The sequence below is a fragment of the Oratosquilla oratoria genome, chromosome 19 (genome assembly GCF_046742065.1).
Source record: "Oratosquilla oratoria isolate Oo_2021 chromosome 19, ASM4674206v1, whole genome shotgun sequence".
Taxonomy (NCBI): Eukaryota; Metazoa; Arthropoda; class Malacostraca; order Stomatopoda; family Squillidae; genus Oratosquilla; species Oratosquilla oratoria.
The window spans coordinates 20,181,350-20,325,528 of record NC_134795.1 but is presented as its reverse complement, the minus strand read 5'-3'; the positions used below and the strand labels follow the sequence as shown (position 1 = coordinate 20,325,528).

At 39.3% G+C, this 144,179-nt stretch overlaps 5 protein-coding genes across 10 annotated transcripts; 4 read left to right on the top strand and 1 right to left on the bottom strand.

Annotated features, from left to right (window-relative positions):
- Positions 1-3,831: 3,831 nt before the first annotated feature.
- SCOT (Succinyl-CoA:3-ketoacid CoA transferase) lies at positions 3,832-32,221 on the top strand. The gene is made up of 11 exons (XM_076202728.1): positions 3,832-3,962; positions 15,996-16,104; positions 19,428-19,654; positions 21,131-21,234; positions 22,722-22,874; positions 23,543-23,711; positions 23,875-24,040; positions 24,188-24,353; positions 26,784-26,859; positions 27,026-27,196; positions 27,305-32,221. The coding sequence occupies exons 1-11, from the start codon at positions 3,879-3,881 to the stop codon at positions 27,455-27,457; spliced, it is 1,578 nt and encodes a 525-aa protein (XP_076058843.1). The 5' UTR covers positions 3,832-3,878; the 3' UTR covers positions 27,458-32,221.
- Positions 32,222-39,722: 7,501 nt separating this feature from the next.
- Positions 39,723-48,201, top strand: Tim9a (translocase of inner membrane 9). 4 transcript variants are annotated; one of them, XM_076202725.1, is made up of 3 exons: positions 39,723-39,871; positions 47,226-47,434; positions 48,008-48,201. In XM_076202725.1, exons 2-3 carry the CDS (start codon positions 47,234-47,236, stop codon positions 48,107-48,109), a joined length of 303 nt encoding a protein of 100 aa, XP_076058840.1. In that variant the 5' UTR covers positions 39,723-39,871; positions 47,226-47,233; the 3' UTR covers positions 48,110-48,201. The 4 variants fall into 4 exon arrangements, with proteins under 4 accessions (XP_076058840.1, XP_076058839.1, XP_076058842.1 ...); XM_076202724.1 differs by having other exon boundaries at positions 39,736-39,903; XM_076202727.1 differs by lacking the exon at positions 47,226-47,434 and adding an exon at positions 46,973-47,178 and having other exon boundaries at positions 39,737-39,871.
- A 16,365-nt stretch (positions 48,202-64,566) lies between these two features.
- LOC143035777 (kelch domain-containing protein 10-like) lies at positions 64,567-82,323 on the bottom strand. 3 transcript variants are annotated; one of them, XR_012967329.1, is made up of 9 exons: positions 82,141-82,287; positions 77,878-78,023; positions 77,543-77,701; positions 76,998-77,078; positions 74,194-74,345; positions 73,719-73,921; positions 69,021-69,160; positions 68,486-68,789; positions 64,567-64,923 (listed from the first exon to the last, which is right to left on the bottom strand). XR_012967329.1 is itself a non-coding variant. In XM_076202723.1 (8 exons), exons 1-8 carry the CDS (start codon positions 82,244-82,246, stop codon positions 68,562-68,564), a joined length of 1,179 nt encoding a protein of 392 aa, XP_076058838.1. In that variant the 5' UTR covers positions 82,247-82,323; the 3' UTR covers positions 68,486-68,561. The 3 variants fall into 3 exon arrangements, 2 of the variants coding, with proteins under 2 accessions (XP_076058838.1, XP_076058837.1); XM_076202723.1 differs by lacking the exon at positions 64,567-64,923 and having other exon boundaries at positions 82,177-82,323; XM_076202722.1 differs by lacking the exon at positions 64,567-64,923 and having other exon boundaries at positions 82,141-82,286.
- A 327-nt stretch (positions 82,324-82,650) lies between these two features.
- On the top strand, positions 82,651-111,149 carry LOC143035776 (glycosylated lysosomal membrane protein-like). The gene is made up of 7 exons (XM_076202721.1): positions 82,651-82,861; positions 84,622-84,870; positions 86,434-86,634; positions 90,306-90,418; positions 96,274-96,415; positions 97,758-98,041; positions 100,308-111,149. Exons 1-7 carry the CDS (start codon positions 82,796-82,798, stop codon positions 100,471-100,473), a joined length of 1,221 nt encoding a protein of 406 aa, XP_076058836.1. The 5' UTR covers positions 82,651-82,795; the 3' UTR covers positions 100,474-111,149.
- Positions 111,150-132,019: 20,870 nt separating this feature from the next.
- LOC143035511 (uncharacterized) lies at positions 132,020-137,974 on the top strand. Its single transcript, XM_076202377.1, has 2 exons — positions 132,020-132,213; positions 137,023-137,974. The coding sequence occupies exons 1-2, from the start codon at positions 132,094-132,096 to the stop codon at positions 137,287-137,289; spliced, it is 387 nt and encodes a 128-aa protein (XP_076058492.1). The 5' UTR covers positions 132,020-132,093; the 3' UTR covers positions 137,290-137,974.
- The last annotated feature ends 6,205 nt before the right edge of the window (positions 137,975-144,179 follow it).

Below are 144,179 nucleotides of genomic sequence, written 5' to 3'. Positions count from 1 at the left end.
AACCATTCCCTCCCATTCCATCCCTAATACACTCCCCTCCACCCTCTACCCTCCCTCTTATCTTGGCACCTCCTGGATGACGGGTCATCCCTGCATCTTGCCCACTGCCCTGGGTCAGAAGCAGTGTCGCAAGACACAGCACATCCACAGCAAGACCACTTCATTAAATCGGCGACTCCCCTCTCCGTCCCCTCATGCAGAAATGGAGAAGACGGGGGGAAATCCCTTCGGGATGCGTCAAATTTTTCTCACACATACTACCTTACCCCCCATCCCCCTCCCATTCCACCTCATGCATCACAATAACATCCATATACAACCATTCTCCATTCACCCCTGTCTTCTGTCCTCTCCTGCCCTTCCTCAACACATATTCCCCTCTTCCCCAAATCCCCTTTTACCCCATCCATCCATCTCATCCTAGGTCGCCCCCTCATGTTCACTCCCTCCACTTCTGCCTTCCACACCTCTTTTACTAGTCTTTCTTCACTCATTCTTTCCATGTGTCCAAATCATCCTAACACTTTCATCCACTCTATCTCCCAATTATCTTACCACCCCCGTTCTCCTCCTCACCTCCTCATTTATCACTCTATCCAGCCTAATAACCCCTATCATACTTCTCAGACACCTCATCTCAAACACATTCAAACTCATCTCTTCCTCTCTTATGTTCCATGTTTCTGCCCCATACAGTGCTGTCGGCACAATCACTCCTTCATATAATCTCCTAGCATTCATTCACAAATGTCTATTTCTCATTACACTTTTTAACCCACCAAGGCACTTACTCGCTTCTCTCAACCTACATTCCACCTCCACTCCTCCCTTTCCTGCCACATTCGCACCCAAGTATCTAAAATTATCCACTTCCTCCACCCCCCCCCTTAATGCTCACTTCCAGTCTGCTGCCACTTTCACCCCATTGTACATCTCACCACCTTACTTTTACCCACATTTATCTTCAACTTCCTTCTTTCACACACTTCCCCAAACTCTGTCACTAACTTCCTCAACCCCTCCTCTGATCCTGTTACAAGCGCAGTTTCGTCCGCAAACAACAGCTGGCTCACCTCCCACTTTTCTCCATTTTCTTTAACCATCTCCAATCCCTGACCCACCACCCTTACATTTACCTCTTGCATCTTATTTCACATCAGAACGTGTTAAAATGTTACTGTGAGTAATAAGAAAATAATGCCAGTTAATGTTAATAGAATAAAAATTATAGATAAGTCAATGAAGACAAGATAAGGGTAACAACTAAAGGAAGCACGGTACTATATAATACTAACGTACCAAACAAAAGAATTGATGCGTAAATAAATTATAATTCGTGCGAAGGCGTCCAAATATGAGGGAGGAAAAACATATAACAAATTCTTCAATTATGTCTGGTATTTGTAAAGTCTGGGCAGTGAACGTTGTGGATAAAGTTCTATTCTTCAAGTATAGACAAAGAGGCTATAAATTCAGCCCTGCTGTTATTCCGGTTACTGAAAAGAAGAAAAATAATGCAGTACTATTTTCGTACTGCCTGTAAAGCAAATGTTGACAGGGAAAAACATATCTGAAGTTCGACCACTCGGATTTTTTTATGTAAAGCCTGTATGCGTACGAGGAAAAACTTCTACTTATTCCCCTTGCTCTAGAATGCCTCTAGTATGACAGACTACCAGTCACCAACTAGGAAAATTATATACAGTATTTAGCAAATTCCTTGTTATATGGCAAACGCTCAAGAGCGCCTTCACCCCCGACTTCTGATTAATTTTCTCGAGTTTTTTATTATTATTATTATTAAGTCGTACTCAGATGGTAAGTACACCAAGATCCATGGTGCAATCAAATGAAGAAAAAATACATCTTACAAAATTACGAGCTTTCGGGTGATACATTTTCAATTAAAATAATGGACAGGTTTATATTTCTATGACGGACAATGCATTTTGTAAAACGGAGGGATCTTATGTAACGTCTGCGTTCGTTGAACTGGGAGAGGATGCTATTGGAGGTGGTTCAGGGGTCAACTTTTTGCTACATAGTCTTTGTACAGCAAGGATGGCCGGGTTGCTTTGTACGCAAAGTATTGTTCCCACAAAGTAGACCCAGAGCTAAATAGGTCATGTCGGATGATAACTGGCATCCTACGATCAACGCCCTTGTGAAATATTTAAAGACTAGCTGCAATGACGTGTAACCATCTCAAAGATCGAACGACATAAACAGCTAAATGACCCCAGACACTCACTCTATGGATACCAAGAAATGACGCGAAAATTTAAGTCCCGCAAAAGCCTATGGCCGTTGAGGTACAGGATCAAAGCAGAGTCGCTTCATACAAGCTAGAACGTCGACAGCATTCCGAGAGCGTGTAACACGAGACCCTGCCTTTACATTTACAAAGAATTACAAAAGAGGAGCATGTCGACAGGAGACCTTTTGGTCCATAACTAGGTCGGATGCGAAAAATATAATAATGATAAGAATAAATAACAATCATATCATAAACAATAATAAATAAAATAAATGCGTAGGCGTAGTTAAATAATAAACAAACAGGTAAATAGTAGATAATAATAAATTGACAGATAAATAATAATAAATGAAAATCAAGCAAATAATAAACAAACAGACAACTAATAACAAACAAATAAACAAACCCATGCAGGAAGGACTAGCTAGCATTAAACAGGGCAAAACCAGAAACAACTTCGACAAGTGAGACTTTGACAACAGCACCGAATGCACATGAAGAGAACAGGCATTCACATTGGGGATGGGGGGCAGCATTTAGGGGGACAGCAATATTATTATTCTAGTCTGGACATACCGCCCACATGGCTGACAAAATGATTATAATAAAAAAAAAAGGTCAGAGGAGCCCTGAATATTTTACAGCAATATATGAATTTTGCGTGAGAATCAACAAAATATGAAATATTTTCCCTTGTTCTTTCTGCAATAGGGACATTAAATAGAAAATTTAAAATCTGTTTCATTATGTCGCAAGCCAATAGCTATGATAGGCAGTAAGGAATGGTGGAGATAGGGGGAGGGGAGAGGGCATCACTGAGAATTTTGCCCCAGGGCGGCCCTTAGGCATGTAAGGGCTCTGGTAGAGAATTACAATGAGCCACTTTCTCCAGGAATATCCAATGGGTCCCCACTGCTCCAACCTGACCTTAATAATGAAGCAAAAAACACTGACTGCTCTACGGTTTTGGTTCGACAAGATATGATGATATATATATTATATATATATATATATTATATATATACATATATATATATATATACATTCATTCATATGCACATACATGCATATATATTATATATATATATATATATATATATATATATATATATATATGTATATATGTATGTATGTATATATACACAACAAAGTAATTACGGATGGTCATTAGTATAATACATACACACACACACACACACACACACACATATATATATATATATATATATATATATATATATATATATATATATATATTGGGTGGGTGGGTGTGTTTACCTATATGTGTCTTACGGGAAGGGGAGCTACGCTCGTGGTGTCCTGTCTCTGTATCTAAATGTGTGCAAAAACTATACACAAATTTAAAAACAGTGTAGATAAAACGAGATATGAAGACGGGGCACACGAGCATAGCTCCCCTTCCCGTAAAATACTAGGTAAATAAACACACACCTGCTGAATGTCCATTTTACGTATAGGTAAATAAACACACACCTGCTAAATGTCCTTTTTACTAGTTATGTCCTTTTTTGCTCAAGCGTCTGGCAACCCTGCCAAACTTGATGCTCCCACTGCAGAATAACGCAGTCGGCAGTCGTCCGCAAGTCAGCTGATCGTAAAAATGGCGGCGCCACTGGCCTTTCGAGGATTAAGCCTTTCTTCTTTTAACTTGCGTAACAGCCTACGAGTTTGCTCATCTAGTAAGGTAAACAAACTGAACAAAGACAGTTTGTCATTCTTGCGTGGGACAACCCGTTTTACCGAGAGGGCAAGTTGTATTCAAGGCCATGGCTAACTGCCATTGGAAGAGACCTTGGCCCTCAGCCTATGTTTAACTATCCCAAGAAACTTATGCAGATAGAATTTCAATGTCCAAATATTCATCACATTGATTGTAAGTCTTCTGAATAGTATCCTGATGCTTCCTGTACGCCTATACGTATCCATTTCGAGAGAATTCTTATTTCAGTTGGTGTTTACTACACCGGGCTAGCTAATCCGGTTTGCTGTTGCGATATCATGTAGTATAGATTTTGTAGACTCGTTTAGATGAAACTTGTATGATTAGAGAATTTTTACTGTTTATTTAGTCACCTGAAAAGGATTTCAGATATAAATAATTTGCTTTTTACCATTTAAGTACTAGCCTTGTTATGCCAGTGGTTTTAAGGATAGTAAATTAAGAAAATACTGTCCCTATGATGGATTCTATCGGAAAAACACAAGCTTCTAGTTCGAACACTAATAATTTTGCACTCCTTTCTTCTTTATTTTTGCCAGAACTTGAATTTGAAACTGTCATTATAAATCACTGCTTGCATATCAGAAAGCAGTACCCCAGAGTCGTCGTGTTCCACGATATTTTTATATGGAAGATTTCTAGTCCTAAATTAGTAAGATTGTGTATTTAGCAAGTTACTTGTGTTTTGGTAAGCGTTCCGGGCCCCAATATATTTTCATTTCTATCTAGTGCTATATATATTTCATGTCAGCATTGGGATATGCCGAAAAGTACAATAATAACAATAAACTACCATCCGAGAATAAGCAATTACATATACATTACCCTCTGACCTATTCTACGCTTCTCATTACCGGGCTGGAAAACTAACCTTCCCCAGTCCACACGTAAGTTCATATGATTATATCGCCTAATTTTCCAGTGTTCTTAGACCTTGAATCAATAAATTCAGTGGGAAAAAGTTAATAAACACATGAGTAAGCATGGAAGGGTATATATTTTTTAAGAATTTACTGACAATAATTACTTGATGCCAAGGTTTCCGGCCCGGCGCTGAGCGATGTCTTTAGCTAGGATTTAACGTTGTATATTTTGGTACGTGGAGCATGCCGATAGTTGTAGCTTACTTATTTCTTTCGTTATTTTACTTTTAATTTCTTATGTGTTTGCTTTTAAGGGGGCTAGGTTTTCCAAATATTAGCTGGGGTTTTCAAACTTCGAATTGTGGCGAAAACCCGCCAGAAACAACCATACCGATGGAAATAATCGTATTGTTTACATAGTGGCGGCGATATCATTAGCTTAATTTACTTGTGCAACTTGCAAGTTAAAGGTCTGGAACTCGTGAAATAACGAATTTGATTATCGATTATTACATTTTCTGCTCCACAAAGAACGAAACAGCCACTTTTGGCAGGCCTTTACAACCTCTTATTCTCAATAATATCAGTTTACTGTACATGACTTATTTGTAAATAGAAATGCTTGTATCATCCCTGCAAGGCAAATTAAGACGATAGTATCGCCGTAGATATGTAAACAATGCGCCAAGCTCGGCTGCCTTGGCGGGTTGTGGCAAAGAATCCGCCACTTATAGCCATGCTAGAGCATCCTTCTTATTATACATGGCGCTTTCTGACACTCGGAAAAGTAATAGAAGATATCCCAACCTGAGACACTAAATGAACTAGTTGATAAAATGTTCATATGCTCAGAATCCGTTAATTATCGAAATGAGACGACGCGGACAGCCTATTTACTGCCATAAACATAGGCTGGTATTTCCGCTAGTCTAGAAACGGCCAAACACTACTTTGGGGCGTATTTTTTGGTATATTTATAAATGCTTTTTTTCCTACGTATGATGATGTGCTTATAAATCCGTGTTTTATGATTTTTTTTTAATAAAGGTTATTTAAAGCTAGGAATTTGTGGCAATTCTCGTATGATAATTTGCCCCCTCCCAAATAAAATGTCTCATCTATACTTAAATTGAATTAAATCTATTTTATTTATTTTATTATTGTTCATTATTATTATTATTTTATTTTATTTTTTATTTTTTACAATTGGCTGAATATTTAACCACATTTCTGGAAGACATGGTCTATTCTTTCTTAATTTTTACTTTTTCTTTCAAAATACTGGAACCTGCATAGCACCTATACAATGGTTGTCAAGAGCATTCAAACTTAGACTAGAACAATGGCTTAAAAAAAAATAGAACGGAGACCTCCCCTCAGAAATCATCAATGACCTTGCTCACTCCAGACAACCATGAATCTGAGCTAAGCATCCAGTAGTGGAATTGAATTGCTAAACTCTTCCCTTGTTCAAAGAGAACCGAAGAATGGTCCTTTTGATAGTCGTGTGACCTTCAGCCCATACATCAGAGAACTGATAGTGAAAATCAATAGGATGGTAAAAATTATAAATACTATAACTAATACCAGGCATAGATTTTGGATGTCAGAATGAAGCTCGCACCACAGTCTACAAGCAGCTCTTGAGAATCACACTTGACTAGGCCTTTGTAGCATGGCCCCCAACAGTTAAGAGAATAAGTGTGGACACTCAACAAACTGCATGAATGAAAGCATTGAGAGTGATAACAGGGTGTATTGAAACCACCCCTAATAGAATAGCTGCATACAGTAATCAAAAACCTACCTAGATCAAATGAAGATGACCTTTTTTTTTTCTTCTCTTTTCTTTTCAAAATGCACCTTGACCTGCTTACCAGTGTCATTACATCACAAAAGTACAACTGAATAAAAAAAACACTAGCAAGAAAATACTCAAACAATTTAACACCTGCGTCACACAATATGTCCACACAAAAGCATATTCATACTTAGGTCATAGGACAAGCACTTCAGTTCAACTACCAAACTTCATACCTCATCAACCTCTGCCATACATTAGCCGCACAGAAAAATCCCTCCCAACAGAATAAAGAACCACATTTGTACAACTATATTCAGGTCACTATTCATAGACACAAAATGCACCAAATGCAAACATCACACAAAAACACCAAACACCTCGTGTATTCCTCCACCTTAGCTGTACCTAGACATCAACACAATATTTCTTCCTTGATTGACTTTTGGGTTGATTCAATGATTGCTACCAGTTACCTGGGAGCTACATGTCTCCCTATTTTGATGGAGCAACATTTTATTGATTTTTTTTATTTTTTATTTTATCTTTTCTTGAACATGATCTATTCAGAATAAGATGTGATTGGTTACTTTCAGCCAGAATTGTAAGTGATATCACTAATGGTGTGGTTTTTGGTAGAAATGTTGAATACAATCAATTTGTTGACTCAGGTCTCTTGAGAAATGCAAAATATTAAAAAATCCCACATAGTAATTGACTATGTAGTAATCTCCACATAGTAATTCATGGATACATGTATCCTACCCTAATCTAGCCTAACTTAACTGCAACTAACCTGATACTAATGATTGTGATGTCAATTTATTTATCTTAATTTGTTTATTTCTTTATATTCTATTCATTTATTTACCTATTTATTTATTTTTTATTTGTTATCATCATTCTGACACTAAGACAAAAGTGGCCTGTTGTGCTATGGTCGCTGCACAGTGGAAATTTTTTCTAATGATGGGGAGTGCATGTAATGACATTGTTGTTCCTTATCCATTGGTATATGAATACATTGATATTGATTAAAATTTTGAAATATGCCATAATTAAGATACTGTTTGATCTACATTTGGAGAGTAATGTCATCCTTTTTTTATGTTGTAAAATTTGATCTCAAACACAAGTGAATTTTTCTTGAACAAGTACATTTATATGTCATTACAATTTTCATTCACATTTTAAGTTTATTCAAGTGTCTTTGAAATTGAAACTCACTAGAAAGTGGTCTTGTAATTTGTTCTTTACACTTTAACTTGAGTTTAAACTTTAATTATTATAGCTTTCTAATTATTGATTGCTTTCTCATTTTCTCTGCTTGAATATATTAGACATATTTCTCTGTCAACATGTTTACTTATGAGTGTCTTTTTAATCATCATATTCATTATCTTTATCTTAATCATCATCAATTAATCATCATAATCATCATCATCACATCATATTATTATCAGTCATCATCATCATATCATCATTATGAATTATTTGCTCAAAGATTTCTGTCCAAGGGTCCAAGCCTGCCTTACAAGTTAAATCTAAATAGTTTAGTACCAGTAATTGTTGTACCAATTGGAAACCTATAGCTCTATAATAGCTGACTATGATTCTGTGAAGAAATTATTTACTCTTGTATTTGTGTGGGTCTGTTTCTATGTCACCAGCAAACAGTAGAGTAACAGCTGTTTGTTATCAGTTATCAGTTCTCACAAGTGTGTGTATTTTATGGGAAGGGCAGCTATGCTCGTGGTGTCCCGTCTTCCTATCTCATTTTATCCAGACTGTTTTTAAATTCATGTATCATTTTTGCACACACCACATTTTCATCTAACTTGTTCCAGACATCTATTACCCTGTGGGGAAAGCTGTTCTTTTCCAGGTCTCCTCTATAACTGTCTTTCTTGATTTTCTTTCCGTGTCCTCTTGTATCTCTACAATCCCATTTTATTAGATCCTCTCTATCAATATTTTCTATGCCTTTCATGATTCTATAAATAGTTATCAAGTCTCCTCTCTCTTCTTTGCTCTAACGTCTGTAGCTCAAGTTTTCCTAGTCTCGCCTCATATGATAGTTCTGAGAGTGTTGGTGCCAATTTCATAATTGGTCTTTGTATTCTTTCAAGTTTTGTTTTACATTTTTTTGTACTTGGTGACCACGTCGTCACTGCATACTCCAATCTTGGTCTTATCATAGTGACTAGTATTTTCTTCACCATTTCTTCATCCAGGTATGTAAATGCCACTGTGATTGTTCTTACTAATTTATAAGTTTCTCCAAAAATTTTGTTTATATGTTTCTAAGTGTATTATTCATAATAATGACTCCCAGGTCCTTCTCATTTTCTACTTTTTTTAATTTCTTCCTCTCCCAATTTATGATCCCGCTATTCTTTTTTTGTTTCTTCCAAATTCCATTATACTACACTTATTAATATTGAATTCCATCTCCCACTTCCTACTCCATTCCCATACTTTATTGAGATCACTCTGCAGCGACTCACAATCTTCTACAGTGTTCACTTTTTTCAACAGTTTTGCGTCATCCGCAAAGAAGCTCATATACAAGGTAACTCTCAATTCCTTTATCCATATTGATATATAAAGAGCAAACTTTATTGGGGCCAGAACTGTTCCTTGTGGAACTCCACTAATCACTTCATCCCAATTAGAATGTTTGTCTCTTATCACCACTCATTTTTCTTTCATGCAAGAAGTCTTCCATCCACTTCAGCAGTTTGCCCTGTATTCCTCCTGCAGTTTCTAATTTCTTTAGCAATTTCTTATGTGGTACCTTATCAAAAGCTTTTTTCAGGTCTAGAAATGCACAATCAGCCCATCCATCTCTTTCTATTAGCCTTGAATAGAAACACATTAAGTTTGTGACGCATGATCGTCCTTGTCTAAATCCTAATTGCCTTGGATTTAGTACATTGTTTTTTTTCCAAATGCTTTACTCATCTAATTTTGATTATTCTTTCACAAATTTTAGCTATTGTACTTGTAAGAGAGACCAGTCTATAGTTGGTAGGGTCTTCCTTGTTTCCTCTTTTATATATTGGTACTATATTTGCTCCTTTCTAATCTTCTGGAACTTTTCCTTCTTTCAGTGAATTGCTTATAAGACTATGTATTTTGTCTGTTAGTTTGTTCCTGCATTCTCTCCAAATCCAGTTTGCCATTTCATTTGGTCCATGCAATTTTCTGACATTGAGATTACTCAAGTGATTCATTATTTTTTTCCTTGTTACTTCCATCACCTTCATAGGGGGGACTTCCTCCTCCCACTTGACATCTCCAAGTTGTATGTTCTCCCTCGTAAACACCAATTTAAATGCTTGTTCATAATTTCTGCCATTTCTATTTCCTCTGTGTATTCAACTCCTTGTCATAGTTTCTCTAATTCTTGGTTGTTTTTCAGTTTGTTGTTTACAAATCTGTAAAATAGTTTTTGTTGATCTTTACATTTTTCTATGACAACTTTTTCATATTTTCTCTTTTCTGCGCACATGTACAGATTTCTATAATTAGTATATATTTTCCATTTTTCAGGTCTTTTGTCTTTCTTCCATTTTATCCAAGCTTTATCCCTTTTGTCTTTTAACTCCCTACATCTTTTGTTGTACCAACACTTCACATATCCTTATTCTTGTTTTTGTCTTGGAACATGCTTTTCCACTCCTTTATAAATTTTTGTCAAAATATTCCATTTCTCTTCTTCTGTTGTTTCCTCCTTGTGTATCCTTTCCCAGTCTGCTTTTTGAAAGAATTCTCTTATTTGATTAAAAAAAAAATTCCATACATCAATCTTCCCTTTATGTATTGTTCGTTTTTTTCCCATGTATTTTTCCTCATTTAGTTCCAGTTCAACCAATATGTGGTCACTTTTACTTATTGGTGTCTTACATTCAATCTTGTCCACAATTTCAGGTTCTGATGTGATTATTAGGTCCAGTCTCAATGGTTCTTCCTCATTCTCTTGTATCCATTGTGTCATTGTATATTCTATAATCATATCAAGTAGTACATTTCCCCATAGGTCGTCTCCACTCTTCATTGTCATCTCTTCCCAGCAGATTTCTTTACAATTAAAGTCACCCATTATAACTATTTTTCCTCCATCTTCCATTATCTTATTTAGTGTTATCCTTGTGTCTTCTAACATATTTTTGTGTTTGCTCTCTTTCCATGAAGTCGTTTTAGGAAGCACATCCCTGTCCTCCACTTCCATCATAATCATCTCTGCTCTATTCTTTTCATATGTGACATTCCTCACGTTTATATCCTTAGTCAGGAACAAAACTCCACCCCCTTGTTTTACCTCTCTATTTCTAATCCAATAATTGTATGCACCATGTCCTACACTGTTGGGTGGTAGTGGACCTTTCAATTTTGTCTCTACAATTCACTTTATGTCAGGTTCTTTATCCTTTAGGTAATCATTCAGTTCATTCAAACCTGTTGTTAAGCCATCTATATTTGTGTAAGACACTTTTAATTATCTGCTACTTTCATCCTGTTTTCTGTTTCCCTTTTGTTTTTCTCTGGTATGAACCATTTCCTCACTTTCATATCCACTTCTCTTCAATAGAATTTCTCTTTGACTCTGTTCTGTTCTATTTTTTTTCTTAGCTTCTAGTCTTTTTGTTTCCTCATCCTCTCTTTCCTCTTTATTCATCTCTCTTTTTATCCATACCTGTTTATACTGATCACTTTTTGCTAGTTTCCCAGTTTTTGCTAAGATATCTGCTGTCGTTTGTGACCTGAATTCAACCTTAATTGGTCTGGTCTTATCTGTATTGTATTTCCCTAGTCTATATATTTCTTCAATTTCTTTCCCTGTTTCTTGTTCATCTTCTTGAACTACTTCTAATATCTTATTTACTTTTTCCTTCTTTTATCTTGTAGTCCTATTTGGATTATGCTTCTCTTCCATCCCTAATATAATTATACATTTCTTTTTATCTGCTAAGTCTCTTGCTATATTCTCCTTCTCCCTTATCACTTTAATAACTGTGCCCTTAGTTTGTTCTTTCATCTGTTATTTTACTATATCTCTAAATTCAATTTTGTTGTTCTCTTGGACTTTTCTCCAACCCTGTACCTCTTTTGCTATGGACTCTTTATTCTCTTTATTATTCTTTAATTCCTCCTCATCCTTTACTTCTTTTAACTGTTTTTGATTATATTTCTTTAGTTAGGTTTTGATTTTCATTCTTTAGTTCTTCCAGTTTATCAACTCTTTGTGTAACTAGTGTAATTGGTTAAACCTAACCTCCCATGCTTCGTTCATATTTTTTTTTTTTTTTTTTTTGTCTCCTCAAGATTTACTAGTCAGGGGAGGTTGTCATCTCCTCCCTCATTAAATCCGTAAAAGTAGTTATCTTCTCTTTTCATTGAGTTGCTATTATCTATATTTCTACTTTTGATACCTCTGCTCCCCTGTTCTACCTCATCTGTGTGTTCTGCATACCTTTTGTTGACACCCCTTCTGACATCAGGAGCCCATTCATCCCTTCCTCATTTCCTTCCATTTTCCTAAATAATTTCTCCCCTTCTCCTTTTTCTTCACCTGCTCACTACACCATGAGCTTATCCCTTCCCCACAAATACAACATAGGTACTCACTCGTCATTGTAATCCACGAAAAGTGTGTTTCTTTCTGTTAGTCCAACGTTTGTGTATGTATGTGTATAGTAGGGGAGGGGGATTGTCAAAGATGATAAACAAATTAAACCCTTCTCAAAGCTACACCTCCAGGTAAAGGTGTTGTTTGTTTTGAAAATTGGTGGGAAAAAATAAACTAAGAAGTTCAGGGATACTTGTTTGTATTTAGCATTATTCATTGATATGACCTCGCTTCCAACTGGAGGTGCAACCTAAATGGGGCTGACACTTTGTCGCTGGTCTGGGACCAGGATCTTTCACTGTCAATTTCAACTTTATTTTTCCACTTTTACATAAGTAGAGCAGACAACTAATGACCGATCCCCTCCTACCAGTACTGTAAGGCACAGACATAGAAAGTCCCATACTAATACAACACAAGTTCCTTTCCAGAGGAATCTAAGAAAGGTCCCAAGGTCCATTGCTAGGTGCTTTGGAGCTGCAGATTTCTGGTCATTGAAACTCATGGCAACAATTATTATGTGACCTATTTTAAGTACTTCACATTTATCATATAATTTCATATATCACATTACTGATTGCTCAAACAGCTTTTAATCACCTCAAGCTTTATCTTTATTTCCTATCATTTTAATATTTGTTTCATTTTATGACATCAGGAAATTTACTTCACAGTTCCTTATTCTTTGATCTTACACTCTGCAGTAACTTCCTGGATACGTGATCACCTTCTAGGCATACTTGTATGTCAGTGCAGTGAGGTTCTTAGTAGAACTACACATTTGAACAGCTGAGTTTTGTTGGTAACTTTTGAATAACAAGTGACAGTTTTTTCCCTAACCTTACCTAATATGATTTATATTATTTTATTATAATCTATCATTACCACCTCATCTGTTTTATTTGTTGCATTACTTTACTGTTTTTACAACATAATTTTCAGTGTATGTAAATATTTTGATTAAGTCTTAATGAAAGGAGCACAGTTTAGCAAGTAGGAATGATTACTCCACAAGCTGCCTTTCTTAAAAGAAAATGTAAATCCAGTTATATTATCTCATTTAACCTTTGGTTGGTGTCAGAACTCGGGATAAACTCCCTTCTATGGTTTTGTATTCCTCCATATCTGCAGTGTATTTTGGTGTAACTATTTGCATAATCCTTTGCCTCAAGTCTCTTGCAAGAGGTTCACAGCTATCAGGTAGGTTATGGCCACTGGGTGGGCCCACAATTCATTCAAGGTAGAAATGCTGTGTTTCTGTCTAAGGATTGTTAGTGTGGAGCATTATAGAATGAGGTGCTCTGTGTCTATTGTGGTGGTTGCATCTGGGACAGTTTGGTTCTGTGGCCAGGCCTATTCTGTGATGATACTGTGTAAATGTTGATTGGTGTCCTGAATACAAGTATGCCAATGTGATTCTTACTTCTCTTGAGAGATTTTTCTGTGGGGCAAATGTCTTGGAGTTTTTGGTTGAGTATTAAGTTTGCTTGTCTGTCTTGGAGAGCTTATTTATTGATTGTGAATGCATTTTTGTGTGATGTATTGCATGGTACTGATGGTAGGTCTGCGATGGAGTTGTAAGCTGCCTGTTTGATATACTTGTAATGAGGTATGTGAATGGTGTTTAAGACTAACATAGAATTGTGTACCCATCACTTTTATATGATGTTCTGTGAGGAGGGTTTTAATATCTGTGTGTAGGTGTCCTATTAGGGTGTTTTTGGTGCAACTTCTTATTACTCTCAGTGCTTTATTTTGTATTGTTTGTAAAGTGTGTTTTTTGTTGATTGTTGGGAGCCGTGCAGTAAAAGTGTAGTCGGGGGTGGTTCATACAAATTGTTTGAAGACCATAATTACTCTGAAGCTTGTGTTTGCGATGGATTTTAGTAGGCTTGCTTGTTAACTTCGTAATTTGTTATGCTTCATGTATTCAATCAACAATAAAACTAACCTGCACAAATCCATCACAAGCAACGACTTTTGACAATAGAAAGAAACCATCTTCATGCAATTGATAAAAATCACACTTGATTATGCCTCCATAGCATGGTTCCCAAACAAATAGAAAGATAAACACACACAACTAACAAACTTGGCAGAAAAGAGCACTATGAGCAATAACAGGATGCACCAAAATGACTCCATTTGGACACCTACGTGCAGAAACCAAAATCCTTCCCGTAGAACACCACATGAAAATGACAAGAACAATTCTTTGCTAGAAACCTTACACCACACACCTATCACAATACATCTCCTTAGCAACACCAACAGGAAAAAAAAAGCAGCATACTACTCTAACATTTATAACAACCTACCACTTGTACCATACAAAACATTCATACAAAAATACATATACAGATCACAAAACAAGCCGTTCAAGATAGACCAACAAACTTGATACTCCACCAACAACTCCAAGATATAAGTCACACAAAATGAAACCTTTCCATATCTGGTAAGAACTGCACTGGTACACTTGCATTCAGGACACCAGCATCAAAACAGTACCAGAGGAGAATAGACCTTACCACAGAGTCAAACTACCTTAGATGTAACCACCAAACAGAGGGCATAGAACACCTCATAACTGCCATGCCCCACACACACAATCCTTAGACAGCACAATACATCTTCACTGGATGATTTGTGGAGCCACCTAGAGGCTGTTGTTACCTGAAGGCCATGGGTCTTCTACAAGTGAGACCAAAAGCAGTGGATTGGTGCCACCATATTGAATTGTAATTGTTTCTAATTTGCATTTACCAGACATGTTTTTCTTTTGTGCATTTTTGCATTTTTAATCATTTCTGAATTTTCCACATTATGTACTGAAAATTTATTTTGGGTTGATTTTCCAGTTTATACCCATTGTTGCAAGGCAGTTATTTTTATTACCTTATTTGACCACTTGGGTATTTAATGACCCCAGTCGTCTTCAAATGACTCCAATCTCCCATGGCAACCCCTACTTTTTGAACCTGTTCAGCAGAGTGGCATCTTTTAAGTGTTTACAGAATTTCCTTCCCTGCAATTTTCAAATTGTTGGAAGTTGGGAGCACAAAGTTTTTGTGTGTGTGTGTTTGGCCAAGCATTGTAATGACCTTTTCAAGCATGCCCTGCCAAGTACCAATTAGAATTTAATTTATTTTTGTACAAAATTTAACTAAGCAACCTTATTCTACAAAATTTATGTTTGCCAAATATTTATAGGCATGGCAAAGTTGTATTGTGTCTTATTATCATCAGACAAAAATGTTATTGTGCTTAGTCTTGCACTGTGTACTTGTGCAAGTTTAGCACATGTATACAGAGTACATTACAGTGTGTCCTCCTTATACGGTAATTCTTTATCCGGTAAATTCACAGTTACGGTATTTGGTAATTACTACCCTTGATTCTATTTATCGTAAGAAAAATTCACAGATACGGTATCTGCTCATGTTTTGGAGGTAAAATTAGAAATTTTGAAGAGGAAAAAGCAGGGAGAAGGTACATCTGCCATAAGTCAAAACTTGGGTTCGATATACGGTAATTTCAATTTATGGTAAGGTTTTCAGGAACACACATGTACTGTATAATGAGGACTCAGTGTACTAGAAATGGTAAATATAAACATTATCTTGTGTTTGTTTTCCATTGAAGTGCAAAACTATTTACTTTAGATCATGGAAGTGCCTGATATGCAGAAATTATTGCAGATATGGAACTGTAACTTTTCTACCAGCCAGCAGAGAGATGCCAGAATTTATGACACGGCTCTTGAAGCAGTAAAGGACATTCCATCAGGGTCCAAGTTGCTTGTGGGAGGTAAGTCTCCATTTAATTCATTACGAAACTTCATTAAGTAAAGAAAAAAATAAGAATACTGGATCAGTTTGAAATTGTTTCAAATTGGTTTCAGCCATTTTATTTTCATTAATATATGTTCTGGAGCAACTCATTTTAAGGCTCTTAGGAACTTGTAATTGTGTTGCTGTACAGTGCTTATACTTTCTACTTTATCACTTTCAGTTAGGGACCAATAATGGGTACTTGTGGTGGTCCTTCGGGAGGGACGGAAAATTGCCCATTTTGAAAACTCATCAATCCCCTTGGGTTGACACTTGTCCCTGGACTGGGCCCAAGATCTCGCTATCAATTTCAATTGTGTTTCATGCACTTTTTCATACATGGAGATGTTGACAACAAGTGACTGCCCCCCTTTCCCCTACCCCTTTAAGTTGATGACATAGTTTCCATTCTTAATACAACATAGACCTCACCTCACCCATCTCCTTGTAGGCCTGTCGGTTGATCAGCCTTTTCCAGTTTTCTCTATATAGGTAACTTTCTTTTAGGAAGACATCATCAAGGGAAGAATTCCTGTAGTGAAGTGCTTCATCAATATTTTGTTCCCATTGTTTCCGAGTTCTTTTAGGAAGACATCATCAAGGGAAGAATTCCTTTAGTGAAGTGCTTCATCAATATTTTGTTCCCGTTGTTTCCGAGGTCTGCCTATAGGTCTTTAGGTGTTAGGCTTCCACATATACCACTTTTTGGGGATTTGATTTTGCCCCATCCTAATGGAGTGCCCAAAGCATCTTAATTGAGCCTTTTGAACAAAGAAGTATCCTATCAGTGTTCAATTCTTCTCTTATTCTTTTGTTTCGAATCCTGTCTCTTTTTGTGATCCCTCTTATTAATCTAAGGAACCTCATTTCAGCAAAGAATTGTCTTGTAAATTGTCACTTTTACCTTTTTAGGGATATTTTTATCTTTCAAGAGTGGGAAAAAGAAATTTACATTTTTTGTGTATTGCATAAATGTATCCTGAACAGCCATTTCAGATCCTTCCCATCAATCTGTACATCCAAAATTTCATATTCTTTATAGACAACCATTATCTCTGTCTTCTCCAAGCTTAATTTTAGGCCAAACTTTTATTCCAAAAGGTAACAGTATTCCCAAGTGATTTAGGGAGTGATTCTTCTAACCTTACATCATCAGCATATGCTAGCTTGTCTGCATCTTCTGGTGTTTTTTATTCTTCTGGGCTTTCAGTTGTTTTGATAACTTCATTCATTAACAGACAGCAATCCAAATCTTTCTTCTTATAAACAAACTGCCAGTCCCCTCTCTTGTACAGGTAAACGTCGACTTACGATGGCATTAGGTTTCGATAGAGCCATCGTAAGACGATTTCATCGTAAGTCGATCCCCAATTTGTGTATCACTGTTCCGTGGTCACTGTACCTAGCCTACCTGTATATTAACCACCAGAGATACTGAATATAGCCTATTAAACATGTACAGTAGTTTATTTAATTATTTTTATCCTTTTTACCATATTCAAACACTATAATATGTATTTTCAGTACGGAACTTAAATCTCACGGGCAGCAGCCAATGCCAGCCGTACGACGTGACGTAATAATACTCGCATCATAAAATATAGTCACCGCTTATATCGATCGTTCTCTCTTTCACCCGCGAATTTTGAAAACCACAGAGAATGGGATTCAGGCACATTTGAGAGAATGTAAAAACACAGGGGCGACTACAATAAATATAATCAAGACGTCGATATGGCAGCGTTGCGAATCCACTTGCTCCTCATGACGCCTACGTGTGCGGCACCGTATGGAAGGGGTTAAATTATCATATCGTCGTCGTCGTCATCGTAAAGTCGAACAATCGTAAGTCGCGGCCATCGTAAGTCGACGTTTACCTGTACTCATAATTTATGACGCAACCACATGCATGTAATGACCCAGTTAATTAAACTATCTAAATCTATATACCAAAGTCTTCTTTCCCCTTATAAAGGAGAAACCCTTGTTATATAGATATAATAGTTTAAGTAACTGGGTTATTAAATGTGAGTAGTTATTCAGAGTAAAACAGGAGAGACTGGAAGAGACTTAACAAACTGATACCCGTAAATCTACTATATGCACACTTTCCCTCCTGTTATATTGCTAATTGTTTAAAGAGATAGAAAAAATGTTCACGAGGTCATATTCAGAATTTTACTGCCGTATTCTTCAAACTTAAGGATAGGGTGCCTTGCCCCATAATTTTAGGAAGCTTAATCTCAATAGATCAATCTATGGCCATTGATCTCTCTTGCAGGAGAACCACTGACTTGAGGAATCCAACCAGTCTTCAAGTTGGCCCATAGGTTTAGGGGTTAGAGCTGTGTTTCCCAACCCTTTCGAAATGATTACTCCAAAATTCAATTTCGCAGTTATCAATTACCCCATTGAACATAAACCCGGTAATATTGTGTGTATGTATATATATATATATATATATAATTTTTTTTTTTTTTTTTTTTTTTTTCTGTCACCTTATGAACTGCATGGGCCCGCTATTGGCTGTATATATTTAAGGATCCAACACAAATGCAAACTTTTCTACTTTTATGTATATTTAATTGGAGAGAGTTAAACTGATTGACTTGGTCAAGCTACCTCTTCTCACACAGAACATCCATTACCCCCAAAGATATAGGTCCATTATCCCATTGGGGTAATTTACCCCGTGGTTGGGAAACACTGGGCTAGAGGCTATCTCAGTTTACCCTTAAGTGACAGGAACACTTATGTAATTTCTTTTGTAGCTGTTGATGCCAAATGGTTCTGTTCAGCTACAGGACAGCCTTTTTTACCCACCCACTATGTATGGGTTAAAGCCTGTCGCAGTAGAAGTCCTTCTCAAGTTTTTCATTGCTGATGCCATCAGGCACTTTCTTCAACTGTGGGAATCTTCTTGTTGTTTAAAGGTTTGAGCTTACCTCAGTTAATCTATAAACAGTATGTATCATTCTTACTTATTTTTGTTTGACTGTTTTGCCACCAGATAATTTTCTTCAGCCCCCTTCCCCTTGTTAACTGGGAAATTACTATTTACACTAAGTCCCCTTGCCCCCTTATAAAGTGGGTAGTCAAGTTAAAGTAGACACCCACATCATACACAGTTAAAACCCATTTAACCACCCCTCCCATATCATCAAATTGGTGACCCTTGAAATTATGGGGGTTGGTTCCCCTAATTAATAGATTTTCATTTTACAACCCTTCATGATTACAGTGCTGAAAACAGAATTTTATTTTTCAGTTTTGATTCTTTTTTTATTGTGTATATTCTAGGCTTTGGTTTGTGTGGAATACCTGAAAACCTTATTGGTGCCTTATTAGAAACTAAGGCTAGTGAGTTAACGGCTGTTAGCAACAATGCTGGCGTGGATAACTTTGGCCTTGGACTTCTCCTGGAAACGAAGCAAATCAAACGAATGGTTTCTTCCTATGTCGGTGAAAATGCAGAATTTGAGAGACAGTACCTTAGTGGTGAACTTGAGGTGGAATTGACACCACAAGTAAGTTGCAATTATTGAGCATTGAAATGGAAAACGAGGGATTAATAATGGGAACCTGCAGATAGATATTTTATATATATATATTTATTTATTTTATTATTATTATTTATAAAAAAAAAAAAAAAAATTATAATAAATGGGAATGGATGCTAAGAGGAGACTGTATGAAGGAGTGATTGTGCCAACAGCACTGTATGGAGCAGAAACATGGAACGAGAGAGGAAGAGAGAAGGAACATGAATGTGTTGGAGATGAAGTGTCTGAGAAGTATGATGGGGGTTACTAGGCTAGATAGAGTGAGAAATGAGGAAGTGAGGAGGAGAACAGGGGTGGAAAGGGAGCTGGGAGATAGGGTGGATGAAAGAGTATTAGGATGGTTTGGACACATGGAAAGAATGAGTGAAGAAAGACTAGTAAAGGAGGTATGGAAGGCAGATGTGGAGGGAGTGAACATGAGGGGATGTCCTAGGATGAGATGGATGGATGGGGTGAAGGGGGCTTTGGGGAAGAGGGGAATGTCAGTTGAGGAAGGACGGGAGAGGACAGAAGACAGGGGTGAATGGAGAATGGTTGTATATGGAAAATGTTGTGATGCATGAGGTGGATTGGACGGGGGAATGGGGGTGAGGTAGTGTGTGTGAGCAAAAATTTTTGACACAGCCCGAAGGGATTTCTCCCAGTCCTCCTCTCCTTTATATGGGGGGACGGAGAGGGGGGGTCGCTGATTTGGTGAAGCGGCCTTGCTGTGGATGTGCTGTGTCCTGCGACACTGCTTCTGACCCAGGGCAGTGGACAGGGTGCAGGGATGACCCGTCATCTAGGAGGTGCTAAGATGGAAGGGAGGGTGGAGGGATGTGGAGTGTTTTCGGGGATGAAATGGGTGGGAATGTTTTTGTGCCTTGTCCTTTTTGGCTACCCCCCTGGTAAGGGGGAAAAAAGCCTTGGTATATGTATGTATGTATTATTATTTATTTATTTATTTTATTTTTTATTTTTTTCTCTTATAAAAAGAGAGGAATGTTTGTTGAGGAAGGATGGGAGAGGACAGAAGATAGGGGTGAATGGAGAAGGGTTGTGTATGGATGATGCTGTGATGAATGATGGGGAGTGGGTGGGGGATGCGGGGTGAGGAAGTATGAATGAGAAAAAATTTGACGCAGCCCAAAGGGATTTCTCCCCATCTCCTTTTCTGCATGAGGGGACAGAGAGGAAGGGTCGTCGAATTTATGAAGCAGCCTTGCTGTGGATGTGCTGTGTCTTGCAACACTGCTTCTGACCCAGGGCAGTGGACAGGATGCAGGGATGACCCGTCATCCAGGAGGTGCCAAGATGGGAGGGAAGGAGGAGGGTGGAGGGGAATGGAATGGGTGGGAGTGGTTTCTATGCCTTTTTCTTTTTTGCTACCTCCCCGTGTAAGGGGGAAAAAGCCTTTGGTATATGTATGTATGTATAATTTTACTTTCCTTTTTTATGTAGGGTACATTAGCTGAACGTATCAGAGCTGGTGGGGCAGGAATTCCAGCCTTCTTTACCCCAACTGGATACGGAACGCTAGTGCATGAAGGAGGTTCACCAATCAAGTATGTATTCAGATTTTTATGTTTGTGGCTGTGCAGTCATGTTAGAGTTACTTGCTTATTTTTGATAAAGTTTAGACTTGTCTTTGATTTTTTTCTTTTTTCAGTCATACTTCTAGTCATGATTCATACTCTTGAGAAGTAATATCTCCAAAGTCCATCCCCTGGCTGCAGTTCCACCGTATGATAATTTCTCACTTTTTCCTTCATAATTTCATTATTATTGACACACATATACATGCACAGCTCTCCACAGAGTGGTGGATGTCTAGAACAAACTAGACGAAACAAGTCTGTACAAAAACCATACACGAATTTAAGAGCAAGCTAGACATTGCAAGATACAAAGACAGGACACCACTAGTATAGCTCAACTTCCTGTAAGATACAACTAGATAAATACACACACACACAAAGGTGGAAACAAGGAAATGCCACTAAATTATAGGCCAGTATCACTAACCAGCACAATAGTGAAATTATGTGAAATGATTGCGAAAGATTGAAGGACCAAATATCTTGAAAAGATGAACATTCTGACAGACAAATTTGGCTTCAGATCAGAAATGTCAAGTGTGTTGAACCTTTTAAGCTTTTACTTGAGAGTAATTGATGTGATGCAAGAGGGAGAGGGCTGGATGGACTGCATGTACCTGGACCTAGAAAAGGCATTTGATAAAGTACCTCACAGTTGATTTATGTGGAAATTGGAGCGTATTGGAAGACTGAGAGGCAAACTGCTAGAATGGATGAAAGATTTGTGAAGGAAAGATAACACAAGGACAGTAGTAAAGGACAAAATGTTTGCAGATGATGCAAAATTCATGAGAAGGGTAAAAAATGAGGAGGACAGTAGACTATTGCAAAAAAGATCTCGACATTAATTTGCATAGAGCCAAGAATGGGAAATGAAGTTTGATACTAGAAAATGTAAAGTACTGGAAATGGGCAGTAGTGGCAAGAGACGATCTTTAATCTACTCCTTGGCATTACAAAAGCAAAAGAAGAGAATGATTTGGAAGTGTTGATAAAAAACAACCTGTCACCTGACATACATATCTGTAAGATTGTGGGAGAGACATATGGACTACTGCAGAAGATCAAAGTGAAGTTTCACTAGATGGATGAAGAGATGACAAAAAAAAAAATTATGAAACCCTGATACATCCAAGACATGGAGCACCTAATACTACACTCTCCTCACTCCTGATGTCAACACAAAATGCAATGATGGATCTGCTATCAAGTTAATGACAACCTTCAGGCTCTGTAAATCCAGAGAGGTCCTTATGTACTGTTACCATAATGTTGCTGGAGCTCTCCATAATAAATCTAGTATCAAGGTTCCAAAAATGTAGGTCCACCACTGGCAAAATCTCTTGACCTGTGTGCTGAATCTGTGGCAGTAACTAATTTCTTGTGGCCCTTGTATGTGCAACAGAAAAATGAGGCAACAGATTGATTGATTATATATATACTCTTACCTGTAGATATGGACCTGATGGATCTATCGAAATCCAAAGTGCAACTAGGGAGGAACGAAACTTCAATGGCATCAACTATATTATGGAAGAAGCCATTACTGGTGACTTTGCCCTCATCAAAGCTTGGAAGGCAGACAGAGCTGGAAATTTGCTTTTTAGGTAAGTTACTTATCTGGATCTTTTTTTCTCCCAAGTGGATAGGGTAGGGTTGGGGAGAGGTAGGATCGGTACATAGGGAAACACTGGAAGTAAACCAACTCCAGTTTTTGGGCCTTGTTGTGGAATCCCTGTCTTACTGCATTACCTTAAGAACTAAATGTTATAGCAGGGATGACCCTTCATCTATGAAATGCTGAAGTGGGAAGGGTGATGAATGAATTTGGATTGGTGTAGGGTGAGTGTATGCTGTAGGTTGGCCACCCCTTTCAAGGGAGAAAGGGACTTTTGGTGTTCCAGCCTTTGTATCATTTCTCTTATGAAGGAAAGACAAACACCAAAATAGCATCTTGTATTAATGAGAACAAGGTAAATGTTTCTTGGAACAGAAGACATAAATTAAGATGGGAGACTGAGATACAGATTGTAATAACTAATGAATTGTAGAACAGTGAATTGAAATGCATGAACTGCTATGCTGCGGAAGTGCTGTGTCTTGCTGCATTGCTTTTGACCCAGACAGTTGGTGGGGCTAGAGCCCTTCATTAATAAGGAGCTAAGATAGACAAATGGATATGGTATGGGTGAGTGGTGGTTGGGTTCTCCCCCATAAGAAGAAACCTTTTCATACATAGACTTGAAAAGAACTTTAAAATCTTGCTTCTTCACAGGAAAACGGCCCGCAATTTTAATGCTCCCATGTGCAAAGCTGCTAAGATAACTGTTGTAGAAGTCGAAGAAATTGTAGATATTGGAGAAATTCCTGAAGATGCTGTTCATGTGCCTGCCATTTATGTTGATCGTATCATAATTGGGGAGAAATATGAAAAGAGAATTGAGGTGAGTTCACTACTTGGCATCTTAAAGTAGTTCATGGTTAGTATTGAAGTTTGAACACTGGAATTTTTTTTATTTTATTTTATTTATTTATTTATTTTTTTTTTTTTTATTTTATTTATTTATTTATTTTTTTTTTTTTTATTTTATTTATTTTTTTTTTCAGAGGCTTACATTGAAAAAAGAAAAGAAGAAGAGTGCCGCAGCCTCAAACCCAGCTTTGGTCATGCGAGAAAGAATTGTTCGCCGAGCAGCCCTCGAGTTTAAGGATGGAATGTATGCCAATTTAGGTATTGGAATGCCCATGCTGGCAAGCAATTATATACCTCAAGGTATGCATATCATGCTACAGTTTTCATATGCTGCTATTGGTGACCATACATTTTTTTTCTTTTAAGTTTCTTTGTAATATCTGATCAATTTTTTTTTGTCTTTCATAGAAGGATGCAATGATTAAGAATATGTATATTCCTCTGCAGGAATGAATGTACAGCTTCAAAGTGAGAATGGGGTGTTAGGATTAGGACCTTTCCCTGCCCCTGGTGAGCAGGATCCAGACCTTATTAATGCAGGCAAAGAAACTGTTACTGTAACGCCTGGAGCTTCATACTTCTCTTCAGATGACAGTTTTGCCATGATTAGAGGGTGAGATGTGAAAAACAAAGGACATTACATTAGTCCATTTCTTAATTCCTTTGCCACAATGAGTATATATTAATATGGGGGAAGAGTATGATGGAAATTTTTTAAAGTAATAAAAAGATGTTTTGGAAGGAAATTGAGAGAGAGGAGATGAATCATGTAGAGAAAAAAAGGTAAAAGGTGCAGATAGAGAGATGATAACAGAAGAGGCAGCAGTAAGGGAAGATGGGCAGAGTATTTTATGGAGTTGCTAAATGTGGAGGAGGATAGAGAGAAATTGTTTGCAGTGGGAGGCATTAAGAAAATGACAGTAATGGATGAGGAAAATGGAGGAGAAATAAGAAAAGATGAGGCACAAGCAGTTATTAAAATGATGAGAGCAGGTAAGGTACCTGGGTTAGACAAGTGTCTGAAGAAAGGAGGTACAGCAATGGTGGACTGGCTCATGAGGTTTAATGTGTGTCTAAGAGAGGGTAGAGTGCTGGAGGAGTGCCTGTACGGTTCTGCTGTTCAAGGTAAAAGGGGACAAATGCGAGTAATAGTTTCAGAGGGATCAGTTTGTTGAATATAGATGGGAAGGCTTAGGGTAGGGTTTTGGTTGAGAGAAATAGAGGGAGTAATTGGTGAGGAATAGTATGGATTTAGAAAAGGTAGGGGTTCCATGGATCAGATTTTTAGCAAAGGTTAAGGATTTTTTGGGGGGCTTTTATGGATTTGGAATAGGCCTATGACAAGGTGGAGAGGGAGGCACTGTGGGAGGTTTTGCAGATTTATGGGGTTGGAGGAAAGCTGTTAAGATTATTTAAGAGTTTTTACAAGAGTAGTAGAGCCTGTGTTAGAATTAGAAGTGGAGAGAGTGAGTGGTTTGAGCTAAAGGTGAGACTGCCAGGGATGTGTCATGTCATCATAGCTGTTCAACAGGTACATGGATGGGGAGGTACAGGAGGTAAATGTGAGGTTAATGGACAGGGGATTGGCAAAGGTTAAAGAAAATGGAGAAAAGTGGAAGGTAAGCCAGTTGTTGCTTGTGGCAGGATCAGAGGGGGGATTAAGGGAGTTACTGATGGAGTTGGGGAAGGTATGTGAGAAGTGAAAGTCGAAGGTAAATGTGGGTAAAAGTAAGGTAATAAGATGTACAAAGGGAGAGGATGTTGGCAATTTGGAAGAGAGTCTAGAGGAAGGCTGGAGGAAGTGGATAGCTTTAGGTACTTTTGGTTGCATGAGCCAGGGAAGGGAAGAGTGGAGGTAGACTGTAGATTGAAAGAAGTGTGTAAATGCATTGGGAGAATTAAAAATTGTAATGAGAATATTGGGAATGGATGCTAAAAGGAGGGGTGATTGTGACATCAGCACTGTATGGGGCAGAGACATAGAACATAAGAGAAGAAGAGTTTAAATGTGTTTGAGATGAAATGTCTGAGAAGTATGGTAGGGGTTACAAGGTTGGATAGAGTGAGAAACAAAGAGGTGAGGAGGAGAGCGGGAGTGGGAAAGGAGATGGTAGATAGGACTAATGAAAGAGTATTGTGATGGTTTGGACACATGGAAAAATTAATAAGAAAGATAAGTAAAAGGAGTGTGGAAGGCAGAGGTGGATGGAATGAATATGAGGAGGTGACCAAGGATGAGATGGGTGGATGGGGTGAAAGGGGTGTTGAGCAAGAGGAAGGAAGGTAGAAGGCAGAAGATGGGGGTTAGTGAAGAATGAATATGTATAGATGATACTGTGATGAATGGAAGGGAGTGGAGGGGTGGGGATGGGAGGGGTTAGGGAGTGGTTATGTATTTACATAGTTGTATTTTACGGGACTGAAGCTATGCTCGTGTTGACCCGTTTTTGTATCTCTCTACATTTAGTTTGCTTTTGAATTCGTGTATATTTCTGGCATTAACTGTTTCACTGTTCAATGTGTGAATGATATTTTGACACAGCCCAAAAGGATTTCTCCCCATCTTTAATGTTTGCATTAGGGGATGGAGAGGGAGAATTGCCAATCATGTGAAGTGGCCTTGCTGTGGATGTGTTGTGTCTTGCTGCATTGCTTCCGAGCCAGAGCAATGGGCGAGATGCAGGGATGACCCGTCATCCATGAGGAGCTAAGATGAGAGAGGGAAAGGGTGGTGGATGGAAGTGGGAATGGTGAAGCAGATATGTGCCTTTGACTTGGCTACCTCCCACTAGTCACTACAGCACTTGTCATGTGCTAGCTGGGTTCAAGTCCTTGGCAGTACCACATATCAATTTCTGCATGTTAGCCTCCATTGTGGTTGTTAAAATGTATCTCTAGTCACTGGGACCCATTCAGTGTTGTACATATATATATATATATATATATATTCTCTCTCTCTCCTTCCTACCTTCCTTCTTTTCTGTAATTTGATTATTACACAAGCTATACTGCTTTTACCCAATGGATGATTTTAAATTTACAGAGGACATGTGGACCTGACTATATTGGGGGCAATGCAAATATCTCAGTTTGGTGACCTTGCCAACTGGATGATCCCGGTAAGATGTGACTTTGGCATACTTCATGGTCGTAGAAATATGTATTGTTGCCCTTTATTCACTCCTATTGATTAACTTATTTTATTCATTCCTATTCATTCAGTGTAAGGCGTTCAAATTTATTCAAGTGGAAAGGTGTTTGGTAATCGTGTTTATTGTTTTTCAGGGTAAGATGGTTAAAGGTATGGGAGGTGCTATGGATTTAGTGGCATCCCCTGGTACGAAAGTGGTAGTAACTATGGAGCATAGTGCCAAGAATGGGAAGCATAAGATAGTCGAAAATTGTAGCCTTCCCCTAACTGGAAAGAATTGTGTTGACCTAATTATTACAGAAAAGGTACATTTCTCTGACAGATAGTAAATTTGATGATATTGTGAGGAAAGTTTTCTACAATACTGGATTCTTTTTAATTTGACCCTTGTTTATCTTTTCTATTCCATGTAGTGTGTGTTTGAAGTGGACAAGGAAAGAGGTTTAATATTGACGGAGTTGGCAGAGGGAATAACATTAGAAGATGTGGTTGCCAACACTGGATGCTTATTCGAGGTGTCGCCAGAACTCAAAACCATGGGACAGATTGATGTTCCAGAGGAGTAAATTACTACAATATACAGGCATCTTGTTTTCAAGAAATTGTTCAGTATATAAAGTCAATTAATTTTGTATAGTAGTACTCTTGAGTCTACAGTTGATCTAATAATAAGTCAAGTCTATGTAAATAATTGCAGCTAACATTTCAATTCTTTTTGCAATTGATGATTGTCTAGTGAAAAAATAATCCAAAGATCTTTATGAATTGCTTTTATGCTTTTCATACATATTGTTTAATGATTCTCAGATTTCACTGACAGAAAAAACTGAAGCCCTGCAATGCCTGGCAATTGCCCTTGGACCTTCCTATAGATCTCTCCGAGAAGAAACTTTGGACTGTTGTCTATGTTGTATTAGTGAGAAACTGTGTATGGCACTGGCAAAAAGTAGTTGGAGAGGAAGAGTCACTAGTTTTCAACTCTATATACATATACCAAGGGTTTTTTCCCCCTTATAAGGGGGGTAGCCAAAGTCAAAAGGCATGATTTCACTCCCATTTCATTCCGACCCACTCCACTTCCACTCACCACCCCTCCCCCCTTCCCTCTTGTCTTGGCTCTCTATGAAAAGAGAAAAAGCTCTCTTTGTATCTTGCTGCATTGCTTCTGACCCAGGGCAGTGGGCGGGATACAGGGATGACCCGTCATCCATGAGGAGCTAAGAGGAGGGGGAAGAAAGGGTGGTGGATGAGAGTGGAATGGGTGGGGGTGAGGTGGGTAGGAGTGGATGCTTCCCTTTTAATTAGGCTACTTCCCTTGTAATGGGGAAAAAGCCAGTGATGTACAGATATAGAATGCAAAAAGGTGGGAGAAATACAGTTGAAGCTGATAGAGGCATGTCTATGGCCTACTCCAGAGACTTTGTAAAGTCCCGTGGGTCTGCATCTCCAGATGGAGATGAATGGGATGACAGGCTTCAAAACGGGCTTCAGAGAGACGATTCTTTCTGCTCACCATCTTGCAGGACCATCACTAGTAAGAACCTGTCATTGGTCACCTACATCTCATTTAAGCAAATGTTAATCGAAGATGGACAAGTCATGTTGAAGAAGAGATCTTTACTTTAGATTGTTAACCAGTCAATGAAGCCTGCAGGTCTTCTGCAAGAGAAAACAGGCAACAGAGTGATTGACTTTAGATTGTATGCCTGCCTACCTCATTAAATTGTCATTGTTTCAAAGATCATCCTACTAGCACACTGTTCACAAACATTAAACAAATATTGGATGCCTTAAACAAAAAGACACCACCTGATAGAATGTGATGGCGTGCTTACATACATCAGAAGGCCTTTCTCCCCAAATAATGTGGGTGGTTGATTCAAAGCAATCACACCCTACATCCATCCAAAAACCCATTGATTGACCTTGGTGGCATTAAGCACAAATAAGGTTTTAATCTGCATGATATAAATATTAATAATATACAGATAACTTAGTGATAGCTCAATACTGCAATTACAATTACCCTAAACTCAAAATTACCTTAAAGAGGACTTCTTACCATGAATCAAAAACACACCCAGGAGTCCAATTGCATGACCAGGCTTTTCCATAGGACAAAACAAAAAATACTCAGATTCCCCTTAGACACACAGATGACCATCAACCTCCACACAAAAGACCTTATAGCAAATGCACAAAAAAAAAAAAAAAAATGGACATGCTGTATAACTTCAAATATCTGGATTTTGCAAAGATCCAGACAAATTCTTTGCCACTTTTAAACTTCAAAGTTGAGTAATAAAGTAATACATACATACACATACCAAAGGCTTTTTCCCCCATACAAGGGAGGTAGCCAAAAAGAAAAAGGCATAAAAACCACTCCCACCCACTCCATCCCCAATACACTCCATACCCCTCCACCCTCCCTCCCATCTTGGCACCTCCTGGATGACAAGTCATCCCTGCATCTTGTCCACTGCCCTGGGTCAGAGGCAGTGTCGCAAGACACAGCACATCCAAAGCAAGGCCACTTCATTAAATTGGCGACCCCCCCACTCCATCCCCTCATGCAGAAAAGGAGATGGGGAGAAATCCCTTCAGGCTGCGTCAAATTTTTCTCACACATACTACCTCACCCCCCATCCCCCCACCCATTCCACCTCATGCATCACATCATCATCCATATACAACCATTCTCCATTCACCCGTCTTCTGTCCTCTCTCGTCCTTCCTCAACAGACATTCCCCTCTTCCCCAAAGCCCCTTTCACCCCATCCATCCATCTCATCCTAGGTTACCCCCTCATGTTCACTCCCTCCACACCTGCCTTCCATACCTCTTTTACTAGTCTTTTATTTTACTTTAATTTTACTAGTCTTTTATTCTACTTTTATTACTAAAGTAATAAAAATTAAAAATTAACTAAACACATTTGTAGAGTCAAAATAATCCCTGCTGATGACAAACCATCAGTATATGTGATGACTCAGCATATGTAACGAAGTAGTGTTCATATCATGTTGTGCTAATTTGTTTAAGAAGTATGGCGAGGGTTATGAGGGTGGGTAGAGTGAGAAATGAGGAGGTGGAGAGCAAGGGTGGAAAGAGCTGGCAGATAAGGTTGATAAGATAATAAAATGGGATAGTTTGGGCACATAGAAAACAAGTGAAGAAAGACTGACAAAAAAGAATATGGAAGGTGGAGGGTGATAGAGTGAATTTGAGGGAAGACAACAATGGGATGGATGGATGGGGTGAAGGATTTTTGGATACAAGGGGAATGTCTGTTGAGCAGGGAAGAGAGGGGGCACGAGATAAGTGTGAGTAGAGAGTGGTTCTAAATGGATGATAAATTTATGTGCTCCAAAAGGATTTCTTTGTATCTGTTCTGTAAATTCTGGAGTACATGAGGGAGGGTTGCCATGTTGAACCACCTCTGACTGTCAGGCCCTGCTTTGCAGATGTCTTGTTGCATTGGTTCTGACCTGAGCAGGCAACAGGGATGACCCTTTATCTACAAAGAGTTAAGATAAAAGGGACAACAAATGGGTGTGGGATGGGCAAATGAGTTTATGGACTGGCTGGGTCACCCCCCTTATAATGGGGAAAAGTTCTCTTGGTATATGTATGTTTGTATGTACTAAGCTAAAGGTAAAAACAATCCTTGCTGAAGATGATCCATCAGTGTAAGTATGCACTAAGCTATACTAGAAATAATTTTTTTTATTTCAAATGCTTGATTTATGGCCAGATTAGTATCATATATTATCTTTGAAATGCACACTTACCCATAAAAGATAGTATATGTACAGTGTATTACCTTTACAGTATTCCATACTGTATTCAGTCCTTAGGTGTTGTTTGATTTATTGTTTATGCAATTATTTATAATCAGTCTTGATATTCATATCATCAGTGCATAAAAGTGTAGAGCTGTGAAGCGAGTTATTGTGATATACTGTTTTAATATGCATATTTATTTAGCTTGGCAAGAGACCAGGGCCTGTAACTTGAAGAAAGATCTGGTTTTTAGAGTTCTTGGTCTTGGAAATTTTTATGCACTCAAAACAGTCACAGGCATTAGATTTGGACAGCAGAAGTAGTTATTGATATATACCAACAACTTTAAAGAAACACACTCTACTATGTCACTACAGCATGGAACATAATTATTAAGAAAACAACATTAGTAGACTGTCTGGACTCGGAAACTATATTTCCTGTAAATCAACACACAAGAATGATGGCGCATAATTATATGCTAGAGCCCTTAAACTCGCTCACCCAAGCAAACATAAAAACAATTTCAGCAGCATTCAACTTAAGTATCTACAGTAATGGTACCCAATACCTCACAACACATCCATTCAAAAACATAATACACATACATTGAAATCACAAACCCTCTTTACTAGACTGACAAATTTGATACATCACCAGACATCCCCAAAAATCAACCCAACAGAAGAATCACTCCCAAGACCAGCAAGAGTGTGCGTGGCATGCTTTCATAGAGATAACCACACACACAAACAGAACTAGCACAGACTCAGTCTGACAGCAGACACCAAACCCCCAAGGTGTAACCACCACACATAAAACACAGAACAGATCTTTTTACTAAGTCACCTGTGTATTGACCCAATGGGTGTTACCAGTTTCGAGGGAATTGTTGATTTCCCTCCAGAAAGAATCAGGATAGCATATTGATGGATTGGTTTACGAGTGAATTTTATTCCATGATTATTTTGAATGATGTTTTCTAGGTAGATGGTTTGTGATATAGGAAAACCTTGAGTTTTGCTTTATGTCTTTAGTGATCTTTCTTTTGTTAGTACTTACAGCAGGCTGTCTCAAGAAACTGACATTCTCACTTGAAATGTCTATTTTTGTACTAGTGCTAGGTTAAATACGTCTTTAGTTTTCTTCCAAGGTACATTCTCTTAAGTGTGTTGTTCAAAGTAATTGTGGTCTTAACTTATTTTTTTAAGCTAGAGTTTCTTTTAATATACTATTTACGAATGGGAAATGTGGTCACCATACCACTTCAGAAAAAAAAAAAAAACAATATAGAAGTAAAATCAGTAAAATCGGCTTCCGGTTTATTTCTGTGAACACTGCAGTCTTTTGACGTTTGATTTGGTCAAATATCTTTCTTTAAATTTCTTGTATTGTCAATTTAGACATAAAGTGTCAGTTTGTAAGTAGGCTGATAAGAAATAAGTTTTAAAATTGTGTCCATGTGCATTTGGAGTTTTGATATGATGTGATCTATTTTGATACTGTATATATTACTTATTAATAAATTTGTACCAGGAAAATCAGTATATTCATATTTTCATTTTCTTGTATATCTACATTGTATGTCTCCCCTACCAGAAAAAAAGAAATACTTGAGAACTTCTATCAGACCTGAACCAACTATCCACCCTATATTTTCTACTAAGAAATTTCAATGGCAGCCATATTTTTTTTTGGGGGGGGGACCACCACATCCCCATGAGGAAAACTAATATTCACTCTTATAAATATATATTTTTCTTCTGCATAAGAGGACAGAGAGGAGGGTGTCACCGATTAAATGAAGCAACCTTGCTGTGGATGTAATGTGTCTTGCCATGTTGCCTCTGACCTAGAGCAGTGAGCAAGATACAGGGATGACCTGTCATCTAGGAGGAGCTAAGAAAAGAGGGAAGGAGGAGTGGAGTCTGTGGGGATGAAATGGGTGGAAGTGTGGCTTCCTCCCTTGTAAGGGGGAAAAAGCCATTGGTATATGTATGTATATATAACTATACAACACAAACCAACCTAGCATTTCTTGTCCAATTAGTGACCACATCCATTCACCTGTCAATCTATGTACATCAGACACGTTGACTGGTCAATAGTACCAGACCTACAACAGTGATCACTTTCTATGTCTCCTTCAATATTCTCATAGCTTAAGAATTATATACTTCCATATTATATATATATATAATATATACACACACACACACACATATATACCCACTTCCCACTTGGTAAATCAACCAACACCATGAACCTAAAATGTATCATATTGTCCATTAGGATTGAAGTTTTGGAAAAAAAAGTTTGCAATTATAAAACTGATTCCACAATATTAGCTTTTGTATCAAACTTTCTTAATGTACATTACAATACCATTTTTTTAAGACATTGCAGGACACTTTGTCCTGTTTTGTGTTCCTCTGCTGGCACTTTAATTAGGTTAAGAAAACTTGTATATAATTGATATTATTTTCTATTTTGAACAAACATTTTCCATCAGTGAAAGTTAGCAAAATATTCATAATGTATAAGGTTGTACATTACAAAATCGGCATGCACCATCACTAGACAATTTATTTGTAATATGAGAAGACAGTCACTGCATTCCACTGTCAAACATGTGCACAGATGAGAAGGATGCATATCAGAATAATGGCATAGATGGCACAAGCATGACCACACAGATGTAATGACTGTTTATTGGATATTCATTGCCTCACATTCTAAAATTGAATCACATAAGATCTTTCTATTTGAGAGATGCTTTGATCAAGAATTTGAAATTGTACATGATGAATATAAACTGTAAAATAAGCAATATGTAGAAGTAATTTGACAAAGCCAGCCACAGAAGGACCCTTAAATCTTTGATGAAGGGCAGAAATAAACATGAGTAAGTGGCTGGATAGTAAAAGATACTTGTAGACTTGAGCTTGATCATACAGGTGGTGCTTCACATCAGGCCTTGGTATCGACTACTATGACTACGTATATGTTAAAGGTACTTTGGTAATTATTGTTTCCTTGAGTGTCATATTTGACAAAAGTATATATACATATACATACATATACCAAAGGCTTTTTCCCCCTTACATGGGAGGTAGCCAAAAAGAAAAAGGCATAGAAACCACTCCCACCCATTCCATCCCCTACATACTCCACTCCCCTCCACCCTCTTCCCTCCCTCACATCTTGGCACCTATATGTGTATATATATATATATATATATATATATACATATATATATATATGTGTGTGTGTGCTGTGTCTTACAAGATGCAGGGGTGACCCATCATCCAGGAGGTGCCAAGATAAGAGGGAGGGTGGAGGGGAGTGGAGTGTATTAGGGATGGAATGGGTGGAAATGGATTTTATGCCTTTTTCTTATTGGTTACCTCCCTTGTAAGGGGAAAAAAGCCTTTGGTATATGTATGTATATATATATTAATAGATATTGAATGGTCCCCAGTCAACAGATATTCATCCTATAAACCACATTAACTTGTTTCCATTTTAATTACTTGCAAACATGATTGAGACTAACAGGAGTATGTAGCTCAATGGAAGCAAATTCAGAAACGGATGTTGTCAGGATGAGGACTCAAACCTAGATGATATTTAACAAAAGGACAGTGACATAACCAACTCAGCCATCAAGAGGACTATAAGCACAATTTCTTATATATGTATGCTCAAGTTCATGTACACATGTAACTCGGGTATACATCCATGAGAAATTGTCCATAACTTATATCCCTTTTGATGATTGAGTTGGTCAAGTTACTGCCCATTTGTTATGTAAGGGCTAGGTTCAAGTCCTCAGCCTAACAATGTCTCGGCTACATACTCCTATTAGTGTCGATCATGTTTACAAGAGATTAAAATGGAAATAAGTTAATGTGGTTTATAAGATGTATAATATATATATATATAATTTTTTATTTATTTATTTATTTTTTTACATAACCGAGATGAGACGAAAGTGGCTTTGGCATTAATTAAGACCTTTGTTGCTACAAATATCTTCCACTGCTATACATGCCTCCTCTGCATCGTAAGTCACCCTTGTCAACCTTTCTGATGACCATAAGTACTTTGTTCAAACCACAATTTTTTTTTATACACATGTTGGAGTAGGTGTGAAAAAATAATATGGATGAAGATAAAAGTATTCTCGTTCATTGTGCCACACTGTGAGGAAATTAGTTTTCGTATTTCTTCCTTTAAGATTCCAAACTGTGATATTTCCAGTTAGAGCACAACACGGTCATGGCGTAATCCAATCGTGGTGAAACACAAATGCTTGCTGAAGGGGTTATTACACTGGGTTATTTTTCTTCCAACCTCGATTACTCGGCGATATCGCCCCCCCCCCCAGCAATTTACCTCGTAAAAATCAATGGCAAACTATTTTGTTTTCTCAACAATTTACATAGTATGTCATTTAATATACTGAAGGAAAATTATTCACCTCCAGCATATCCACTTTACCTCATAAAATCACTGGCAAACTATTTTGTTTTTTCAACAATTTACATAGTATGTCATTTAATATGCTGAAGGAAAATTATTTACTTCCAGCATATCAGATTTCTTCCCAAAAGCTGCAGGCTGCAAATCTCCGACAGTCGGAGGAAAAATAGCCCAGTGTGAGTATACATTTACATGAGAACTTCAATAAAAAATGTACCAGTAAACTTATAGTTTCCTGCATTATACATGTCGATTACAAAAAGAATTACATCATGTACTCAGCTATATATATTCTATACTTTAAAGACAAGCATGTACCGTCATGTACTATATGTATGACGTACATTTTCCCAGTGAACATAGTTTACAAAGTGCTGGAGACCGCCTACGTATTCTAAATTCAGACACAAAGTTTTTACATTCAACAAACCGAATGGCGATACCAAAATCTCGTCCTGGAAAAGTTATATGTAAAAATTGGAATTTAAATCGGTCAAGTTCGCCTCGAAACAAAAACATATACCGGGTGTGGGTATATGACTCCAGTTTATTAATGTTGTGGTTTTTTTTTCCTAACCCAGTTTCATCTCATTTTCTTCCACTGCAACATCTCTTCATAGTTAAGACGCACTTGTCAATATTAGACAATATTCTTCTACTGCCAGTTTCTGAGGAAATTATGCTGTTTCAAAACCCAATACTTTTTTACTCTCCATCACCCTACTCGTATGTCTAATCTCCTTCCCTTTTTTTTTTTCTTTCCTTCAACCCTGGCCCCTCTGTTCAACTCAAAATGGACATCACTCAATGCTGACACTTGAGCTGACTTTTCCACTGCAAGGAGACTTGGTTTTCCCCAAGATGACTGAAGAGATATGACTACATAACCCTTTTAACATGCTCTGCTTTGAAGCTGAATACTATTTTTAAGTGCATCACCCTATTTAAGGACATGGTGGTGCTTCTCACTATGTTGATATTTCATACTCGATTGCTGAAACTGCTCGTGGTGGTATTTGCATTCATTGAACTTAGGCTGTTCATCTGTTACATATTTGTTCAGTCTACAGCGTTTTCAGTTATTATTGGCGCCACTGCATTATGAGTTGGTTCTTCGTCATATTATTTATCTATATAGTCTCCAGCACATGGTTTTCCTATATGCACTATTATTTTTTCATCTGGAAATTTGTGAAAATGTGTCACTCGCCGCAGCACATTTTCATAAAAGTTTCCAGATGAAAAAGTCCCTTTTACCATTCTGTTCTCCACTCCACCTATGGCTTAATTTCTTCTATTTTCCCCCGGTTTTTCCTTTCCACAAAGCTTCACCTACCGTACATTTGGTACGGCATGTGCCCTTGCACGCCGTGGCTTCACTGAAGTTGTTGCTATTCCCTCCACAGCCACCGTAGTAAAAGACTTCACAGCAACCAGTTCGGGGGTTGAAGGCGTAACGGCGCATACTGGCCTTGCAACGACCTACTACCACGGGGAGCAGGCAGATATTATCCCGTTGTGACTTCACGTACTCCGATGATGTTGTCACTGCAACCAGACTGAGAGTCACTAACACCAGAATGCACTTCATGCTGAAGATCTTTTGCGATGGATTTCAAATTAATTTGTGATATAGTGGCTTTGTTAGTGTGGGCAAATGTCCGTAGTCTGGATGCAACAACTGCACGTCTTCAATGGTCGAGCCTGGAGCGCTACCTGGGGATTCCGTAAATGCGCGTTTCCTGCGTCGCCACAGCGGGAGCAGGAGGTTACAAATCGTTTCGTGGTATTTCCATTTTCTTCTACGTCTTCATTTTTATCCAAGTAATCTATCGTGCCGCATCCTGTCAACATTAGCTTGCTCTGGTTCTCTAGCCACTCTCGCCCTGCACATACCATCAGTGGTGGATCCAGGGGGGGGGGGGGAGCTAAGGGAGCTAGCCCCCCCCCAAAAAAAAAAAAGCATTACCACATTGGAATGGTCGAGAAACCTGCCTTGTGTAGACCAGTAAGTGGTATGATTATAGTGGCAGATTTTTTGCATGTAATAAAAGTTTTAGAATATTTGGATGGGGCATTCAAGACATTATTGAGGGTAAATATTTGAATATGTAAGAATAAGCATACTCTTGTCCAATATTTTTAAAGAAACTAAATCAAGTGAGAATATATACTTAAATTTACATTCAAAATCATAGTATTCACCGTACAGAGTACATATGTTAAAAGGCGGCATCTATATTTACTAAATTCAGGATAGCCCCCCAAAGCGGCATCCATATATTGACAAAAATCAATCCCCCCCCCACTCCATTTGATCTTGGGTCCGTCACTGCTCGTCATTGACAAAATTTTGACGCAATGTGTATATTTTTCTACAGAATATATGGATAAATATATAGGTTATCCTTCAGTACGGACAGGGCTAACACACGAAAACACACACGGAAGCTCTCCAGGCTGAATGAAATCGACTGACGACCAGAGCCATGTATTCAGATTGTGCAACGCCATGAGGGCGTTCGACATTATTTATTTCACAAAAATAAACCTGTCAAACAGCGGTTACACGGAAGCATTTTGACAATTAATCAGAGGAAATCGACATTGTCCAATAAAAGTTGGGGAAATATAATCATCTTTGTTCATCGAAGATATCCAACTCTCAAACTGTTTTTCGTTGTTGAATATTGTCGACTGGCGGAAACGGTCACCTTGAGAGATTATCTGTCTTGCGCCGGGAACGAACTTTGCTCCTCACAGACTGTGGGGAGCAAAGTTCGTTCACAGTTATTCACAATTACAGTAGAAGTCCTGGAATGGGCCTCTATCAGGTCTGTGAATCCAAATTAGAACACTACCACTATCGTGACAGCGGTGGCATCGGCATGTGCGGAAATTTGTTGATATTGTATATTTGCCTTATAATTGAAATAGCTTCCGACCCTTCCATGCTGTGTCCAAGTTGTGTTCAAACTCTTTAAACCTTTAGGTCATCCTGTTGGATTCGTGACATTGATGAAAGAGAGCAATCATGTATAGAATTGTAACACTCAGGGCTTCTGTACCTTGTGAAGCTGAGGGTACACACGAATAAATCGTCTATAATAATAAAGAATGAAATGTTGAAAATCTCTCCTCACATGATATGACATAACACGTTTGCTTGAACCGCGCCGAATCAAATGCACCCGATACTCCGATAATATTAATCTTTGAGAGAATTGAAAACACATTTCTACACATGCAAGTAAATAAAAACACCAGGAAAATAAGGCTATATAATTTGTATTATTAAGTAGTCCACTACGATTTAAAAACAACTTAACAGTAGCGGCATAACCGAACTGGAACAGGATTGAGTTTATCACAACAAAATATTTACGAAACCATGGAGATTAAAAAAATCTAGAAGAAAGAAACATTGGGAATTCAAGACTCCATATGTGGATCTCAATATTTTTTACCCAAGAAGCACTCGGTAAAAATCCCATCTTCCACTTGCTCAATAGGTGAATTATTTTTATGTATTTCATTTAATCTGTAACATCTAAACAAAATGGCATCTCGAAAAAGGTGGAGACTAGTTTGTAGAAATGTCAGTATTCTAACAGTAAAAGTCCGAAAACCTGAGACTGATGAGGGAGCTCTGAATGCTGTATAGCTTTGGGTTGTATATTTACAACGATAAAAACATTAAGTCGTAGTGGACTTATTCGGGTCGAAGATGTTCGACGTGAACAAATATTTGGTTCAGCTTCTCAAATAACATTAGGCACAAGAGAACAAGCAGAACAGGGGGATGGTAGAAGTTAGATTTTATTTATTTATTTATTATTTGTTTATTTATTTTCATTGATTGGAGACCATTCTTCATTCATGCAAGAAAAATGAGTGACTCCCATACCCGGTCCCTAAAAAAAGTTGCAGTGATATGTAATGTCAATTGAGTAGGCAATCTTAGCCCTGTACATCCACACATCATCAAGTAAACAGGAAATCTAATACTTTTGAGAGATCAATGTCTACCATTAATTTGAACTAAGAAATGGGGCTTGCCTCGATCCTGTGAATCGCTGGGTGTTTCTCTGCGTACTTACTCTGGCATTTTATTATAGTGACGAAGATATGATGAAAAGGTTCATCGAATATCTCATCTGCCTGACATGGAATATGCAACAGCAGTATAGTCCCGCCACAAAAGGGAATATACAAGAAAATGGAGAAAATACAAATGATTGCAACTAAAGCCCAGGCAAGCCAGTACGTACGAGTAGGCAAGTTGGGATTGTTCGAACTAATCTAGTTGGTGTCTTCAGAATGATGAAATGTGTGGACAAAATTAACAGAAATACGTATTTGTATAGGATAGAGTTATATAAATAAACGTATAAAACTGAGATTTTTTCCACACGGTTACATTTATTCAGACAATGCGGACAGCATGGATTACTTTTAGATAAAAAAGTATAATTGGAGATAAAAAAAAAAACGGTACCCCACAATCATAGTTCCTATCATGTATATCAGTTATTTGAATATAATCATACTAAGGGGAAGGGAAGTGGGGACGGGAGGCTTTTAGTGTCTCTGGGGGAGTCCACTGGTGCAAACTTTCTCACGAAGACCAACTAGCGCAGAGAGGATTGTGTCAATTCCAATTCATATTTCGTCTGCTATACAAAACGTGTCGGGTGTATTGCATACTAGTAAACAAACTATATTTGTACTGGTCCCTTGGGTATGGAGTTTTTCTAATTTGGCATGAATGAAATATGTTGTTTCATTGTAAATGATTAATGGGGTATGAATTTGATAAGTATAGTTGATCCTGTGGGGTTAAGTATAGATATATATACCGTGTTGTTCAATGTTTACTCTAGCATATTTTATATTTTATTATGATATTGTTAGGTTTATACGGGGCTCTTTGAGTTTAAGGCCATTTTATCATTTACATAATACTCACTTCAAACTAATCAATATGCTTTAATTGGTTCTATTCCAGGTAAAATTCTAGAATCACGCAAACATATACACTTATTCTTAACATAAAACTTATGGGAACTTTTTTTATTTTCCTGTTGTCTTCGATTTTGTTTATCCTAGGTTAGGATAGCCTGACCTATCCTATCCTATCCTAACCTAACCTATTACCCAAGATAAACAAAATCAACGACAACAGAAAAACTAGAAAAATAACGGTGGGGCAATAACAGAAAAGATTAAATTTATGTTGTCCAATAGCTCCTAAATTGATATATCCTAACCAGAGAAAAACAAAAATTTGAAATGTATAACCAAAATAAATTAAACATGTGGTTGTGTGATATAGAAATAATACCCTGTTCCAGTATCATACAAACACATTTTGATTTTCACCTTATTTTGCAATTTATTTTATTTTTCTATTGAATGGTTGCATTAGGTTAAGTTAGTTGGTAGTGCTTGTGTGATAGAAAGAGATGGGTGAGTAGTATTAAGGTATTCTAATGCAGTGATTCTTAACCTGTGGAGAATTCCTCACTGGTGGGGAATGGCGGAGTTACCAAGTGGGGAACGACCGGTCGGACTGAAGAACCAGTTTTTTTGTTTTGTTTTTTAATCGATGTGTTTTTGTTTCTTTTTGTTTGTTTCTGGTGTCTTCTTATTGTCACATTTCGTGAATTTGTTTCCACCCACAAATAATTGATAGTGCTTCAAAATTTATGTATTTTATTTCCATGTGATAACTGTTAGTAAAAAAATCTAATGTATGCAAAAAAAAATTAAGGGCCGTAACATGGCACAAAAAAGCAAGGCGTATATTTACGTACTAAACACTGCATGGGTTAAAATTGAATTTGTCAAAGACCGATGCAGTGGTGGGAAATGGAGAATTGGCTCACTAAAAAGTGGGGAATTGGAGAAAAAAGGTTAAGAATCCCTGTTCTAATGGCTATTGGGGGATGCAAGTTTTCATTCATTGAAATATAACTCAACAGTGTTATTAATGTAAGTGTTGAAAGGCTTTAATTCGGCAACATATATTAGCTTAAGCTAGTTACATTTCCTTAATGATCATTTCTCATTTGGACGTATGGAGCAGAATATTGGAATAATTATTTGTAAAAGGTATGATGAGAATTATCATATACTGTATAATTACTTGTTTTGATTTCCAGGACAATCACACCATATAATAACCCATTTCACTTAACTTGATTTCACTTAACTTAATTTCGTTTAACTTGATTTCAATAGTTCCAAAAGACCCACTTCAGAAATCTGGTAAATTTTCATGATATAGCATTAGAAAGTTGAATATTAATTTTGTAAATTATAATAATTTCAGGTGATAAATATATTTCTTGGCAGAAATTGGTAACAGAAAAGGTTACTAAAAGTAATATACTTATGAACACAACCACTGGGGCAGTTTGAGATGCCATCTATGTTTTGATAGATGTGATAGTCAAAGAAATTAAAGTATAATAAATTCATGTATTCTAACCTAACCTAACCTGCATTTAGTAATGCAATACCTGTAATTCCGTAGGTCATCAAGGTCATTGTTAGGGATGTTGATGGCAGGTTTTGGTATCCAATTGGACTGTGGGGTGTATAGGAGTTGCATAGCTTTAAGAAATGCATGAATCTCAACTCCGTAGCACTGTTTTAAAAGTATGTACCGTGCAAGGTACTGATGTACTGAGGGTGTATTCCAGATCATATGGTCACAGCTTTGTTCGGTAGTCTTTTTGCTTTTAATAGGACTGGACAGACAACATGGTGTCTCGGTCCTATGATCGCACATTCATTTGGTAGTGTATTTGCTTTTAGCATTTTTTTTCCCACCAAGAAAAATGTATACATTAGTACGTTGATAATGATATAATTTACAAAATTAATATTTAATTTTCTAGTGCTATATCACGTAGGTGTGCTTTTATGAAAATATACCCAAAATCTTGAATGCTCCAGTTTTCCCATGTTTAAGATACCCAAATTATATGTGTAGTCAGCTTGGATATTTGTTTCAGTGTGTAGATGTTCTGTTGGGGGTGCTTTTGATGCATCCTGTTATTATGTGCAGGGAGTGAACATGAGGGGACGTCCTAGGATGAGGTGGATGGATGCGGGGGGGGTGGGGTAGTATGCGTGAGTAAATTTTGACGCAGCCCGAAGGGATTTCTCCCCGTCCTCTCCTTATATGCAAGGGGGGACGGAGAGGGGGGGGTCGCCGATTAAATGAAGCGGCCTTGCTGTGGATGTGCTGTGTCTTGCGACACTGCTTCTGACCCAGGGCAGGGTGCAGGGATGACCCGTCATCCAGGAGGTGCTCAGATGAGAGGGAGGGTGGGAGGGGTGTGGAGTGTATTTAGGGATGAAATGGGTGGGAGTGTTTTTATGCCTTTCCCTTTTTGGCTACCTCCCTTGGAAGGGGGAAAAAGCCTTGGTATATGTATGTATGTATGTATTTGTTTTGTGCAGTTTATAACATGTTCATTTTCCAGATTGTTTGGAACTACACTGTGGAGGTATAGTTGAATGTAGTTCTCAAGAACTGTTTGTAGACTGAATTGAGGTTCCTTTTCTTGGCCAAAACCCAAGCTTGCTCCTGATCTTAGTATCTTAATATTCTGGTTGGTTTTCACTGTTAGGTCATTAATGTCTGGGCTGAACGGTATGTGACTATTGTAAGTGAGGATGAGGATTTTAGTGCTTTTCTCCCGTGGAAGGATTTGGCCATTTAGTTTAGTTTTTAGGATATATGCCACAGGGCATATATCCTAAAAACAAAAGTGAAGGCATAAGGGGTGCTGGAGGGCCTCGGACCAGCACCCTAAGGTTTGGGTCTTTTAATGTGCGTGGATGTGGTACAGATGAGAGTAAAAGGGAAGAGATAGGTAGTATGTTTGTGAGAAGAAAGATGGATGTGTTGGCTTTGAGTGAAACTAAGTTGAAAGGGAAGGGTGAGTGTAAGTTTGGGAGTGTAAGTGGGAGGTTATCAGGAGTGAAGAGAGGGCGAGGGAGGGAAGGGGTGGCTATTCTAGTAAGTGAGGAGATAGGTAAACAGGTAGTGGAGTGGAAGGAGGTTTCCTCAAGGATAATGTGGATGAAGGTGAAACTGGGAAAGGAGATGTGGGTCTTTGTAAGTGCATATGGGCCTGGCAGTGAGAAGAGCGTGGAAGAAAGGGAGGCCTTTTGGATAGATTTAAATGAGTGCATAGAGGGTTTAGGAAGAAATGTCAATGTAATAGTACTGGGAGACCTTAATGCTAGGGTGGGAAATGGTCCAATCGATGGAGTGGTTGGGAAGTGTGGAGTTCCAGGAAAGAATCGTAGTGGAGAGTTGATGGTGGAAATGTGTCTAGAAAGAGAGTTGATGATAGCAAATACAGTGTTTCGGAAGAAAGTCAAGCATAAGTACACATGGGAGAGGGTGGTGGAGGGAAGGGTGGTAGATAGAGCGCTAATGGATTATGTAGTGGTAAATAGGATTATGATAGGAAGAGTTAAGGATGTACATGTGCTAAGGGGAGAGGGTGGGGGAATATCAGATCATTTTTTGGTGGAAGGTAAGCTGAGAGTGGAGGATAGATGGAGAAAGAGGAAAGGGACAAAAGGTAGGGAGGTTCTTAGAGTGAACTCCTTGAATGAAAAGGAAAAGGAGAAGGAGTACGAAAAGAAGCTGAAGGAGGAGTGGGAGGGAGTAAAGGATGGAGCAGAGATGGGTGTGGAGGAGGAATGGGGATGGTTCAAGGAGGGAGTCTTAAAGTGTGCAAGGATGGTGTGTGGAACAAGAAGGACAGGGGGAAATAGAAGAAAGGGTAGTGAATGGTGGGATGAGGAAACAAAGAAGGTTGTAGAAGAGAAGAAGCGAGCATTCACAGATTGGTTACAAAAGAGGACGGGGGAGTCATATGAGACGTACAAAGAAAAGAAAAGAGAAGTAAAGCAAAAGGTAAAGGAGGCAAAGAGGAGAGCAGATGTGAAATGGGGTAAGAGTATGACAGAAAATTTTGAAAGTAATAAAAAGATGTTTTGGAAAGAAATTAAGAGAGGAAGAGGAGGCGAATCAAGTAGGGAAGAAAAGGTAAAAGCTGCAGATGGAGAGATGATAATGGAAGAGAAGGCAGTAAGGGGAAGATGGGCAGAATATTTTAGGGAGTTGCTAAATGTGAAGGAGGATAGGGAAGGAAAGATAGCTGCAGTGGGAAATGCGAAGAAAATGAGAGTGATGAGTGAGGAGAATGGAGGAGAAATAAGGAAGGATGAGGTGAAGGCAGTTGTAAAGATGATGAAAGCAGGTAAGGCACCTGGTCTGGATGGATGCCATGCAGAATGTCTGAAAAAGGGAGGTTCAGTGATGGTGGACTGGTTGGTGAGGTTATTTAATGTTTGCTGGAGAGAGGGTAGAGTACCGGAGGACTGGAGAAGTGCCTGTATAGTTCCTCTTTACAAGGGAAAAGGGGACAAGAACTGTTTGGGATTAGCCTGTTAAGTGTAGTAGGGAAGGCTTATGGGAGGATCTCGATTGAGAGGATTAGGAGAGGAACAGAAGGAGTAATTGGTGAGGAACAGTGTGGATTTAGGACAGGTAGAGGTTGTGTAGATCAGATCTTTGTGGTAAGACAGATATGTGAGAAAGCTATAGGAAAGGGGAAGGATGTTTTTTGGGCTTTTATGGATCTGGAAAAGGCTTATGATAGGGTAGACAGAAAGGCACTGTGGGAGGTTATGCAGATTTATGGGATAGGAGGAAAGCTTTTGGGAGCTGTCAAGAGTTTTTATGAGAGTAGTAGAGCTTGTGTCAGGATTAGAAATGGAGAGAGTGAGTGGTTTGAAGTAAAGGTGGGACTTCGTCAAGGATGCGTTATGTCGCCCTGGCTGTTCAACTTATACATGGATGGGGTGGTGCGAGAGGTGAATGCTAGGGTAGTGGGTCAGGGATTGGAGATGGTTAAAGAAAATGGAGAAAAGTGGGAGGTGAGCCAGCTGTTGTTTGCGGACGACACTGCGCTTGTGGCAGGGTCGGAGGAGGGATTGAGGAAGCTGGTGGCAGAGTTTGGGAGAGTATGTGATAGAAGAAAGCTAAAGATAAATGTGGGTAAAAGTAAGGTGATGAGATGTACAAGGGGTGAAAGTGGCAGTAGACTGGAAGTGAACATTAAGGGAGAGCGACTGGAGGAAGTGGATAGTTTTAGATACTTGGGTGCAAGTGTAGCAGGAAAAGGTGGAGTGAAGGTGGAGGTAGAATGTAGATTGAGAGAAGCGGGTAAATGCCTTGGTGGATTAAAGAGTGTAATGAGGACTAGACATTTAGGAATGGATGCGAAGAGGAGACTGTATGAAGGAGTGATTGTGCCAACAGCACTGTATGGGGCAGAAACGTGGAACATAAGAGAAGAAGAGAGAAGGAGTTTGAATGTGTTTGAGATGAGGTGTCTGAGAAGTATGGTGGGGGTTACTAGGCTGGATAGAGTGAGAAATGAGGAGGAGAACAGGGGTGAAAAAGGAGCTGGGAGATAGGGTTGATGAAAGAATATTAGGATGGTTTGGACACATGGAAAGAATGAGTGAAGAAAGACTAGTAAAAGAGGTATGGAAGGTAGATGTGGAGGGAGTGAACATGAGGGGACGTCCTAGGATGAGGTGGATGGATGGGGTGAAGGGGGCTTTGGGGAAGAGGGGAATGTCTGTTGAGGAAGGAAGGGAGAGGACGGAAGACAGAGGTGAGTGGAGAATGGTTGTATATGGATGATGTTGTGATTGCATGAGGAGGAATGGGCGGGGGGGTGGGGTAGTATGTGTGAGTAAATTTTGACGCAGCCTGAAGGGATTTCGCCCCGTCCTCTCCTTATATGCAAGGGGGGACGGAGAGGGGGGGTCGTCGATTAAATGAAGCGGCCTTGCTGTGGATGTGCTGTGTCTTGCGACACTGCTTCTGACCCAGGGCGGTGGGCAAGGTGCAGGGATGACCCGTCATCCAGGAGGTGCTCAGATGAGAGGGAGGGTGGGAGGGGTGTGGAGTGTATTTAGGGATGAAATGGGTGGGAGTGTTTTTATGCCCTTCCCTTTTTGGCTACCTCCCTTGAAAGGGGGAAAAAGCCTTGGTATATGTATGTATGTATGTTTTACTTTTGGACGTTTCTTTGATTCACATTTTTCTAGAGTGAGCAGGGTTACTGGTTATTTCTTTGGGGCAGCTTACATTTTATTTTGTCTAAGCTGTTGTTCTAGTTTGGGTGTTCTTAGCTGTTTTGTCGTTGCTGTGATTTATCAAACCTCATCTAAGATAAAGTGGTCTTTGTTAATGATAGAAGGACTCTGGCATTAGGTGAATTAATGATCAATGCCAGTAAGGGATAGTGTTAATTTTCAAAAGAACATGAAGTTGGAAGGTGACGTTTAGTATACTGGCCTTGTTACTATCGAGAACTAACCCGAGCCAAGATCCTTCATCAGAGAGAATGGCTATGTACCTTAACAGCCCTCCTGCATAGGAAAGCTGTGTTCTAGAATAAGATGCCATAAGTATTTGTTGTTTCAAGTTTCATTGATTGGAAAACTGCAACCCCACAGTAGTGAGCAGTGGGCCTCCAGTTTTCACATATATCTTACTGAAGAAAAACTTTGGACTGTTGTCTTTGTTGTATTAGTATAAGTCTGTCTTTATGCTACTGGCTTCCAAGAAGTTGGCAGTTGTCAGCTCTCTTTGTGTGAAGGGTAATGTAGACTGCTACCCAGGAACTGATGCATAATACTGAGGGGATATTTATTTAGGTGATTTTTTCATGTAATGCAGGGTTCATATTGCTTTCCAGATATAGCAATGGCTGCTCCTGACTTCTCAAAAATCAGTGAATCTGTTCAGGCAGAAGTCCAAGTGAAGCAATTTAGAGAGTTCCTCATGCAATACAATCGCCTGAGTGAAAGCTGCTTCGCTGATTGTGTTTGGGATTTTACTTCTCGCACTATCAAAGGGCAAGAGGACAGTTGCGTGACAAACTGTGTGGATAAATATACAAAGGTAAGGATTTTATGTAAAAGATTTTTATATTTGTATTTTGTTTTCAGGTTGCAAAATGGCTTCAGCACCAAATTTGTCAAAAATTTCGGACCATGCACAAGCTGAAGCTCAGGTTGCACAGTTCCGAGACTTTGTCATGCAGTACAATAAACTTGGGGAGAAGTGCTTCACTGATTGTATTTGGGATTTTTCCTCGCGCTTTATTCAAAATCGTGAAATAAATTGTGTTTTGAATTGTGTCACAAAATTCACACAGGTGAGAAATTATTGTACCAGAAACAAGTACAGACGCTCCTCAACTTACGTTTTAGTTACGTTCCGAACGGCCGAACGTAAGTTGTTACTGTACTATACATCCGTAAATTCTATTACCGTATCTTATAAAACACCCCTAAATCATTAATTAAACACACAACATTGTAAAATAATAACATTAATTTCAAATAGATTAAATTCAAGCAACATAAATTGAGATGGTGGAGGAGGAGGAGGCAAGGCATGTTCAGTTTGTCGTCTGCGCAATGTAAACAATGGACGCAGCATCGTGCGCAAGTATCGTTTGAACTACGGAGAGCGCGGTAAACTAAAAAATTCACTCAAAATTTTTTTTTATTATTTTTTTTTACCGTCAGTTCAAACGTAAAATCGAAAAAACATAAAACGAATGAACGTAAGTAGAGGAGCGTCTGTATAGGTTTTTCTTGTTTGCCGTAAGTGGTGATAACATTTCATAGGAAAGAAAATATGTATTTTTTTTTTTTTCTCTTTTAATATAAATATGATTCAGATTTGATTTTTTATTAATCTACTGAAATTTTTTAATTTACAGGTCACTCAAAGGATATCAGAACGTTTTCAAGAAATACAGATGCTCTCCAATGAAAATGCAGTTGCAGCAGCACAGAAGTTGGGGAAAGTAGGGGGAGTATGATAAAACACTGTTCATTAGGTATGGGAATTCATTGTAAATGTAACAGAATAAGTTGTTGTAAAAATATTTGATAATATAATAGAAAAAGCATTTTAATTAATTTTTTTAACCTACTAATATAAATCATATCAGATATGCTGATGACACGGTATTGGTGGCTGACTCAGAAGATAAACTGCAACATCTATTGAATGTAACCGTACGAGCTAGTGAGGAGAAAGGTTTAAATGTAAATATGGAAAAACTAAAATACTAGTGGCCAGTAAAACAGATCCACCAAGAGTGCAAGTACAAATAGCAGGGAGAAGAATAGAACAAGTAACCAAATTTTCGTACCTGGGAAGCGTATTGACAGAAGATTGTAGATGTGAAAAGGAAATAAAATCAAGGATAGCGATAGCTAAAATCACGTTTCAGAAAATGAAAGGGGTTTTAACAAACAAGAGAATGTCTACAAATATAAGGAGAAGAACAGTTAAAACATTTATATGGTCAACACTATTATATGGTTCAGAAGCGTGGGCAATCAGCCAAAAATTGCAGGAAAACTTAGAAGCAGCAGAAATGTGGATATGGAGACGAGTATTAAGAGTACCATGGACAGCAAAGAAAACAAACGAAGAAGTATTGAGAGAAATGGAGACAGATAGGGAATTGATGACAACAATAAGGAAAAGACAGTTGCGATTCTGAGGACATATAATGAGGAAGGAAGGGTTGGAAGAGGTGGTGATGATGGGAATGGTGGAGGGAAGGAGAGCAAGAGGAAAGCAGAGGGAGAAGTATATGGACGGGCTGATGAGGGCGACGGGAAAACCACTCAAACCAGCACAGATGTTACAAGTAACTAGGGACCGTGAACGGTGGTGCTCCATGGTTGCCAAAGTCCAAGAGGATATGGCACGACGGTAAGGTAACCTACTAATGACTCATGATTACCACTACAGTGCTTGTCATGGCATTATGGCAGCCGCCACTACAGTGGTCTGGGTTCGACTCTCGCCCAGGGCTGAAATAATTTCAGTATCACTGTGCTGTGGGGTGTTTGACTCCCATGGGTGGGGAGTTGGGTGTGTGTGCACGCATGTAAGGTCACAGTATTACCCATAGATCAGTTAAACTAGCTCTGAGCTCTCATCCAGAAGGTTAATTACTGTTGATCATGAGTTCAATATGTGATTCAAGACCATGGTGAATGGTGAATCACATACCATAAAAATATATTTGCACACTTGCCAAGATTCTAATACTCGGTGCTGCCTCCCTTATGCTTTTATGTCCCTCAGACATTTAGGAAGACTCACACAAGTTCCTAAGGGTCTGGGGAGATATATTAATCCATACCTCACGTACAGCAGACTCAAGCCATGGAACAGAATTAATATCCTTGCCCATCAAACTTCACTTCAGTATTGGACCACAGGTTTTCAATGGGGTTCAGGTCAGGGAATTACCTGGCCAGTCATTAAAGAAGCTCGCATCACAGTCCTTAAGCCACCCAACTACTGATCTGGTGGTGCGACACTGTGTACCATCCTGCATAAATACCGTTGTCCCACATTTGCCAAACGCATCAGGTAAATTGTCACACAACACCTCCAGATAATTATATTGATTCATATACTGGTTTTTGAAGTAGATACTTGGGTGCAAGTGTAGCAGGAAAAGGTGGAGTGAAGGTGGAGGTAGAATGTAGATTGAGAGAAGCGAGTAAATGCCTTGGTGGATTAAAGAGTGTAATGAGGAATAGACATTTAGGAATGGATGCGAAGAGGAGACTGTATGAAGGAGTGATTGTGCCAACAGCACTGTATGGGGCAGAAACGTGGAACATAAGAGAAGAAGAGAGAAGGAGTTTGAATGTGTTTGAGATGAGGTGTCTGAGAAGTATGGTGGGGGTTACTAGGCTGGATAGAGTGAGAAATGAGGAGAACAGGGGTGAAAAAGGAGCTGGGAGATAGGGTTGATAAAAGAATATTAGGATGGTTTGGACACATGGAAAGAATGAGTGAAGAAAGACTAGTAAAAGAGGTATGGAAGGTAGATGTGGAGGGAGTGAACATGAGGGGATGTCCTAGGATGAGGTGGATGGATGGGGTGAAGGGGGCTTTGGGTAAGAGGGGAATGTCTGTTGAGGAAGGAAGGGAGAGGACGGAAGACAGAGGTGAGTGGAGAATGGTTGTATATGGATGATGTGATTGCATGGGGAGGAATGGGTGGGGTAGTATGTGTGAGTAAATTTTGACGCAGCCTGAAGGGATTTCTCCCCGTCCTCTCCTTATATGCAAGGGGGGACGGAGAGGGGGGGTCGTCGATTAAATGAAGCGGCCTTGCTGTGGATGTGCTGTGTCTTGCGACACTGCTTCTGACCCAGGTAAGGCACCTGGTCTGGATGGATGCCATGCAGAATGTCTGAAAAAGGGAGGTTCCGTGATGGTGGACTGGTTGGTGAGGTTATTTAATGTTTGCTGGAGAGAGGGTAGAGTACCGGAGGACTGGAGAAGTGCCTGTATAGTTCCTCATTACAAGGGAAAAGGGGACAAGTGTGAATGTAGTAGTTTCAGAGGGATTAGCCTGTTAAGTGTAGTAGGGAAGGCTTATGGGAGGATCTTGATTGAGAGGATTAGGAGAGGAACAGAAGGAGTAATTGGTGAGGAACAGTGTGGATTTAGGACAGGTAGAGGTTGTGTAGATCAGATCTTTGTGGTAAGACAGATATGTGAGAAAGCTATAGGAAAGGGGAAGGATGTTTTTTGGGCTTTTATGGATCTGGAAAAGGCTTATGATAGGGTTGACAGAAAGGCACTGTGGGAGGTTATGCAGATTTATGGGATAGGAGGAAAGCTTTTGGGAGCTGTCAAGAGTTTTTATGAGAGTAGTAGAGCTTGTGTCAGGATTAGAAATGGAGAGAGTGAGTGGTTTGAAGTAAAGGTGGGACTTCGTCAAGGATGCGTTATGTCGCCCTGGCTGTTCAACTTATACATGGATGGGGTGGTGCGAGAGGTGAATGCTAGGGTAGTGGGTCAGGGATTGGAGATGGTTAAAGAAAATGGAGAAAAGTGGGAGGTGAGCCAGCTGTTGTTTGCCAGAAAATAGAAGCATCAGATGAGCACCGATCTACCGCTCGGATGCTAGACAGTCTGATAGCCACAGGGATCGCATATAGCGATTATAAGCAGCATCTGTTAAATATCTTTCAGAGCAAACAAGCAAACAACATTAACTTTCTCCTCACATTTCTAAATAATACTAGAACTCAAAAACAGACTAACATCAAAGACAATGTGGCCAACGCAATCAAGGAAATTAGGGAAAATCTAGAAAATAACAGCCCTTGGATCTGTACAACCATTACAGGAAAAAAGGCAGTGACATTAGAAAACCTATACACATTCCTGGAGATAGGCCTTTATCTTTCCCAACTCCCACCAAAGTGTCAAAGAGAAGCCACTCTGTACTTGTGGCGCAAGTTTGGAGCAAATCGCTGACCTTGGGATTTCCCCCCAAATTCCATGGGGTACCCCCTTTGAGATTTTTTTGATTTTGGGTCATTTTGGTCACCAGCGATTTAGCCGCTATGACACCCACAGGTCCGAGGCGGCCTGAAATGCCCTGCAGTGCAATGGCACACCAGTCAGGCACACGGTATCCGTGCCACAGGCATAAACGTCAAAAGGCCGAACTTTGGATGGCTCTCACGGCCACACCCTTGGTCTCAGGATTCTGCTGTCTACGGTGATGTGCACCCTATCCCACTGTGTACTTGTGGCGCAAGTTTGGAGCAAATCGCTGACCTTGGGATTTCCCCCCAAATTCCATGGGGTACCCCCTTTGAGATTTTTTTGATTTTGGGTCATTTTGGTCACCTCCACCGATTTACCCGCTATGACACCCACAGGTCCGGGGCGGCCTGGGATGCCCTGCAGTGCAATGGCACACCAGTCAGGCACACGGTATCCGTGCCACAGGCATAAACGTCAAAAGGCCGAACTTTGGATGGCTCTCACGGCCACACCCTTGGTCTCAGGATTCTGCTGTCTACGGTGATGTGCACCCTATCCCACTCTGTACTTGTGGCGCAAGTTTGGAGGAAATCGCTGACCTTGTGATTTCCCCCCAAATTCCATGGGGTACCCCCTTTGAGATTTTTTTTGGTTTTGGGTCATTTTGGTCACCTCCACCGATTTAGCCGCTATGACACCCACAGGTCCGGGGGGGCCTGGGATGCCCTGCAGTGCAATGGCACACCAGTCAGGCGCACGGTATCCCTGCCACAGGGATAAACGTCAAAAGGCCGAACTTTGGATGGCTCTCACGGCCACACCCTTGGTCTCAGGATTCCGCTGTCTACGGTGATGTGCACCCTATCCCACTCTGTACTTGTGGCGCAAGTTTGGAGCAAATCGCTGACCTTGTGATTTCCCCCCAAATTCCATGGGGTACCCCCTTTGAGATTTTTTTGGTTTTGTGTCATTTTGGTCACCTCCACCGATTTAGCCGCTATGACACCCACAGGTCCGGGGCGGCCTGGGATGCCCTGCAGTGCAATGGCACACCAGTCAGGCGCACGGTATCCCTGCCACAGGGATAAACGTCAAAAGGCCGAACTTTGGATGGCTCTGACGGCCACACCCTTGGTCTCAGGATTCCGCTGTCTACGGTGATGTGCACCCTATCCCACTCTGTACTTGTGGCGCAAGTTTGGAGGAAATCGCTGACCTTGTGATTTCCCCCCAATTCCATGGGGTACCCCCTTTGAGATTTTTTTGGTTTTGGGTCATTTTGGTCACCTTCACCGATTTAGCCGCTATGACACCCACAGGTCCGGGGGGGGGCCTGGGATGCCCTGCAGTGCAATGGTACACCAGTCAGGCGCACGGTATCCCTGCCACAGGGATAAACGACAAAAGGCCGAACTTTGGATGGCTCTTACGGCCACACCCTTGGTCTCAGGATTCTGCTGTCTACGGTGATGTGCACCCTATCCCACTCTGTACTTGTGGCGCAAGTTTGGAGGAAATCGCTGACCTTGGGATTTCCCCCCAAATTCCATGGGGTACCCCCTTTGAGATTTTTTTTATTTTGGGTCATTTTGGTCACCTCCAGCGATTTAGCCGCTATGACACCCACAGGTCCGGGGCGGCCTGGGATGCCCTGCAGTGCAATGGCACACCAGTCAGGCACACGGTATCCGTGCCACAGGCATAAACGTCAAAAGGCCGAACTTTGGATGGCTCTGACGGCCACACCCTTGGTCTCAGGATTCCGCTGTCTACGGTGATGTGCACCCTATCCCACTCTGTACTTGTGGCGCAAGTTTGGAGCAAATCGCTGACCTTGGGATTTCCCCCCAAATTCCACCTCCAGCGATTTGCCCGCTATGTCACCCACAGGTCCAGGGGGGCCTGGGATGCCCTGCAGTGCAATGGCCGGGCAGTCCGGCGCACGGTATCCCTGCCACAGGCATAAATGTCAAAAGGCCGAACTTTGGATGGCTCTGACGGCCACACCCTTGGTCTCAGGATTCCGCTGTCTACGGTGATGTGCACCCTATCCCACTCTGTACTTGTGGCGCAAGTTTGGAGGAAATCGCTGCCCTTGTGATTTCCCCCCAAATTCCATGGGGTACCCCCTTTGAGATTTTTTTGGTTTTTGGGTCATTTTGGTCACCTTCAGCGATTTAGCCGCTATGACACCCACAGGTCCGGGGCGGCCTGGGATGCCCTGCAGTGCAATGGCACACCAGTCAGGCACACGGTATCCGTGCCACAGGCATAAACGTCAAAAGGCCGAAATTTGGATGGCTCTCACGGCCACACCCTTGGTTTCAGGATTCTGCTGTCTACGCTGATGTGCACCCTATCCCACTCTGTACTTGTGGCGCAAGTTTGGAGCAAATCGCTGACCTTGGGATTTCCCCCCAAATTCCATTTTGGGTCATTTTGGTCACCTCCAGCGATTTAGCTTACACATACATATTAGACATAACCAACGCTTGCAACATCTCCCTCTCTGACCAGCACCATTTTGCTAGACTAAATAGCCTTCAGTCACACCAGCCCCCTAGCTCCAATACAGCGCAACCATCTAACTGGTGTTCCTACCATCTTTCAACAAGTCACAACACCAGAGACTGCATACAGAAACAACAAATGCAAGTACAACACCACACTACCCCTTGCTCAGTTCATGGAACTACTTCCCACACGGATTCTCAATGTAGAACGCAGCAATACCAACATCCGCAGACACAACACCACACTACCCCTTGCTCAGTTCATGGAACTACTTCCCACACGGATTCTCAATGTAGAGCGCAGCAATACCAACACCCGCAGGCACAACACCGCGCTACCCCCTGCTCAGTTCATGGTACTACCTCCCACACAGATTCCCAATGTAGAGCTCAACAACAAATCAAACAACTCACGCCCCCCCCCCAGACCCCCCAACATGTCAAAACCAACACGGCCAGGCAAATACTGCAACCTACACAAAACCACAACTCACTCCAACGAGGAATGTTCTCAACAAAAATCATAACCACAACCTCATCAGAGAACAAACAAACAAGTTACCGCACCTCGACAAACACCCTCCTCCCACACAACACATATAACTCAACACCGATTGGGGGAACGTGCACCAGCCTCACGCACCAGACCACCATAGGAACGTCCGACACACCACACAACTATATCACCCTAAATGTGACATTAGATCAAATTACTGTTGACATGATGGTTGATACAGGAACAAACCTGAACCTCATCCCCAGAGCTCTCTATGAAGCACTAAATGACCCACCCCAAATTCAGTATTCAAATACGGAAGGCCTACTGATAGAAGGATCAACCATATCACTTCATGATATGATTGATATAAATATAGAAGTAAACAATTCCCAGGTAGGCTTCACATCCTTCCACTTAGCTGATGAATGGAGTCTCGACCAACAAGGTATAATAGGTTTAAAGTCCCTACGAGACTGGAAGTCCATCATCAACTTAGATACCAACAAAATCTCCTTCCGAGATGAAAGTAATGAGTCAACACTTCCTGAAACACCCGACCCAGACACACAACCTCTTTCATATCTATCTAGCTTGAATAAACCCTCTCCAACTAAGAGCTACTCATTCCGTCCACCACCTTATGTCACCTCAAAAGCACTGATGTCTAACACAGTCATCATACCCCTTAGACATTCAATAACAGTTCCACTATACATACCCGGAGCAATAGAACATCAGGATGTCATAATTGATCCAGATATGTCAAGAATAAATAACATAACCCTATGTTAACGAATCTCTCAGACCAACACCGCAAAATTAAAGAGAACACATACATTTGTTCAGTCCATCTCCATAATTCCCCAATCCAGGAACCACTCCCTCAACACATCAACACTGTAAGACAAACACAAACCCTCACCCCTATCCACCCCAACCAAATCACAACATCAGCCAATGGAGAGATGCGTGACAAACTACAATACATCCTACAAAGGAATAGATCGGCTATCGCCTTAGAAGGCGAACCCTTAGGCAAATGTGATATAATCAAACACCACATCCAAATTCCCCCCAACACCCCCGCTTACCGCATACCCCACAGTAGGAAAACACAAGTCAACAACAGTGTGCACGAGATGTTACACCAAGGTGTAATTTCTCACTCAGACAGTCCGTGGAACAGTCCCCTCTTCCTAGTCCGTAAGAAAGACGGAACCTTACGCCCTGTTGTTGACTTTAGGAAAATAAATCACCTAACTCAATCTGACCCACACCCACTCCCTGCCATGCAGGATGTCTTACAAGCTATAGGTAACGGAAACACAGTATTTTCCACAATTGACCTTAAGTCAGCCTTCTGGTAAGTGGAATTGACTGGTGAATCAAAACCCGTAACTGCATTCTCCACTGATAAGGGACATTTCCACTTCGAGCGTATGCCCTTTGGCCTTAAGAATGCCCCCTCAACCCAACAGAGATTAATGACTCGCATTTTCAGCGACATGATAGGAATCTCATTATTCGTCTACTTAGACGACCTCATCATCTATAGTCCCACACAAACTGACCACCACCATACACTAGAGATTGTCCTAAAAAAGACTCAAAAAAACCGGACTGAAAATCCAACTAGGAAAGTGCAAATTCCTACAGACGGAACTCACCTTCCTAGGCCATAAGGTAGACGCCACAGGCATCCATACCACCCCAGATAAAATAAATGCCATAGTCAACTTCCCAATCCCCAGAAACGCAGATGAAACTAGAAGTTTCGTAGGACTAGCATCATACTATAGACATTTCATACACAAATTTGCAGAAATTGCATCCCCTCTCACCAAATTCACAAGAAAAGGCGAGCCTTTCAAATGGTCTGAAGAGGAACAGACAAGTTTCGACACCCTTAAACATGCTCTTACCACAGCCCCTGTCCTTGCCTTTCCTGACATGAAGAAAGAATTCCTTCTTTACACCGACGCCTCCTCTAAAGGAATAGGCGCAGTCTTACAACAGAAAGATGAAAACGGGAAAGAGCACCCCATAGCCTACGCAAGTAGAGTACTGAATAAGCCTGAAAGTAACTATTCAACTACCCACAAAGAAGGACTTGCATTGATATGGGGCTTGAAACATTTCAAATATCTTATACTAGGCTATAAGATAAATGTTTTTACAGACCACCAACCCCTAAAGACTTACATGGCAGAATTGCTAGGTGGAAAACCACCTTATTGGACTTTGATCCAAAAATAACATACCTAGCTGGAAAGGCTAACGTAGTAGCCGACTCACTAAGCAGACAAATCCACATATCCACCTTAACAAAAACAACCTGTATTCCTATGCAAGACCTTAGAGAAGAAACAGACAAAGACCCGACATGGTCTAAAGTAAAACAACATCTACTTTCAAGAACACCCTTACAGTCCCGACCACCTGTCCCAATAGAGGAACTCAAACTGGTCGACGGAATCATAAGGAGAACCACTAACGACAGAGAAGTTACTGTCATCCCCAAAGCCCAGTTCCCAAGGTCCTACACATATTGCACAACAGCGCAATGGGAGGCCACTCGGGCAGGGATAAGACACTGAATACTGCTAGACATTCTTTCTTCTGGATCAATATGAAAAAAAAAGACATAACCACGCACATACATAATTGTGTGACTTGCAACCAATTCAGAGGACCTGACCCAAAACAACTCAATATCAAAGACATTCCACTCCCTGCTGAACCATGGGAAACACTTGGCATTGACCTACTTAAAATGCCAACGAGCCATCAAGGTTCCAATTATGTACTCACGGCAGTCGACTATCTGTCAAAGTACACAATCCTAGTTCCACTACAGGACAAAACAGCAGAGACTGTGGCCAAAGCATTGGTTAACAACATATTCTGTAGATACAACATCCCCAGACGAATGCTGTCTGACAATGGTTCAGAGTTCAAGAACCAGGTAATGCGCGAAATAGCACATTTATATAACATAAATCAAACCTTCGCCACTGCCTACCATCCACAAGGGAATGGACTTGTGGAACGAACAAATAGAAAAGTGTTTGAAATCCTCAGACCTTTGGCCAACGATCTTTCGGATAGTTGGGAAGATTGGCTACCCCAGGTACAAGCTAGTATCAATAGCACAGTCAACTCCGCAACAAAGATGTCCCCCCATGAGATCATTTTTGGCCAAAGAATGCGCCTACCCTACCAAATATTCAACCAACCACCACCCCCCTTATACAACCTAGATAACCTTACCCAATGCCTAAAAAGAGGCATGCAAAGTATATACAAACAAGTCAGAGAAAACCTCAAAGTAGCTCAAGAAAGAACAAAAACAAAACAACACAAACGATCATCTCCACTTAGCATAACACTTGGAGACACAGTCATGGTCAGAAACTCTAATAGATCTAACAAACTCAAACCCAAGTTCTTAGGCCCCTTCACAGTCACAACCTCACTCCCCAACAATGTTTTCCTGTTAACGGACCCTTCCGATCACACAACCGTAACCATACACGGAGAGAAGTTGAGAAAAGTTAAACTTAACCTCGACCCAACCCCACCTCCCAACTACAACTCACCTACCGCACTAACACATAACTCACCCAAGCGCAAGTCCCATCACATGACACTACGTCGACGCAACTAAACATGCACTCTAGCTCTCGCCCCTGAAGATGCAGGACGTCATGCATCCCTCAGTGGAGGTTAAAATGGCCAATTTACAATAAGAACTCCCTTCCAAACATCTATCAAACCCTCTCTACTTCCTTCCGACCACTATAACCTTAGCGAGAGTCAGATAGCCATATCCTCATTCACTAAAACATAACCTTCATCCACAGGATGCAACCCATAATCCTGCTACCCATTCTCGTCCACCTCTCACTCTCCACTCCCATACTGATACCAGGAGCAATCGTCAACAACCATGGCAGCTTGCAAGATAGCACGACCCAACTTCCATATCTGTCCAGCTTACCCCTTCCATTTCCAATTAACCAAGTCCCAACCTTGCCTCTCAGAACTCACAACACCCAAAGTCATTTTTTCCGAGACATGTGATTTTCGCTTTTCGGACAACACTCAAATACACCACACCCACGTAGGACATAAACACTTCATATTTCTTCCCCACCCCACATTAGTATCCGTAATATGCCTACACAAACCACCCTCCCATCATAAGATCAACGGCTCTATCACTCTACCAGACACCTGCCACATCTATATGATGGACTCAATGCTCCTCCCAACAAACTCCATTACCAAGGCACTCTCAACACCACCCACGATCTAGGTCCCATAACCCAACTAACGCTTCCACCCCTCCCTAAGATCCCCGATACCATCCTCCCAAGTAAGATAGACATGGTACGTCTCCTAAATAAATCAACTACTCTTGATATGGACTCATTAGATCTACACTATAAAATTTTACCCTATGCCTCCACTGCCCTCTCAATCTTAACCATCATTTTTGTACTAGTGATACTAACAAAATACTTTTGCATGAAATAAGTCTTTGAAACATTTTTTTTCCTTTTCCCAAATTGCTGTAAACCTAGATTAAGTTTTATCTTGTGTCTCACCAATATCTTATAGTGACATATATATACTCATACAAACTCGTAGATAAGAGTTTCCCAGAAAACATAGAATATGACTTACAAACAGTGATATGTGAAATGTCATATAAACTCTTATGTGATAGTTGAAAATATGACTTACAAACAGTGATATGTGAAGTGTCGTATAAACTCTTATATGATAGCTGAAAATATATGTAATATTGGTGAAACACAACCTTATTCCCCATTCAGAGACACAACATCGCATACCATTTATTTCTGGTTCAACATGTCCTCTTGGGACCTCATAATCAATTCAACATCATCCCCCCCCCCCCCCCGTCTCCACATATAACCACCCAAAGATTTTGTGTCTCTGACTATATAGCCATATAATTGTATATATGTATCAATATTTTGTTAACCATGTACCATTAGGTGCCGGGTGCCACTTAACCCCAGGGGGAGGGCGATATGTATACACCACCTACATCACCATTTCCCACGCATTGTGAACGATGTCACAATCACCAACCAGACTCTCTGGTGCCTACCATATCCGCTCAAATCGCTGAGTCTGCATTTTAGCAGCCGAGCGCACCTCCCCGGGCGCCCACACACGGACTCACGAACACACACACATAATGGATGCCATTAGACACGACCCACATAACACACGGAAACATTACATATTAACGAGCCACCCCCCTGGATATGTATATATTACGACTTGTACAAAAAATATAGTAGGTAATTAGTGGGTTGCCCCAGCCATGTGGGGCGACGGACTTTCAAGGTGGAATTATTAAACAAAAGGATAAAACGCACCTCAAAAATTTGCTGAGTTAGGCACTTCCGGCAACAAAAACCCGGCGCACAGCTCCAAGAGGGTCGGTCTGATAGACGTGCCCTGTGTAAAGTGGTGTACTGCAAACTCTGTGTAAAACCATGTATAATAGTGTACTGCAAACTCTGTGTAAAACCATGTATAATAGTGTACTGCAAACTCTGTGAAAAACGATGTATAATGCTATACTGGAAACTCTGTGCAAAGGTGTGTAGAAAAATGTAGTGAACTCTCCTTAAGATTAATCAATAAAGTGAAGGAACTCAAGATCGTATCTGTAATTCCAAGAAGATACGGGAAGGGTAGGTAAACCAGACTAACTTGACCTATCCTAACCCAGCCTAACTTAACTTAGCCCAACCTAACCATCCTGACCTAATGCAAAATATCCTAACCTAACCTGTTCTATCCTAACTTAAACTAACCTAACCTGACCTAACCCAACCTATTGTAAACTACTCAAACCTAGCCTAACACAGTCCAACCAAACCTAACTCAACCTAATCTAATTTAACCTAACATAAACCAACCTAATCTAACATAACCCAGATTAATCTAACCCAACCTAATCCTAAAACAACCTAATCTATCCCAACCTATACTTACCCAGCCTAAACTAACCTAAAATCAACCTAAAATAACCCAATTTAACCTAACCTCAACCACCATAACTTAACCTAATCTATCACAACACAACCTAATCTTACCCGACTTATCCCAACCTAACTTAAACAAATCTAATCTTACTCAATATAGCCTAACCTAACCCAATCTAATCTTACCTAAATCTAACCTAACCTAATCTAACCTACCATAACCCAATCACATCTAACCTAAGTTAAACTAACCTAATCCAATCTAACCTAGCCAAACATAATTCAATATGACCTAAATTAAACCAAACCAAACCTAGGTTAGATTATGTAAGGTTAGGATAAGTTAGGTTAACTCAAGTTAAATTAGGTGGCTATGTTAGGTCAGATTAGGTTAGATTGTATTATGTTCGGTTAATTTGGGTTAGGTTAAGTTAGATTATGTTGGTTAAGAATGGGTTATGTTAGGATTGGTTAGGGTATGTTGCATTAGAGTAGGTTGGGTTCAGCTATATTAGTTTAGGTTGGATTAAGTTGAGTTAGGTTGGATTAGTTTGGAATGGGTTAGGTTGACTTGAGTTAAGTTTGGTTAGGTTAACTGTCATAGGTTGTATTAGGTTAGTCTGGGTTATTTTAGGTTAGATTGGTTTAGTGGAAGACCTAACCTAATCCAATTTGACCTAACATACCCTAACTCAACCTAACCAAAACTAACAATCTAACTTAATCTAATCTAACCTACATCTAATCTAACCTAACCTACCCCAACTTAACTTATTCTAACATAACCTAATGCACCTAACTTAACCCAGCTTAGCCTAACTTAACCAAAACCAACATAACCTTACATGATTAAATCCAGTCTTAACCTATCCTAACTCAACCTAACTTAACCCAACCTAACCTATGCTAACCTAACATAACCCAATCTTACCTAATCATATTTAATCTCTTCATCCAACTTATGCTAACCTAAGTTAACCTAACATAACTGATCCTGAACTATCACAAATTAATCCAACCTAATCAACCTTAACATATCTTTACCAAACCTTAGGTTATGAGTTTTATGGTTTAACATCACAAGCTCCCCCCTATCAGAAGGCTAGGATGGTGCCCCTCACAGAGGACTTTGTAGCGTGGAATTTAATGAGCCATGCCCTTAGTTGAACTTCGCTGGTGGCAGGGTTCGAACTGCCATCCCCTCAACCTTTGCCGCAAGTAACGACACCCTAACCCGCTAAGCCATTGAGCTTCCTTCCTTAGGATCTGACCCAATTCTATCCCAGAAGGAGAGAGTCATCCACAATACAAGGATATGGTCGTGGTGACCAGCCTTTTTTTTTTTTTTTCACATTCCATCTCTGGTGCCCGTACCTTTAGCATAAGCGGTGTCCAAGTTCAATCCACAGGAGGCCTGGTGGCCCTTGACCTGTGGCTGGGATGGTGACCCAATCTGAGCAAGTGACCATAATGGAAAAAAAAAAAAAAAAAAAAGTCAATTTAGGCATCTATGACAGAAACCGTCAGGTGTGCCCATTTAAACCAGTCTTGCCTCAAAGGGAGAGAGTCATCCACAGAGCACTGAGAGGTACTTGTTAGGAACCTGGACCCAAGGGCATGTGTATGGGGCCCAGCCAAACTAGAGGATCAGCATGGATTTTTCACTTTCTGCCCTGCCAGCTTACATTCTATATCGTAAGTCAGGTTAATTTTGAACTGAGTCACAGTGGCCCGTTGTATCAGTACTTTAACATGCTAAAGTGCTTTGTCAACCGTGACTGTGGTGTACCTTATGTTCTATATCGTGAATCAGGTTAATTTTGAACTGAATCATGATGACCCGTCGTATTAGTAACTTAACATGCTAAAGTGCTTTGCCCACTGGGACTGTGGTGGAATTTACATTCTATATTGTAAGTGAGGTTCATTTTGAAGTGAGTCACAGTGACCCTTCGTATCAGTACATGCTAAAGTGCTTTGCCCACCAGGACTGTGGTGCACCCTACGTTCTATATCATAAATGAGGTTCATTTTGAACTGAGTCAGTGACCCTTCGTATCAGTACTTTAACATGCTTAAGTGCTTTGCCCACTGGGGCTGTGGTGCAGCCTATGTTCTATATCATAAATGAGGTTCATTTTGAACCGGGTCACAGTGACCCGTCGTATCAGTAGTTTAACATGCTAAAATGCTTTTCCCACTGGGACTGTGGTGCAGTTTACATTCTATATCATAGGTCAGGTTCATTTTGAACTGAGTCACGGTGACCTGTTGTATCAGTAATTTGATATGCTCAAGTGCTTTTCCTACTGGGACTGTGGTTGTATTATACGGGAAGGGAGTTATGCTCATAGTGACTCGTCTTTGTATCTTTTAGCATCAAGTTTTTTCTTAAAATCTTGAATAGTGTTTGCACACACTGTTTCTTTATCTAAATTATTCCAGGTATCCAGTACTCTATGTGGGAAGCTATTTTTTTCAGATCTCTTCTATAGTTATCCTTTTTGAGTTTCTTTTTATGTCCTCTTGTTTTTCCATTGTCCCATTTTAGTAAATCATTCCTATCTAGGATTTCCATTCCTTTCATGATTCTATAAATAGTCAGCAGATCTCCTCTTTGTTCCAGAGCTGGTAATTCCAATTTGGACAATCTCTGTTCGTATGTTAATTTGGAGAGTTGGTGCCAACTTTGTTGTTGCTCTTTGTATTCTAATTTCTTTATATTCTTTTTAGTACTGGGAGCTATGCTTGTGGTATCCCGCCTTTGTATCTCGCAGTGTCTAGTTTGCCGTTATATTCATGAATGTGTGTGTGTATGTGTATGTGTGTGTGCGCGTGCAGTTAGTTGCTCATAGCAGCACTGCCCATTGCCTATACAAAAGTTCTGAGCTCTCATGTTCAAACCTGGAAGGATAATAACTATCAAAAATAAGTCCAGTTATCCAAGACCATGGAGAATTACCATCTTATGTGTGTTTTTTGTTGTTGTTTTTTTTACTTTGGTGCTAAAAAAAATCATTAGCTATCTTCCACTCCCTCTTTCAATCCTTAGTAATGATGATAGTTTTCTCCCATTAGCCTCTGCCATCTATAAATTTCTAGAGGTTGTCTAAAAGTAACGTATAAGTAAAGAAGTTACAAACAAGTCTGCTGTAAAGATTTATTCTGCATGTAAGTCCTTGGCTGTACCAAACACACCACCATGTCTAATGACACGTTAGGCTAAGCTATTGTTACTATTTACAAAATATGTAATTCATTTTGTATAATATACAGTATGCATTATGGGAGCATTATGATATTTGTATGACAAATATCAGGACTTTCTTGTTGCAATAAATATTATCCACAAAGATTTTAATGGCCCTAATATATGCATGTTTTGTACAGGGATTTCAGGACTGGATGAGCATGTACAGACCATTGAGCCACTCAGTATATCCCTCGACCATTCTTAAAATAATCTGTAAAATGTATTAATAAAAGTACATGAATGAATGAAAAAGCATAATATCCATTGGTTTCCAGCTGATGTTTCCGGATTATGTGAGTTAGCTTTTCTTAGTTTATGTGAAACGAGAATATTTGCAATTTTTTCCCCATTATGGTTGAAACAAATGAAAGAATCTATACCAACCATCTTCTGGAAGAGACCAACACCACCTGGATGTCCCATAGTTCACTCAAAGAAGAAACTTAGTACCTAAGATCACACCTGATTACACTTATTAGTTTGTTCTATGATAAAAAGCAATCCATGTAATATTCTTTTACCCATATCTGGACAAAATGGTTACAGAAATAAAATACAATTCATTAGAAACACAATCTTCTTCATAAATTGCAAACATTCCCTGCTAAATAAAGGTGACAAAAAAAATTCCAGGATATCATCACAATTAAACATCAGTGGATTTTAAATTAAGCTGCTTTATACTAAAGTTTACAGGATCATTATGAAAAAACAAGAGATGGTCAACAAGTAAAATATCTGAGCAGTAATTTGGCTACTTGCCCTTTTGGCAACCACCCTTCTAAGGTTATAGGATAGGTCTCTCAAGTTTGATTTACGATCAATCATATCAAACAATCAATTGTGCCAGGTCTACCTTAGAGGAGGCCCATGACCTATTCCTGGGTCAGAAGCAATGCAGCAAGACACAGCACACCCACAGCAAGGCCGCTTCACTTGATCGGCGACCATCTCCTCGTGCAGAAAAACCGAAGTTGGGAAGCCCAAAGGAATTTCTCCCCATCATCTGTTTTTCTGTATGAGGGGATGGAGAGAGGGGGTTGCTCATTAAGTGAAGCAGATTTGCTATGGATGTGCTGTGTCTTGCTGCCTTGCTACTGACCCAGAACAGTAGGCAGGATACAAGGATGAACTGTCATTCATGGGAAGTTGGGTTGAGGGGGAGGAAAGGGGGGTGGGATGAGTGGAAGTGAGTACTTTGGCTACTTCCCTTGTAAGGGGGAAAAAGCCCTTGATATATAGCTAGATAGATGTATGTATTGTGTATGTATGCATGTATCCAGGAGGTGCTCAGATGAGAGGGAGGGTGGGAGGGGTGTGGAGTGTATTTAGGGATGAAATGGGTGGGAGTGTTTTTATGCCTTTCCCTTTTTGGCTACCTCCCTTGGAAGGGGGAAAAAGCCTTGGTATATGTATGTATGTATGTATGTATGCATGTATGTATATATACGAAGACAGGAACATAAATGTCAAGTTTATAATGAAACTTTTCAAATTTATGAGCAGTACCTCTTTGTGAAGGTGTAAGGGTGTTTAATAATGTCCATACAGCATTTGAACATATATGATCTCCAAGACATTGTTTGGACTTCTAAACACCCACACATCTTCACTGAAATTGCTTGCAAATTTGAAAATGTTCTTTATGGACTCTACAATGCTTTCATTGCTGTGCACTTCCCATAAAAAAAAAAATATATATATATTTATATATATATATATATATATATATATATATATATATATATATATATATATATATATATATATATATATATATATATATATATATATATACAGTGAGACCTTGAGACCTCTCATTAACGGATGTTAATTAGCTGTGTTTGCGGTATTCTCGCTGTGTTTTTGGTGCTGTTGTTTAGTGCGTGCAATCGCTATGCCACCCAAAAACCACTCCAAAACACTGAAAACACAGCAAAAACACCACAAACACAGCTAATTAACATACGTTAATGAGAGGTCTCGCTGTATATATATATATATATTTGTGTATTTACCTAGTTTTACCTAGTTGTATTTTACAGGAAGAGAGCTATGCTTGTAGTGACCTGTCTTTGTATCTCTGACCATCAAATTTGTTCTTAAATTCTTGTATGAAAAACTTGTGTGTGTATGTGTGTGTACATCTGGGATGGGAAGGGTGGCTGCATGGGGTCTTGCTCAGGGATTCTGTGAGGAATGGCATAGGCATGTGAGTGACGGGACAACCCCCTTTGCATGTGCTTCCCACTGATGATGATGAGTTGGAAGGAAGGCATTTCTGTTAACCCCTTCAATGCAGTGATGCGATGCTACACCGAAGACCTAGTGTTTGTAAAAAAGCAACTCTTTCAATTACGTAATTATTCTGAATTATCAATGTGTAGTCACAGTGAATATGGTGACAATCCTCAGTGGTCAAAACTCAAAATTTGGTGTGTGACATACAGGTGCATGAGGAACTAGTCTCTATAACAAAGGGGGAAAACTGCACAACTACACAATCTGGTTTCCAACACTACTATCTGAAATTCAAATATAAGATCCTTTTCTATGTATCAGAGCAGTATTTTATGATTTCTCCATATGACTTGGAATTTACACTATGATTACATTTTCCTAACTAAATTTAGGAACACAGTGATGTACATACACACACCAGGAATTCAAAGATTGAATTACCTGGTTCCTCATAAAACAAGGAAGGCACGCCTTTGGCTGATAGACTAAAATAACAAACAAGCCAATGAAACTGAGGATTTCAGAGGCAGTTTTCAATACATGAACACAGTTACTAGCATATTCCTCTACATACCTCCTACTATATCCCTTGACCTGATAGCATGAGCTTTATTATTTCATCAGAACTTCATAAGACTACACCAAAAGAGCAAGTCTGTCTCCCACTTAAACTAATGACTATGTATATTTCAGGAAACCTGAAATATGTCTTGATATATTCATAAAAAATAACTGAAGATATTTAACTGTACAAACTAAAAGGATGAGCCACTACATCCCTATTGAAAAGACACTTAGGAAGTTGTAAATGTGAACAGTGCATGCTCTGGTTAGCTAATGCTATTAAGACCCCACCAGAAAAACACAAGTTAGCCTGAAAAACACCAGGCAATGGATTAACACTTCCATAACATATAAAACCACTGCATCTGTCACTTATTAAACAAGGTGGCACAAATTCAGGCAAACTATTATGCAGACACTCACTCAATGTTGTGCTATGACAATGAACTAAATATATGACAATGAACTGCTATGACAATGAATTAAATTAGAGTTTCCCAACCAGTATGCGAAAAGATTTTTTTTTTCCTTTTGGGGGTTATGCAAATGACTCCACAAAATACAATTATTATGCTTTAACAAAGAAATTTCTGTAGATTTGAGTTTATCGTATTTTGCTTGTTGCATACAGCTATTCATTTTGACAACTTATATACACAATCTAATTATTTTTCTCCAAGTTCACTTTTATCCTATTAAGTTTGCCGTTACACGGCTAAAATGTTATTATTAAAAGGGATCCGAGGAAAGTGACAAAACATCCCACGGGTTCTATGTATGGGGAACACTGAACTAAATGATGAGATACTTTTCAAACATGTACACAATTATGCTAGTCCTGTACAAATGGAATCCTTCTTAATAAACTTATCAAATAATGTGCATGATGAAGTAAACCATCAATCAATAACTTATACACACAAGGACCAGCAAGTTGTGATCCTGCAAGACGGATGTCAAAAAGAATAATTTCCTCTGCTGCTTGTCTTCAAACCTCAACACACTCACTTCCATCAGCAAGTGCAGCCCTGAAGGGCTGACATTTGGTCTCCACACCAAGCCCATGATCTCAACTTTGAGTTACTGAGCTCCCTTCACCTTTTCAAAAAAGTAAAGCTGATAAACAACAACTGCTCCCCTACTGCTACTTCAAACAACTGACAAGGAAACAGTCATACATAATCAACAAAGACAGCCATCTAACATTTCTTTCTAGAGAGATCTATGTAAGGGGCTGGAGACCAATGCCAACTGATGTGGGGCTGTGATTCTCTAGTCAGTGAAACATAAAGTAACACTTATTATCATGGTCATCATCGTACAAACAAACAAGCAGTAAGTAACCATATTATTTTCAGTAACATCACCTTGTCACTTCACATACAACTACTGCCTTTCAGTCAACTAACACACAATACACTTTTACTACAACCAATACTGATGATTTATGGAAGCCTTATGATATATCAATGACTGTTTTCATATAAATTGGAGATTGAAGAAAATCATCTTTGGTGAATATTTTACCATTAACAGCTAATAACAGCAGTGAAATAAAAGTACTGCAATAGTCTCCAGAGGCAATAATAACAAATAATACCAGTAACACTTGCACTTGGGAAACTCAATAAAGTTTGCAAAAGAAATCACTTCAAGATGACAAATATCAACAATGATTATCTCTCAATTCATAAACATAAAACAATGTATAGAGACAATATAAAATGGTATTATTGTGCTAGAGATGAATGAATATACAAATGGTGTTCACCTTCACTTCATAGGAGGAAGCAACTGCATCTAAGCCAATGATACACGTAGCTACTAAACATGAACATCTTCTTCCCTCAACCACAGGCAGGAGGTAAGTCCAACTGTTCTACTATCTGTTGTGGAATTCCCATCTGAAGGAGAGCTGCTGGAGATTTGTGGGGAAGGTGTGGGTTGTAGAAGCACATGGCTTCCCAACAGATGTCCCTGAGCTTGGCTACTCGTAGCCAAACCTTGAAGATTCGGGCAGTGCGTTCGTTGGCTTCTAGATTTTTTACTCCTCCAAAAATGTACATACACCCTTCCTGCGTGCAAAATTAGATTTATGCTTTTTAAATAGATAATTCTGATAAAATTAATAAAATAGCAAGTTAAAGGGTTTCCATCAAACATTAAAAGCTTCACATTACTACACATATATACAGTCAGGGGGGAAAAAGCCATTGCTATACATATGTACATATATAGATATACATATATATCAAGTAATAACAAAATTGATAACTCAATTTCCATTCTAAGCCTCAAATCTGTACCTCTGTGACAGTTGCAGAATGAAAGTAGAGCGGGACTGGTGTTTTGTACAGTAGTTTTCTCCATTCCATTGTGTCCAAATTTAATCTCCACATGTCGGAGAAAGCCTGTTTCCCGTTGTAGCCTCCATGAATAAACACCTCTGAAAACAAAAGATCAGTAGGTGTTAAAACAACTAGACCTTTGTGCATAAATGAGGCAACACATAAATGAGTAACACTATATATAATTAACTTATTACAGTACTTAAACTATGAATATGTATGCACAGCAATATGAGGTCACAAGTGCAGGTCAGGAGAAAATGTATACACACTAAGACTGGTGTGAGAAATGGGGGGGAACTGGTAGTACGTCTTGGTTTACCATATTCTACATTCTTCTCATCTGCTTCAAAAATTATTTTGTGTGAATGAGGTTGGAGGTTTGGAGTTTTAAGGATGTCTTGCTTCTGACCCAGGGTGGTGGGCAGGATACAAGGATGACCCTTCATCCACCAGGAGCTAAGGTGAGAGGGAGGAAAGGGTGGTGGATGGGAATGGGTATGTACCTTTTGATTTGGATACCACCCTTATAAAGGGGAAAAAGCCCACAGTATATAAATAGAATAGATATGATGAGGTTGGGGGGCTGCTATATGATGAAGATGCAGGCATAAACTAGCTCCATATATTGTGTCCCACTGAGGAAGTGCTGTGCTTTACAGCACTGCCTTTAACCTGAATGGCGCAGTGTGGGAAAGTAATAAACCTTCATCCATGAGGTACTGAGATGGATGGGGTTGGTGAGTTAGTATATTTACCAACAGTTCACCAGCACTTCTCTTGGGCCAGACTTTTTTTTATTCATTGGGTATTGGGTACCATGGATCCTTCCCCTTAGGTCAGAGGGCATTTATTTATACACTAAGTCCTCGTTACACGGTACATATGTGTTCCTGAAAACCTTACCGCAAATTGAAATTACCGTATACCAAACACGGGAAGAGACTGATTGTTGTGGTGGCCACATGGCGTGGTGGTGCTACAGTACGGTGTAAACAAAACATGAGCGGATACTGTATCTGTGAATTTTTCTTACTGTAAATAGAATCGAGGGTAGTAATTACCAAATACCATAACTGTGAATTTACCGGATAAAGAATTACCATATAAGGAGGACTCATTGTATAAAGCTTTTAGGAGATCGTGTTGGCAGGTCGGAGGAAATATATATACAGACGCTCCTCAACTTACGTTTTAGTTACGTTCCGAACAGCCGAACGTAACGTGAAAATGAACGTAAGTTGTTACTGTACGTTCCAGTAATGTATGACCATTCATACTGTACTATACATCCATAAATTCTATTACTGTATCTTATATAACACCCCTCAATCATTATTTATAAACATAACATTGTAAAATAATAACATTAATTTCAAATAAATTAAATTCAAGCAACATAAAGTGAGATGGTGGAGGAGAAGGAGGAGGAGGAGGGGGAGGAAGAGGAGGCAAGGCACGTTCAGTCTGTCGTTTGTGCCATGTAAACAATGGACGCAGCGTCATGCGTAAGTATTGTTTGAACGTCTCATACTAAAGAGAGCGCGCTAAACTAAAAAAAAAAAAAAAAAAAAAAATTAAAAATTTTTTTTTAGTCAGTTCAAACGTAAAATCGAAAAAACATAAAACGAATGAACGTAAGTAGAGGAGCGTCTGTATATGTATATATATATATTATGTGTATATATATATATATATATATATATATTTTTCAGTTTTGTTTCATTTATACCTTCTCACTGGCCGGGCTGATAGGCATGGAAGCTACTGTATGTACCAAGCTTTGCATGTTTTGTACAAACAGTAGGCCACATTTTTTTTTTCTTTTTTACTTTGATTGTTATACCATCAGTTCAACAGAAATAAAATAGAGGAATTTCACCAGGTTTTATTTTATTTTGATTTGGGGTTTCCCAACGTCAGCACGCCCATAATCCAATGATTATAAAAATCGAGCCTACGCTGTTGCCAAGTGATATTCTGTTCCTGGTGTTAGTTTAGCTGGTATAAAGCGCATTTATTTGGCAGTATAATATTTTTAAACTATAGGAATGTTGATGTGTCACATTAGAAAGTTTACAAGATGTGGCAATCATAGTTTGAATGGGAGTCTTGTCTCTTGTAGAAAAATGTGAAGAAATCATGGGGATATTGGTGTTATGTTCCTTCACCCCTTCAATAGAAGTCAAATTCTTGCGAGCAGCATTGGATGCCTAATGTATGATGCATCACACTTCTTGCATTATAAAATTTAAAGTCATGGCTGTATTACTTGTTCTCTATCACTCTGAGCAATAATAACCACAGAAAACTCGATCAAGCCAGTTCACAGAATTAGGGGGTCACTCAGCTACATCTACAAAATAAATATAATCAAGATGCCGGCATACTCATGTATCCATTTGCACCTCACGGTACCTATGCAGGAGTCATTGTATCAAAGAGGTTAACCTTCTGGTATATAGTGTGGTTGTTGTTTGAGGGGATAGGTAGAGAAGTAGGAAGTTGTTGCAAGGGGTTGTATGTGTAGGGCATCACACAGGTGAGAGTGTTGTCTCCAACCATGAGATGGATGTGTGTGAGATGATAATACCATGTTCTTAACCTCTTCAATATGAGTCAAATTCTCACAAGCAGCATTGGATGACTGATGTACCTAGTTGTATTTACCTAATTGTATTTTGTGGTGGACAGGATGCAGGGATGATCCATCATCCAGGAGGTGCCAAGATAGGAGGGAGGGAGGGAGGAGGGTGGAGGGGAGTGGAATATATGGGAAATGAAATGGGTAGGAGTGATTTCTATGCCCTTTTCTTTATGGCTACCCCCCGTGTAAGAGGGAAAAAGCCTTTGGTATATGTATGTATTTTGCGGGAAGGGGAGCTATGCTCGTGGTGTCCTGCCTTTGTATCTCGCAGTGTCTAGTTTACTTTTAAACTCATGAATGGTTTTTGCGCATACTATTTCATTATCCAGTTTGTTCCAAGTGTCCACTACTCTATGTGGAAAACTGTTTTTCTTCAGTTCTCTTCTGTAGCTATGTTTTTTTATTTTCTTTCCATGTCCTCTTGTGTTTCTCTTGTCCCAGTTTAGTAAGTCCTCTCTATCGAATATCTCTGCCTTTCATGATTCTGTAGATGGTTCAATGATGCATCACAACACTTGTGTTATAAAATTTACAGATTATCTTCGAGTAATAATAAACACTGAGACGACAATCAAGCCAGTTCACAGAATTCAGGGGTTACTCAGATACAACTACAAAATAAATATAATCTGGACGCTAACGCCAGCATCCTCGTAAACCCACTTGTGCCTCATGATGCCTCTGTAGGCATCATCATATGGAAGAGGTTAAGCATATTAGTGCTGTCTCAAAGCATCATTTACACTGGTGGAAAAGGTCATGGATGTACAGTAGAAGCCCGATTTAATGAATCTCAATTTAGCTGAAGCTCAAATTAGCGAACTGCAAATAGCAATGACAAAAATGTTCAATTTAGCGGAAATGGTCCGCTAAGTTGACCATTCTCCGCTAGCTGGCCAGACGTGCGTCTATGGAAATAGCTCAATTTAGCGGGAACAGTAAGCTTAGTTGAGCATTTTCCGTCAACTGGCCACATGCGTGTCTCAGAGTCCAATGTTACCAGATGTTACCAGATTGTGGTGGTGGAGTCAAGGAAAAATTTATAATTTAGTACTTTGGAGGTATATAAATATAATTATATATATATATATATATATATATATATATATATATATATATATATATATATACATACATACTATAATATATATACAATAATATATAATTCAGTATATGTATAAAGTATAATTGTAGCAGAAATATATTCAAGTAGAAGTAGACGGTATGATAGGGAAACAAAATAATGAAACAGTAAGTTGATGGGAAAATTCAAAATCAGTACGCGAGAGTAATCACCACGAAAAACACTTCTATAACAACGAACTACGTTTTCTGCAACAACACAACAATAACGCTCACTATCCAAAAACCAACTGCCCAGTTTTATTAATCACTAGAATTATGTACATCGAACCAAACATGAAGCTATGACTAATATTCCGCGAAATTCACACAGCTCATATCATTGTTACACGGCACACACACACACACACATGTTGCAACAAATTACTGCACGTTGCTGTTCGTTTGCAATTCATGATTGTGCTGCCTATAATTCACTTACAATAATATATATACTGTATGTGTGTGTGTGTGTACACTAGGGAATTTTTAGGTATGTGTCATTTTTATAATCCGCTCTGGCAACACTGTTACACCAACGCTCACTCGCTCAATTTAACGGAAAATTCAATTTAGCGGACTGGACCTTGGCTGAATTAGTTCGTTAAATCAGGCTTCTACTGTATATCAAGTTCGATCATCTTCATGTGGTTTGTTGGATGTTCCTCCTAGTATTTTTTCCATGTGTCTTGTAATGTGTACCAGAGGGTAGTGTTTCTATGCTGGTTAAAAACAGCATTGCAAAAGCCCTCTCCCCTATAGAAGAAGGATGGCAGAATCAAAGCACAGACCCACTTCATGAAATGAAACAAGGAAAGAAAAAGAATATCAAGCAAATAATAAACTATCAAAGCTAAAACAATTAAGTAAATGACGATATGGCTTACCATTACCAACTTTGACTAGGACATGACATCTTCGAGGAACAGGATGATTTTTGGTAACAGGATCTGGCTGTGTCTGTGTCTGAGTCCAAAGACTCTGTGCAAGGTTAAAAGTTGGAATAATTACTAAATCATACGCATCTATGTGCCGACCACCTCCAAATACATACAAGTTCCCTCGGTGCTCCACAATCTCGTGTCGATATCTGCAAAACAAGTGTTACCAAAGTTAACTTCAAATCAACACACTTATCATTCAAAAGAGCTCAAAAAAGCAGCAGCAGCAGCCCATACACTCTAATGGTATTCTGTGTAATTTGATGATCCAACTAGTATCAATTACTTAAATCTATGGGACTACTTGCACAACTTACAACTAGTAAAATTCCACCCATTTTCTTTCGACAACTTATGATCTACAAGGCTATAATCAACACAAAATACTCTTCTGTGGGAAGGGCAACCTACAACCACTTGCCTTGCTTCTGGAAGATAATATGGGTTGAGGATACGTGGGATAAGTGGGCACCACTCCATGTGACGTAGATCCAGGCGATGAATGTCTATACTATACTCTGTCCCTGTCGTCCCTCCTATGCAGAACATGGAACCTTTGTGTACACATACTGCCTGTAGTGAACACAAATACAGTAAAGCTGGTTAACTGATATTAACATACCCCATTACAGAACAAAGGTGAGCATACAATGTCCTGGAGAAGAAGAAGATTCTAAATGTGTTTGTGATGAAATGCCTGAGAAGTATGGTAGGGGTTACTGGGTTGGATAGAGTGAGAAACGAGGAGGTGAGCAGGAGAGCGGAAGTGGAAAGTGAGTGAGTTAGGAAATAGGGTTGATGAAAGAGTATTGGGACGGTTTGGTCATGTGGAAAGAATGAGTGAAGATAGATTAGTAAAAGAGGTGTGGAAGGCAGAGATAGAAGGAGTACACATGAGAGGCCAACCAAGGATGAGATGGATGGATGGGGTAAAAGGGGCATTGGGAAAGAGGGGAATGTCTGTTGAGGAAGGACAGGAGAAGACAGAAGATAGGGGTGAATGGAGAATGGTTGTGTATGGATGATGCTGTGATGCATGAAAGGGAGTAGGTGGGGGATGGGGGGTGAAGGAGTATGTGTGAAAAATAAATTGATACAGCCCAAAGGGATTTCTCACAGTTTTCTTCATTTCTACATGAAGGGACAGCGAGGGGGGTCGCTGATTTAATGAAGCGGACTTACTGTGGATGTGCTGTGTCTTGCAACACTGCTTCTGACCCAGGGCAGTGGGTGAGATGCAGGGATGACCCGTCATCCAGGAGGTGTCAAGAAAAGAGGGTAGAGGGTGGTGGGGAGTGGAGTGTATTAGGGATGGAATAGATGGGAATGATTTTTATTCCTTTGTTTTTTGGCTACCTCCCTTGTAAGGGGGAAAAAGCCTTTGGTATATGTATGTATGTATTACTGTATCACTCATTCTCTTTCACGGAGTAATAACAAACACCGAAAACGCGATCAAGCCAGTTCACAGAATTTGGGTGTCGCTCACCTACGACTACAAAATAAATATAATCAAGACGCGAACACCAGCCTCCTTGTATCCCACTCTCACCTTATGATGCCTATGTAGAGGTCATCATACGGAAGAGATTAATATCTTTCCAAAACATCTTTTTATTACTTTATGTTTATTTCTATTAATAATCAAATAAATAAACAAAATGAAATAAAATAATAAGTAAAATGAAATGAATAAAACAAAATGAATAAGTAAATTAATACACAAATAAATCATATTAACACATCAATAAAAATCTTATTAACATACTCACACATGTACACATACCAAAGACCCATCCTCATAATAAATGGGATGGCCTAAGGAATGTGATGGGAACAGGGCATGGTGTGGAGGTGTCCTTTGGCTTAGACAACCCCCCTAAGGAGACTGTGTGGTCTTTGTCTGTATACAAAAAAGGTTCTGCCCCCTTAGAAAGATAGCCAGACAAGACATGCGCCCACCACCACCCATCCCATCCCACTCCCATTTGTCAGCACCCCCCCACCCATCCCACTTTTATCTGTAAGACAATCCTCCTTTCATCCCAACTCCATGCCCATGTGTAAGGCGGCAGGCAGACGAACTCCTTCCGCCCACGGACGATTTCTTTCAAGGAACAACGGGCCTCCTTACCCAAGAGAAGCCCCTATGAGGCCCATCGAAAAGAACGACTCTTTCATCGCGGCACCACAGCTGCAGGGACCACCACAGATCAGGTCACCTAGTGACCTCCTTCTCCATACATCTTTCAAGATCACCAAACAAACATGAGAACTCGCTCAATCCAGGGTCAGAGTTCACACCTACGGCTCTGGCCCCCTCTTGCACCTCAAGACATTCTATTGGCTACCCTTCTCGGGGGGCACGCCCATTTTTTCATATAATTGGCTGCCTTCTTGTGGCCACGCCCATTTCTTAATTAGATTAAGTTTAGCTAGGAAAATCTGGCACCTCTAAAGTTGACTTCGGAGCTGCCAGGCCAAGATTGTATCAGATCAGGCTCACCCCAATAAACCGGAAGAAACCTATCTGCGTTTTCCACCAAAACCCCCTCCAACACATGAAGGGCTATCTCTGTTCCCCACCCACTGACTGGGTCAAAGTACATACATACATATACCAAAGGCTTTTTACCCCAGGGAGGTAGACAAAAATAAAAAGGCATAAAAACCATTCCATCCCTAATACACTCCACTCCCCTCCACCCTCCCTTTTATCTTGGCACCTCCTGGATGACAGGTCAAAGTAATGCAGCAAAAAACTGCACATCCACAACAGGGGCCACAGTCCAAGTTGGTCCACTTCCTATCTCTTTGTACGTCCACCCAATGATACCTACATAGGTGTCATGATGCATGAGTGGGTATCCGAGGATGCTGGTGCCGTTGTCTCCATTATATTTATTTTGTAGTTGTAGCTGACTGACTCCCAAATTTTGTGAACTGGCTTGATCATGTTGTCTATGTTTATTACTACTCGGTAAAAGAGAATGAGTAATACAGCAGTGACTTTATATTTTATAACACGAGTATTGTGATGCATCTATCATTGTACTTCAGGCATCTGATGCTGTGTGCAAGAATTTGCCTTGTATTGAAGAGATAAAAAAAAATAATAATAAAATTTAAATAAATAAATAAATAAATGAATAAATAAAACTTAACAAAATATCTGAAAATAACATTTACCATTACTTTCACACAAAACAATGGTTTGTAACATACCTGGCCATACATAGGAAAGGGCAAGTCCCCTTTGGCTGTTACCTTCCTCCATTTAACTGATGGCAGATGGCAAATATGTAACTGCAAAGAAACAAAATTTCAGATGAAACATATCAATATATACTGTATAAGTTAGGAGGTCAGAGTGCTTACAAATGTATGACCCTGGTAGTGACAAAAGTGAGGAGAGAGAAGAGTTCTGAAGTTAATAAAGTGGGTGGAGAGATTTAAAAAAAATAAGAATGTAGTGTTGTTCAGGACCTAGATGCTAGAGCACCAGATCAGCCAGTGGATGAATGGATCCATTTCCCTAACTCTTTTCATATGTGTAAAGTTTCAGAATGGCTTGGGATGAGGTGATGTGGGCAAGAAACATCCACATTTTTAAAACTATGTTAGATCAAAGCAGATATGGGGGCAGGAATAAAAAAAGGTCCCTTGCACAATACAACTAAACAAATATACCTAGAAGAATACACACACAAAACATACAAATCTACAGTGCATATTCTTCTTACATACATAATACAAACTACACATCTTACCAAGTTAGAGGATGCTGACCCAAATGGCATGGCAGTTCCCCCAAAGACCACCAAATTGGGCCCAACTTGTAGTGCACAATGTGATGCCAATTCATTGGGAACTTCTCCACTCCCTAGTAACCGTGTCCATGTGCAACTCAAGAAGTTGAACTGCCATAACTGTAATTTCCAACACAAACTATGGAGAATATGTCACACGATATGGAAGTGTTGAGTTTAAGAATCTATTTTACACTCATGAAAAATTATTTCAACTGAAGTGAGCTTGAAAAATGCTAATGTATAAAATAAATAAGACTCTTACACATCTTAAAAGAAAAAATAAATCAAAATACCTCTTGAAATAAAGGACATGTTCTCTGCCAAGTGAGATCATTATAATCTTCCTTCGATATGTATGGATTGTAACCTCCAAAGGAGTAAAAACTTGGCCCATAACACACGATACGATGTCCACTTCTGGCTTCTGGTGTAGGTGTACCTATATAGAAAATACACAAGAGAAAAGTATTACTGGTTATTCTCAAATTTATCTCAGCTTCTGGAACCACATTAGTAAAAATAAAGTGAAATATACCCACAAATATTCATGATTTTGTTTGATTCTGATAAATATAATAAAATCCCCTCTCAGAGTCCTTACAGAACTTTTGTGAAGCAGTGGATTCAATGTGGTAAATCCTTACTATGAACTCTCTTGCTGCTAGGCAGGGCAAAAACTGACTTGATTTGTGCAATAAGTAACTATGCACAGCCCTGATGCAGCCCACTCACTCTATCCATTTCCAATTCTGACACAGGTTTTACTACTCTCATAAAATCTCTTGACTGCTCTTAACAGCTTTCCCCCAATCATGTATATCTGCAATATCTTCCACAGTGCCTCCCTGTCTACCCTGTTATAGGCCTTCCCCACACCCATTAAAGCCTAAAAATCATCCTTACCTCTTGCCAAAGCTTTCTTCCAAATCTGCCTTACCACAAAAATTTGATCCATGTATTCTCTACTCTTCCTAAACCCACACTGCTCCTCACCAATTACTTCCTCTGTTCCTCTCCTAATCATCATAATTAAAACCCTCCCATAAGCCTTTCCAGCTACACTCAAACCGATCACTCTAAAACTACTACAATCATATTTTTCCCTAAAGCAAAAATATACAGGCACTCCTTCAGTCCTTTGGCATTCTATTTACATAATTCCACCTAAGATAATGCCTTCCTATTTTCAACATAAAAATGTGGCTACAAGGGGTAGGGATTGCATACTTTTGATGAGTATAGCAAGTTCTCCTTATACAGTAATTCTTTATCCGGTAAATTCACAGTTACAGTATTTGGTAATTACTACCCTCGATTCTATTTACATACATACATACATATGCCAAAGGCTTTTTTCCCCTACACGAGGGGTAGCCAAAAAGAAAAAGGCATAGAAACCACTCCCACCCATTCCATTTCCTATATATTCCACTCCCCTTCACCCTCCTCCCTCCACAGATAGGGTATCCGCTTGTGTTTTGAAAAGGAAAGAGCAGGGAGAAGGTACATCTGCAATATCCTATTATTACATGTTATAATGGGTTCAGTATACGGTAATTTCAATTTGCGGTAAGGTTTTCAGGAACGCATATGTACCATATAACGAGGACTTACTGTACTGTATATAAATTGTTAGTTTGTCCACATTTGGAATATGCTGTTTCCGTATGGTCACCAAATCACATTAAAGTCACTGACAGATTGAAAAAGTACAACAGCGAGCAATAAAACTGATTGCAAATATCAAAAATTGATTAAAACTTATGAATTTATTTTCCCTAAAAAAGCATAGACTCAGAGGTGACTTGATACAGGCCTTCAAGATTCTAAAGGGAACTGACATCAATGGTGATAAAATTTCCACACTGAGAATCAGACAAGAAATAATGGTCTCAAACTGTCAGGAAATAGATTTAATTTGGAAGTGGGTAAAAACAATTTTGCCAACCATGTAGTTAACGAATGGAATAAACTTCCTGCAGAGGTAGTGCAATGAAGTTCAGTTTGAAACTTTAAGATTCGTTTAGATAAACACCTAAACAAGGTGTTATAATGCCTGCCATTTATTTTACTTTATCTATTTGTCTGTTTATTATTATTTTCATGATTATCACTTTATTATTATTTATCTGTGAATTTATCATTATTTACCTGTTTATTATTTAACTTTACCTATCTATTTACTTATCTTATTTATATTATTATAATTTTTATTTATGTCTATTTATTCATCATCATTATCAATTTTTTTTTTGCATCTGACCTAGTTATGGACCAAAAGGTCTGTTGGCATGCTCCTCCTTTGTAACTTTTATCCATATACTGTCTGCAGATATATCATTTGTTTCTGACACTAGTAACTTTGCTTTAAGCTTAGATTTCATGTGTATTTACCTAGTTGTGTCTTATGGGAAGGGGAGCTATGCTCATGGTGTCCTGTCTGTATCTCACCATGTCTAATTTGTTCTTAAATTCATGTATGGTTTTTGCACACACTATCATTTCATCCAGTTTGTTTCATACATCCACTACTCTGTGGGGAAAGCTGTTCTTTTTAAAGTCTCTTCTATAACTGCCCTTTTTGAGTTTTTTTCCATGTCTTCTTGCATTTCTCATATCCCAATTTAGTAAGTCTTCTCTATCAAGGACTTCCACTTCTATCATGATTCTATAGATGGTCAACAAATCTTCTCTTCCTCTTCTTTGTTCCAGAGTCGGTAACTCTAGATTTGACAGTCTCTCTTCACATGATAGTTTTGAAAGTGTGGGGGCCATCTTCATAGTTGCTCTTTGGATCCTTTCAATTTTCTTTATATTCTTTTTTGGGTACTGGGTGACTATAGTGTCACTACATACTCCAGGCTTGGTCTTATCAGTGTGACTAGTATTTTCTTCATTTCTTTGTCCACATAAGTAAATGCCACTTTTATTGATCTCAGCAACTTGTGAAGAACTGCCAAGTGATGTCGTAACACATTAGTAAATACACTAAAAACCCACTGTTGATTGGATTCAAGAAAAGAAAGGAAATAACAATTTCCATATATTTCGATCATTGGCTGTGATCCTCTTCAGCAAATACAAAGTCAAGAGAAAGTGAAGTTGTGAAGAGTTCTGTGTGTCCTTTTTTTAACAAACCCACTGGGGTATATTTTCTTAGTTGCTGTTCCTTTTCAGTTACTTGGTTCTATTTCTCCTTGGTGTTACTTTTAGCTACTCCGTCAACTCTCTCTCTCTTCTTCAAGTAAATTATGATCCCTAGGGGTCCTACTAAATATTTCCTGGGACTACCCAATAACACCCAGTACCAACAAAGCAGTAAGTGTAATGTCTGAAGGATTCTAAATTGTCTAAGCATTTCAGTCAATTCTGTTTCGGTTTTATAATTTTCATTTTACTAGACAACTTATCACACTCTCTTTTACAGAAGTTGACATTCCAATACAGCTTCTACCCAGTTTTGTTATCCGCCATCGACTTGTACACTTGCATTTCATGTGAAAGCAGTAGTCACAAATTTCACATTCCAAAGCTTATCATGGTCACTCACTGTATTGTTACATTTTCTGCTTTTGATATTTTTCATAATTTTGCTTACATCAATCACCATGGTTTAGATATATGAAAGACAAATTGAATATTTTCTTTGATGTTAGGTTATCATATATTCACTTGTTTCATAAAAACATGATCAATTTTTTACTAAAATTACATAACATTATGATATTTGTTTGCCTGATGACTAATAACTTAAAAAGAAAAAATATTTAAACTTGAATTTGAAATTGTCTACAAATACCTATAAAATTTCATTAAATATTCCATTAAAATGAACAACATGAACATTGAAAGTCCAGTTAAAAATGTACTACAAAACTTCTGTGTATAAGAATAGAAATACTGGATTTTACCAGCCTAGCACTATTTGGCAGAGGCTACAGCTCTACACAACACATCCAACTAACATGACCACCACATTCCACTATTTTTTCACCAATGATTCTCTAAAGGCCTTACAAATGATTGATGTGAGAGAGACTGGACAATATATTGCAGGTTCTGATTTGTCTCCTTTCTTGTATATCTATATTGGCATAACACTGGACCCTCTCCTGTCTTGGTAATACGAGGACAATTTTTCTTAATCAGGAACAAAAATGTAATCATAAGGTAAAGGTACAACATCCTTTGCAAGGAACCACTCTCTGGGTCTGGGTAGTGACACAGGGCCTAGAGCTTCTTCCAGAAGTTCGGCTATAGGAATAGGGGCTCAATCAATGATTATATGATAGGTGAAAGTGACAAGTCTTCGAGTGACAAGCTTTGATAATGTAGAGAACTGAATTAGACATACATGCATGGAGAATGATTACAAACAATTTTCGCGAACTTACAACCATCAATACATGGTGATCTCAAAGTATGTCACAAAAATCATACAGGTTAGTAACCGTCACTGATAACAGGTCCTACATTATGCTAAAGAATTGGAAACATCACAAGTGTTCAATGGATATTTTGTCGTGTCAATATTTCATAATACTAATAAGACTTACGTATGTCGCTTATGCTTAATTCTAAATGAGGCTTACCATCCCTGTTATTTCCCCTAGGTTTAACAGAGGTAAATGTAAAAGGCTTAAATTTGTAAGTGCCCTTCATGTGAAATTGGTGATTCTCTAGCCTCCCCCGTCCCAAATGATGTACTGTTTACAACACGTAGTTGAAATACAAGTCAATAGATGTCAGCACCAATTACATAAAAACACGTATATCTAACATCGGTCAAATATATGTTAATTTATGAAACTGTAAATGGAAATATATCTGAATATATGGATATCGAATAAATTATGCTTCTATAAAGAGGGCAATACATGCAGTTGTTTTGATTTTTAATCGTTTTGTCTTTGAATATTAGATAATCACTTGATGAATAGTTTCCGTTTTGTTTTACTGTAATATATCTTGTAATGGTTATATTTAATCATGATTATAGAACGAATTTTACTTTGTGATCAGGTGCATACATCACAAATCCCACAAATCGATTCTAAAAACACTGACCGCACAATAGCAAATCTTGTGATTTCCGATAGACAACCTTGTCTTGATGATCTATAAAGTTTGGTGGAAACTGATCTTAGTCATCACAATCGAGAAATTTAATAGTTTGGGATAGTTATTAATTATTCCACGATATATTTTGATATGGCTTGGAAATATTTCCAGTTTTCATTCATACTAATACTAATTAATGTGATATCAGGAAGAAAGGTAAGAACGGCTTGAAGTTACTGTAACTGTGTAACCGATAATAACTTGTTCTAGTAAATGACAATGAAGTACATAGCAGGTTGCCATGCTTTAGTATCATATAGCAGACTTATAATGATTAAGTTGATTCAGTCTGACGTGAGATTGTCGTCACATGACACATGTGAACATGCAATACGGGAGTTTCAGTTAACACTTTATTTATTGGCAGTGGCTATTTTTACAACAAGTAAGAATAGTCCTCAGGCTATTCTTACATGGTTGATAGCACCCTCTATCATGAACTTTTGAACTAAATTTTTACGACAAGTCATAATAACCTAACCTAATAATCCTCCCAGGAATGTAACTGTTTAAGAAAAAATTAAATGCGCAGATTTATCTTAAGTTGCTAATGACGTATGAAGATGTCTTGGAATAGACAGAAGTCTAGTTCTTATTTACATTTGATTTGGTTGTATCCCAGTAGTAGATTTTGGCGGTCTCACTAATTGCCGAACAAACCGAACAAAACCGAGAAAAGCCGAACAAAACAACAAAACCCAAACAAGGACGGGTTTTGCTCAAATGCACACTTCTTTTAAGTTTCTTACTGTTGTGTTAAATTGCGTGAAAATCACACAATTTCTCGTTCCAGTACTCCAGTCTCCTCATGATTATTTTTATTTCAAGTAGGTAGAAAATCCAGGAAAAATCAATAAAGAAAATTGGTTATTTAAATTATATTAAGATAATCAGTTACAATTCCTCATGTAATTGGACTGGAATTCCTAGAGATGTTCATTATTGGTGTTTTTCATAAAGTTTTACAAGTTTTTTCCTGTCACAAATGAACCACTTATGAATTACAAGTCCCCTCCCACTTTTTGGGGCCAGGGAAGACAGTACATGTCTGAGAAAAATACAAAATACGGAAAATAGTTTAAAGTCACCATTTGTTATAGAAAAACAGTAAATTTTTATATATTAATAGTAATTGGATTACAAAGTGTAAAATTATGATATTTGGGATAACCTGCCCAGAAATTTGATTGCAAAAGTGTAAAAACTTGATATTATGAAAAAAAACCATGATATAACCTTAATTAACCTAACCAAATCTAATGTACTTACGAAAAGAAAAAATACCATGAAACAACCTTGCCTAACCTAACCAAATGTAATGTAACTTACTCAAACCTCATCTACCTGACCAAGCCCAGTCTACTTGATTTAACCATACCTAACCTAATCAAACCTAATCTGCCTAACCTAACCTAGCATGGTCGAAATTATCTTAATTTATTTGATTTTGGTTGCTCCAAATCCTTATCTGATGGCTCATCCTTCATTTCTGGGCTGTGGCTGGATCGAGACTAATTGCTTGATATAGGCACTGTCACACTTTACTTGGCTAAGATAAAACCCTTCACTTTCCAGATGGGAAGCTAAAGAGTCTCACCCAGTTTGTAAATGAAGTCTCATATACTCCATTTAGCCAATGCCAGATGATTTTATACAGTTGAGAACCACATTCTTCCTAGTGAAGTAATGCATTACAAAACTAAAACCATTATGCGGTTATTCTTCCAGAGGGAATTAAATAAATAATTGTACAATGCAAATGTCTATAGTTTGCTCTTAAATGGCTCTTGTAATGTAGCAGTACTTCTATCAATTAAGGAAAGTTATCTTTTTGCTTACCAGGTCACATATTATTCATAATTTTGTGACCAGTTAATGTTTATAAGTATTTATTTATCTATTTATTTATATTTCAGGTATCACTAAGTATAAATCCTGGATGTGAAGAATATGACTACCCTCACCTGGTGCAGGTTAAAGCAGAAGGTAGCAATGATACTATAATACATTTGTGGTCCATCTGGGGATCACCAGTTTTTCTAGTGGCCAAGGCCCAACCCAACGCAACAGTGACAGTACAGTGCGAAGATTTCATAGATTTTAAACCAAAATCTGTTGTCATTGATCCAGAGCCAGATTATGTCTTTGGGATTGTTTTTACTCAGGTGAGTTTGCATTGCTAATTATGATACATTGGACCAAGAATGGGTACTTGTTATTGTTGATACTGCAAGATTAGTGGCAAAGTTATGCACATAATTAAAAGTAACAATAAGTACGATAACAAGTTATTCGGAAATTTGTTAACATAAACGGATAGTGAAGAGGATCTTGGCGTAATTATCAGTAATGATCTCAAATCATCTAAGCAGTGTATTTCCACCTCTGAGAAAGCAAATAAGATTCTAAGATTGAATGCACAATCTTTTGATTTTAAAATATCATCTGTCATTAATATACATACATACACCAACGGCTTTTTCACCCTTACAAGGGAGGTAGCCAAAAAACAAAGGCATAAAAAGCCATTCCCACCCATTCCATCCCCACATACTCCACTCCTATCCACCCCCTCCCCTCCCTCTTATCTTGGCTCCTCCTGGATGACAGGTCCCCTCATGCAGAAAAAGAGAAGACAGGGAGAAATCCCTTTGAGTTGTGTCAAAATAAACTGGATGCCGAGAAATACGAAAACAGGTCACTACGAGCATAGCTCTTGTCACGTAAAATACAACTAGGTACAACTGGGTAAATATATACTCCCTCACCCCCCCCATCCCCCACCCACTCCCATGCATCACAGAGAAAGATATTGATGGAAGATGTGAAACAGGCCTTGAGTAAAAGGGGAATGCCTGTTGAGCAGGAAAGGGAGAGGGCAAGAGATAGGTGAGAGTGGAGAATGGTTGTGATTGGATGATAAATTGACACTGCCTGAAAGGATTACTCTTTGTCTTCTCTCATTACTTATGAGTGGATGAGGAGAGGTCTATATAATGAAGTAGTGGGGGTAAACCAGCTTCAACCATGCTATTTCTTGCTGCATTGCTTCTAACCTCAGCAGAGGGTGTGGACCAGGGATAACCCTTCATCTTCAAGAATCTAAGATAAAAGAGAAAACAAATGGGTATTGGATGGAAGAAAGGTGGGTTGTCTTGACTGGCTACCTCCCTTGTATGAGGAATGTGGTCTTTTTTGTATGGAGATATAGTGAATTTTTGGCTGTCAGGCCTAGCTGTGGAGGTGCTGTGTCCTGTTGCATTGCCTCTAGCCCAGACAGTGGGCAAGGGACAAGGATGACCACCCACAAGCAGCTAAAGTAAAAGGAACAATTGATGGGTAGTGTGTGTGTGTGTATGCCATAGCTAGGCCATCTCCCTAACAAGAAGGAAAAGGCATTTTGATATATGTATGTAGATGTATATGTTGGCTACCTCTCTTTTAAATAAAAGAAAGATGTCTTTGGCATATAGGTAGAATGTGTGTATGTTTGCGCGTACAGTATTAGTAAATCTCAAAACCATGCATTACCTTGCACCCTATCCCCCCCAAAAAAAAAATCAGTTTTCTTTAATGAACATTATCATTTATACTGGTGTGTAAGTACAAGTACAAAATATGTGTATTATAGTAATTTTGCATGTGTGGTGGAATGGGTGGGAGTGGGTTTGTGCCCTTGTTGGTTTATGTATTGATATTTCTCTTACAGTGTTTTATTGATTTTACAGCTGTTATATTTTGATGATAGTAATGACACTGGCAAGATAGATAACATTCCCATTGAAGACCAGATACCCTTCCACATGAAAAGATTCACATGGGACATTGATACTCTCTTGAATGAATCAATAGAAGAAGCAGGGATTTCCATGAAAGCCATTGAGTATAATGGAATTACTCTGAAAAACACCACCAAGTTCAGCATAAAGGTCAGTATATTTTCTTTCTTATACAGGGAAGCTCGCTGGCTGAGCGGGTTAGGGCGTCATTACTTGCGGCAAATGTTGAGGTGAGGGCAGTTCGAATCCTGCCACTGGCAAAGTTGAACCAAGGGCATGGTTCATTAACCCCTTCCATACGGTGCCGCACACGTAGGCGTCATGGGGAGCGAGTGTATTCGCGAGGCTGCCATATCGGCGTCTTGATTATATTTATTGTAGTCGCCCCTCTATAATGACATTCTTTCTAATTCTTTTGTAATCGCATTTTCTATGGTTATCAAAATTCACGGGTGAAGAGAGAACGATCGATATAAGCGGTGACTATATTTTATGATGCGAGTATTATTACGACACGTCGTACGGCTGGCATTGGTTGCTGCCACCGAGATCTAAGTCCATGACGCCTACGTGTGCGGCACCGTATGGAAGGGGTTAAATTCCATGCTACAAAGCCCTCTGTGAGGGGCACCGTCCTAGCCTCCCGATAGCGAGGAGTGTGTGACATTAAACCATATCACATCACAAACAGGGCAAGTGGGGCATCCACTTCTGTAGGGGCCCATAGAGTTCAAAATGGATGAAGAATTTAGAAACAGGTCATCATTGTCAGTTTCCTGAAGCATATGCAGAATAAGATATGCTCAAGTCTTGGAAGGAGTTTCTTCTTGTAGTAGAGAAACTGCAAGAAAATTTTGCACACAAAAAAGAAGAGAAGAGAGAATATATATACAGTAAACCCTCAAGAAACTGAACTGATTTGGGGGGAGATTCCTGATGGTTGATCAGAAAATTCTATTTATAAGATGGAATAGCACCTTACAAACCAACTGAGGGTCAGTTTAAGTGGCGAAATGTTCATTAACACATATGTCTAAAAAGAGTGGCTTTTAATTTTATTATTATTATTTTATTTATTTCTTTATTTATTTTTTATAATTATTATTTATTTTTTATAATTATTATTTATTTATTTATCTTTTTTTTCTATTTATTTATTTATTTATTCATTTATTTATTTTCTTTTTTTTTTCTTTTTACAATACATCTTTAGTGGTACATTGTTGTAATATAGATAATAAGGAACATCAAATAAAAAGTAATTTTGACTGTGTCGCACTTCACAAACAAGGAAAGTATGCTGTGTTGTACCAATATATAAAGGAGGAAACAAGAAAGAACCAACTAACTACAGGCCAGTCTCACTAACAAGCACTATAGCCAAAATTTGTGAGAAAATCATCAAGAATAGATGGGTAAAACACCTGGAAGACAATAATGTAATAAACCCAAGACAATTTGGGTTCAGACAAGGAAGATCATGTACCACAAACTTAATATGTTTCTACTCAAGATTAATAGACATAGTGCAAGAAAGGAATGGATGGGCTGATTGTGCCTTCTTGGACTTACAAAAAACTTTTGACAAAGTACCACACAAAAAATTATTAAAAAAAAATGGAACATACAGGAGGGATACAAGGGAACCTACTAAAATGGAGGACTTCCTGATTGGTAGAAAGATGAGAGTAGTGCTCAGAGAAAAATATTCAGGTTGGAAAGAGGTGATCAGTGGAGTACCGCAAGGATCTGTATTGGGTCCAATAATGTTTGCTATTTATGTGAATGACATGGATGATGATGTGAAATGTTACATGAGCTTCTTTGCAGATGATGCCAAACTGTTAACCACTTCCATACGGTGACGCCTATGTAGGCGGCATGAGGAGCAAGTGGGTACTCGATGATGCCAACGTCGGCATCTTGATTATATTTATTGTAGTCGTACCTACGTAATCTCCATTCTCTCTAAACTGGCTTCATCAATTTTCTATGGTTATCAAAATACACGGGTGAAAGAGAACGAACGATTGAGCACTGACTTTATTTTTTATAATGCGATTATTATGACGATGTGCCCTGGAGTGAAGAGGTTAAGGAAAGTAAAAACTGAAAAGGATTATGAATCACTGCAGGAAGACCTGAATAAGGTATGGAACTGGAGTCAGAAATGGCAAGTGGATTTCAGTATTAACAAGTGTAGCATAATGGTTTGGAAAAAGTAAAAATCGAATATCAGGACAATATAAAATTGGAACCAAGGAGGTAAAGAAGGAGAGATCTGAAAAAGATTTGGATGTAATTATCTCAAACGACTTGTCCTATGATAAACAGATAAACAAAATTGTTAGAGAATCCTACAACTTGCTAAGATCAATAAAAGTGGCATTTATATATTTGGACGAAGAAATTATTAAAAAAGTATCAGTCACACTGATAAGGCCTAGACTAGAATATGCGGTGACATTGTGGTCACCCAGTACCAAAAATAATATAAAGAAAATAGAAAGAATCCATACATACATATGTATGTAGAAAGAATCCAGAGAGCAGCCACAAAAATGGCACCTGCACTTGCAAACTTGTCATATGAGGAGAGGTTAGCTAAACTGGTAGACACTTGGAACAAAGTGGACAAAAGAATAGTGTTTGAGAGCAAACTAGACACTGCGAGATACAAAGGCAGGACACCACGAGCGTAGCTCCCCTTCCCGCAAAATACAGCTAGGTAAATACAACTAGGTAGGTAAATACACTGAGCTGTTTGGTTGCACATTTGCACACAGCTTCACTGGCATGTTTGGTTAGCTTTCAAACTCGTCATATAAATCAGATGTGTGGTTGGTATACTGAGGGAAATTTGGTTGGCACAAAGGGGTCAGTTTACCTAAATTTCAGTTTAATGAGCTTCAATTCATCTTGAGTTTACTATACGAATATATATATATATATAATATATATATATATATGGGAAACTAATGTTATAACACATTTGTAAATGTACACATTAAACCCACTATCAGAGAAATAATATCAGAAGTACAGGACATCTGTATATTTCAACTACTATCTGTAGTCCTCTTCTGCTGAAGAGGACTACAGATAGTAGTCAGAATATACAGATCTTCTGTACTTCTAATATTATTTCTTTGATAGTGGGTTTAAAGTGTGTAAATATATATATATATATATATATATATATATATATATATATATATATATATATGAGGCATCTAGAATAGAAAGGGACAAATGCCACACCTCCTCAGTACAAAAATATAGTTTTTAATGTTTAGTGTTAAGAGGCAAAATGGCTTATGCATGATGCCAGTATATTCCCCTCTCTATTCCAGATGCCTCATATATGTGTACTTATAACTATATACATATATAAAACTATGTGTGTGTGTGTGTATATATATATATATATATATATATATATATATATATATATATATATATATATATATACATACACACACACACACACACATTTATACAGCATATTCATGAACTTCACTAACAAACTTTGGGAATACATTCTCCAATGAAAAACAAACCTACATTATTCTGTTGTAAGGTGCCAAATTATTGTTTTGCAAACAGTGTGGTAGTCCAAGTCATTATGCTTTGCAGCCAACTGAACACCAGTAACCCATCCTTACCCTTCTCTCTCTCTCTCCATCTCTCTCTAACTTTCCCTCTCCCTCCATCACTCCCTCTCTCTCTCTCTCTCTCTCTCTCTCACTTTTTCTTTTGTGCATTTGTCTGTAGTTTATGTGACCAGGTTTGTTTATCTTATATATTGTCTTTATTTACAGTTGACAGCTTATGGTGTAGATGGCCGTAGCTCCATTCTTCCACACCTTCTTCGAACTTTTGAGTCTGCACAGCTGGATTTTGTTTTAGATGATCTTACTTGGACCGAGTTTCCGTAAGTATATTACACATGGCTTAAAGACTTGAAATGTATGAAGGATTAGAGAATATATAACATCAGTCTAGGTGGAACTAATGACAGGTGCATGTGGTGGTGCTGCAAGACAAACATCAGAAAGAATAGTCTCCCTATCCCCCGTCTTCCAAACTCCTCAACACCCACAGCATCACTCTTCAGCTTGGGCTTAGGATTTATCAACCTCCTATCTTTTCAAACAAAGAAAGCTGACAACAGGAGACTGCTCTCCTCCTCCTCCTCCTCTTACTTTTCTTTCTCCTATAAGCTCGTGGCATAGAGACAGATCCATGTTAATACATTCTTTTATCCCTAGAGATTTCAATGGGAGGGCATGATGACCATTGCCAATTACTGTTGGACTTTAGGTTTCCAAGCACTGAAACTCAAAGCAACAATTATTATTATTACTATATATACTGAGGTATTGAATCACATTTTTCTATGGTAGAGAGAAATCTCTACTCATGTAGGAAATGAAAATTTTTCATATATATGTGTGTGTGATTCACCATGGCCTTGGATCATGTGTTGGACTTGTGATCAACAGCTATTTCCTTCCCAGAAGAGAGCTCAGAGCTCATATATGACCATTCTATGGGTAATGCTATGACCTTACACACACACACACACGCACACTTTCAACGAACGGACGGCTTGAAGAACGTTCTGAAGAAAAGTGAAGATTGTGGATCCCAACGCAAAGAGAAGTGCCTTTTTGTATTTGCAGGGTGGGGGGAAATTGCTCGTGGGGTAGTGGGAAAGTAAGGAAAGAGGAGAGGGGGAGGGATTGCTGGGGAAATGGAAGGTAATGAGGAGGTGGAGGAAATGGCCCTGACGGGCCGCCGAAAGGTAGACAAACGACCCCAAGACGAGTTGGATGATGACGACATGTCTAATAGGAATGTGAAGATTAGAGGTATAGATAGGAGCAATATAGCAGAAAGTGATGAGAATATTTTCAAGGGATTTAAAGAGAGTGGGGGGGACACAAACCCCCCCCGACTGACAAAACTAGAGAAGAAGGTTGATAAGGTGATCGAGGACTTGGAGAGTAGGTTAGGTCATATGAACACCATTTTACAAAGGGTTGAAAGATTGGAAGAACTGGAAAAGGCGAATAAAAACTTAACTGATGAAATAGAAGACCTAAAAAGACAGTTAAGAGAGGTAAAGGTGGAGAATGAGGAATTGAAGAAGAATAGTAAAGAAAACAGAGAAACGATAGCTAAAGAAAGTAAAAATTGGAAGAAAACCCAAGAAGGAAATAAGATTTCATTCACTGACATAGTCAAACAGCAATTGAAAGAACATACTGAAGACTCAGTTATTAAAGTGATGAGACAAAAGGAGAATATAGTAAGGGATTTAGCAGACAAGAAGAAATGTATAATTATATTAGGAATGGAAGAGAAACACAACACAGATAGAACCACAAGAATCAAAGAGGAAAATGAAAAAGTAAGCCAATTACTAGAATCAGTTCAGGAAGATGAACCAGAAATTATGAAACAAATCGAAGAGAAATTTAGACTCGGAAAGTATAGCACAGACAAGACCAGACCAATTAAGATTAAATTCAAGTCACAAACAACGGCAGAGAATATCTTATCCAAAACAGGGAAACTAGCAACAAGTGAACAATACAAAAAGATATGGATAAAAAGAGAAATGAATAAAGAGGAAAGAGAGGAAGAAAAGCAGAAAAGACTGGAAGCTAAGGCAAAAAACGAGAACAGAACGGAGTCAGAGAAAGAGAGATTCTATTGGAGAGTAGTGAACATGAAACTAAGGAAGTTCGACATACAAAAGAAAAACATAAGGGAAACAGAGAACACAATGGAAGTGGCAGAAATACAAGAGTGTCTTACACAAATATAGATGGATTAATAACAGGATTGAATGAGCTGAATGATTATTTGAAAGAAAAAGAACCGGACATAATGGGAATTGTAGAAACAAAATTAAAAGGCCCACTACCACCCAACAGTGTAGGACATGATGCATACAATTATTGGATTAGAAACAGAGAGAAAAAGCAAGGGGGTGGAGTTATGTTCCTGACTAAGAAGGATATAAACGTGAAAGGTGTCATATATGGAAAGAATACAGTAGAGATGATTATGATAGAAGTGGAAGACAGAGATAAGAAGAGCAGAAAATTTGTGATCAATTATGTGCCTCCGAAAACAGCCTCATGGGAGGAGAGTGAATATAAAAGTATGTTAGAGGACACAAAGATAGCATTAACTAAAATAATGGAAGACGGAGGAAGAATAGTTATGATGGGCGACTTTAATTGCAAAGAAATCTGCTGGGAAGAAATGACAGTAAAGAGTGGTGATGACTCATGGGGAAATGCTCTACTTGAGATGATTACTGACCATTCAATGACACAATGGATACAAGAGAACACTAGGTATAGAAATGAAGAAGAACCATCGAGGCTAGACTTAATAATTACATCTGAACCTAGAATAGTGGACAAGATTGAATATAAAACACCAATAGGTAAAAGTGACCACATATTGATTGAACTGGAACTTAATGAAGAAAAATATATGAAAAGAAATGAACAATATAGAAAAGGAAGAATGATGTATGAAAAAACAAACTTTGATAAAATAAGAGAATTCTTCCAACAAGAAAACTGGGAAGAAATATACAAAGAAGAAACATCAGTGGAAGAGAAATGGAATATTTTGACAAAAATTTACAAAAAAGGAGTGGAAAAGTATGTCCCAAGACAAAAACAAGAAAAAGAATATGTAAAATGCTGGTACAACAAAAGTTGTAGGGAGTTAAAAGACAAAAGAGACAAAGCCTGGACCAGATGGAAAAAAGACAGAAGACCTGAAAAATGGAAAATATATACTGGTTATAGAAATGAATATGTACAAAAGTGCAGAGAGGAAAAAAGAAAATATGAAAAAGATGTTATAGAAAAGTGTAAAGATCAACCAAAACTATTCTACAGATTTGTAAACAATAAACTGAAAAACAAACAAGACTTGGAGAAATTGAGACAAGGAGGAGTTGAATACACTGAGGAAATGGAAATGGCAGAAATTATGAACAAACATTTTAAATCAGTGTTTACAAGGGAAAATATACAACCTGAAGAGATTGAGTGGAAAGAAAAAGTCCCCCCTATGGAAGAAATAGAAGTAACAAAGAATGAAATATTGACACACTTGGGTAATTTTGATGTCAGAAAATCGCATGGGCCAGATGAAATAGCAAACTGGATTCTGAAAGAATGCAGGAATGAACTGGCAGACAAAATACATAGCATAATAAGCAGTTCCTTAAAAGAAGGAAAAGTTCCAGAAGATTGGAAAAAAGCAAATATAGTACCTATATATAAAGGAGGAAATAAAGAAGAACCTACCAACTATAGACCAGTCTCTCTAACAAGTACAATAGCAAAAATTTGTGAAAGAATTATCAAAAGTAGATGGGTAAAATACTTGGAAAAAAACAACGTACTAAATCCAAGGCAATTTGGATTCAGACAAGGACGGTCATGCGTCACCAATTTAATATGTTTCTATTCAAGGCTAATAGATATAATACAAGAAAGAGATGGATGGGCTGATTGTGCATTTCTAGACCTAAAAAAAGCTTTTGACAAAGTACCACATAAGAAGTTGCTTAAGAAATTAGAATATGAAGGAGGAATACAAGGTAAATTGCTAAATTGGATGGAAGACTTTTTGCAAGAAAGAAAAATGAGAGTAGTGATAAGAGATCAGCACTCAAAATGGAATGAAGTAATAAGCGGTGTCCCGCAGGGAACAGTTCTGGCCCCAATAATGTTTGCTATATATATTAATGATATGGATGAAGGAATTGAAAGCTATATGAGCTTCTTTGCAGATGATGCAAAACTACTGAAAAGAGTGAAAACTGAAGAAGATTGTGAATCACTACAGAGAGATCTAAATAAAGTACAAGAATGGAGTAGGAAGTGGGAGATGGAGTTCAATACTAAAAAGTGTAGTATAATGGAATTTGGAAAAAGCAAAAACAGAATAACAGGATCATATAATTTGGGAGAAGAAGGAATAAAAAAAGTAGAAAATGAGAAGGACCTGGGAGTCATTGTTATGAATAATATGTCACCTGAGAAACATATAAATAAGATTTTTGGAGAAACTTATAATTTAATAAGAACAATCAAAGTGGCATTTACATACCTGGATGAAGAAATGGTGAGGAAAATCCTAATCACCCTGATAAGACCAAGATTGGAATATGCAGCAACGATATGGTCACCAAGTACAAAAAAATGTATAAAAAAACTTGAAAGAATACAAAGAGCAATCACAAAACTGGCACCAACACTCTCAAAACTATCATATGAAGAGAGACTACAAAAACTTAAACTACAGACACTAGAGCAAAGAAGAGAGAGAGGAGATTTGATAGCTATTTACAGAATCATGAAAGGCATAGAAATTACTGAAAGAGAGAATCTGATAAAATGGGATGACAGAAATACAAGAGGACACGGAAAGAAAATAAAAAAAGACAGCTATAGAAGAGATTTGAAAAAGAACAGCTTTCCTCACAGAGTAATAGACAGTTGGAACAAGTTAGATGAGAAAGTGGTGTGTGCAAAAACAATACATGAATTTAAAAATAGTTTAGATAAAATGAGATATGAAGACGGGACCCCACGAGCATAGCTCCCCTTCCCGTAAAATACAACTAGGTACAACTAGGTAAATACACCCAACTCTCCGCCCATGAGTGTTGGAGTAACCACTCGCAGCGCAGTGATACTGAAATTATTTCAGCCCTTCATACAGTCTCTTCTTAGCATCCATTCTCAAATGTCTATTTCTCATTATACATTTTAATCCCCTAAGGCATTTACTTGCTTCTCTGAATCTACATTCAACCTCCACCTCCACTCTTCCCCATCCCGCCTCATTCACCCCAAAGTATTTAAAGCTATCCACTTCCTCCAGTCTCTCTCCCTTAATACTCACTTCCAATTTGCTGCATCCTCTCCCCTTGCACATCTCATTACCTTATTTTTACCCACATTTATGATCAACTTCCTTCTTCCATACACTTTCTTAAACTCTGTCACTAACTTCCTTAACCACTTCCATACGGTGACGCCTACGAAGGCGTCATGAGGAGCAAGTGGGTACGCAATGATGCCGACGTCGGCGTCTTGATTATATTTATTGTAGTCGTACCTACGTAACCTCCATTCTCTCTAAACTGACTTCATCATATTTTCTATGGTTATCAAAATTCACGGGTGAAAGAGAACGAACGATTAAGCACTGACTTTATTTTTTATAGTGCGATTATTATGACGCAACATCGCACGTTGGGCAGCTAATGCTGCCAGACGTGCGATGTGCCCCGGAGTGAAGAAGTTAACCCCTCTTCTGATCCTGCTACAAGTTCAGTGTTGTCAACAAACAACAACTGGATTATCTCCCATTTTTCTCCACTTTAACCATTTTCAATCCCTGGCCCATTACCCCTGCATTTACCTCTTACACCACCCCATTCATGTCAAAATTGAACAGCCATGGTGACATAACACATCCCTGGCAAAGTCCCACCATTACCTCAAACCATTCACTCTCTCCATTTCTAATTCTAACACAGGCTCTACTTTTGCCCATGAAAGCATTTTCTGTTAATTGTGAACAAGATACAGGAGGCTAGTGTACATCATCTTCTGGTTTCAACAATGCTCAGAACTTTCTCAATTGTCATATGTGGAACAATTCATTTACCTTTCATGTGTTTATACTTATTTTTAATTGTTATTCCAATAATTTCTAATATGCTTTATCCATCAGGCCACCTCATCCAGTGTTTGAAAATCCTCGCTATGCATTTGCTTTTCAATTGTTCAGCACCGAGAATTTGACTACTGACAGCAGTATAGAATACATGACCAGGAAAAGCTTGGATGACGAGAACACACCTGGCGTCTTTAATGTGAGCATTGCAATTTAATCTTCCCCAATTTGTTACATCATATTTATATTTTTTTAGTTTTGAGTTTTTATAGGTTAGTTTTAGTATTTAGGGATGGAATGGGTGGGAATGATTTTATGCCTTTTTCTTTTTGGCTACCTCCCTTGTAAGGGGGAAAAAAGATATGTATGTATAGTTTTGATAATTTACAAGCCTTTTACTGGGGTATTGACTGCATGGTGACATGTAGTTATACTTAGAGACTCTTTTTGATGTGCCCCTATGGACCAGATGCACATACTATTTGTCCATGTTAGAAAAAAATATACTTGTAAAGACATGACGAGATGCTTTTTTGCTGCAGTTATCCATATTTCATGCTGTCCCTTTGATCACTTTATCACTAATATGATTCCACTTCCTTCTCTTATGCCCCTGTGGTGAAGGGGATGAAGAACGCTGGCCAGCATGTCCCATGCATCTTAGAAGGTAGCTTTATGGGATGTAATGAGGGGACTAGGGATCTCCCAGTGTGATTTTCTTGAACAAAAAATCAAGCCATCAGTAGGGACTGGTAGGAGAACTCCAACCAGAACTCTAGTAATTGGGTCATTAAATGTATGTGGATGTAGTATTGATCAGAGAGGGAAGAGATTGGTGGTATGTTTATGAGCAGAATGATGGATGTGTTAACCTTGCAACAAAACTGAAAGGAAAAGGTGAGTTTGGGGATGACATGGTGGGTGAGGACCACCAAGTAATGAAATAAGTAAGTGATAGAGTGGAGAGAAATGCTATTGAGAATATTATGAGCAAAGATTAAATTGGGATGGGAAATATAGACTTTTGTGAGTATATAAGAACCTGATAGGAAAGTGAAGAGGAGAGGGAAGTCTTTTAGACTGATATGAATGAGTGTGTAGAATTTTGAGAGAAATATGAATTTAATGTTGAGGATTTAAATGATCAAGCAAGAGATAAGCCATTGGGTGGCAGAAAGGTATCTTAGAAAAGAGATGGTAGAGATATATACTGAAAGAGACATGATACAATATGTAATGTTTAAAAAGAGAAAAAGCATATTCATATGTTGGCCAGGTTGGTGGGTTAGAATATAATCTGTAGGGTGCTAATGGACTTTGTAGTGGTGCCAATGACATAGGAACAGTCCCAGCTTGATATAATACAGACATCATTCCGAAGTTACTGGGTGTTTTCAGTCAGCAAAACTAGGGCACTGATTCAGTTTGAGGGTGGGTAACATAAAGATAGTTATCAAGAAGTAGTAACATGTTGACATGTGCCCATTACATTTTATTAGCATTTCTAATTACCAGTTCCTGCGTTTCCTGATTCCTTTCAGCTAGATGAGATTACGACCCCATTGGCAAGAAAGTCCAGTAAAGGGGGCTACATGCAGTGGCGACCCGTCAGCTACCTCACCCCAAAGCGGGACATCAACGATGCCACAAATGTCAAAGTAGATGGTGGCATGACTATTCTCAACAAAACGGATGAATATCTGAGTAACTCTCTTGCTTATGGCATGTTTGGGAATGAGTTGTCCATGGCAAGAGTTGCAGCCACCAAATTGGTGATTGGACGGCCAAAAGACGGATATTACTCAAAGTACAACTATGCCACATGGTAAGTGAAAGGCTTACTTGTCAACTGCATGGGAATATAAAAGCATAATGGCATGAAATCCAGAATGATCAATGTCTACCCCAAAACAAAACTTCCTGACCTGGGTTTCACACAAAAAATGTCACATCCAAAACAAACAAAAAACTTAAAGAACTCAGAACCTATTTTTTCTATCTATATAACAAGTGCTTCCACCTTATAAGGAAGGTAACTAGTCAAGGCAGCCCACTCCTATCCATTCCACCACCTTTTGTTTCCTTATCTTAGCTCCTCATGGATGAAAGGTCATCCCTGTCTCCAGCCCACTGCCTGAGTCAGAGGCAATGCAGCAAGACACAGTGGACCCACAGCAAGGCCGCTTTACTTACACAGGGACCTTCCCTCCTTGTCCCCTCATGTGGAGAATAGAGATGGTGGAGAGAAGTCCCTTCAGGCTACATAAAACATCACCCACACACAGCTATTCTCCACTCACCCTATCTCGTGTCCTCTCCCTTCCCTACTCAACAAACATTCCCCTCTTGCTTTGTCAAAGCCCCTTTTACTCTATCCATCTATCCTAGGATGAGGTGGATGGATGGGGTGAAGGGGGCTTTGGGGAAGAGGGGAATGTCTGTTGAGGAAGGACGGGAGAGGACAGAAGACGGGTGAATGGAGAATGGTTGTATATGGATGATGTTGTGATGCATGAGATGGAATGTGCGGGAGGATAGGGGGTGAGGTAGTATGTGTGAGCAAAATTTGACGCAACCCGAAGGAATTTATCCCCGTCTTCTCCTTTTCTGCATGGGGGGACGCCGATTTAATGAAGCGGCTTTGCTGTGGATGTGCTGTGTCTTGCAACACTGCTTCTGACCCAGGGCAGTGGACAAGGTGCAGGGATGACCCGTCATCCAGGAGGTGCTCAGATAAGAGGGAGGGTGGAGGGGTGTGGAGTGTATTCAGGGATGGAATGGGTGGGAATGATTTTATGCCTTTTCCTTTTTGGCTACCTCCCTTGTAAGGGGGAAAAAGCCTTGGTATATGTATGTATCTATCTCATCCTTGGTCATCCCCTCAAGTTCACTCCATCCACCTCTGCTTTCTTTTTGCTAAGTTTTCATCACTCATTCTTTCCATGTGCCCAAACCATCCCAGTAATCTTCCAACAATTCTATCTGCTAGCTCCCTTTCTGCCTCTGCTCTCCTCTTCACCTCATTTCTCACTCTGTCCAACCTTGTAACCCCTACAATACTGAAATGAACTGTGACTCACTACAGAGAGATCTGAACATGGTTTGGGAATGGAGTCAGAAATGTAGCATAATGGAATTTGGAAAAAGTAAAAAAAAAAGGATATCAGGACAATATAAAATTAGTGAAAAAGTAGTAATGAAAGTGGGATCTGGAAAAGACCTTGGAGTGATCATCATAAAAGATATGTCCCCTGACAAACATATAAACAAAATTGTCGGTGAAACCTATAACTTGCTAAGTGCAATGAAAGTGGCTTTTACTTACTGAAATGAAGAAGGATAAAGAAAATATTAGTCACACTGATAAGGCCTAAATTGGAGTATGCAGTGACACTATGGTCACCCAGTACTAAAAAGAATATAAAGAAAATTGAGAGAATCCAGAGAACAACTACAAAGATGGCCCCAACACTATCAATAATGTCATATGAAGAAAGATTGTCAAAACTAGAACTACCAACTTAGGAACAAAGAAGAGAAAGAGGTGACTTGTTTACCATCTACAGAATTATGAAAGGTGTAGAAGTCCTTGATAGAGACGATTTACTAAACTGGGATAAGAGAAACACAAGAGGACATGAAAAGGAACTCAAAAAAGGACAGTTATAGAAGAGACATGGTCAAAACAGCTTTCCACACAGAGTGGTGGATGTATGGAACATAGTAGATAAAACAATAATGTGTGCAAAAACAATACAAGAATTTAAGAGCAAATTAAATATGGCGAGATAAAGAGGTGGGACACCACGAGTGTAGTTCCCCTTCCTGTAAAATACAATTAGGTAAATACATTTAAACTTCTCCATTTTGCCTCTTAAAGTCCAAGTCTCCACCCCTTGTAGTCTTGTATGGACAATTACCCTTTCAAATAATCTTCTCTTTGTATCCATTCCCAGATGTCTATTTCTCACGATGCTTTTCAATCCCCTTAAGACATTTACTTGTGTCTACAGTTTACCCCCCCTCCCACTCCATTACCTGCCACATTTTGTATACTAATGCCCTTGTATTGGTGTCTTATTTGTTTACAGGACTGTGGCCCTTGGTTATGGAGCACCACCGTTGGAAGGGTTCTCTCTGCTGGTCATCATGGTCATTGGTTTTGGGGTGGGTATTCCACTTGTTCTCTTCCTAGCAGGTGGAGTCTTCTTTCTTGTTAAGAGGTTGAGAAGGGACAATGAACTCCTGCTCAACTAAAATCAAAATGTATAGCTCCAGTATGGTTTCACAAAGAAAACTTAGACAGGGTATACGAGTGAACCACATCAATCGTAAAAAAAATCTGTGCTATAATATCATGCATGCACAGATATACCAATATTCATCAGTACAAGTAGTGTTGGTGCCAGAGTATTCAGTACTCTAGGCTAGCCCCACAGAGTGTGACCCCCACCTCTGCCCACTAAGTTTTGATAAAGTAATTACACAAAATTACAGTAGATGTTAAAAACAGTTCCAGTATATTTTCTTCTTCAACATTGTTATCTTGTTTTAGCCACAACTCTCTTTATAGCCAAGATTTTTTTGTTTCAGTTGGATTAAGAAATTTGGCTAGGATGTGTAGAGTTTACTGTCTTAGGTTTACCTAATGGTAAAAGAAACTTTCAATAATATTTGTAGCTTCCTCTCTGGACAGTAGGTTCTCATTTTATATGAGGGATGGTTTCTAGGTATATATGTACAACTTAGAAGTTGCATAATTATTTTCTCCTTTCAAGGTAATGGCAATTACTAAAGGTGTATACCATGATCCTAAGCTTAACCCAAATGTATACAGACCACTAATCAACCCATTACCCCAGGTTTCTTTTGTAGGAGACCCATAGCTCCCAAATAACTGGTAACACATACCAGATTGGTCCACAAGTTAATCAGGAAATATTATGTTGTTGCCGGGGAAGGGCAAGGGTGGGGTGGTATAGGATGACCCCTAAATAGACAATTTCCCCAACTAAGAGCTGTGGGTATACTGGAAGAGAAAACTAGGTCAGCAGATTGATTCACCATTAATAGTGTTTCTCACACACAAATTAATACCATCAAATCATGAGGGAGAATATCTTTTGAGTAAGGAAGAGTTTAATGTCACCAGTTCCCCCCTATCAGGAGGCTAGGATGGTGCCCCTTACAGAGAACTGTTTTGCCACATGATGATGATGATATGGTTTAACGTCACACACTCCCCCCCTATCGGGAGACTAGGACGGTGCCCCTCACAGAGGGCTTTGTAGCGTGGAATTTAATGAACCATGCCCTTGATTCAATTCCGCTGGTGGCAGGATTTGAACCACCCTCACTTCGACCTTCGCCGCAAGTAACAACGCCCTAACCCACTCAGCCAGCGAGCTTCCAAACATCAGATAATTAATTTACAGACTGGAGGACCTTTTCCTCTTTATAAGGGGGTGGCCAAATGTAAGCATACATCCATCCCACATCCATCCAAAAACCCATTCATCACCAACGTCCAATTTAGCACATCATGAATGGTCATCAAAACAAGTATAACTAGAAAATCAAACTGCCACAGATGCAAACATCACATATAAGACAAGGAACACGTCATCTTATACAGCCCCACCCAAGCCATACCTAGACTACAACAAATTATTTCTTCCATGAGTGACTTATGGGCCAATCTAGTGGCTGTTGTTTATCTGGGACCTGGGGTAATAGATTAAGATTATTTGGACACCCCCCCCCCCATCCCCCATAATTCAAACTCACATAAAATGAGAACAATCTGTATATAATAAGATGCCAAAATAGGATTTTTTTTCAAGATTGTTGATCCTGAGTTTACAGCCAATACATGATAAATGAATTCATATAATGTGATGTGACTACTCAGGAAGATGAATTCTTTTCTCTTGTGTTCAGTAATATTGTTTTGTATGCTGAATTGAAGTATAATGTCAGATATAATGAGTGTTAACCTCTCCTTTCTATAGGACTAGATTAGTGTCAATAGAGTTATTCATTAAAAATGTAAATTACAGAAATTCTAAAGGTTTTATGAATAGAGAACCATTTTTAAGTACAGTATTGTAGCATATGTATTTACCTAGTTGTACTCTGTGATATTTGTGGTTTATTCTGATTGTTTATTATGAATTCATAAAACTAAGAAAGGTACACAGTGTAAGCTTTAGAAGTCAATGGAAAATGTATAGTGCCTTCTCCCATCACTGGTAAGAGCGAACAAAATGTACCACTTTTTAGTATTTAGTCATGTTTTCCATTAACTCTATGACTATTTTCAGGTGTCTAGGCATAGAGTTAAATTTTTTTTTTTTCTTAAGTATTTTGTATCCTTGTCCATTCTTCATATTTTTTGTATCTTGTGGATGAAAAGCAGAAGAGATGACATATCACAAGTTACTAGGTAATTTTTCAAATGATTCCAGCAATTCTCAATAGGATTTAACTCATGAGAGTTGCCTAGCCAGCTAAGAAGCTAATACTGTGGTCTCTTTTTTTTTCTTGTTTCTTTATCATTTATATATGCTTGTGTGTGTGTGTGTGTGTGTGTATATATATATATATATATATATATATATATATATATATATATATATATATATATATATATATATATATATGAAATGGAACAAGTTACTATTAGCAACAATGTAATTCAAACAATTAGGCCTGGGCATCATGCAGCTTAGCACATGGGTCCCCGTGAGCGAGAGGATAACACGTGAAAATAATGCTCAGATGGACCCACGTTCAAAAATGCATGATGGCCAGACCTGATTGTTTTATATATATATATATATATATATATATATATATATATATATATATATATATATATATATATATATATATATACATATTTCTCTCCCTCATGTTTATGGTCTGGTGCACCATCCTGCATAAATATATCATTCCCATGCACATCATGAAAATGCAGCACATGATTTTCAAGCACTGGCACATATCATTCAGCTTTCATTGTCACACTGATAGAAAATGCAAGCCTACATACACACACACACACACTATTTGGAAGCGTTGATAAAAGACAACCTGTCACCTGACAGACAATAGCAGAATTGTAGGAGAGACATATAGACTGCTGCAGAAGATTAAAATGGCCTTTCACTATATGGATGAAGACATAATGAAAAAACTCATTGAAACTCTGATCCATCCAAGACTGGAATATGCATCAATGGTATGGTCCCCACACAGTGAAGGCTGAGAAAATATAAAGGAGCAGCAACCAAGGTGGTCCCTAGCCTGGCAAGTAGACTATATGAGGAAAGACTAAAAGCACTGGGTCTGCCAACTTTGAAAGATTGAAGAGAAAGAGGTGATATGATTACAGTATTCAGGTTACTAAAGGGGATAAATTACATTGACCAGCTTACATTCCAGTTTATAGACTAAACTTCCTTTAAGGATGGGAGGACTTCAAGGGGTGATATTATTACAGTATTCAGGTTACTTGGGAATACTTGGTGGCAGTATTCTTTTCCCCCACCACAGGGAATCCACCAAAGGGGGATAAATTACACTGACATGAGAGATTTCTTGGTTAAGGATGGAAACAAATTGAGAAAGAGCACATGTCTAAAGGATGTGAAGAAATTCACTATCAGGAAGGAAGGACGGTTCACATTTTTGTTGTGTAATGGGATGAGTTGCAGTCAGACTTCCTGGAACACGTGACCCTTCCTGGCTATGTTTTTATGCATAGGAAGTTAATTTTATCACTGAACAGCCCCCATCCATCTCTTTTCTGCAGTATAGTTAATATATATACATGCAAAAGGAAGTTTAGTCTGTAAACTGGAATGTAAGCTGGCCAGCTGTTTCTGCAGCTAATGCTGTATATTTGTCCTGATTCCTTCCAGTAGTTTTGGGCACCTTTTCTTCAAATATCCAGTGGTGATTTTTGGATCTTTCAATAATTCATGTCTTAGGAGGTTATCAGTACCCTTAGAAATCTTCCATAGCCTTCTAGCAACTGGTGGTATGCTGAGAGGAAGGTTGTGTCTTGTGGCAACAAAACAACGGATGCTAGCTATTTCTTTTAACATGTTACCACTTTTCTAGATCAAAATGAAAGCCTTTTCTTCAGCACTGAGGTTTATAGGAGCCTACATAGTGTATTGATTCAAAAACTGTAGTGCCAATAACTGAACAAATCATGATAGAGGGTATGGTAATGGAACAAGTAACATTAGTCCATCCTCAAAGGGAGTTCAATGAACATCAGCGTACCTTCTTGGTGTACTCATTTCTATTGAGTTACCAGGTGATACATGTATATGGTCACGAGAACAGGCTATTTTTTTACCTATTCATTTCTATGGCTTGCACCTTTGGTGAACACTGCAAATACTTTTCAATGTACTTTTGATAAATATAGTATCGCTCTGTATCATGACCAAATATTCATAAACATGATATCAGTCATATTTGTTCTGCTCAGTGACATGATTATTTGATATCATTTCCATACACATACTAAAAACATTGAAATCAAGGATTAGGTAAATGACTCCAAGAAAAACTTCTGGTACTGTCATTCTTGTCTGCATTTATTTTGCCAGCTGCATTTCAGTTCTCGTTAGGCACAGAGTTCACTTATCCATGAAACTGGGCAGTTTTAGTAGTTTTTGCATTGTTGCTTGCTTGCATTTTTTTCCCTCCTCTTCATTGTGGTATAATAGAGTTGCTCAAATTGTTATTGGAGTACAGTGCCATAGAAAATGAGAAAACAGATTGGCCTAACATGATCTTGCCAGGGGAACTACACCTTAGATATGATGTGTTTGTGTCTTTGTATATACCCAGTTATGAGGGTGTCTCTATGTCTCCAATGGACCAACTTGCATTTAAGTCATTTATATTGTCTGCATAAACTATATCTTGTTTATGTCCTGTAAACATTCCACCTTCTTAAGATTCCTCCCAAGTGCTTTTGATATTCTTTCATTCCATACTTTTAACTCTTCTTCGTTAGTCTTATTCATATGGTTATGATATAATAACCAAGACATAAATTTATATTCTACTTGTTCTTTGTAGTGTGATAAGCTCTGTACTGTGTTATTCAAAGTTTATATAATTTACATACACTGCTATGAGTATATATAACTGCCATAGATGTAAAAACTTTTTTTTTCAGTTTTTATGTAGCTTTTTTTTTAGGAATGTTCCTTTTGGGGCTACAGAGAGTAGGATGCCTAGCCCTATCCCCGTCCTGTTCTTGTTGCCTTTTACGACTCAAGTGGGAACATTCGGTAGCCATATTCTTTCTCCCCTACCACAGGGATGACCCATCATCCAGGAGGAGCTAAGAAAGGAGGGAGGGAAGGATGGTGAATGGGAGTGGAGTATGTGGGGATGAAATGGGTGGGAGTGGATTAATGCCTTTCACTTTGGCTACCTCCCTCGTAAGGGAGAAAAAGCACTTGGTATATGTATGTATATATATGTAGTTTTTATGGGTTACGTAGGAAAAGTTGTGTAATATTTTTATCAGTCAATTGATCCATAGCTTCAGACTTCTCCTGCAGGAGATTAATGGCCCCAATCACCAGATTGGCCCATACATCATTCAGGGTAGAAACTTTGTATTGATTGAAATGGGTGATTGTATGGTATGCAAGTCACCATGTAATTTGTCTTGTATAGTGGCTTCCTTGATGCCTATTAGGCCAGTTCAGTGATGTTCTAATTACTGCATTCATTTTCAATGTTTCCAGTAGTTGGCATGTTTCCTTTACTTCCACAGTTATATTTTTCAATCCATCATTACATTTCACTGTATTCTCTCCTACAAAGTCATTTTCCAAAGTGAAAACTGATTAGAAAGTTTTGTTCACAATCTTAGCCTCTCCTTTTATTGTTAGCTTAGAGATTTCTTCTGTGTTTCAGTTTGATGTTGACAAGCTTGTAGAACAGTTAAATTTCAAATTTTCATTTATTACTAATATTCTGTTCAAAGTTCTTTTCTTCCTCTACAGATTCCCATGTTATTTCTAGTTCTCTTATTTCTTTCCATCCTCATATTTTGTATGCCACAGAGAACAATGACATGTACCTGCTAGAGGGCCTGCAAGATTTATGTCAGAGAAAGATCTCCCTGCTACCGTTATTCAAAACCCATAAACATCCTCACTTGGAGGTAAAGCCCCAAGGTGATGCCTCTTGGTTTTTAGGTCCAAGATCCCTCAGTTGACTTCAACTGAATTTTCTCCATATTTTCACTTTAGGGGGGCTGGCAATTGTTCCTCTTTTCTTGCTACTCCTAGTCACTGACATAGAAACATTTATACAATACAAACAAGTCCAATTGTTCTTCCCAGGGAAATCTAAAGGAGGAGCACTATGGGACTACTGGTTTTCAGTCCGTAAAACTCAAGACTACCTGGCTACCTCCCTTGTAAGGGGGAAAAAGCCCTTGGTGTATGTATGTATGTAAAATTCAAGATGACAATCATTATTATTCCAGGCCACATCTTTGGCTGTTTTAGCTCTCTTATTTTTTTTTTTTTTTTTTTTTTTTTTTTTTTTTTAATGAAATTAATTCTTCTTCCCACTGATCTTTGACACATGTTCAATTGTACCCAAGTTGTGGAGGTTTAGAAAGATTTCCCATTTCTTCAATTTTCTAATTATTCATGAATTTTTCCAAGTCTGTTTCTTTAACAAATTTCTCCAAACATTAATTTTTTCTTCCCAAAATTGTATTTGTCTATTCTGTATGATTTGTTTCTCAGCTCTGTAGCTTCTTCTGCCAGCTGAAATGGAACTGTTGATATATATCACTGGGTTATAGTCATTGGCGGACTTAGCCTACATGGTGCCCTGGGAAAACCTCACCTTCAGCGCCCCCCTTCCACAATGCACATCAAATGCTTGGCTTCTCCCCCTCCACAATGTAAATAAGAAGTTTAAGACGACCAAAACTTTCACAAAACAACTTTTTATTGAAATATTTATTGCTACTACATGGTTTGATCGGCATTTGGGAGGGGGCAATGCTGCCCCCTCCCAAGTGCCGCCCTGGGCGACTGCCCATACCACCCATAGGAAGAACCGCCACTGGCTATAGTAGGAGGAGAGAAGTAGTCTCAAGATGTCAGCTCTTTTTGTATGAAATATTGTTGAACTTGATAAATATCTTGTGTCCCGATGGAGGCGAGTTTGATGGATTTTAAAGATCGGCAGCAGAGAGGTGATTGTCTCTAATGCCCTCTTGGAGGACAAACACTTGGAGGTACTATATCAATCAAAATAGATTTAAATCTTCATTAATAGGCATATGATATTTACTAGAAAGTAGTAGACTGTGATTACTGCTTTACATTTTGGATAAAAAATGTTAAACCTGTGATTGATTAAAGGTTGTTTTTATATTCTTTAAAAGGTGATCAAAGACAAAAGAGATTTTAATTATGTGCCTTGTGACTTGTTTCCCCTCACAACATGCCATTTTGTAGATTACTAAATAAGCATTAGGTTAAGTATAAGATAGCAGTAAGCATTTAGTAGCTGGTAGTAATGTGTTGTAACAGAATAAGTAGGTTCAAGCATTCCATTGACAGGATGAAGATAATACACAAAGCAAGTGTTGTTGGTTGATGAAATTGGTCACAAGTTGTGCGGCATTTATTTGACTAATTTTACTTGTAAAAAAATCATGTAACCAGATATATGGGATTGGGGGAAAGCTGTTAAGGACAGTCAGGAGTTTTTACGAGAGTAGTAGAGCCTGTGTTAGAAATGAAAGTGGAGAGAGCAAGTGGTTTGAGGTAAAGGTGCGACAGCAACAGAGATGTCATGGCTGTTCAATGTGTACATGGATGGGGTGGTGTGGGAGTTACAAGCAAAGGCAATGGGCAGGGGATTAGAGATGGTTAAAGAAAATGGAGAAAAGTGGGAGGTGAGCCAGTTGTTGTTTGTGGACAACACTGCTGGTGGCAAGGTCAGAGGAAGTATTAAGGGAGTTGGTGACAGTTTGGGAAGGTATGCAATAGGAGAAAGTTGAAGGTAAATGTGAGTGAAAGTAAGGTGATGAGATGTACAAAGGAAGAGGATGGCAGAGAGTTGGAAGTAAGTCTTAAAGAAGAGAGACTGGAGGAAGTGGCTAGCTTTAGGTCTTTGGGGTCACATGTGGCAGGAAAGGGAGGAGTGGCAGTAGAAGTAAATTGTAGACTGAGAGAAGCAAGTAAATGCCTTGGGAGATTAAAAAGTGTCATAAGAAATAGGCATTTGGGAATGGATGCAAAGAGGAGATTGTATGAAGGGGTGATTGTCCCGATGACACAGTATAGGGCAGAGGTCTGGAATTTAAGAAAGGCAGAGAGGAAAAGTTTAAATGTGTCTGAGATGAAATGTCCGAGAAGTATGGTAGGGGTTACAAGGTTGGATAGAGTGAGAAACAAGGTGGTGAGGGGGAGAGCCTGGGTGGAAAAGGAGATGGCAGATAGGGCCAATGAAAGAGTATTGGGATGGTTTGGACACATGGAAAGAATGAGTTAAGAAAGATTAGTAAAAGAGGTGTGGAAGGCAGAGGCAGAAGGAGTGAACTTGAGGGGACAACCAAGGATGAGATGGATGGATAGGATGAAAGTGGTGCTGAGCAAGAGGGGAATATTTGTTGAGCAAGAAAGGGAGAAGGCAGGAGATGGGGTGAGTGGAGAATGGTTGTGTATAGACAATACTGTGATGTAAGGTACGGAGGGGATGGGAGGATAGGGAGTAGTTATGTGTGAATGATATTTTGATGCATTCTGAAGTGATTTCTCCCCTTCTCATTTTCTGCATGAGGGGAAAGAGAGGGAGGGTCACCAATTAAGTGAGGCGGCCTTACTGTAGATATGCTGTGTCTTGCTGCATTGCTTCTGACCCAGGGCAATAGATGGGATAAGGGGACAACCCATCATCCATGAGGAACCAAAATGAGAAGGAAGAAAGGTTGGTGGATGGGAGTGGGTACTTGCCTTTTGATTTGGCTACCTCCCTTGTAAGGGGGAAAAAGCCTTTAGTATATAGATAGTAAGCAGAATCCTGATTTTCCCTTTTTGTGATATTTAAACTTCTTATATAAATAAACACTTGAGATTATGCTACCTCTCTTGTGAGGGGCAAGAAGCTTTTTGGTATAGAGATTATGTTACATGGCATTGATCTTTTGAGAGAGAGATTACAATTGTCCAGAAGTTTTAAGATTTGTAGAGAATTGCCAAAGCTGTATTCTTGCATTGTAGATTAATTGTGTTTTATTATTATTATTTGATTTATTTTTTATTTTGTTTTATCTTTATTTTTTTGTGGTGTTAGTTTGTTGAGACTTAGTTTCAGGCAGGATCAATGATAGGTACCTGCTAGTGGTAGTTCTGTGAGATGGACGTGAGAGAGAACCATCTCCCCATCACACATCTTCAGAACCTATTAATATCCATACTATCTGGAGAGAGAGAGTTGACAGTCGAAATGCGCCTAAGATCTGTATCAGCTTTGACAAATTTTTCATATACTTTTATACTAAAGGAGGGTTGACAACCAGCAGTTTCATCTTTATCATCTTCCTAGCTGATGTCAGAATACAACATAGACAACCATCAAAAGTTTCTTCCCAAAGAGATCATTGGGAAGGCTAAAAAATTTGCTAGCTACAGTGAGGCTCTGTTGCCAGTCTTTAGAGCTTAAGGCAGCAATTACTAATTTAAGGTTAGCATTCCCAAAAATAGTTGTTGGAAGACTATATAACAATAATTATTGCTTCAAATTTCACTAAACAAGAAACCTCCAGCTTCACACTGGCTGGTAATAATCCTTTTGGTTCTACCATAGATCTGTCAGGGATGAAACTTTGGATTGTTGTCCATGTTAATGTGGGACTGCTACTGTGTCACTGATTAAAAGAAATACAGTTAAAGGTGATAAAAATAGACCATAGGCCTAGTCCAGCAAAAAGAAAGTGCACTTCCAGCTGAAGATGATGAGATTGATGGGTTTTGAAAATGGGCCGTAAGGAAATGATTATCTCAGCTGTCTACTTTGCAGGACCATCACGGACAGGTACCCATCATTGGTTCTTTACAAGACTATGTTATATAAAGTAAAATCTACTGAGAATGTTCATGATATTTGTGTTGTGTATTTGTGCCTCAGGATCACAGCTTATAAACATAATGTGTACTTGGCCCAAACCATGACTTTTGAACCTTAGAGACCTCATCTGTAAGTCTGAATGACGAAACATTATAGATTTTGTTCTGCTAATGCCAGACTGTTGTTGAAATCAGTCAACTCCTGCTGAATACACAATAATTGTTTAGCATCAGCAAAACAAAATTTGTGTGCCAAAGATTTATTTTCTTTTATCTTTTTATTTTCCATCCTATTTTACATTATGTTCAATATTTATTTTCCTGCTTTCTACTCTATCATTCTTTTAATTCTTTGAATATTGCCATGGTGATGTCTTTGCCAAGAGGCAAACTGTAGCAACTGGGCCACAGTACTTCAGAACACAGCAGTGAACTGCAGTGTTCTGGTCAGTAATATGTTATTGAGCTATCTTTGTCTTTGTGTAATGTAACTGTTTAGTCAAAACCTGTGTATATCAGTTTCAGAGAAACTGTTTGTAAATTTGCCCTCCAGTGCTGTTGTGGATATGTAAATGCCTGATAGGTATTGAGTACAACTGTTTGTTTTGAGATGACAATACGGTATAACTGCAAGCTGAGCGAGACAATCTTAGTATGTGAACTATTGTAGACATAAGAATTACAGTATTTGGTATGCTATCTTTCTTAATACAAATTAAAGTTTGTTTTTTAGACATGTTATTTGCCATAATTATCATATTGTTACGAATAAAATATATTTACTAAAGTTCATTTTTATTTTCTACACCTGATCTCCAGTATCTAGCCACAGCCACTGGGTTGACCATAGGTCATTAAGAGAAGACTGTATTGTTGTCTGAACTGTGTACAAGGGAATAGATTCAGAACAAAATGGGGTCTTGATCGAGACCTCAGTTGTCCTGATTTGTCCTTCAGCTGCATAAAATAATTTAGTATTAACCAGACTAAAATGTGTCTTCTAGTGTAACCATTTCAGAAAAATACTAAAAGAAGGAGGTAGATGGATGGGATCAATGGTATTTTGGAAGCAAGAGAAATGTGTCAAGTAAGGAGGAGAGAGTGCATAGGATGAAAGATTGAATGATGAGTGAGGTTGCTATACTGTATAATGAAACAGAAGAGAAAAACCAGTTCTGGCTGTCAGTCCATGCTGTGTCTCATTACGTTGCCTTTGACCTGAGTAGTATGAGAAGGAGACAGGAATAACCCTTCATCCACAAGGTGCCAGCTTAGGAGTGATGATGAAAGGATTTTGATGGTTGTGTGCTTTGACTTCGTTACCCCATTTATATGGGGGAGGCCCTTTGGAATTTATGAATGAATAAACCATATTTGAATTGGACAACATAATATTCCGTTTCAGCGCTTGGTGGACTAATTAGCTCTAGGCTTGAGAGGGCAGGAATTGGAGGTGGGTGGTCATCAGTCGTCTGAAAACATGACAAAACCTTCATCTGCATAGCAGTCAAAACCCCAATTGGAAAATTGGGGAGGGGGGGGCAGAAGGACATAACCTAACCTAACCTAAATTACCGATTGTTGTTTTGTCCGTTGGAGGACCGTTCACCTGCCCAGATTCACTTACGAAGTGTTTGCTGCATATACAGTATATGCGTATTTTTTTCACGTTGTCGGTGGTAAAATCCTCCATTCTACACGCTCGAACCCTTCGCTGACATTTTTCTAAGTCTAAATGTGGCTTAGGAAAACTGATCAAAGTAACACCCTTCATATGTGGTCTATCCTCATAACAAGTCACTGCGACATAATCCATAGCAGCAGTGTTTAGTGGCTGGCATTTTGAAAAGTTAAATTAAGTCGGATCCCATCAAAATAGCCAATAGATGTGGATATCTTTATAAACAATTAAAAGTGTGGCTTGGCGTACAGAATGATTCCTTTGTCCGCATAGGTTTCCTGTGCGCAATAGCACGTGACGTAATGGGGGTTATTTCCTCGCATGGATTAGTGACATCATAAATAATGTAATATATATTTCATATACGTTAGTGACATCCCTATTTATCACAAGTATGGAAGCGCTGGTTATTGCTGACGTAATAGTCAATATTTACAAGGCATTCTCATTGAGAGCGCAACCCACCTGACGATTGGCTGATTTATAATAACAAAAGAGGGCTGCAGGCCTACTGAACCCAGCAAACAAGTTATGTTAGGGCGGGACAAGAGCGTGATTGATACGTAGTACCAACACATCGTACTCATCCTATACAACGCATTTACATGCTGACCAGATATCGTATGGGCATCGTGGAGTTGATATTTCCCACAATGTTATGGTACCATTGATATAGACAAGAAAGTTGCCAACATTGTCCATTAAAACAGTTCTTTAAGAATATATGAATATTGACAATAAATTACATCAACATTTCTATTTTTTCGGGATTACGCGGCAGAGTAGCCCATTGGAAGAATACTTTCCCACGTTCTGGGATTTTAGAGAAACTTGTTACACGTACGTGCATTTCATTGTTTTAATTGTCGGTGTGACTCGCCGGATATCATCTTGTTCTAGCTGTGTTGGGTTGGTATTTGGTAAGAATGTTTATGAATGTTCAGCTGAACATCTTATCATATGCCTACGAGTTTTCTGGATTTCACTAGCCTGTGATGTCCTTGTTACCCTTGTATGAACACCAACACAAGGGCCTCTTCATAACTGCACTGTATTGTCTGATTCTCTCAAAACTTATCTGGTATTCTCTTAGGAGAGTTTACACTGGTTACCTGTAGGATACTTCACTTCCATACGTCGATTACTCCTATCAAATACGCTACATTGCTTGCCGAAGTTGAATCCTGCATCACACCAAATTCATGTCAGTTAAGGGTTGTTTCATCTCGTGCAGAATTTACTGTTAACCTCTGGGTCGTTCTTTCGACTTGTTATCCTCTACACTTCAATTGTACTTCCTCGCAGCCGTACATCACAGTTGGTGAATCGAATTACGATACATTTTTTCATAGCTGAAGGTATGCATTTTCAATTTCCTTGTGTCCTTTTTTTCATAAGGTGACTAGATAGTCTGTGTCAAGATCTAAGAATATAAGGTCTAACCACTTCCGACCGAATTTCGAGGGAGTTGGCGCAGCGGGCCCGTGAACGTCACCTGGCTGTTCAAAGTGGGGTTAGCGGGTCCTATAGCTGTCAGTTGAAGCTGGTCCGTCGTTCGAAAATGACGTCGCCTTCGCTCGCACTGCTTCACGCAATTAGTTATATTCTGACAAATATTATATAAAATATATATATAAATATATATAAAATATTATAGTTCCTGTCTATATATATGAATATATGATATATAATATATAAAATATTATAGTTCCTGTCTTCCTTGGCGTTTCACAGTTTTCTTTAGTGTATCACAAAGAGAAAATGGACTCAGCCAAATGACGTCAGAAGCTGCGCAGAAGAATGTAAACGGTCTGACCTGTATATTTAGACCTTGGTCTGTGTATACTCCACATGGGGACGTATGGTGGACTTTGAAAAGTGTTCTAAATATCAGCTCATCTGAATATTCAAACGATCTCCGCACCAAGGTCTAAATATACAGGTCAGACCGTTTACATTCTTCTGCGCAGCTTCTGACGTCATTTGGCTGAGTCCATTTTCTCTTTGTGATACACTGAAGAAAACTGAAACGCCAAGGAAGACAGGAACTATAATATTTTATATATTATATATATATATATATATTATATATCATATATTCATATATATAGACAGGAACTATAATATTTTATATATATTTATATATATATTTGTCAGAATATAACTAATTGCGTGGAGCAGTGCGAGCGAAGGCGACGTCATTTTCGAACGACGGACCAGCTTCAACTGACAGCTATAGGACCCGCTAACCCCACTTTGAACAGCCAGGTGACGTTCACGGGCCCGCTGCGCCAACTCCCTCGAAATTCGGTCGGAAGTGGTTAGACCTTATATTCTTAGATCTTGCTCCGCACTATCCTGTAAATGCAAAAGTATTGAATCGCAGAGGTCGACACTGTATAGTAAACACAGTACTAAGAGGAAGAGCTAGAACATTATTATACAACAACTTCCGATACAATGCAGTGCGATTATTCAACTGTATACCGAGAGAGATCGGAAACATTTCAAATTGCTAAACTAAATATTTCAAGAACACCACAGAACTTATAAGTAATGTTGCACGGCAGCACAAGGTGATTCCTTATTACAGATTCCATTACTAACAGGGCGGGGGGGTAGCGATCTCACTAATTGCCGCATAAGTTTGTCCGTTTTTCATATTTGTGTATATTTCAAAATTTTTGTGTCCATTTTGTGAAAACAGCATTATTCTGGTACAAGTTTATTCTTATATACGTGTTTTTCATTTTATATTCACTTTATTTTCACTTTATATATATACATATATATATATATATATATATATATATATATGTGTATGTTTCTTAAGACAGATTGAACATTTTTAGAAGCTCCGCCATGGGATACGAACCCTGACAACGTCTTGGCCTCGTGATTTTCGACGCACGGGTCAGGGTTCGTATCCCATGGCGGAGCTTCTAAAAACATATATATATATATATATATATATATATATATATATATATATATATATATATTTATATTTATATTTCAGATGGAATGTCAAGTTGAAACAAAATAATTTCCGACACCTACATCTCTCTTTTTTTTTTTTTTTTTTTTTTTTTTTTTTTTTTTTTTTTTTTTTTTTTTTTTTTTTGATAAGGTGGATGGATGGGGTGAAGGGGGCTTTGGGGAGGAGGGGAATGTCTGTTGAGGAAGGACGGGAGAGGACAGAAGACAGGGGTGAATGGAGAATGGTTGTATATGGATGATGATGTGATTGCATGAGGTGGAATGGGCGGGGGAGTGGGGGGGGGGTGAGGTAGTTGTGTGAGCAAAATTTGACGCAGCCCGAAGGGATTTCTCCCCGTCCTCTCCTTTTATGCAATGGGGGGACGGAGAGGGGGGGTAGCCGATTTAATGAAGCGGCCTTGCTGTGGATGTGCTGTGTCTTGCGACACTGCTTCTGACCCAGGGCAGTGGACAAGGTGCAGGGATGACCCGTCATCCAGGAGGTGCTCAGATAAGAGGGAGGGTGGAGGGGTGTGGAGTGTATTCAGGGATGGAATGGGTGGAAATGATTTTATGCCTCTCCCTTTTTGGCTACCTCCCTTGTAAGGGGGAAAAAGCCTTGGTATATGTATGTATGTATGTACATCTCTTTCAATTTAATCGACATGAAAATGCATCTGAGGCAGCCAGGAGCATTTGCGAGGTGTATGGAAAAGAGGCGATGACTGTAAGAACTGCACAAAAAAAAATAAGAAGTTTTGCAACGACAACTTCAATCTGGAAGATGCACCTCGTTCAAGAAAACCATCAGCTTTCGATGAAGACGCCTTAAATCAGTTGCTTCATGAAGATCCTTGTCCATCCACAAGAGAGCTCGAGCAAGTAATAGGATATGATCATGCAACTGTTACTAGGCATCTATAGAAGATGGGCAAAGTACAGAAACTTGGTGCATGGGTTCCTCATACCCTTAAAGACAATCACAAAAATCAGAGTATCAATTTCGGCATCATTGTTGTCCAGACATCAAGTGACAACGGAACAACATCGCTCATTCCTTTCCTGTGTAATAACTGGAGGCAAAAAATGGTGCCTGTATGTTAACAAAAAGCAGAAAAAGGGCTGGGTCAGTTCCACCAAGCAGACAAAACCTCGTGTCAAAGCTGGAGTTCATCAAACCAAAGTGTTGCTTTCATTTTGGTGGGATTAGTTTGAAGTTGTTCGTCATGAATTGATACCAAAAAACATGACAATTAGAGTTGCACTGCCAGCAACTTCGACGTGTCAAGACAGCAATTGTGGGAAAAAGGCCAGGTCTAAATAACCGGGTTTTGTTGCTACACGACAATGCTCGGCCGCATGTGACTAAGATGACAAAGTCAGCCATCGAATAGCTGGAATGGGAAGCCTTACCCCATCCGCCCTCTTCTCCAGATTTGGCACCAACTGATTTTCATATTTTTCGGTCATTGTCAAATCACCTATTGGATCATATCTTTGAGAATGATGCAGCCATCTTAATTTTCATTTACGAGTTCTTTGCCCAAAAATCAAAATCATTTTACCGAGATGGTATTCGAAAATCGCCGGAACGCTGGAGTGAAGTTATTGAGCAGGGCGGAGACTATATTGTTGATTTTTTTTGTTTGCATTTTTATTTAATAAACAATAGATATTTGTATTTACCTTTCCCGGTAAATGTCATGTAAATATTGTAGAGAAATTGAATAGAAAATAGAATTTGAAATTGTAGAGGGGAAATATATAAAACCGAACGAATTTATGCGACAACCTAAGTAAGATGCTGTAATGATTATAATTTATCTTATATTATTTGTTTTTGTTTTGTTATCATTTGTCTGTCTGATTTTAATTTATTATTAGTTATATGTTAATTTATTATTTACTATTTACCTGTTTGTTTATCATTTTAACTATACCTATGCATTTATTTATGTATTTTATTTGTTATTTACATTATTATAGTTTTTATTTATTATTGTATTACTAATATGATATATATATATATATATATATATATATATATATATATATATATATATATATATATATATATATATATTTTTTTTTTTGCATCCGACCTAGATATGGATCAAAAGGTCTCCTGTCGGCATGCTCCGCCTTTGTAATCCTCTTTGTAAACCTAATATTTCAGTTTCATCTTCCACTGACATTTGCTGGCTGCTAATTTTCAGCCAGCCTCTTGGCTGTAACCGACCTACCACAGGTAAGTCTCAATTTTGTACAAACACTCTGGAAGATTCCTAATGTAGAAACTCGTGAAATCAATGAGGACAAACAATCATCCCTAGGTGATATCATTGCGAGCATTTTGAAGGAATACAAAAAAGGATATTAACTTTTAGAAAACGGGGGGAATTTGGCTGATGCAATTCCTACCGCAAACACAAAAGATCAAATAATGATAAATACATACATACATACTTATATATATATATATATATATATATATATAAGTATATATATATATATATATATATATATATATATATATATATATATATAATATATATATATAGATTAGGTATATAGATACAGATATATATATATATATATATATATATATATATATATATATATACATATATATATCAAATATATTACCTAGAAAGAGGATAATATAACTCAAATATTTAAAGAAAAACATGAGTGACCAGAGATGACTATGAAAAAGGAAATATAGTCATAAAACAATGCATGTATTGAGTCTGGTGCCCTTTGCAATCTAGCCAAGGATGACATCACAAAGTTGAAACGGAGCCAACATTGTACGACCCTGAAAGGTAGCGATCACGTAGTATTCTATTATAGATTTTTGCTTCAATATTTGTGGACAATAGCACATTGAAGAAGTGGAGCATGAAGTAGATTTTTTTTATGAGTACTAATTTTGGCGTTGCCTTTTGTATTCTCTCAATTTATTTGTCCTTCACCGTGAGAGGACCATATCGCTGCTGCGTATTCCAGTCTAGGCCGCATAAGGCTCTCATATTTTCTTTCCTTTATCGTCTCGTCATATATGCCGAGAAAAAAGTCTTTATATTCAACAATCCATATGTCTAGCCCAAAACCTTACTGAGATGTTTGTTAGTTGATAGTTACTTTATTATATCTTATCAACATTCACATATTTTTCTCTTTTATCAATGAGACTCTTTCTTCTCCCGCTGTGTGTGGTTGTGTGTGATTGTGTGCGTGTGTATGTATGTGTGATTCACCATTGGTCTTGGATCACGTGTTGGACTCGTGATCAACAGCTATTATCCTCTCGGAAGAGAGCTCATATATGACCGATCTATGGGTAATGCTGTGACCTTACACGCACACACACACCCAACTCCTCACCCACGGGAGTTGGAGTAACGACTCGCAGCGCAGCGATACTGAAATTATTTCAGCCCTGGGCAGGATTCGAACCCGGACCGTCGTAGTGATGGGCGGGAACTCTAACCACTGCGCTACCGAGTCATGCATGTGTGTGTGTGTGTGTGTGTGTGTGTGTGTGTGTGTGTGTGTGTGTGTGTGTGTGTGTGTGTGTGTGTGTGTGTGTGTGTGTGTGTGTGTGTGTGTGTGTGTGTGTGTGTGTGTCTGTGATATCCCAAGTAATTTTGGACCTAAAGAATGAATATCCAAAGTACTATATTCCCTCCACCGTTAATTTATTCTTTTGTTTTAATTTTCTCTTCTGACATGGCCACTTGCAATAGCAAAGTGTTTCAGAATAAAAACTATAAGGTTCGTCACCGTCCTATGAAATTTAATAGAATCTGAATTTACACGAAAAAGGATACAATCCCATATAAGTGATTTAATGGATTCAGAATGTCTATGAATAGAGTCTGATCCTATTTAATTGGAATGATGTTTATTTGGTTTACTCGTTATAATAATCATTACGTTTTATTCATCTATATGTGCCATGGAAAACGATTCGACACGGTTGCCAGTGATCTATAATTGCCCAGGCTATCCGAGCATCTAAGGCTAAGGCAGTTGCAGTTGAGTTTCTTCAGGAATGGGATCTTTGCCATATGTCTGCAGTTGAAGAGCAACATCGGCTCAGAATTTCGAGTCTGTTTTAATTTTAAGTAATCTCTCTCTCTCTCTCTCTCTCTCTCTCTCTTATGAGTAACCCTTTCCAGGTATTTTGATGTACCTTTTCCTTAGTTTAGGGTTTTCCGTCGCTTTTTGTAACATGCAAATAATAAAGAAAGAATGATTCTGCACTACTGTTGAATCCTTTCAGTAAGTTACTCATGCCCAACTCCCCGTCACCGAAGTAAACAACATCATCCGCTAAGATGATGATTCCTCACGTTCTGTTTGGCCACCTCAGGGCCGAGAATGTGCCCAAACGTACCTACGTTCCCCTATTTCCCATGGCTTATTTATTTATATCTAAATGTAACACCCACGTATAGTTATACACAGGAGTGAGAATGCAGCCCAGCACGTGATATGCTGTAATGAGGACTCGTTCACAGAGATCTTGCTGAATTGCATGGCTCGGGCAATTATAACATGACATGACTCAGTGAATGGCGTCCTATTTATCCACAACACAAGTCTACGTCGCCAAAGGCGATGAGAATACAATGTCATTCTGAACGGAACCCCCTAGGCATAACGGATGCTTCCTGACTTGTAATATATAATATACATATTCCATATTTGCTTAAGGTACATTTCATGACTTAAGTTTAAGACTTTTGATTAAAAAACCCTTGATATATGTCCCTCTAAGGTAGTGTTTCTCAACTAGGGGTCCGCGTAGGGAGCCACGGAAACCTACCAAGGGGTCCGCAAGTCGGAGAAGTCAACAAGTAATCCTGTCATGGCATATTTTTTTCCAGCTCATGATTACACAATGTGCCTTAATCGAGATGTCCAATTTTTCTAGTTTTTCCTTGCCTAGTTGCGTTTCTCAGAATGTGGCTATGATTTGTATAAAATTTCTATCACTAAATGCTTAGAAAAAGTAACTACATCTTATCTAATCCCGTGTCAAGGAGTTACCTGAATATTTATGTCGATGTAAGGGTTCCACAAGGCTTGAAAAGGTTGAGAAACACTGTCCCAAGGAAACATGAGTCTTGATGAATTTAGTGCTCATTTTGCTATGTACAACACAGGTAATTTCGTCTTATGGATCGAAATGTCTACAGCTGGATTACGCTTTCAATTTATGTATTCTATTATACATTATACAATCATATACATTATATACACCATATACAATCATATTCATTATTACAATCAATTATACACCATGGTACACAGTGACGTATTTTGTGTGTGTGTGTGTGTGTGTGTGTGTGTGTGTGTGTGTGTGTGTGTGTGTGTGTGTGTGTGTGTGTGTGTGTGAATCACTACGCTCTTGGATCACGTGCTAGACTCGTGATCGATATATAATCCTCCTGGATGAGAGCTCAGAGTTCGCAATTGGTCCAATGTATATGGGTAGCGCGTGACCATACACACCCTTTGCTTAAGGGGGATATTAACGGCTTGAAGTTTAGTGATCTTTTTTCGAGCTCTGAGTGAGGCTCGATCTCGGTCTTGTTATATGACTCCTCGCGACGCTAACCACTACACCAACGCGCATTCTTTCACAAGGTCCTTTGACGACCCCACTCCTCCCCCTCTCCTCCTCCTCCTCCTCCTCCTATTCTACCTTCTGCGTCCTTGCCTCTAACCCTGATCCTCATCCTCCTTCTCCTCCTCCTCCTCCTGCTCCACCATTCCTCCTTGATCACCTCCTCGTCCTCCTCCTCCTCCTCGTCCTCCTCCTTCAACCTTATTTCCTCCTACACCCTTCTCCGATTCCCAGCAGTGGCTAACTATACCTGGCCCAGCAGTCAAGTTGCTAAGGGCAAAGGTGACGACTTCGGCTGCATCTACGCGCCTCCTGGCGTCGGCTCCTCTCTTTCAACTCCTCTTCCCACTCTTCCTCCTTCTCTTTTTCCTCCTTCTTCTTCCTCTTCTCCCTCCTCCCCCCCACCCTCTTCCTCTTCCTTGTCCTCAGTGTTGGCCTGGTCTCCATATTATAAAAATGACATGGAAGAGTCCAACGAAGAGTAACAAAGCTCATTCCTAGATTGCGGAACAAACCGTACGAAGAGCGCCTAAGTGAACTATATATGTTTGTACTCTCGAAACGGAGATTCAAAGGTGTTTTGATTGAGGCTTTCAAAATTGTCAGAAGGACTGAAAACATTAACGTGGAAAAGTATTTCACATTTGACACCTCCAATATAATCAGAAGTAATGGATGCAAAATTGACATTCACTATCATTCATCAAACAGTTTCTTTCTAAATGGTGTTCGATAGCATCTCTGATGATAGTTTCCATCATTTTTCCTACGATTTAAGTCAAACTTATAGGCCTGTAGTTATTTGGTCTCTTTTTGTCACCTTTTTTGAATATGGGAGTAACGTTAGCTAGCTTCCATTCTCTTGGGACATCTCCGGATATGATGGATTTCTTAAAAATGAATTCTAATGGAACAACAATCTCATTTTTCATTTCCTTTAAGATTCTTGGATGCCAACCGTCAGGCTCTGGTGTTTTATTAACTTTGATTTTCTCTATACATCTTTTATTTTTTTCTATATTTACCGTAGACTTTTCACAGGTTTCAGTTTGGAGTTCACTTTTAGGTGCTTCGTTTACGAATACTGAGCTAAAATAATTTTTTAAAATATCACACATTCCTTCATTTGAATACTCAAGTTGACCATCAGCAGATAATAGTGGACCAATGTGATCTAATAATTTTTTTATTTCTAATGTAACTATAGACTACTTACTAAATTAGCTTCACGCGGAATAAGTGGTAGCCTATTAGATGGACTAGTAATTGGTTGAATGATCGAAAACAGCGTTGTTTTAAATGGAAAAACTTGTTGCAGCTTTGTCTAATTAGGTCTATTTGTTGAAGTTGCAAGTATATGCAAATGTAGTTATATATTGTAATGTTTGCAAGTCTGCGTCCATATAGATTGCCTATAGACATTAGGCATTAGAGGTGGGGGAGGGGGGGGGTAGTTCGTCCCTACAGTCCTGCCCAAAGGTGGTGGCGGGTGAGTGGGTGGAGAGCGTAGCGTAGTGCTGAGCGTATGAGAAACTTTAACGTTAAGGCCCATCCAGACGATCAAGCACAGCTCGACAGACACTGCCCTCAAACGAGCAAAGCCCACAGGCACAACTGTAGTGTCGTCCACACAGTGCCGAGCTGGCCCAGTCAAACCCAAGCACAGCTATAGTTTGTGGTCATTCAGGCAGGATTGACTGTGTACTGTACGATAACGACCAATATGATGGCCACTAAGAAGAATCTGAAGAAGAAAGCACTATAGCATAATTTCTATGTGTGTGAAAAAGAAAACGTGCAAAAAGACAAAATGGTGCAAAGAATGGTTAAAAAGAATTAGGAAGTCGTGTGACTATATTACGTGAATTGGAATCTGGAAATAGAAACTACTTCATAAATCACATGATAATGGACCCGAATACATTTAATACTCATCTAGACAAAGTGACCTCCTTTATAAGCAAACAGGGTACCAACGAGGGATAGTATACCTGCAGAAGCTCGTCTCGAGGCTATCCTAATTGCAAAGTATGTCCATTTTCTTTTTTTCATTTCGGCTGCTGCCACACACACCAATTTCTTTCCTATTGTCTGTGTAAGAGGATGGTAGAAAAGAAGATAGAAAGTGGGGTAAAAGAAGGGTGTTACATTTTATAGGTTAGGTGTTTATAAATATAATATAGCGAGCAAGCGAGCGGGTTGCTCGAGTCCGCTTTCCGCCTTGTGTAGGTCATAAAATTCTTATTTGTAAATATCGGTCGGGGGCTCGAGTGTATTGCTGACATGGTATCCCTTTGTAACCTAAGTGAGATATGCAGAGCATCGAGATTATTTTAAGGAAACAATATTGCCATACAGACTTGTAACAACGAATCTGATTGGTTAAATGGTGGAGGAGGAGAAATTTTCAATTGGATCACGATTGTAAGATCACGCCCTTTGGGGAGGATCTTAAATATAAAGTTAAACATCATTGGACTAAAAAAAATCACTACATCACAGCAAAGCTCACGTGGGATCTTGCATACGTACTCTCGGGGGATTCCTTTGGAATTAACTTAAAAAAAAGAAAAAAAAAATACAGAAAAAATTAGAAATTCAATTCCAGGCAGAAAAATTTAGTGAAGTGAAAAGTAGAAGTCTGTCAATGAAAAGAACCAACACTGAGAGGAACAGACAGCCTGGAACTTGTACAAGTTCAATTTTACATTCCAAAGGCAAGGGTGTTGCCGATAAAGTTCCATTAAATGTAGAATATGAGGTCTCTACCACTGATCTATAGTGGGAGCAAAGACAGACATACCTGCCAAACACTAGTGAACAATGAAAACCTCTGTCCCTTGACTCCATGGGAAGCCTCGTGTGTGGCAGCGACGCCATGTTACCGGCCACGGAGTGTTTGGTGCTTTCGCTGAACAACCAACACAGTCACTTTACCCGTGTTTTGGCGGGCACAAGCGGTAAACTCGTTATCGGACAAACTGCTCGCTTTGTACACGCGGGTAATGTTCGATCGTTTGGACGGGCCTTGTGGAGGGCACATTTTTTCACGAAAGTATCTCCATCAGAGCACTACAATCATGGTGGCTGGGTAAGTATAATAGTATTAGACAACAGAATCAAGGACAACGGTACACGGAGGAGTAAGCACGTGGGAGGATAGATTCCCCAATGTGATAACCCTTCTGTGCAAGGACCTACAATGGAGCAATATTCTATGCTCGATCACGTGTCCACAATTGGCTAATTAACCCTGATGCCACACAAGTTCGCCTACTAAACCACCCACTGCACGTTCAAGGCCAACTTCACTATTTGTAGCTGTGAAAACAACGTCTGTTGATGTTTGCACAGGAGTTCTGCGATTAAAATAACTGTCATTGCAACTGTGATCTTTTATTTTCACTCAAGCTGGGGACACGCAGACGAACCCTATAGAATATCTACCAAATCTTAATATAAAACAGAATTGGGAACGGATATCGTGCCTCCCTCCACCTTTTGAATGGACTCAACGCACTCGTCCGACGCCTCAGCACAGGTACATGCACGACAGAAGTGGCGTTGCATCGCCAATCGCTGATATAAAGTGTTATCAATAAAGGTATTACTATCATCACATGTTGATTCGTGAAGTCAAGACTCACACCATTGCCAAATTTGGAGGCAAGAAAGGTATGATCAGTCAGAGGCAACATCGCTTTGGTGGCCTTCCGAAACACTTTATGATAAAAGTGGATACTCGCCATCAGGCATAAATTGCTTTGATAAGACCTCCCATTACCAGCCCAAGTTCTTTTTATTTATTGTCCCTTCGACCCTTCATGGATTAGGGTCGCCTACACTGTGCCTCTCCACTCGGAATGTGAATGCCAAACTTATGAGCCGTGCGAGAAATAGATTTACAAAGTTTTTCCAATTACATCTACTCGGGCTACATGGTGACAGCCCCCTCCCCCTCCCACCCTATATGCCCATCCCTCGCATGGAAGAGTATCCACGCTATCGAAAAATGAAATACCATCTGGCGTTTCTTGTTCTTGTTCTTGTTTTTGTTCTTCTTCTTCTTCTTCTTCATCTTCTTCATCTCCTTCTCCTTCTTCTCCTCCTTCTTCTCTTTCTCCATTTGGCGTTTCTTGTTGTTGTTGTTGTTCTTCTCCTTCTCCTTCTTCTTCTCCTTCTCGTTTCTCCTCCTTCTTCTTCTTCCTCTTCTTTTTCTCCTTCTTCTTTTTCTTCTTCCTCTTCTTTCTATTCATCTCCTCATTCTTTTGTCAAGTTCTACGCAGACGTCTCCCTGTCTGATCGCGGAGTCGGTAATGCAACCGTATTCTCCCACGTATCTCCGTACCCCCTCCCCAGCCCCCCTTAGATTCAATATTTACTGCCCATCCCCTCCCCTCCCTCACGTTTCACCTTCACCTGTTGCTGTGGTGCTTCCTTTACTGTATCACACACTCTATTTCAGTGCCTGGACGTTATAAAGATCAACAACCCCAGAGTAGCAACCCAAGAAATGATTTTGCAAATATAAATCTCCTCCAACAGTGACGATCGTTTCATTAAGCTGAGGTTTGGTTAGGAGCTTGATCAGATAATCCACCCCAAGTATAAGCTTTAAAAAGAAGTACTGTGGTTGTGCATTTTAAATGTCCACCTTTTGCTTCAGTCTCTTCCATCCTCCCCCCCCCACCTTCACCTGTTGCTGTGGTGCTCCCTTTACTATCACATATGTTTGCACGCTTTTACACACACAATGTCCAAGTTGCCGTACCTTCTACAATCAACTTCATTACATCTCGTTCTAGGAGAACGTTCAAGTTCCAGTTTAGAGAACTATAGAGAGTTCCATTTCCGTTCTACGTTCCTCCGGGAGAAAGTTCTTATTCATAAAATTGTGATTATTTCGGTCGACGAACACATTCTGAAGCGACGTCACTACAACGTTTCAATGGTTTAGGAGTCTCGCGGTCCCACCAACTTCGCCCCCCCTCCCCACCGTACCTTACTTCTTACTTCAGCTCCCAGTAGTAGGCGTTATGCCTGTCAGTGGTCCCAGCATGTTCCTCCATCCGGCTCTATCATGGAAGGCCCCTTCCTCCCTCAGAGTTTCGATGTTGGGCAAGTCATGTCTGCTGAGGGCTTCTTCAACATTTTCTTTCCATCTCTTTCTCAGTCTTCCTCTTGGCCTTCTTCCTTCCGCCATCCACTCCCAGCATCCCCCTTTCAATTCTTTCTTCATCCATTCTTTCTAAATGTCCTAACCATCTTAACTGGGCAGCATCTATTTTGCATAGCATGGAACAGACGCCAATGCTTTTCCTTATACCATCGGACACAAATCCTTATACCATCGGACATAAATCTCCAACGCACTGCCGGTGTCACAGTTTGCGGCGGCCGCCAGATGATGGGTGAGTTCAATCAGCTCAATAATACCACTTGGCATAAGTCATCTACAACCTTGTACAACAACCACCCTCAACCCCCTAGTTAAGATATAATCTTTTGAGGCCAGTGACTCATAAAGGAGACTTTGCTACTATGAACCTATCGGCGACAAAATACAATACCTCTTGATTATGGACAGGGTGCCACGAAGGTGAATTAAATATCCTGGCGACAGCCATAGCCAGGGGGACCATAGAACTCAGGTTATTACACTGGGCTTCCACGGGCTTCCACCATCGACGACCGTTGAGAGTTCGTTTGAGTAAAAACGACTTCGGTTACGATATTTAATCTTTCAAACCTCCAAAGATCAAATTATCTTTGTCATATATAGCAAAGGTGAATTACGGACAAAGAGAAAAATATACGAATGTTAGATATACTGTTGAAATGTTCTTAAGAGAAATTTAGATTTCTGTAAACGAGGTCATATCCTAGTTTACAAAGGATTACAAAGGCGGAGCATGCCGACAGGAGACCTTTTGATCCATATCTAGGTCGGATGCAAAAAAATAAAAATAACTCAGGTGGAGTTTGGAGTTAGGGCGTGGGAGGAAAAATTGCACAGTGTGATAACCTCTTTAGCTAACATGGGAGTGTTAGAGAGGTGAACCAAGTCGGCTGGAACGAGAGGGAAAGGGACACCATTTTTTGACCCATGAAGATGATTGGGATTGGGTTTCACATTATTAGATAACATTTTTTGTTTGTTTGTTTGTTTGCGTGTTTGGGTTGTTTGCTTCTTTGGTCGATGATGTTGTTGTCGTTCCCTAGACTGTCTAGTTCACTTATTTGGTCTGTTAATATGGTTTCTTGTCTTGTTTGGTTATTTATGTCTTGTTTCTTAATATTTTCGTTTTGCGTTTATTCGCCGATTCCCTTATTCTTCGTGTACATTGTGAACCAGCATTTCTACCCTTTAAGAAACCCTCCATAGAGGAACTGATATGGTATTGGTGGGGATGGGGGAGGGTGCTTACGACGAAGTTATTCATCGTTGCTTAGCAGCGCATGGTATGCGTTCGCGACGACCCACCCCTCGTTGTCGTCATCGCCTCCGCTGGGAACAGGAAGGAAGACCTGAGGAGGGACAGTGCTGATCTTGGCTTCTGTCTGTGCTGACGGTGCCTTAAGGGCCTTTCGTCGTCGTCAGCTGATGCTGATGTCGGAATTAGGAGCAGCTGGACTCTGAAGGTGAGGTGCTCACGCCGAGAGACGCTACACTGCGGCCGAAGTGTAGCCTGTGTAGGTTTGTTTATTTATTGTATTAATTTCATTTATTGGTGTATTTTTTCATTGTGTGTGTGTGTGTGTGTGTGTGTGTGTGTGTGTGTGTGTGTGTGTGTGTGTGTGTGTGTGTGTGTGTGTGTGTGTACACAATCACTACCGGGCGGGGGCATATTTCCCTGCGTTGAATAAAATCGCCCGGCGTCAACCAAAACAAATATAAATACCGTCAGTGCCAGCGAAAATGTTGAGCAAGATGAGATCCACATTCGTTGCAGAGCCCCCCCCATTGGATGAATAAAATCATCTGGCGGCAGTGAAGGTATAAATGTGCAACGTTGATTTTAGCTAGAGAGCATTTGATATATATATATTTTTTTCATTAAGAATAGACGATTAGTAAATGCTGTTAAACGAAAGCAATTTATTCTATGGGTATGTGCAAAGATACTTTTTGCTAGAGAGCACTTAATATATATGCTAAGATTTTTTTTTCAAGAAAAGATGATAAATTTTATGAAACGAAAGCAATTTATTCTATGGGTATGTACAAAGATAATTTTAGCCAGAGAGCATTTAATATATATCTTAATATTTTTTTTTTATCAAGAAAAGACGATTGGTAATTATTGTGAAATGAAAGCAATTTATTGTACAAAAATAATTTTATCTAGAGAGCACTTATATATCTTAATATATATATTTTTTTTTTATCAAGAAAAGACGATTAGTAATTATTGTGAAATGAAAACAGTTTATTGTATGGGTATGTACAAAGATAATTTTAGCTAAAGAGCACTTAATTATATATCTTAATATTTTTTTTTTTTTATCAAGAAAAGACGATCAATAAATGCTGTGAAATGAAAACTGTATTCTATGGGGACTAGGGAAAGACTGCAACGTTTGTTGGGACTGTACGAATGTCTGCTTACCTTTACACAACCATTGGAAAAAAATGCATCTGAAATGTAAATATGTTTACGGTAATTTAAGTTCAAGTTTTACGATGTCGTATTGACTGGCGATTTCACGAAATAACATACGATATAAAACACATCACATGTTGTTAAAACTGTCCGTAATTTGTTTTCAGTTGACAAGAATATTGAATAATGCCAAATTGATTTCATTATAATCATATAATTTATCCATAAAGCCTCGTTGACACGGGGCTAGTTTAAAAGCCGATAGTGCTAGCTGCTCCAAGCTAACTTACCCGGTAAGTAAGCGTTGACACTAGAATAGTTTTGAGGCAAGTTGACTAGCTTTCTGTTGAAAGTAGGCAAATAGACGAATCGTTTACAAGTCGCTGTTAGCACTAACGGCTACTAAACTAGCCCCGTCCCAACGAGGCTGACCTCGTCTACCAAACCCTGACGCCGAGACTCACGCAAAGGTGAATAATTGATTGATATTTCCTGGATTTGGTGGTATGCATATCAATCAACCCATCTGTTGCTACCTATCTCTCACGCAAGAGACTCAAAGGCAACGGAGAGGTGTGTGTGTGTGTGTGTGTGTGTGTGTGTGTGTGTGTGTGTGTGTGTGTGTGTGTGTGTGTGTGTGTGTGTGTGTGTGTGTGTGTGTGTGTGTGTGTTTGTGTTTGTGTGTGTGTTTGCCTAATTCTAGTAAACAGGAAGGAAGCAACGCTCACTGAATCTCGTCTCCGATTCTCTATTTTTTTTATCATAGCCTCATATTCATGTACATTTATATCTCAATCTATATCTTTGACTTTCAATTATCATAGATTTGAGCTCGTCTATTGTTTGACCTTGAACTATATCAGCTAAATTATTCCACGCGCGCGTTTGTGTGTGTGTGTGTGTTTTTTACTTGATTATCGTAGAGCCCCATCTACTCCCAATTTATCATGCCTAGCTTCAAATTAATGTATGATTCCACCTTTGTCGATATCCTTAGTTTCTAATTATCATATTTAGATATGAATTCGTGTATTCTGGAGCTTGTTGCTGGGTCGTGATCTGAACGGAGGCAAGGTTGTGTTGTTGTGGGTCTTAGGAATGTTTTCATGGTCTTGTGAGTTTATATTAGGGGGAGATATTTGATTTAGTTTTGTTTGATGGGCTTGAAAGGTTCTGTGTGTGATTCACCACGGCCTTGGATCACGTGTTAGACTTTTGATCAACAGCTATTACCCTCCCGGATGGTAACTCAGAGCTCATATATGGCCCGATCTTACCCCACTCCATGCCCTTCAGAGAGGTGTGTGTGTGTGTGTGTGTGTGTGTGTGTGTGTGTGTGTGTGTGTGTGTGTGTGTGTGTGTGTGTGTGTGTGTGTGTGTGTGTGTATGTGTGTGTGTGTGTGTGTGTGTGTGTGTGTGTGTGTGTGTGTGTGTGTGTGTGTGTGTGTGTGTGTGTGTGTGTGTGTGTGTGTGTGTTTGTGTGTGTGTGTTTGTGTGTGTTTGTGTGTTTGTGTGTGTGTGTGTGTGTGTGTGTGTGTGTGTGTGTGTGTGTGTGTGTGTGTTTGTGTGTGTGTGTGTGTGTGTGTGTTTGAAAAGAGGTGTTGTGGGGTGCAGGTGAGGAAGGTTGAGGAAGACATGGGAGAAGTAGACAGGCTATGGATTTGGATTCCTCTGAAAGGATGCGAATCCTCTTAAAGGAATCCAACCACCTTTAGACGGTTCCAGTCCTTTTAAGAGGAATGCAGCCTCGCTAGAAAGGAGCTGGAACTAAGTGAACAATATAAACCTTTGTTACGTCATGGGGGTTGGTGGCTGTAGTTTTTACATGTATATCAAGTTACTATACACTGTTATGGGTGTCGTGTGGCGGCTTAGAAGTCCAGACACTTAGGGCAAAGGTGAGAGAGGCTATGGGTGGAGAAAGGAGAGTAGGAAGCAGGAAGGGGAACGGGGAATAGATGGTATCAGTAGTATTGATGTATGCATATCACGCATGTACGTGTGTGTGTGTGTGTGTGTGTGTGTGTGTATGTACGCGTATGTGTGTATACGTGTGTTTGAGTCACCAGTGTCTTGGGTCACGTGCTGGACTTGTGAGCGATATTTTTTGCCCTTCTGAATGGGAGCTTAGCAGTCCTATGAACCACACGCTTTTTCTTTGCTTAAGGGTGACAGTAACGGCTTGCATTATTGGTTAAATCTTTCTATGCCGTGAGCACGACGCGAACTCGGGAGTACCGCGTGTCAGTCTGAGAAGCTATCCCTTACAAGCGATGGTTCATCGCAGTCTTCGATCACGTGTTGGACTAGTGATCGACAGCTATTCCCCCTCCCTGATGAGAGCTCAGAGCTCATTTATGGTCCGATTTGTGGGTAATGCTGTGACCTTACACACACACACGCGCGCGCGCGCCCGCCTAAATCTTTGCCCACCAGAGTTGGGGTACCGACTCGCTGAATGAGCGGTCGAAAAAGGCACCACTGCAACATCGACCCGTGTGTGTGTGTGTGTGTGTGTGGTTCACCATGGTCTTGGATCACGTGTTGGACTCGTGATCGACAGCTATTTCCCTCTCGAAAGAGAGCTCAGAGCTCATATATGACCGATCTATGGGTAATGCTGTGACCTTACTCGCGCACACACACCCAACTCCCCGCATACGAGAGTTGGAGTAACGACTCGCAGCGCAGCGATACTGAAATTATTTCGGCCCTGGGCGGGATTCGAACCCGGACCGCCGTAGTGATAGCCTGGAACTCTACCACTGCGCCACGAGAGCATTATTTGAGTTATTTTGTGGCAAGTGCCAGGCCATTTGATTAAGCTGAATACATAGAGGTTCCATTTTAACCCGAATATGTCCTTTTACTGAATAAAATCGTCCAATATTGACCAGAATAAAGCCTCTTTAAAATGTAACCTGACAATGAGAGTATCAACATTATCGTATGAGATTTTGCCATCACCTTGGACACGGAGTTAAAATATTCATTCATTTATACACACCGTGCAGTATCTGGAACAATGATAAAATTCTTGGTCACTCATGCACATTTCGTTCTGACAATAGACGGTTCAGTTTGCATAGAGATATCCTTTGTATAGTGTTAGCTCATAGATAATAATAAATTTGGTCAGGGGAAAGGAACAAATGTATATAGTACAATACAGTAAAATATTCATAGGGATAGATAAACATACTATATTCTGTTATATTTATTCCCTAATTGTAATAGAAAACGTTAATACTGTTTTCTGTAAGTTTTAAGCGTAGACTACAACATTTTAGGATATAACGTCTTTTTCCTGCCAGTCGCACAAAACAGTGATGGGTTCGTGAATTGCTCTGTGATGAATACAATCGCCTGACGCCAGCCATTCAACAAAAGAAAGGTGTCACTCGATATGGATTGACATTTTCATTGCATGAACACCATAGGGCTAAAATAAAATAAAATATAAAATATATCAAAGTGTATTGCCGAGCTGCAGCTAAAAAAAAAAGGTCCAGATTGTAGTAAACTTGATAAATTTTGCTCATTTCTTATTCATATTTTATTAATTCATTTTTCAACAATCTAAATATATTATTAGTCTAATTTATTCGTGTATTTATTTACTATATTTTATTCTATTTATATTTTTATCGTCATCAATCGTTTTCAATCATTATCAATCATCAATCATAATCAATCATCATCGTCGTCGTCGTTATTATCATTATTGTTATTATTGTCATTCTAGAGGATGCAAGCCCGACCTCGGTACAGTAAGGCAGTTCTTGGCGTAGGCACCTCATATGTTCGCCAAAAGCATTCCTGCAGGTCCTCGTGATGCTTCTGAGGGAGGAAATGTTCAAGGTCCTGATCGGCCTTGCCCTCATCAGTTCCCTGTGCCTCTCCTTCGTCTTCTACTCCAGAGGGCTGGATTACGGCGTTGTCCTTAATTACAATGTAAGTTAATGGAAGCGTTCACACACAACCGCTTAGTTTTTTTTTCCGCGGTTCAAATTCTCTAGTGTGAACAGGGCCCTAGGTTATTTGTATATGTAATTGTATGGTAAATCGTTTTGGATGCTTGCTCTCTCTCTCTCTCTCTCTCTCTCTCTCTCTCTCTCTTTATCTATCTATCTATCTATCTATCTTTTCCCTTATTGTTCATTATGTACATAAAGGACTTAGACAATGTAATTAATAGTGATGTTAGTAAGTTTGCTGACGACACTGAAATAGGACGCCTAATTAGGTCAGACGACACCGAGCTTCTGCAAGATGGTCTTACAAATTGTTCCCATGGTCGGTGAAATGGCAAATGGACTTCAATATCTCAAGTGCAACGTGTTAAACGTAGAGCTACACAACCCCGAAAACAGATTTGGCTTAGATAACACCTTTTTAGAGAAAACTATGTGAGAGAGAGACTTGGGAGTTCTAGTGAGTTCCGACCTTAAATCCAGGAAACAGTGCATTAGTGCCAGGAATAAAGCTAACGGAGCATTAGGTTTCATTACTAGCACGGTTACGAATAGAAGTGCAGAGGTAATTATCAAACTCTATCTAGCGTTAGTTAGACCCATCCTTGACTATGCGGTATAGTTTTGGTCTCCGTCTTATAGAATGGACATCAACTCACTGGAATCAGTGCAAAGGAGAATGACCAAAATGATACATGGGCTCAGAAATTTACCTTACGAAGTCAGGCTTAGCCACCTTAATCTACACTCTGGAATAGAGGTGTTCAAGTGGATCAAAGGCTTTAACAAGGGTGACGCAAACAAGGTCATCATATTAAGACAACAAGGAAGGACTCGCAGTAATGGATTTAGATTGGACAAATTTAGATTTAAGAAGGAAATAGGCAAGAATTGGTTTATTAATAGGGTGTTTAACGAATGGAATAGACTTAGTAACCATATAGTGAGCATTGAAACTATCTGTTGTTTTAAGAAACGGTTAGACAACTTTGTGGCTGGTGATGACAGGTGGTAATGGACATGGAACTGCCTAGTGTAGGCCTTATGGTCTCTTGCAGTCTCCTTCATTCCTATGTTCACACACACACACACACACACACACACACACACACACACACACACACACACACACACACACACACACACACACACACACACACACACACTGATACTCCAACTCTGGTGAGCAAGGATTAGGTGTATGTTGTGTGGGGGATCACAGTATTATCCATACATCAGGCCATGTTTGAGCTCTAAGCTCTCATCAAGGCGGTAATATCTGTCGATCACGGTTCCAACACGTGATCCATGACCCTAATGAAACACACACACACACACACACACACACACACACACACACACACACACACACACACACACACACACACACACACTTGTTTTATTGTTTTAAAGCATTACGTAATATGCACTCATGCCCGTAGCGTATTGGTGCAACGCAGTCAAATACTTGTTCCCCATAGATGTTGGATGAGTGGGTATATAAACATACAAAAACAGTGAATATCAAACGCTAGGTTAAACCTTTTCCCGTAAAACGTGATTAAAAGAAAACAGACCAAAACGAACAAAATAAGGGGAGACTTCATTCGACTTGAGTTTAAACTTAAGCCGCACTCACACCATGGAAACTTAAGGGTTTGCCGCACCGACGTAAGCGGTCCCGTGCGTCCTTGGAAGCAAACAGCAATAATCGAGGGGGACGGGTCGTCTGGACACCGTCGCCATCCAGTTGGCGTCTGACGGCGACTGGACGCGGTCGAAGAGCGACCTAGCACTATAGCCACAACACTAAAGGGCGCTGAATGGCCTACCGGCTCCGGTGCTTGGCCTTCAAGCCAAAAATTTCATAAAGCAATCAATCAAATCAATCACAACACTAAAGGTCCACGCCGCACTCCGTCAGGCGCCGCAACACGCCAACAGGACGGCGACCATGATCCCGACCGGCGCCGCATATGGGATGCAGGCCTCCGATGGACGCAATACCGGCCGCGCATGACAACGACCCCGTTATGCAGGTCCTCGACGTAGTCACAGTGGACCCCTCGCTACACATCTCTTTCAGCAACCGATGCGTCAACATACACAATGTGCATACTGCAGTGACCCTCACAGTCCCATACAACCGCCAATAAACCCTACAACTACTGAGGCTATCGTTAATATTCGACAAGGGTAACCTGGACACCGACATCGCCATCTGCAAGCTGCTGAAGGAACGCAGGAGGAAGCAGAAGAAGGAACCTAGACTGTGAGTATGTGGTGTACATGTACCCCACAAGCATTCCAGCATCGGTGGAGTTGGAGTGTATAGCACCTCACGCTGGTATTGACAATGGTCCAAAAGGCCGAAAGGGTCACCGCAATTAGGTCTGGTCTGGCCATGGCGTCGGGTCAGTCCCGCATATATATACTGCCTGCCCCGAGCGGGTAGGCCAGTTAGTTAGTTCTCTGTACTAAACTTATTACGCGTCACTAGGCCTTCGCGGTCGGTCCCACACTTTGGGGCCCACGCCACGTCTGCCTCTGACACACGTACCTTCACTAGAACAAAGTATACAAACGAAACTGCGCATAATTCTCTCCCTACGTCACCTAGCCCAAGTAACACACTCGTATGTTACAGGTACGACCGTGGCTTCTCCGTAGGGTGAAGTATGGACTTTACGAGAACCTTCTACAGGAACTTGGCTCTGAGGATCCCCCAGCCTTCAAGAACTACCTGTGGATTGATGTAACGCTGTTCAAGAAGATACTGGGCCGTGTGGCACGATCGCCGCATGACGCCGCATGACGTACCTTGGTCTCCGCATGACGCCGTCCTAATTTAGAGCGCCGTCTGATGCCGACCTGATCTAGAGCGCCATTTGACGCCGAGCGGTTGGGGACGGCGCGATGTCCGACACGAAGGTGTCTCGTAACCGTCCCGTCCAAATTTCCAACTTGACTGGCCGCCGACTCAATTTTTGAGTTTCGTGGGTGCTCAAAATTTCCTGACACCCGCCACGACCTCTCCCGAGCTTCCAGCCGTCTTCCCGTTCAGCGGCCACCTCTCCTGAAGCACGGCAACTTAGACAAAGACTTCGCTACGACCTCTGAGCCTGCGCGGGACTGAGCTTAAGTTTCCACAGTGTGAGTGCTTCTTTATTCTTATTCGAGTTATAATCAGGGTTAAGACCTATGATCAAGGTGGTAATAATCTTAGATTGTGTGACAAATCAAATCGATGTACGTGAGAGAGGGGGTGGAATTATGGTCTTATGTGGTATTGTTAATTAGTAACCATTTAAGAATTATTATTATTATTATTATCATTTCATACGTCAACAGCCTAGCTTGTCAGAATTTGCAATTGGTAAGGTAGATCACAAGTTCTGGGTTGTGTAAGTCTGTTAATGGACAGGGAGGTCCTGTCACGTTACTCGTTCAAGATGCTTTCATGATGTCTATTTGCCCTTATGGGCAAAGGTTTAAGTGAGAGATTCCTTCATTTGTTCGTGTTTGCCGCAAAATGGCCATCACCTGTGCGTAGCCTATTTTGTTGTTCTCGTTTTTTTTTCTTTCTTTTTGGGGGGGAAGGTTCCTACTTGGAGGATGAGGTTAAACTTAAGCTTAGGGATGACTCCAGTCTTCCGTGCGTGGGGATCTTGTACAAGACAAGAATGCCAAATCAACATTTGCCTTTATCGGGTCCCTGTTCGAACTCTCAGACAGATTTGGTTGTTCAGACCAAATGACCTCACGTTGCATTTGATTTAATTCGAAGTAAACTCAACTTTTCTGAATAGATTAGGTTATGTGCTGTATAAAGGCGGAACTGGTTTGCGTGTGATACGTGTTTTTAGGATCGTGTAAAAAACCAACCATGATGAAAAAAATATAGAAAGTTTCTTATGGCTAAGAACAGTTTGGCAAAAAGAGCTACACGTGGACTCAATTCTAGGCCAAGGGAGGACTTATCTTTGATCATCGATTTGAGGCTAAGTTTGCACTTTATCTGGTTCATGCCGGAACGCGTTCCGCATCTGAGTAACAAAGTCTTCAGTTCACAGATCCGCTTTTCAAAATACAACAAACAACTATTAGCAAGAAATTGTTTATGGCGCTCCGTCGGTGATCGATGACGACGATAGTGCCCCGGTGAAGTGTGAGGGTGTAAGTGAGGCTGGGTAGTGGTGCTAATGTCCTTGGCGCTGATGCCATCGAAGGTAACGGTGGAGCCCAATGTTTGACCCGCAGGTAATACCAAGATTTAAGCCTCAGATTTGAGAATAGTGTTATCAGGCCAAAGTCGAGAGAAGGATTGTCTGAGTCAGGGTTTTCTCGTGGGCTGAACAGAAGCATCAGGCAGCATATTGGGCGAGTGTGTTTGTATAGGGCACGATGTATCCGATGCTTGAGTGATGGGAATGCAGGGCCATTTTTCTAGCCTCGCATATGAGTTGCTTGAAATAGGTTTCAAAGTCCCAACTGCCCCTATATATATATATGTATATATATATATATATATATATATATATATATATATATATATATACAGTATATATATATATATATATAAAACGACAAATGTACTGAACTTTTTTTTCAGAAATCTTGAAGACGTACTACGTCCTCATTCTTCTTTTCCTTCTTCGTCTTCTTACTTTTCTTCTTCATCTTCGTCTTCTTTTCTTCTTCCTTCTCCTTCTTCTTCTTAATCAATGCCTCAGCTGAGACACTTTCCCCTCCAACACTTACAAGTACCTTGCACGTTCCCCTCTTTCAGAGACTTCGAGGGGACTCCGCCCATCACCCTCTGGTGGACCAGCTGGGCAACCTGACGGAGGAAGTCTCGACCCTCGAGAACAAGACACTCTTCGTTGTCCAGAGGCTTCGTCAGCTCTACCGGGACTCGGAGCTCCTGCGGGTGCGCTTCAAGGAGGAGAACCTAATCTCTGGGTTGTGCGGACTCTTCGGCGGGTGTTCTTCCGGGAGGAACGAGGACCTGGGGGCCTGGACCTCGACGTCCTCGACGGGGAAGGTGATCCCTTAAGGAGGAGGAGGAGGAGGAGGGGGTGGGAGTCTTATGCTCTCGGATGAATAGAATCGCCCAGCGACAAGTTCCCTGAGGAAGAGGAGGATTCGTCTGGCCTCGGATGAACATAAGGTCGCCTGGCGCCAGTTCACTGAGGAGGATTCCTCTGTCTTCTTTCAACCTTCGTCTCTTTCACTGCGGAGGTCGGGAGGCGGGAAGGCACGGGGGTCCCCCTAAGGCAGCGTTTCCGAGCCTGGGGTGCTAGTATACTGTACACTTTCCTTTATCCTTCTAGTAATAAGATATTAGCAATTAGACGTTGCTGGACTGTTTAGACCTGACAACACGGGGCTGCTGGGGTCGGAAAAGGTTGGGAAACGCTGTCTTAAGTGAATAAAATCGCCTGGCGGCAGCTAGAATAAACGACTGGTGTACAAAGGGTTTGCGCCAAGGCTGATGATAATGAAATGCTAAAAGTTCTTTCACTGAAGGATTAGGTCGAGATGGATCATTTGAAGAAAATCGCCTGACAGCTGCCGAAAAAGAGTGTAAAGATTGAATATTCTGGTAAAAGAAGAACATAAATAACTATCATCTTTTGACGTTTATCCGAGCTTTCCAATGATTGACCGAAATGGCCTGCGGTGATCAAGATGGGTTAAATCAACTGTGACGTGTTAAACTCGTTTCTTTCGGCCGATGATAACCGTTTGACGTTTACAGAATAAACTTTGTAAAGTACGTTGGGGTTGGGGGGGGGGGAGTGTTATGTAAAAGGGGGCTAAGAAAACCATCACAGAGTTGAGTCTGGACCCCTAACCCACCAACCCCAAGACCCCCCAACCCCAAGACCCCCCAACCCCGCTCCCGAACCTCGGGTAAATGAAATCTTCGTTCTCGGGTCGAATGAGTGACCCGAAGGGGCGTGACTGCGTGACAGACCCTTCTTTGTTTGTGTGACGTCATATTATTATGGGGATTGTAGTGTTTTTTTGTTTTTTTTTAATCCAAAGGACACGAAAGAGGTGTTGACGAACATGTAACATTTAGTCATTCAGTTAATGATGTAAAAGTAGATTACGAAAATTTGATCACACAGCACAATATATATATATACATATATATATATATATATATATATATATATATATATATATATACTATATATATATACATAATATATATATATATATACATACATATATTATATATTGTGTGTGTATATATGTATTAGAAAGATCGCTGGCTGAGTGGGTTAGGGCGTCGTTACTTGCGGCGAAAATCAAGGGGATGGCGGTTCGAACCCTGTCACCGATGAAGTTGAACCAAGGACATGGTTCATTAAATTCCACGCTACAAAGTCCTCTGTAAGAGGCACCGTCCTAGCCTTCCGATAGGGGGGAATCTGTGACGTTAAACCATATCATCATCATTTTTGGGGGGAGGGGAGGGAGGGATGCATACAACAAGACTTGTCCAGTCCCCTTGGTTCACCAAAACAACGTGAAATGGTCCACCAGTGGACCACGGCTCACTAGATTGGAAATTCAAGGCTGGCCTCTTCTTGAAAACTTGAAAGAAAAAACGCTTAATGTGCTTTATTCTCTTTCGTCAGGCGATTTGATTAAACCAAAGAAGCCCACAGACAAGCTATGGATCTCTTTCACGACGTAAAGGGGTTTGATAGTTTTTATTTTTAGTGCTGCCGGCGATTTTATTCAGCTGAGGCCGGTAGCGAAATTTGGGTGTGGGTGGGTCAGTCATTGAACTAATTTATTATTATTATTATTATTATTATTATTATTATTATTATTATTATTATTATTATTATTATTATTATTATTATTATTATTATTATTTGTCTCTCTAAAATATTTTTCCATTTAGTTGATAAATTTTTTTTTTTTTTTACATTTTGCTTGTTTGCCAGATTGTATACAGCGAGGACCTCTTTCCGGGGGACTGAAGTGTCACTCTCCACAACTAATTATTATTATTATTATTATTTTTTTTTGTCTAAAATATTTTTCCATTTAGATGATACACAATTTTTTATTCTTTTTTTTTTTTTTAAGTTTTGCTTGTTTGCCAGATTGTATACAGCGAAGACCTCTTTTCGGGGGACTGGAGTGTCATTCTCCACATCATTTTTCGATCGTGTATTAGAGCTCCGTTGTTTGTTCGAAGGAAATAATAATAAGTGTGGATTCAAGTTGTCTTCGAATCTCGTACTTGCGATCTCTCAAGGGAGAAAGGTTGAACGGTTGTTTTAGTGTGGGTCTGTTTCTCTGTCACCTACTGGGAGGAAGAGGAGGAGGAAGAGGAAGAAGAAAAAGAGGAGAAAGAGGAGGAGGAGGAAGGAGGGAAGGAGAACGAAGAGGAGGAAGAAGAGGAGGAGGAGGAAAAAGGAGAAGAGAAAGAAGAAGAGGAGGAGGAAGAAGAAGAAGAAGAGATAGGGGAGGAGGAGGAAGGAGGGAAGGAGAACGAAGAGGAAGAAGAACAGGAGGAGGATGAGAAAGGAGAAGAGAAAGAAGAAGAAGAGGAGGAAGAAGAAGAAGAGTAGAAAGAGAAGGAGGAGGTAGGAGAGAAGGAGGAAGAAGAGGGGGAGGTTGAGAAAGAAGAGGAGAAGGAAGAAGAAGAAGAGGAGGAGGAGAAAGAAGAAGAGAAGAAAGAAGAGGAGGGGGAAGGAGAGGAAGAGGAGGGGAGAAAGAGGAAAAAGAAGTGGAGGGGAGGAAGAATATCTCAAAGTGTTAAACGTAGGGCTAAAACAACCCCTAAAAAAAAAGTATATATAGCTTAGATCAGCGTTTTTCAAACTTTTTTTTTACTGCGACCCACAGCAAGAACCACATTTTACATCGCTACCCATAATACTTAGGTGTAATGAGATATATGTATTATATATATATTTGTATATATATATGTATATATATATATGTATATATATATTTGTATATATATATGTATATATATGTATATATATAGATGTATATATATATATATGTATATATATATATATGTGTATATATATATATATATATATATATATATATATATATATATATATATAACTAGATATGGTACGATATCTAAAAGTGCGGAGAGTAAGTCTGAGTTCACTAAAAATTAGTAAAAACTGACAGGAATATGAAATGTAAGCATATGAAATTAGACTAGCTATTCAATTGTTACTCATCAAATAAGGTTGTTACAGTATTGGAACATCCTTTTATGTATATGTATATATATATATATATATATATATATATATATATATATATATATATATATATATATATATATATATAGAGAGAGAGAGAGAGAGAGAGAGAGAGAGAGAGAGAAAGTGAGAGAAGGAAAAGAAAGGGAAAGAGAGAAAGAAACAAGAAAGATATTTCAGGAGACGTTCATTTTTCATCATCATCTCTTCCTCCTCCTCCGCCTTGCTCTCACTTGCGTATCTTTAATTTCCTTTTTTTTTTCGCCACCCATTTTATTTTTCACGCGACCCACTGAAGGGTCGGGACCCACAGTTTGAAAAACGCTGGCTTAGAAAACCCCTTTTTAGAGAAAACGGAGTGCAAGAGAGACTTGAGAGTGCTAGTGAGTCCTAATCTTAAGTCCAGGAAACAGGGCATTAACGCCAGAGCATTAGGCTTTGTTGCTATGACAGTTCCTAATAAAAGCACAGAGGTCGTTATCAAACTCTATCGTTAGACCCATCCTTGACTATGCGGGACAGTTTTGGTCTCCGTCCTATAGAATGGATATCAATTCACTAGAATCGGTAAAGAGGAGAATGACCAGAATGATACATGGGCTCAGAAATTTACCTTACGAAGAGAAGCTTAGGCACCTTAACTCACACTCTCTGGAAGGACGCAGAGTGCGGGGTGATCTAATAGAGGTGTCTAAAGCCACGTCCACACGGTCGAGCACTGCCCGCCGGGCACGAGGGCTTTGCTCGACAACGGGCAATTTCATCGGGCAAACCATCAAACTGTCCGTTCCCGGCACCATTTGCGGGCAGTGGATGGATGGAGGGCTGACATTGCTGCCAAACGCACGAGGTGAGGTGCGAGCAAAGTTAGCAAACCCGCTCAGTACAGACCGCCAATTAATCGCTCGCTCAATCGCCCAATGGCAAAAGCCCTCTTTTATACACTACTATCTTTTTATTTCCTTAAGCCACGTCCACACGGTCGAGCAGTGTCCGTCGGGCACGAAGGCTTTGCCCTTGTACGAGCAGTTTCAGCGGGCAAACCATCAAACTGTCCGCTCCCGGCGCCAATAGAGGGCAGTGGATGGAGGTCTTCCGTCACTGCCAAACGCACGAGGTAAGGTGTAGGCAGATCCACTGACTACCACGTTATTAGTACACCATGTCCACACCGAGTGCTAGTGCATATTGGTCACGACAAGACACTATAACTTCGATTGATATATATAAATCACATGAATGTCTGTGGAATGTAAGGTGTTTTGATTACAGAAATAGAGACAAACGTGCTGCTGGTGTAATGCTTTGCCTCATATTTGTCTCTTGCCTCTGAATATAGCTCTCCACTTTCGATACAAGAAAAAAAAATTGTTTATGTCCATCCGCACGTAATTGCGGAACAAAGTTTCATTTTCCTCATGCAATTCACGTAGGATTGTCACAGAGCTACCCATTCTTTCACGTCTCTGCAACCACTCCCGGCACCAGACACGTCTCTGTGGTCTCTTGTTTTTCTTTTTAATGCAGGCACCAATTATGATAGAATATAGTGCTATCTTCTTTCGAAGTATGGAGCGCACCATGGTGATCTTACCGTAATGAACCACTCGCTCACAACAACTGCTGGCGTCCGACTGCCCTCCAACCACCACAGACAGCTGTGTGGACATCTTACGCGGGCATAGACTGCAGACTTTGCCCTGCCAGGCACAGCCTGCCAGGCACATCTCGACCGTGTGGACGTGGCTTAAGTGGATCAAGGGCTTTAATAAGGGTGATGCAGACAAGGTCATCCTATTAAGACAACAGGGAAGGATTCACAGCAATGGATTTAAATTGGACAAGCTTAGAGTCTAAAAGAAAATAGACAAGAACTGGTTTACAAATAGAGTGGTCAACGAATGGAATAGACTTGGTAACAGTAAAGTGAGCGCTAAAACTATCGGTTGTATTGAGAGAAGGTTAGATAGTTTTATGGATGGGGTGATAGGTGGCAATGAACATGGAACTACCTAGTGTAGGTCTTAATGCCTCTTGCAAGAACTTTTTATTTTATTTTCATGTTTCTTAAGAAGAAGAAAAAAAGAGGAGGAGGGCGGTTTCTGGTTGCTGAAGTGATGGAATTTAGCCAAAGTCTATATATAGTGTAGGTCTTAATGCCTCTTGCAATAACTTTTTTTATTGTCATATATCTTAAGAAGAAGAAAAAAAAGAGGAGGAGGGCAGTTTCTAGTTGCTGAAGTGCTGGAAATTTAGTCAGTCTAAATATAGATCTTGGAACCTAGATCGAGTGCCAGACCACCGGGGCTGCGCCTCCAGATGGAGATGAAGGTGATGGTAATGAGAAACGAGAGACGGTGGAGATGATACTCTTCGTCATCCCGATTTATAAGTGCAGAAAGGAAGATGTTATTTTATGCTTTGTGAGCATGTCATGGCATCTAAGATGATTTTGGGCTTCATGTAATTGAGAAATAGCGTAGTCATGAGAACACAGGTAATCAAGAAAACTCTTTAAATCAAGAAAACTCTTTAGGTTATTTCTGGCAAAATGAGACGGTTTTCTTTTTTACGAATCTTTGTTTTTTTTTTATATAAAATACTAAGGCCACTACATCACTTCAGAATGTGTCGATGGACTTGTGTTCTTGTGTTCCTCTATTTGACTTACGTGAGGCGCATTCGTCTCTCTTCTCTAGACCCCTCGATTTGCGGCGAACGGCTGACCAAAAAAAAAAAAAAAAAAAAAAAAAAAAAAAAAAAAAAAAAAAAAAAAAAAAAAAAAAAAAAAAAAAAAAAAAAAAAAAAAAAAAAAAAAAAAAAAAATCCCGGCAGCGTACCTGATGTATCTGAAGTTTGGAAATAAAATCATATCCTCACGTTTTTCACGTGTCACCTCTTTTCTTTACCCTCTTCGAATGTCCCATGTTCTTTGATAACATCGATCGTCGTGCAAAGATGTGAGAACATGTTCTTGAAGCTAAATCCTATTGTACGTAAAGTCATGCACATGAGTCAAAATGAGCATGAACTACCGCTACAAAGGTAAAGATATAAAGAATAAGAATGATTTGATCGGGAAAACATGGCCATAGTGTAACAGATTGCGTCGAAAGAGATGAAAGATGGAAGGGCACCTGGAATGAACGGTACGTGAATCCTATGGGATGAATGGTACGTGAATCCTACAAAATAACTGGTAAGATTCTTTGTCATTGGTGTTGTTACTGGTATTGCAATAATCAATATTGATATTGCTATTATTACTATTATCATTAGTAGTAGTATTGTTATTATCATCTTTATTGTTATTTTGTATATACTTTGTGCATATATTTTTTATTCCATTTCGCTTTTACTTTATCTGATCTAATGAGTTGAATTGATTGATCTATTTACTTTATTTTAATGATTTGGTTTCATTAATTTCATTTATCTAATTTTATTAATGTATTTGTTTACTTAATTAAACTGATTTTATTTAGTTAAATCCATTATGTCGATATATTTGTTTGTTTACTTTTCTGTTTATCTGTGTGTGGCTGGTTTTCACAAAAAATTGAGGGGTATGAAAACTTCCTGAACAACGTGTGGTTTTCAGATGAGGCCCACTTTCTGCTGTGTGGCCATGTTAACTCCAAGAACTGGGTTTTCTGGGGGAATTTACAGCCCTCACTGTATTACTGAG

Bases quoted from the DNA above. Each gene is read 5' to 3' on its own strand.
- Tim9a (XM_076202725.1), top strand. From the start codon at position 47,234: ATGGCTTCAGCACCAAATTTGTCAAAAATTTCGGACCATGCACAAGCT. The intron at 47,435-48,007 runs GTGAGAAATTAT...TTTAATTTACAG, and splicing joins GTGTCACAAAATTCACACAG to GTCACTCAAAGGATATCAGA.
- LOC143035511 (XM_076202377.1), top strand. From the start codon at position 132,094: ATGCTTCTGAGGGAGGAAATGTTCAAGGTCCTGATCGGCCTTGCCCTC. The intron at 132,214-137,022 runs GTAAGTTAATGG...CCCCTCTTTCAG, and splicing joins GCGTTGTCCTTAATTACAAT to AGACTTCGAGGGGACTCCGC.
- SCOT (XM_076202728.1), top strand. From the start codon at position 3,879: ATGGCGGCGCCACTGGCCTTTCGAGGATTAAGCCTTTCTTCTTTTAAC. The intron at 16,105-19,427 runs GTAAGTCTCCAT...TGTATATTCTAG, and splicing joins GTCCAAGTTGCTTGTGGGAG to GCTTTGGTTTGTGTGGAATA. The intron at 27,197-27,304 runs GTACATTTCTCT...TATTCCATGTAG, and splicing joins ACCTAATTATTACAGAAAAG to TGTGTGTTTGAAGTGGACAA.
- LOC143035777 (XM_076202722.1), bottom strand. From the start codon at position 82,246: ATGAAGGGCACTTACAAATTTAAGCCTTTTACATTTACCTCTGTTAAA. The intron at 77,079-77,542 runs GTAAGATGTGTA...GTTTCTTTGCAG, and splicing joins GGTCAGCATCCTCTAACTTG to TTACATATTTGCCATCTGCC. The intron at 74,346-76,997 runs GTATGTTACAAA...TGTTCACTACAG, and splicing joins CCTTTCCTATGTATGGCCAG to GCAGTATGTGTACACAAAGG.
- LOC143035776 (XM_076202721.1), top strand. From the start codon at position 82,796: ATGGCTTGGAAATATTTCCAGTTTTCATTCATACTAATACTAATTAAT. The intron at 96,416-97,757 runs GTGAGCATTGCA...GATTCCTTTCAG, and splicing joins ACACACCTGGCGTCTTTAAT to CTAGATGAGATTACGACCCC. The intron at 98,042-100,307 runs GTAAGTGAAAGG...ATTTGTTTACAG, and splicing joins AAGTACAACTATGCCACATG to GACTGTGGCCCTTGGTTATG.